Here is a 144179-nt window from a genome sequence, read left to right on the forward strand (position 1 = left end):
GGAAATGAAAATGGGGTAAGTGTGAGAAAAATAGTGACAATGAATGTTAACCTCTTAAGCCCCAAGCCTACCTGATCTCCTGCTTTTTGCCCCCGTATCAGGGGGCGTTGGGGCTTAAGAGGTTAAGTAGGGAGAAGCAGAGAAAATTAATGTGATTAGAATAGGAGAGGGAAGAATGAAGAGTGTGACACTTTGGATTTTCAGTGACACCAGATTCATATTAATGAATTGAACCAATTAAAATAAATGTATCAGTCTAATTAATAAGAAAAGCCTTAATTTTATTGACCCCCAATTCTGCGCAGAATCACAGAGACAATGATTTGGTCCGAATGGACTGTATTTATCTCACATATTACATACATAATCAGCAAATAATGAGTAGTCAGGGTAAAAAATAAATATTTAACTGCGGAGTAATTATTAAGTGATCCTTCCTTTTAGCCATGAAGGACCAGAGTTACTATGCAGATCAAAGTAATGTGAGACTGGGCAGTGGGAAACAATCTACTGAGCGACTTAAAAAGATAAGATAGCTTTCACAGGCAGTTCCTTGTAATAGTGACCAACACAAGCCAACAGTAGTACTTTAAATTAGCGTCACTAATGAACAGACCTGATGAGGGAGCAGTTTCTTAGGGCAAACTTTAAAGTTCTAAGAAACTAAATAGTGTGCTTTGGTGAAAACTATTTCACCGGTAAATCTTGTGTGACAGCTGTCCTGTAGGGTGTGTAGGGTAACACAGAAAATTACCTTAAGCATTTTGATTGAGTGATTATGCATAATTGCTTGTATTACTCTTGTTTTTGCCATACAGGGTTGCAAGTATTTATTAAAGTTCATAGTGCATATTGTGAGAGTCAGGCATTAATCAAAAACACACCTTTGACCTGCTTAAATCACTGTAATCTCTGTAGTTTGACAAATCAAATATTGGGAGTCAGTAAAAAGCTCTGCACTCACGACATTGAGCCATTCACCTGTGTCAGTATCTTGTGCTTAAAATATTCCCTTGGCATTTGACAAAAATTACCACTCCTAGCAGCAAATATCAGACCCAAATCAGGCTCAAAATATGATGGTTTTTTTTCCGCGTTGCAGTCAATGTACTTTGCAGTAGATTCCTTGTGAAATTGTTAATTTGGTGTTTATTCTGTGCTGTGTTTTAACTAGAGGCCCTTAAAACTATAAATGAAACCAAATATTAAACTAGTTAAGATCTAGACAACGCTAAAATAGAATAATTGAGGAATATACGCAGGTTTCTATGTCATATTATTTTCTTTACACAAATGCTACAAATGAGCTCGAGCCATCACTTAATCAATTACAGTTTACAGCAGTTTCAATTGATGCTGCTAACTGGAAAGCCAGGAAAGCCCTTAACCTCTTAAGCCCCAACACCCCCTGATACGGGGGCAAAAAGCAGGAGATCAGGTAGTCTTGGGGCTTAAGAGGTTGAAAATGACAACTTAATAGACTAGAGAGCTGCACTGAAATGAAAAATAAAGTTGTTTTTTACACTTAGTGGTATTTTTAAAAAGTACTTCACCAGATGCTGGTGTTTGGATACTGTGGAAAAACGCAGGACGTCAGTATGAGTTTGTCTGTATGTGTGTGTCCTTTACATGTCCAGTTTGCATTTTCCAGTGTCAAACATTAGCTTTCTACTTACCTCATGAAGTGTTATGATGTTATTGGTTCGTAGCCTGGTGTGCTGTATACTGGTAGTTGTGCAACAGGAAGGACATAAAAACTGAGTAATAAAAGATAAAACCAAATTGTTTCTATACCGAACAATTTGCAAGACACCGTGATCCTAATTTGTCTTTGTAATTTAGTGTGTGGATATAATTATGTAGACACCTTCACAGCACAAACAGAAGTCAGACTGTACACCCCCCCCCCCCCCGGCCCAAAGGAGATATAAAAAAATAATAATAATTATTGTAATTCTTAATTATTGCACATGCACTTACACTTGATTTGACAGACAAGGAGCAGCGTGTCAAAATGGTTCACAGTGTTGAATGAAAGAGATTTTCAAGAGGAAGGCTTCTTGGCGCCGACTGAAATTTCTTTCCTCTACATTTCATAAGTTTGTCTGGAAAAACTACAACTGTGTCAGGTGTGTGATTTGATCAGGACACATAGTGCTTTGATCACACTGCCAGCTTTTATCAGTGTGCATGCTCTTTTCATAACCACATAGGACCCAATTATGTCAAGCACATTGTTCTTTACCTGGAGTGCCACAGCACTGAACAGAAAGGAAGAAATAACTCACACTTAAAACATCACTTATGGGGGAAAAAGTCTTTATTTAGCTGTCAGAAAATATACTTGTTAAATTCAATCACTGACATGAAATAAATACATGTTTTAATGTGTAGAATATTTTCATCTTATTTTAAGAAGTGTTTTTCCATTAAAAAAAGAAAAGAAAATATGATACCCATCAGAACAAAGGCACAGTAAGTACTATTTTCAGGCTGTTGTAAGACTCTGTGTTGCTGAAAGTTTGGCTCCGTTCTTCTTAATCAGGATAACTTATTTACCTAAAAAATGAGAAATACAAAGAAAAAGAAATAGAAGAGAAATATGAGTTTATCATTACAACAGTGTTAGATTTTATCACAGGAGTTTATTAATTACAGTTCTAAAGAAAAATATTGATGCTGCGTGGAAACAAATGTACAGCACACAACGTTTAGGAAATACTCTTTAGCTTTCAGTAAACACAATTTTTCCACCAAGATTGGGGAAAGAGTGGGTTATGCTTCATACACAACAAACACATAACCTCCGTGTTTACAGTTTGCCATCAAGCATGAGGGACGGCATTTGTTGTAGAGTTTCGTCACATCCCAGAGCATGAGCCTTGAATGAAAGGAGCTCAGTGAGCTGCGAGTTCCCAGTGTACTTGAAGGCGACAAAGGCCTCAGCAATATCCGCTGACATTAGTCCCCCTCATATCACACTGCACTTTCCTCCTATTGTTCTCACTGCACTTCTCACATGTATTGTCTTACATGATATCCTTAGAACCTGATAAGAAGCCCAGTGGAGGTTTTTGTAGCTGAGGACACAGGCCTGGGAGTGTCTCAGGGTTACAGCTGCTTATTATTCTCTAATAGAGAAGCCTAGAAGACTCTAAGGTCTGGGGAACGCCTTACCGGATCCCTGTACCCTCAGCCTAACCTGGGTTACCTGCATTTCCAGCCCTTCCTCCATTACTCCTGCCATACCGACACTCCCTTCCTCCAAAAAGACATTATGGTATTAAATTTCCTCGAAACCATAGAGCTCGTTGACAAGCATGGAAGGTATTAAGGGGCCCAATACAAATGTATAGGCTGTACAGAACAGCTGGGGTCATTTGAGACAGTAAGGGTGGCTGAGTGTCTCGTCAGCTGCATCAGACTACAAAGACAACAAAGCATGTCATTTTACGAACCTGTGACTGCTGTTTGCTGATTTAACTGACCACTTGAAATAGCTTTAAGAGTGCACTACACCTTTACAAGCTGCAATAAATCAGTAACTCCCCAAAGTTTTTTTTTCAGAGAAAACAAGAATTTATGGATGTAGTGTTTTGGCCAGACATGTTTCCTTGAACAAGTTTGTCTGATGTTTGGCTGACAGTACAAAATAGTTCAGGGCTGGCATGGGGTCCCTGGGCCATCAGCAGTCCAACTCAGCCTGACTCCAAAAGATGAAGGGAGGTGGATTCAGACAACTCAAACACACCACCCTGTCTGTTCACAACTCCTCAAGGGCAAACACTGCCTGCCTGTCTGTTTGTGGCAGCTGATCGCAGTCAAAACTACATGTGCCTTTCTATGCATCCTCCTGATGTCCTCTGCTGACACTGCAGTTTTATGCCTATAAGGAAGATCCGCTGCATTTGCCTCTTTCAAAAACTTTCAACCAAAGTGTAAAATATTTAAAGAAAAAACAGAAAGACTGAGGTGAAGCACACTGTGAAAACTTGTGCTTCAAGATGAATACTTAAAGGGTAAAATATTGTAATATGTTCTTATAACTTTATTATTTCAAATGTCCCAAAGAGAGTTTTGCATCTTTTACGAACTAGGGCATTTTTAATAGTTTTAGCCTTTGTTTTCTTGGTTGTCTAACATTTCATTGACTGTAAAATTCAGAGAGAGACACTTTGAGAAAGCACACCCAAGAGTTGTGAAATATGATCTTCCTATTTTTAGCTTTATGATACTGGTTGATGGCCAAAGTCTCAAACAGTGAAAGTGCAAGTTTTGTTGCAGTCTTGGATCTATATAATGTCAAAGACAATGATATCATCCTTAATGTGGTCACCTCAGTCAAACATCTCTGGCTGTTAGCACAGCAGCCTGGCCTGCTTTCTGCTTGTGAGGAGTAGCCAATCAGAAGACAGTTTATTTAAAAGGAGGTTGGCCTTAAAGGGAGAGGAGTTAAAAACATATTTTTTTCTTTTTTATTATACAGAGGTTGAATTCAGGGACTGAACCAATATGTTTTAGCCATAAACACTAGTAGATTCCAAATATGAGCATAATAGCATAAGCATTCAAATATGAGCATAATAGGTCCCCTTGTCACTATTTTCATCATTTATGTTATAAAATACACACACATGCACACATCTATATTTTAGTTTACGGATATTGTTCGGTGACTTGGAATTTCCCTGAGCGGATCTGTAAACATGTATAGTTGTCGTGCTCTCCATCACAATGCGCATTTATGCAGAAAAACACTGGAATTTTGGGGAGTGCTCTCTCCTCATCCACAAAAAAATAAAAAGGAATTCATGTCAAAGTGTCCCCCAGGAAATTGACAAAGGCAGAAAGTAGTATCTGGTGTTGCCCCAAGTTGTAGGAGGAGTTTTATGCCTTAGTCTCCTTCTGCTAACTACTCCCAGTAGACAACAGTCAGATGCTTCCAGTCTCCAGGAGGGAGAAAGTGATGCTGCTAATCTATAGAGAATAAGACCTGACTGAAGTCTATTAGAACTGAAAGAGAATATTTATACAAAGTCAGCAGGAACATGATGTATGTATAGACAGGCACATGCACTAAATAAGACTATTTATTTTGCATTATGCAGTCTATGACTGGATACGTTTTTCAACATATAAGTGCATGAGCAGATACCAAAAAAACAAACTGGGGGTAATAAACAGACATACATATGCACAGATGCACAGACACAAAAACGAACATCCACAGAGATGTAACACACACACAAACACATCTCTCCACCATCCCATTGCCTGCCTCTCCTCCGTTCTCTGTCTATCTCTGTCCAAGCTTCTGAACCTTTGGGAGACACATTCTTTTTCATCTGTCAGTATGGATGGAAACAGACATGTTCAAAACACACAACAATGGCCTCACCAGCACCAAGGAGGCTCTATGTTTTGTATGCTTGAAGCACTGCATTATCTCTTAAGTGTCTAGCAACCTCAGTATAGTAAATAATGGATGCTCCTCTTCCTTCTGAAAAACCCCCTCTTTCACTTCAGGGACCAGTCATGGTTTACCTGTATAAATGCCCTTTCTGTGTCTTTGGAGAAATGGATAGCACGAAAGGATGTGGGTCAGATGATTTCATTAGCACAGCATTTCTCTCTGTGTCTCCTTCAATCAGCCATTTGACAGAGGCAATGTCACTCAAAAGTGTCTTACAGTCACCTCTATATCAAATGTTCTGAGAAAAAGGATGCACAGAGCAGGCCATGTAACAATGGAGCGAGTTCGGTTACCTCTGAGATCAGCAGAATGTATTCCACGTCCTTAGTCGGAGACTCCAGTCATTATTCTAGATGTTTGTGGATCATGATGGACTTCTGGTCCATCAAACCTGAAATAACAGGACAGGTATATTGTTTAGCGCTGTATATATAAAGACACTTCACAGTTGTTCCATGTAACTAGACTTAATCAGAAGGTGAGGGGCCTTTCCACTTATTGACCTACTTGGTTCTTTTTACCGTTAAGTCAAAGCAGGATTTTGCAAGAGTATATTGTGCCACTACATAACTAAGTCTCTTTGGTATCCCTCCCCCGTTCATTCTGAGGTTACATCGAAAGAGTTTCAGCTATTGTGAATTATTTACTTGATTCTCCATTCGGCCCTTTAACCCCTCAGCAAAAGCACAGGCAGTTGGGGTTAAAAATACACTCCCGCAGGATCTGAGTTTGACTCTACATCTGTGAGTGTGTGCTTGTGTGCATTTGTGCTTGAGTATGGACAGAAAGGTGAATTTAAAATATAAAACAGTATATATTCCATGTCACAGAAAGCATCTTCCTCTGTCTCACTCTTGTGCACTGTCTCCCTTGTGCTGTCTCTCTCTCTCTCTCTCTCTCTCTCACACACACACACACACACACTGAAACACATATATGTGCTGCTTTATGAGGTACTTTCTGAGTGAGAATCCAGGCCATCCCAGATGGGATTATTATAACACAGCTTGAGCTATGCAAGACTCATGAGAGTGATTGTGTGACTTTGTATCTGAGAATGTGTTAGTCTGTGTTTTAATGTTTGTTAGGCAGCGACCTGAGTGCACATGAGGGTGCACCTGTCTGTATCCGCGAAAGCATAAAACACACAGCACATAGGAGGAAATGCTGAACCATTAGCAAGAAGACGCTTTCACTTACAACTGTGTCAAAGTAAAAAACTGGCTTACAAAAGAGCACATCTATTTATGTTTAGCTTCTGAGTCAAAGGCTAAAGATATATGTCTATCAGCAAACTGAGGCTTCAGCAGGTTCCCGGTCTAACTGAGAGAATACTTTCTCTAAGATACAGTATGTGGACCTTAATGGATCTGCACCGACACGTACACACACACACGCACACATCTAATCTCTTAACTTTCCTTGGCTATGTTGCCGTGGTATATCCCTGCATGCAGTGAGGTTGTCATGGATACACCCAGACACATCCGCCATCCCATAAGCGGGGGGATGCTGAGCGCTTCAGAGGGGCTGGCGCCAAACCCTCAGTCCCCATTCTCTACCCCTTCCCCCAAAATGAATTCTGTCCCTATTCTCCCTGAAAACTGGCTCAACCTTAAAAAAGGCTCTCTGCTTGTCAAACGCGGAGGCCTGGAAGAAAGCCGGAGTTTTTTCTTTTGCTGTGGTCTCCTTTGCTCCTCACTGGAATGGATCATTATGGGCCTTTAAAGATGATGGAATGATGACGAGTAAGCTATAAACAGGGAAAAAAACACATTGGTACCGATTTGACTCCAGTTGGAGAAAAGCTGAAATCAATGCTGCACCTGGAGAATGGGTGTATATGCATGTACTTGTGTGTGTGTGTGTTAGCCTCAGGGCTGTGGTTAAGCCTGTAGTTCATCCTGAACTGATCCTTTTCATTAGCCATTATCAATAATTCACCATTACACTTGCTTTAATGGTTTAATGTGGGCAAACCCTCAATCTGCACACATTCACTATGACACACACACACACATACACACACACGCTCATATGCTCTGCCTAATAGCGCTCGCTCTCTTGGCCTGTACCCAGTGCCACCAAGGTGAATATAGATGTATTATCGTGCACATAACACAGTCAGTGCACCTAAGGCTTTCAAACGTAAAACACCTATCAATCAGATGCACCATTTTGCCCTACCAGAGTCTTACAGTATCCTCTGACTTATAGGAGAAATCATTTTTTCCTCCTGCAAAAGTCTTTTTTCTTTTTTAAACTGCATATCAAGTTATGTATGCAATAAAATGGCACACCAGCTCCTCCTCTCTGAGATGAGGAAGTGAAAGGGTTAATCTTTTATGACGTGCCCCCTCCCGTCCCTACACTCTTTGCCCTCCCTTTCATATTCTCCACCATGGCAGTGCTCAGTAGCTGCACATATGCTGAAAAAATAATCCTCTTTGATTGGAAGGCTAATTTGAAGTGTCAATTATTCTTATGCAAATTAAGGTACAGTTTCTCACGTCTGAAACGGGTTTGGCGGCACAGATGCGTGTGTGTGTGTCTCCTTCCAAAAAAAAAAAAACAACAACCATACAGCACTATCAAACCCTTCCCCCCAACCAACTCTACATCTATACCTCTTAGGCAAGAAAGCTGACATACAAAGAGAGACAGTATAATGGGATGAGTATATTTGCATGCACATTGTCCACGCTGAACGCTAAACAGATCATAAATGGAGAGTGCAATGTCAAAACAGTAACAAAGGCATAGAAGTGCAAGTCAGCTCCCAAAACAGTCGACAATACAGAGGCATGTAATGTAAATAATGAAATGATGTCGGGTAAACAGGAATACAACGAGAGCTTGGATGTATCACGGGAAGTATTGTGGTTTAACAAAACAATTTGCGAAAGCTTTTGTCATCTAAACACTTTCCAGTAACATTCTCCCGTCTGCCACTGCCACACCAGAGGTTCAAAGCGAGGAATATAATCCCAGTGTCTCCACGGTAGAGAGAGAGAGGCACAGGAAGATCCAGTTTAAAGAAAAAGGAGTAAATGGAGTTTTGAGAGCAGCACCATGCACCTAAAAGCACACATCTGTGTCTAAGTAGAGTATGTGAAAGAGTGCATGCTCCTCTGCATTATAATTAAAACTTTGGAATCTAGCTTGGATCTGGATGAGGAAGTTGAGCTGACAAAGTGAGGATGAAAAAAAGGACAAAAAACTCCCCTAAAACCCAGAAGCGGACAGACTGAGGACTTTACAAATAGACTCTGTTGTCTGACCCTCTCAGCTGATCTGGCAGCTCAAGTAAGAAAAAAGCTTTTCAGGCCCAAAACAGGATCAAACAACCTGCTATAGAGTCCGGTTACACCACAACAATAGCTTACATTCACTCTCAGTTTCAACACACAAGCTTCTTTTTTTTTTTTTACCTCAAAGAGAGCAAAGGGAGAGAGTGCGTCTGGTTTAGAGGGTGGGTTCATGCGGGTATGTATACTGATATCTTAAACGATAATGGCGCTCAGCAGATTAGATGGTGTCCGCCATACTGTGTTTGTTTTCAGCGGTCGACTCCTGCCTCTCGACTGAGATGTATGGTCAACCCTGCAGGCACTCGCCCTCTCAAGGAAACCTTTAGATACTGTCAGGGAAAGTGAAGAACACTGACAGATAGCATTCAAAACTCTGAGATAGAGACAGCTGTGAAATGGTAGCAGGAAGGATCATTAAATATATAATGTGAAATGCACTGACAGCTAAAAACCTGCAATTGTGAGAATAAGTAACCGTTAACTGGTCGCATTAAATATTTGAGGAATTGTGAATTCATTTTCAAGCTATTCGTACACTTTCCTTCATTAGCTCAGGATTTTATACTCAACACACACTGACAGAGTCCTAAAGATACAACTTGCAGCTCATTAATCACACACCCAGAATAGACAGAATAATATCTGCTAACCTGCTAAGACCAAGCTGAATAGAAGCCCTGGCAGACTGTATTTGTTTTGCATTGGCTCAGTAGTTCGGAAGAAATTAGTATGCAGTTAGGGATGGGAGGGCTTGTCAAGATCAGGAAGAAATCTCTACCCACCCACCGGGTAGCTCTACATTCATGAACAAGGTTGACAAGAAAGCTGACTAGTGTAAAGACAAGGAGCAAATAAGATGGCGGCGAACGCACTGAATATTCTTTTTCATACGAGTGCACTGAGAACACTTTCACAGACAGGCCTGTTCTCTATCTGTCTGTCTTATATGTCTGCTCATCTGTCAAGACACTCACTCTCCCTTTTTCTTTCTCGCACCCTCTAGCCACTCTTTTCTTTTCAAAAACTATGTGTCATGCACGTCAAAATGCGAAGGCCAGCCCTTTTGAGGGTGTTCTGCTGGACCATAGAGCGAATAAACATCCATGTCAGGAGAAAGCGATCTGGGGCCCTTCTCTAACTGAGCCCGAGCTCTCCTGGGAAACACACAGCTCATACAATGGATAGAGGAGGTCTTTTGTTGAGTCTCTGGGAGCTGCAGGGCTAGCTCTGGATCAAACAGGGGTGTATGTGTGTGTGTGTGTATCTGTGCATGCGTGTGTGTACATTTCTTCATTTTGTGCACACACACACACATACACACACCTTTGCCCACACACAGAATCACAGACTCTCCTCATCTCCCTAAACTCAGTGTGACTAAGTAAACTTCTTCACCCTCTTATAGCCGTTACCTGAAATCATCAGCAGGAGAGGAGAGGTGAGACAAAAGATGAGAATTGTGATGCAAGCTAGTGTTGTACTGATTTAAACGGGTTTAGTGTCAGTCTAAAGGGGCTTTCTGATGTACTGTATTTAAATCACAGTTCAAAGCTTGCTGCTGTGCTGCCTTGCATCCTGCGCGCGTGCGGGTGCAAGACAGGAAAAGTCTGTAGGGAAGTGTCTAATGCTAATGGGTTACCTGTGTATGTATATATATATATATATGTGTGTGTGTGTGGCCCTGTTATGTATTATATATGCTTGAGAAATTTCTCAAGTATGTGATCTAATATGAGTTAATGGGGAAGTGGATGTGCACAATTTGACCACAAGAGAATAATAATGACCAGAATTTACCCTAAGTGCATATTTGTTAAACGTGTACCTCCATCAGCTGTTGTGCTGTTGTCTGAAAACTGTGTTTTTTGTGGCTGAACAGCATGATTATATGTGGTGACAAAACAAACACTGGAATACAAAAATAGTGTAGTTCCTCCCCTTCTCCCAGAATACATTTTAATAAATTTCCATTCAAGCCTTGCTTCTGGCCGTCTGCCCCTCATGGAGGATCTATGAGAATTCTTCCTACTGAAATGAACTCACACCGTCTGACCTTATTCATCCCCAAGACTGCACTTTCTCTGGGACTCCCCCTTTTCCAGTCCCCCGTTTCCCACAGACCCCCTCACTCTTCTCTCTCCCTCTCTCTCTCTCTCTTGCACGCTTTCTCTCTCTTTGCATCCTCCTCTTCTTTCTCACCACCTTCCCAAGCCTCCCCCCTCCCATCTCTAGTCTTTGCCTTGCCTTCAACTCCAATTTTGGGCACAATGAAGTTGTTCTGGCTGACAGTTTGGCCAGTAGAATAAGTGTTGTTTGAGCCTGCTGTGTGGCCCTGTAGTGGGCCCATTCTCCCCCTCGCCGGCTCAGTTACCGAGAGCCTGGTTGGTGGGACACGGAAGACATCCGTCCCCACACTCCCACCCTGACCCAAACAATTAGGCTCAAACCACCACGAGGCTCACCTGCACCTCCTCCTTACATGTTCCTACACATGCATGGATAAACACACATCTGTTATGGTGTAGCTGCTGCTACACAAAAGCCAGGTTGGCCTGATTTACTCAGTTACTCCATGTCTTGTAGGACGTGTCAGAAAGGATTCTGTATTGGGGTCAGCTGGAAAGACAAAGCCTGCAGCCCTCTTTCCTCTGTCGCTTTCAGTAAGCATCAACCAGCCTCTCTCTCCAGCACCCCCCTCTCACACACACACACACACGCCCCTGAATCCCTCTGTTTCTTCTCTCCTGTTTCCCTTTTCTGATGAGTTACCAATGAAATACAAAAATGCACACTATAAATATTCTTCCTCACGCTACGTCCAACTCTGCGTGTACACACACAAAAGGACAGTCATGCACAGAAGCCAGGACATGGGAAAGTGGCTGGGAGAGGCACTGATGGGGGGGGGGGGGGGGGGGGGACACGACCATATGTCCAGACGTTGTATATCAGTCGGCTCACCCCCAGCGCTCTGCCAGACCACCATAACTTAGTTTGTCTTCAGCACAAAGTTTGGTCCAAGCTTGGCTGGGTTCATTAGGAACCTATTCTCTGGAACCAATGAAGCTCAACAGACCTCCAACAAAGGAGCTAATCACACCCACTGCTGCTCTCTCTCTCTTTTCCTTACCTTCAGTTTGATTCTAAAAAAAATGCCTCTATCATTTTCAAGCAGTACGACTCCTTTACTTAATAGAAAACCAAAAAATATATAATCTGATGATCCCAAACAATGATTATTCCAACAGTTAAATGATGCCAAAAACCAGCAGTTGTCAGCTAACAATAATTTTTTATTCTTTTCTGCTACAGAAGCAAATGTGGATAATTGTGCCTTCACCATAGAGTCACACATGCAGCTGCTTGTATATGTGAATGGACTTACAAAGTGTCATGTTCACACCTGACAGACACTTTCCTCCCTCAGATGTTTGTGCATTTTTGAATAGCCGTGTGTAGAATGAATCCCTGCATACAATGTCTCGTATGTGAATCCGAGTGGATGCGTGAGCAAAAGGATGTGGTGCACTGACAATGGAGAGCCCCGGGGTGCAGAATACTTGAAATGACCTTGAACCTCGGTATTCTCCATTCCCATGACTGCAGGGACGATGAGTATGCCTATGTGTGTGTGTGTGTGTGTGTGTGTGTGTGTGTGTGTAAGAGTGTGTGTTTGAGAAGCAGAACAATGAGGCTTTGCACTTTCTTTTTTAAAACACATCAGCTCTTCCAAAATTCTTCATTCCAGAAAGTCAGGGATAAAAGAATTCCAAGTAATCTATGTATATATATATATATTTTTTAAAAAGCAGAAGCAGTTTTTCCCTTTGATAATTGAGTTTTTAGATATTTCTTTAATAAGAAAGACATATTTAGACATATTTTCAAGTTACTGTCACAGAAAAGACCTTGTGAGTTGAGCTTATCACATCATAGTGAGCTATCCACTGTAACATACTCCAGTACCCCCGCCAGCCCACAGCAACTGTATTTGCTCACCCTGTATCCAGCAGAGAAAGAGGCTTGCTCCATACCATGTTCCCTACTGTGCTCACAGGCTAAAGGCAAGCATGAACGTGGCTGATCTGGACATGGCTTAAACACACAGACACTGTACACAGAGGATGGTCCCAAAGCACACCAACACACACAAGAAAACACACACACTCATTGATGTGCACGCAGATGAAGAGGACTTGGTGGGTTAAGAATCACAGTAGGGGGTGCTGATGGTGAAGGGAGACCCAGCGAGGGGTGGTAAAGGCCATACCACTAGGCTCTGCTTGGACACAAATGTCAGCAGCATGATGACCTGTACACAGGAACCCACAATGAGAGAGTACAGGATATGATCAAGGAGGAGAAATAGATAAAAAGAGCTGGCAATGAAACCAAGGCAGAGGTATATATAAGGTAAAGAGAAGCTCTTAAAATGTATGAAGTAATTTGAGTTGAGGCTTTAGGAAAGAAGCTACAAGCCGTGTTATTTTTTTATGTTTCATCTTTTGTGTGTTTTCAAATGACAGCAAAGGCAACCTCTTTCTATCTCTTTCTTTGCAAGTAGCAGAGCAAACCATGAACGGCTCACCAGCACTGGTGAACATTTCACCTTTTCAAGTGCAGGAGGAACAAAATGCCCACTGAAGCTTTAAACAATGAATACATTACATACATTTGAATATTCCAGGTGATTCAATCATCTTCCATAGCAAACATACAGTATGAAATGTCAAAACACAACACTACAGTGTTTCCAAAAACTCAGAAGACAAGAAATATAAACACAAAGACACAAAAGCTGATCCAGTTACACACAAGCAAACAGACAAAAAACAAAGATATCATAATTAATGAATAATTATTTGCATATTCTATTGAGAAAGGATACGATCTGGACTAATTGTGGTGTTGACTTAAGCTCCATTAGGTGTGGTGTCAAATTTCTCTCATAGCAAGCTCAATAAAACATACTGAATAGCCAGTAATAGCAGTTCACACACACACACACACACACGGGTATTCACTGACGCTTGAGTCCTGAAGATTAATTTAACAACCACCTGTATAAAACTAAGCAGCCAGGCACACAAAGCAGCCGCCATGCATGCACGAGTTTCTTAGCATACACAACATGGCAGGTGACTCTGCCTTCAAAGTGAAATTCTGCTGCTGCAAATCGACCTGCTTTTGGGGGTGGAACTGGCTCCTGTGATTGGCCACTAATAACGCAGTAACAAGCACACAGTCTCCTTGATTGGCGGATTCAGAGTAAGTTACGCTGTGGCACAAACATGAGCAACACTTTAGTGATATGTAATATGTAATATGTATCACTACTTGTATGGAAAGAAATATAATATATATATATATAATTTTTCATGTTACTCATTCATTTTTCCACCATATGAGTCTGAAGTGGACTTAAGTGATAAGAGATGAGTATGTCTTGTATGTCTTTTTAAATAATTAATTTATTAATAATTAATTAAAAACAGACTTATAAGTATGTATATATGTATGTAAGCAATGTTCCCTCCAAGCTTCGCACGTGCGCAATTGCGCACTGCTGGCACGGTCTCTGCGCACAGACAATCTGCATTGCGCACATCTAACCTGAATTGAAATTAAAATTAATACTTTAACAATTCTGTTTTGCTGTGTTAGTCAGTAAGTGACTGGCTGCTGGGAATAGAACGATGCCACCTTATCCCATAGTGCAGCCAATAATGCGATTCACATTCGTATATACGCAGCTAATCAACGTCGTTAACGGGCTATGGCAGCGCCCTTAGCTAGCAAAGCGGCGTGGCTGATGTGGAGTGAAGCCACATTAATGACAACGTGTACAACCATTGGAGATGTGAGCAGTACAGACGGAACAATTGACGGGAAAAGTGTTGACTTTATACCAGTTTTTAAATTGTGTTGATAGGCCACGTAACCCAGAGTTATGATAAAAATATATATGCAATGTTTGGTTTTCTTCCTGAATACTATCGTTGTTTATATTTACTGCGGGAAGAAACGGTAAAAACGGCGTTTTATAAGGAAAACGCTCGAAAGCACTCTCCGCCTGTGAGCAAAAACAAAACCAAAAAAACCCCAGCCTTTCCTATTGGTCGAAAAATGTACCATGTCGACCAATCAAAAAATGATATGGCAACATGGCATTTAGTTGCTTAGGAAGGGGGAAGTTTTAGGAGTGACGGCGGTGTTTTGAGATGTGAGAGATTTGCGACGTTTAGCGCAAATCTTGTGTAGTTAGTGTGTAGTGAAGTCAATAGTTTTGTTGTGTGTGTCAGAACAATGAGGCGACTGCTGAATGTTACAGCTGTTACAGCAGTGATACATCTCCTGTTGTCAGGCCTGCAGGTATTAGGCTTTTTATGTTCTCCTTTATCTCATAGTGGACAGAAATTGTTTTTTGGAGTGGCACAAATCATTTGTATGCCATCAAATTTGATGCAGAACAGCTGATTGTTCTGTAAATAGTTTGAAATGTTTATTTAAAAATGCATTGGCTGCATTTTTAGGTAAACAGCTGCAAAAAACTTTGTTGTTTATATATATATATATATATATATGTATTCTTTTTTTTTTCTTTTACTTCCAATAGTGTTAACATACTACACAGGTCAGGAACAAGATTTTTTTTTAATTTTCATTGTAAGTGGGCTAAAGCAGTTAATTAAAAGTAGTCTAACATAAATGTAAATGCTGTAATTTGATTATTTTAATAAACCATGTAACTTGGATGGATTCGATGCTGGCGTGACCACAATGCACACGTCTGCTGTTGCTCACAGTGGTCCAAAGGATCGCTCAGGGAGTTTGTGTGTTCGCTCAGACACATAAAAAATTAGAGGGAGCGTTGTATGTAAGTATGAAATAAGTATAGACTTTACTTACTTAACAGCTTTGCAGTAAAGCCCATAACGTTCATAGTTTATAGTCTTTGAACCTGCTGTGTGTGTTGTGAATTAAATATATTGCAACATCATTAGAAAACAAATGCTTTTTTGTGGTAAAACTAGAAAAATTAATTTTCCAAGAAAACTGAAGGATTGTTCTGTATTTTCGCAAATTTGACCTTTGAGACATTAATCCTTTTAAATGAGAAAATTGAAAATCACGTCAAGCATCAAAATTCATTCTAAAGGACATTTGTACACCGTTTGTGTAAGAAATTGTATTCAGTGTTAGAGTGTATTATGCCCCATGCCATAATGGGAAAGGTGACTGAAATACACACACACACGGGCACAATCTCTAGATGGCCATATTGAAAAGTGTGAATGCCCTGACAAAAACAGGAAAAGCTGATTCGCTGAACCCAAACCCGTGGCCATTTTTCTCTCAGTGAGCTCTGTCTTCAGGGAAAAAAAAAAAAAAAACAAGTCCTGAATCGTCACTCTTAATACAATTTTTCCTCTCTCTCATGTTCCTTCATTTCCTTTTGTTTCCTCTATCTCCAGCCTCTACCTCAAATCACAGCAAAGTTCCTCGGTGAAAGCAGTCTATTCTACTCATCACAGACACTTCTACAGATCCTCAGCCAGACAGTTGTGATTTGTGCCTGTGTTAAGGCAGAACTACTCCTTGCCTTTTTCACAATAAAGATTGCTGCCATTATCTGGAGCTATTCCTCTAGATGACACAAAAAAGAAGAAGAAAACATGGGGGTAAGAGGATGAAGGAATTTCATCCAACCACTGTATGAACTGCTGATGGAAACTTGACTGACAATTTCATATGCAATTGTCAGTGTCACTCACGGATACGTTGTCATGTCTGATTCCCATCTTCTCAAGCTAAGCTTTAGTGGGTAGAGTGTGTCGTCAGTGGACAGCTTTCAAATGTCTAATAAACTTCGTATTGTTTTTATTAGTTTAGATAAATGGGACTAAATGGGGTTTGGGAACTTGTTTTCTAATTCTGATTTAATGAATGCTTTTGTTTCTGTTTATTCAGTCACACACACATGTGACCTTTGACTGCAGTAAAACCTGAGTAATAATTCAACCCATGTGGCGTGAATGTGGTGGACATGCAAATTCAAAACTGTCCCCTTTCACATTGATGTATCAAAGAAGATCTTTTGTGGCCACTGGGCATTGAGGGTGGGAAAAACAGAGATTCGAGGGGTCCCTTCAGTCACTTGTTTGGGCTTTGAATGAGCCAGTGCCCAGTCAGGAAAGATGGTGTGCCAGTGGTGTGTGCTCTCTGCTAATTGATTGCCTCTGCTAACAAGAGCATAATGTATTCTATTGTGATCATCCTTTGCCCATGTTCATTAAGCCAGGAAGCAGTGTGATCTTTTCTTTTTGTCTCGGTCCTGCCTCTTTTACTCTCTCCTGCTCCTCTCATCCACCTCCCCCAACTCCCGCTCCTCTTTTTCTTTTTCTCCCTCCTCTTCTCTCTGCCCCCCCCCCCCCCTCCCTCTCTCTCTCTCCGGCACTGGATGGGAAAGGTGATACAAAGGTGGTATGACAGGCAAAACATCCCTCACCATCCCAAATGCAAAAAAAAAAAAAAAAAAAAAAAAAAGGAACAAAGGGCAGGTGGAAGGAATAGAGTAGATGACTTTTAGAATGATGAAGGATGGAAGTATCGATGAAAGGCTGAGAGGGAAAGACGGGTAGAGAGGTGTGTTGGAAGAGAGGAGGATATGGAAACGAGAGGAAGATGGTGAGAAAAAAGACACAATGATAGTGTGAAAAAAAAAGACGAGGATCAGAGAAGGACCTCTCACTACCTTCCTCCATACCTCTCTTTTTCTTCACTTCCCCCGCCCGTCCCAGCTTCTGTTACTGCCAGGTTCCCACCTGCTCCTGCTCTCTTCTCAACACCCCCACCCCCCCCTTTCCCCCCTCTTGCCCCTTTTTTACCCACCTCTCATTCCCATTTCCCTCTCCCCCATCTTTGGTTCACTTCTTAATTAGAGGCGACTGGACAATAGTACCACTGTTGCCCATGTTTGGAATCCTGGACTGAAACAATCGCTGTTTACCCAAGCGGTGGCACAGCCTAGATTCTCTCCTTCATTATAGCTGGGCCAAGTCTGATTACTTCTGTTCTGCAAGTGCTAGAATACACCACTGAGCCTGCCACTACGACTCATCCACTTTCCCATCTTTTCAGTCATAACTTCAGCCGCTCCCAGTTGCTAGCCTTAGTCTCCTTTTGATTTGCATATTCATTACCAATGACCAACAGAACCGCATTTACTACAGGAGGAGAATAAGACGGATAAAGAAGCAGAGAAAGCAAAACAGAGACGAGATGGGTTATAAATGATAAAGTATTTCAAAAAATCATTTGTTGAATCTGATCTATTTTCAAAATGACCTTCATAAACTAGGACAAAGCTAATTTCTTTATTAAAAATTCCCACCGGGGTTGAACATGCTGCAGGCAGTGGCAGCATGACTGACTGCAAGAAATAAGAGAAAGCTCTCTTTCCATAATGGTCTGAGATAATAAAAAAAATGGCATGGAGGTACTGTTATCAAGCTGATGCTTGTGGCGAAGACACGCTGAATCAGTGGATTGAAAGCCTTTTCACTCAGCCACATCCCTCAGCTCTGTGGCTTGTAACAGAAGTATGCTACCAGCACTATGCAAAACAGCATCATGAATATGCGTAATTAGGTGGGACTAGTGTAATTTTTCTGGGTTATGGGATGTGACATTTGTGGGGCAGGAGCATACATCAGTGCAAGCCCGACTGACAAATGCAAATCCCTTTCTCTGCAATAAGCCTTTTTACACTTTGCAATACAAAATATCCACTTTGCTTTTATTCACCTAATAGCTGTATGCAAAAAAAAAACAAAAAACAAAAAAACATACACAGGTGCACGTTTACACTTTGCATGCATAGACATAATAAAGCGCCTTGAGAACACAGCACAGCTTGTGCATTTGAGCACAAACTCTCAATCACACTCCATTTTAACAACACAGAGACAGGTAAGCACAGTACATTTGTGTTTAGACAAAAACAAAACAGCAGCAATAAATGAAGGCCTAGTTGCTTTTAAAGGTAGCGGACACGAGGGCATCACAATTACTTCATGATAATAATGAAAAGCGCAAATCAATACAAAAAGTCAAATTAAATGTGTCTCAGAAAGACTTAAAGGATGCCAAGTGTCCAGCAGGAAGGTTAACAGAGGGCTGATACGTCAATGTGTTTAACAGAGCTGCATATCCTTTGATAATGAGCTTTTATTGTTTAAACCACAAACAATCCTCTAAGACAACCCCAATCGAAACGATATTGTTAGGAAATGTATGCAGGGTAAGATTTTCTGCTTTTTTTCTAGATTTTTTTACAATGTCATTGAGTTATGCTGTTATGCCTGTTATTGTATACCTTGTTTTTTTTCTCCTCTCCTTTTTGCATTAGTATTCAATTCAGATGAAATTTCAAAAGACCGGAACATATGAATTCACAAAAAAAAAGAAAAAAGAAAATGACAGGTACATGGCCAGGGGTACATTGCCAAAAGTATCTATTAATAATTGGATCATATTCTTATACAACCAGGCACACTTGCATACACACACAAGCATGCACACTTTCAACACACCTCTCTAGCTCTTCAGAGAGAACCAATTTATACATACTGTACTGAACCCCCCACCACCACCTCTCATCTCTCTCTTTGCCTTGCCATGCCCCTTTTCCTTTCCCCATTCACCCATATAGACACAAACACGCACACACACACAGAGACACGCACACATAAACACACCGGCACGCAAAGCACCCTGACACAATCCACCACCCTGCCACACATACCGAAGGGGAGGACACATCCCTCATAGCGCCCAGGAAATTAACTTGACATTTGATGCAGACAGAAAAAAATATATTTTGGTGGGGGAAGGAAAAAAAAAACAAAGTGTACCAAAGCAGGGATAGCATAAACCCAGCCCTTGTTCACCCTTCCCCACTCCACCCTCCTTAAGCCCAGGGATGCATTCGAGGGGGATTTTAGCGATCTGCAATGCAGACGCCACTGGGTGCCCATGGAAAAATGAGCTTCATCTTTTGCCTGTCCTTGCCAGTATATGCTGTCTGTCCTTCTTTGTTTCCATCTTTTATGATCTAGCCGCTCCATTGTCATATCCATATTTGTGCAGATTTAATTTGGAAGGAACTTGAAAAATATGTGCCACACTTGATGTTGCTTGCATTTCAAATTAGCCACACCCTCTAAGATATTCTTTGTGAATAAATATGATGAAGGATGATGATGTTTTAATTTGTTTCAACTTGGCTTTTTTTTTTTTTTAATTTAGCTGTTATTTGCTAAAACCTTGGAATGCTACACCCACTGCTATTCTTTCGTTTACATGCAATATTTAAATAGCTTTGCAAATCTGGTTAATCACTCCGAAATGAATAAGCAAGCAAAAAGCAATAAACGGTCTATTGGTTGCAATTCTGTGCAAAAAACAAAGCAAACACGGATGTTTCTTTAGCAGCGCACCTAAAATTTAACGCAGCAGACTAGAAAATAAAGCGCAGCGTGATCTTGCATAAGATTAACATAGTCTTGTAGTAACCTCAGCAAGGAGCCCAAACACTGAGAGCGAGCGCAAGCCACAGTTAATACATCATTATGCCCTGCTACCGTTTATACCCGTGAACACACACAATGTGCAGCGAGACTGCAGACCAGCTAGTGTCTGTCTCAATATCCCCTGCATTAGACATGCAGGAATGTTAACATCATTATGCACAATTGTGAGTGTGTTTCTGTGTGTGCCCTCCCCCCTTTTTTTCCTCCCCTGCCATATTGTGTCTGCGGGTTGGTCCGTGTGTGTATGTGTGCATGTGTGCACAAGTGTGTCTGAAAGAGGGCGGTGTTATTTAAATATGATTGTTTGCAGGCGAGCAGAAGGCATTACTGACTGTTGACTGTTGTCTTGATCAGCTTTGGTCATCGGGGTGAGATGCTACGGGAATTAATTTCACATAAATAAATATATTGTGCAAAATGTTCAGTTTTTGATAAGGATTTTATTGGGTAACTGCAGGATTTATATTCAAATAAGGTATGAAAATGAAATACAAGCAGGGAAATCTAAACCCATAAATACATTTCAAGCAACAACAAAACAAAACAAAAAACATTTAATCTAAAAAAATGCTATGTAATTTAGGATGTAAGTAATGTGACTTTGAGTTTAGTAGACCACAAATTATTCTTTAAGGAATTCTATGCTGATGAAACCGTGATGATGCAGTAACCCTGTCATGGCTCCAAATATCCACATTAACAGCCAATTCTAATATCAAGAAATATAATGCAAGCATATTGCTTTTTAGAGGTAGAGGGAAAAGGGCCTAGCTGTCTTTACCTAATCCCTATAGTTTCTGTATCACGTAAGATAAAGTTTTCACTGTGATGGCAAGGAGGAGGGGTGTGACCGTTATTAGCATGGTGCCACTAATATCTGCTCTGCATTTTTCTGAGGTGGTGCAGCCAAAATATTGCATCATCCCAGCACGCACGCTCACACAGACACACGCATGCTTTATGCAGCCAGTGAATCACATTTGCATTCACTGCATTTACAATAGCGTCCTCAATGAGCACTATACATTTTGTTGCATCATAAAAATGGAACGCGGTTCTCCGCAAATAATACAAATCCATATATCGTTTATGCATTGTGGGTAAACAGAAATAAAGAGGAATTTATAAGGAGAAAGTCTTGAGAAGAGATTTACAATGAGAAAGCAGTATTCTTCAGTTATATGACACAACTTAAAGAAAGACTGTGTGCGTGAGTGTTGTATACAAAGTCCTTGGCATCCCTCTCTGCTTATACAAACTCCCCCCCCCCCCCCTCCTGCTACTACGCTTTCTCTTGCTGCCAGCAATTTGCATGTATTTGCATGATTTTTACGATGTGCATATCCTTTGTTCTGACTGTATGGTGATGCAGAAGAAAGCCTCCCTAAGCAGCGCTATTACACAGCCCACTGAAAGCTACTTAGATATTATATGAAAAGGGGGAAAAAAAAAGAACTGTAGCTTTATATATTTTAATTATGAATTGATAAGATGAGATGTGCACAAATACCAAACTCATCCTCTGGTGCATCCGTGATTAGAATGAAGGGTGTTGGGGGTGGGAGTGGGGAAAAAAAGAGATGAGGATGTTCTAGTTTTGTGGAATTTTTGAACAAGCATGGAAAAGACATATTATGCTATCGCTAAGAGGCATGAGCATCTGCAATATATAGCATGGGGAAAGGATTGCATCCAAGCATGAAATATGGAATTACTTGACAAATAGGAAATAGGAAAATTATAGATGGAAACTAAATCATTGAAGAGAAAGAGAGAGGGAGAAAAAAACTTTCAGTATTTTACAGTGTGTTTTTTAAATAATTCACTTTTTCTCCCTTAATTTCCACTTTGATTTTACTCATCCTTTTATTTATTTATTTTTAAATTGTCTCTTCTTGTATAACCTGATCACGAAGAATGAAGCCTTCATATTTACTGTGCTGTTAATACTGTGCAAAATTGTTATTTTGCTCTTTGGGATTGGACGAATGCGATGCTTTCTCGTATGCTGGCATCTTTTGTTCTGTGCTGTTGTTTTATCTACGAAGACCAGACAACATGCGCGCTCGCGCACGCACGCACTCGCACGCACTCGTACACACATACACACAATGACACTTTAGTGCTCCTTAATCATACAGACACATGCAGATGACTTCATTAATCGCTGTGGGATAGCACTGATGATACAGAAGCCGGCCTGCAAAGACTTGAGGGTTTCGCTGAATGCAGGCGGCACATTATAAATACTTACTCCCGCTGGCACCCTAATAGTAAGCAGCTGTACTTCAAATCTGCATGACTGATAGATGATTATGACTATAGCATAACAAATGAGGTGATGGAATATAAACAAACAATACTGTGTAGCAGACATCCTTTATTTTTTATTAGTGCTTGTTTTAATGGTCGACAGATATGACTAAAGGAAGATTTACAGTGTGAATGTTTTTGTGTTGTCTAAGCTGTGTGAGAGAGGGAAAGAGAATGAGGGTGAAATTTAAGACTTCTACAGACTTTTGCAGTGACTGCTCCTACCAAGTGACTTGCCCTGACCTTCTAATTGGCTCTTCTGAGAAGTCCACCGAATGTGTACGAGTACTGGGAGTAATTAAGAACAGTAATGCCACAGGGCACTGTGACCTAAGGGTGCTAATATGCCGCCATACCGGCGCTTCTTTTTTTTTTTTTTCATTTTTTCAGCATCAGCAAGAATCAAACTAAGAATATATGAGAATATATATATATATATATATATATATATATATATATATATATATATATATATATATATATATATATATATATATTATGAGGAACATTTGCTCTTGCTGTCAGCTAATTTAGAAAGAATTTCATTCTTATGAGAACCATTCATTAAACTAATCATTAAAATATTTGTCTCCCTGTGCCTGCATGTGAACAGCAAGATGCCTTGCACGTAATTAATGTTAATGTGCGGGTTCTGGTAGCTAGAGGAGGTGTTTCTTTTGCAATCACTTCCTGGTTGTAGTTACTGTTTGTGTGTGCATTGTTGTGATGATGAATAGTGAGCAGTAACCTCTGTTTCCCCCGTGCTTGTTGTCTTTGGTATCGACCACAGGGCAAAGAATGGGTCATGGGATTTGATATTGCCCACGATCACGTTGCCTGAGCTCCCTTCAAACCGCTGTTATTCTGTTTACTGTGTCCTCTGGACCACTGCTAACATCTATGCCTTTATCCAACACACACGGGCTAACTTTGCTGCAGGCAAACACACACACGCACACACACACACACACATTGGTGGAGATAGGCATAGAGGAAAAAAAATCAGTCAAAACAACTGGCAACAAAGAAATTTGGATGTTCCAACAAAATTCTTTATTATTTTGTACTCAAAACATCCAAATGAGTTTCAAATGTATAATAAGACCGCAACGTGTGTCTGGCAAATCGATAATTCAATTATGTTTTATAGAATAAAACAATTATTAATAAAAAGCCAAGCAAGAAATTGGTACCCAGTGTTTTACTGAAATGTTTTGTCCTTGAACTACCAGAGGTCACAGTAAACTCATGTTTCTGATAGATAAACAAAATGCACTAAAACTAAATGCTCATACACGTTCATTTCGAACAGTTAAGACCAACAACACACACACAAACACACACTTGGTTTATTAACCAAAGCTCACCTCGTGTGGGTCCATTAGAGAGCAAAACCCCCGAAATCTTGTGTTGACCTCTACTTCCTGCTGCAAGCAGTTCCTCTCTTAGCTCCCTTTCTCCAGCACTGCAGCAATGAAAGACATACACAACACAAGCAGGGAGTGTTTACCAAGTGGTAACCTTTACTTGTTGAACAACTCTTCCCGAGCAAATCACAATTAACGAGTTTTCACCCAAAAAACATCGGAATGACAGCAAACACACAGTTATATGGTTAAGGAGGGAAATAGCTACCATAGCTAAGTTTGCTTGGAGGAATTCAAATTGGCAATAACTTTGTGCAAATGTCTTCTCAACCTTTACTCTTTGCCACAAATAGTACGCCAAACCTGGGACCTTACAGAACATGAACGGCTGACTTGCGTATCACTTGAAGGTCATGGCAAGCAGTTTTGCATACTTCAAAATATCATTATAAATCTTTGCTCAAATGTTAAAGTTTTTGCTGCGCCGTTTAACGCTATAATATTAAAAGAGTCTGCTATTTCTTGTAAACTGCCTGATTGTCTCTGGTGTATGCCAACACACTTTCTGCAGCCATGTTGTTTGAGTAGTGCATTTGAGGTCAGAGATGGTCATTACAGACTGCAGCAGCCTATAAGGATAGTTTGAGACTTAATTTGTGACTTTATCCAGCGAGCCACCATGTGAACCTGAACACATCCTTAAACAATCAGGAGTATTTCATTTTAGCTTCTTATTTTCTGTTCTTCTGCCCCTTGTATATGAAATATGACTGGTGGATGTCTCCTCACCTTGAGACAGAAGTCAGTTAAAAAATTGGCCCGATGTCAGAAAGTTGAACATGGATGAGAAAACTTTAGACATAACACTTCTTTAGGTTTCGCCGCTCTCATGTGGTGCTTATGACTCATTAGGAGGCTATGTACAGAAATATACTGTAGGCTACTATGTAGTCACTTTAGACAGGCTTTCTTTCCTCCTGTGTTCCCAAGTGATTGCGAGACTCTTTTAGCGAGTCAGCGTCAAACTGACAGGTGCCACATTTTATTAGAGCCCTGTATTAAAGCTCTCGCGCATGTGCAAAACAACACATTCACCCTTGCAGTGCGTGCTGTAAGAAGTAATTAATAATGCATCTACGACATCTTCTTATTTTTCCCATTTACTTGCCTTTTTATTTCATCAAATACAGGTTTTACAAGCGCATTGATATCAAGCACCCTGAAAGAAACGTGGAAGTCTTGCATCTCTAAATTCAATCAAGACTTCAGGAGTAAAAAAAGAACAAAAAAAAAAGAATCTAAATAAAAAAAAAAATCACTGGGATATCGGTGCATATTCTCATACTCCCCACTGCAATGTTCCACATATTTCTGAGTGTGTCTTGCGGTCGTGTGGCAAACCAGTGTGCGTGTGTAAGTGTCTGCATTTGTGTGTTGCTGTGTCTATGTGTGTTTCTAGCCCTACGGCAGAGTTTAGGGTAACTATATAGCATTCACCCTCCACCTTCACCCTGTTCCCTTTGTGGCTTGTGTGACTTGTCTCATCCCATCTCCCTCCTGCTCCTCTATCTCCCTGCTTCGCTCTGCTCCCCTTGCTCTCCCCACCACCACGCTTTGAGCCTACATGTGTGTTGGGTGGATGGGGGGGCTGGTAGAGGTGCTACACTGGTAACAACGCTGCCAAAAAAAAAAAATAAAATAAAAATCAAGCCGGCTTTCTTTTAAGCGGCACTGTGGTGATGCATTGGATGCTAAATATAATGCAAATTGCAGACGTATACATATCACAGGCAATCGCGCACCGAGGCAATAAAAGAGAACATAAAGGGAAATGTACATGAGACATAAAATGATTATCTTGTGTGGAGAAACATTTTTTTTTTTTTTTTTTTTTAAAAGCCCATTTAAGTGAGCTGCAGAGATTTGGAAGAGATTGGAAATTAAAATGGGGAAAAAATTACGTCTATTTTGACTGAAGTGACGAAGGATTGACGGTGTCTTTCCCACATTGTGCGACACCTTCCAATTGCACCTGCCTATATGACAAAAGGGAGTAGTCGCAGAACAAAAGCATTTGCTTTATGAGAGGTGTGTCTTCTCTCCACCACCGTGGCTTACAGTGTTTCATTATCCAAAGTCAAGGTCTGCTTTGCCACCCAGCTCCCCCATGCTGCCTGTCTCATTTCCTCTCAGTAACAATCCATTAGCCAACGTGAGATTCAAACTCACAGCCTTTTAATTATTCTCACATCTTTGGCAATGCGCCAGGGCATACCACTCATCAGAGGAAACCGGGAGGTAGGGAAGGGGATCAGCTGATATTGTGTATATACTTTATGCATGGAAAAATGGGACAACAGACAAGTGTGCAAGGACGCAGAATTCACATGGGAATAATTACACGTAATCTTTGAGACAGTTTCAACGTATAAGGATAGCAACTCACAAATGAATAGACTAACAGCAATGCACACCCACGTACGGGAGTTAACGGCCATTTTAAGCTAAATCTTGAAATTGTAGCAAGAGCCAAATTTCCTTCGATAACATACTTTCCCCAGATTGTTGAGCCCCATATTTTTTGGCGTGTAAGCTGTGTGTGTGTATTTGTCATTGTATGTGTGTGTGTGTGTGTCTTTGCCTGAATCCTCGGGATGATGTGTGGCATAATTCATCTTGAATAATTTCCTGCACATTCTTTTTCATGCTCAGGAGCACTTCACGATGAAAGGGAATGCTAATGCTGCGTCTGTATCTGACTGCACAATGTGTGTTTGTGCGCTGGGGATGTGAGTGCGTGTGTGTGTGTGCGCGCGTGCCCGTTTGTGCCCGTGTGTGCCAGCTCACTAAGCACATTTATGATAATTAACAGATAGGAGAGGTCAGCTAAAGTGTGTGTATGTGACAGCGAGAGTGAGGAAGAGAGAAGGAGACAGAAAATGATAGGGAGAACAGTAAAGCGTTCATTTACATAAGCGTACAATATTGTCAGTGCCTTTCTTAGCCTGCTCTGTAGCGTTCGTATTGTCATTTTTGGCAAAGCTTCCTTAAAAAAAGTCTAATTGAAATCCTCAAAAAATTCTCTAAATTCTCACTTAAGGTAAAATGCTGCATCTTTTATCTATAATGTTTAAGTAAGCAAAGCCATGTATTTATATTATACACAAAAAGTACTATTAAATTGGCAAGTGTTTGAAAATCATAGCAATCAAACAACTTAAAGAACTGCTTAATGTTTTAAAAAGATGGTAAATGCACACAATTTAGTTCTTTTTTCATATATATATGTATATAGATATATATAAAGAAATATTGGAGTGTCTCATTACAGTGCTTTCATCGGGGCCTTAACGAAGGCTCCGCTGAAAATTGTTTCCAGGGATAAAAATACACTGACGTGCCAAATTGAAATTCCCAAAATATTAGCAAATGTGATAGCCGCAGTGCCGGTATTAGCGTTCGTACACAATAAGCGGCGAGCAACAGAAAGCTAAACACAGGTCGATCTGCTAAGTGACAGTAATCGAAGGAATTAATAGATGCAAATGAAATGCTCGGCATGCATAGCTGCCGACGACAGTATCTGAATAATTGACTCTCAGATCTCTGTGCTATCCACATGCTTCACGGAAATTTGTATGCATTAATGTGTATGCGTGCGTGTGTCTATGCCAGCGGACATTTTAGGTCTACCCTCCCCACAATCTCACTACCGCCAAACGCCTTAAGATGGTGGCACCTTGAGGCAGAGAGAGACACTCTTACAGAAAGCCAGTCTCCTCCTCCCTTTTCCCCCCTTCTTTCTCCTCAGGTCCTCATGACAACACAGGACAGCCCCCCACCCCCCCTTCCTAACCCTTAGCCCCCCTAATAAATATTTAATTCATCCCTCTCTAATAAGGATATTAGGCGAGTACACCCCAGCCCTGGCGTATATGCATGAGTCCTTTCTCATCAAATTTACATAAAAGGGCCAGATGCTAATGCGAGCGTAGCAACTACTGCTCACCATTCTATATGCAGTGGTAGTGCTTCCTCATCCAAGTGCTCATATAATTTAATTGCCGAACAGCATATATTTTTCAAACGATTCTCCGTATTCAAATTTGTAGCCCGGCCTCAATACCACATGCCTTACAAAGCGCGCGAAGATGGGCATATTTTAATTGTAGGGGATGCACGTCTAAAATATTTGCGCTTATTTAATTTTTTTTTGCGAAGCCCCTCCTCTCATACATAATTACAGAGGCACTTGATATGAAAAAGAGGGGGGAAAAAACAATGAAAAAGGGGCGTTGTGTTTTACACAATCAGAGCCCGCTCAAAAATGAACTACTAATTCAACGATTAAAGCCGGTAGAGTTTTGGAAATTGCGTTAGGATGACAATGCAGAGATAGTTTTATAATAGGAAATGATTATGAAAACAATGAGAGGCAATTTGAATTAAAACTGCACTTTGGAAACAAGTATCTAGATACTGACAGATTGCGGTTGTGTACACAATGTGTTCTATATTTAAGAAAACAACATCTGAGTGTGCGTTGCCCTAACACCCTAACACCATCTAAATGCAGAGTATAGCACGCAGTCTTGTGTATGTAATTAATAGAGAATGAATTATGCAGTGACACCAAATGTATTATTTACACGCTTTGAAGCAGGTTTCAGATGCAAGTGTACTAATTAATTTATAGTGCATAGTATTTGCATAATCAAAAGCCAGCAGAGCACAGATATAGACAGGCAGACAGCCAAATTCAGACTTTAGCAAAAAATAGCACTTGTGCGTACAGCCTTAGTCTGCACTGCTGCTGCCACAGTGCTGATATCTTATCGTACTGCCACGAAGCTGAAAGCATATTTTACTAGTAAGTTGTTATAATGTTAGATTTTGGGGAATTACAAACATCTTATCAGCTTAAAAAACACTCCATTAAAAACTTCAACAGGGGGTGCAGATAAATAGTAAGATAAGCTATATATCAACTTGGATTTCAAATATTTATTGATTTATTGATTTTTAGACAATAAGGTGGGAAATTCTTTTTCTGTTTTTTTTTTTTTTTGTTATGCATTAAAAAAAGGCTGGTTTGTATTTCCTCAAAATTCCCTCCTATGTCTGTTTTTTTTTAGAATTGTCTCGAAATTGAGCTTTTTGTGGAATTTTTTTTACACTGTGATTAACTTTAAAGGTGATGTATAAAATATGGGGGAAAATGTAGGGTGCTTTGAGAGCATACTAGCATGCATACTGGCGATGTAGATTAATAAGATTTGGGTTTGGGTTAAGTGAGGGGGTTAGAAGTGTCAGTCTTGGAATTACCAAATTTCAGCTTCACTTTTGCGTTTCCTTAATGTTCAGTTAATGGAATAAAGTTCAGAGTTTTACGCATGCTCAGAACATTTTCAGGTTATCATAAGATAGTTTTAAATGATGAATGTAAACTCATTTTGGTTCTAGTTTTGAAGTTTTGAAGATGAAATTTTTAAACATAGTCAAATAATTTGACAGTCTACTTACATTTTATTTCTAACATCAAACTAAAACAGATTAATGATAATATTAACAGAGCTCATAGTTGCTGACAAAGGCAGGATAACACCATACAAACAACAAAAATGTGTTGCTTTCAAACTCAATCCCATTATGTTGCATAACAGACATTTGACAGTTAAGTGAGGTGTCTGACTAACATGTCGGTCATGCATATCCACACAGTTAGTTGAAGGAGGGGGGGCATACAGTGTGGCAGAGCACAGCATACCCGCTGCTCCCCACAAGACATTCAAGTGGCCATGCATGATGTCATTAAAAAGGGCTGGGCCATGGCATTCTTTAGTGGATTATTGGCAAGTTATGGTTGGCTGGTCTGTTATGGAGAGTGGCTGATCAGATCCCTGTTAATCAGCAGTGACACCCTTAGTGAAGTTAGTGACACTTTTAAGCGTGCATGTCTGTAAAACACGAATTTGCTATCTCAGACTCTGTTTTGTGTTATATATCGGGACACTTATAAATTTTTCACGAGCTAGATTACCATAATGACTTCAGTTTATGGATTAAAAAAAAGGAGGGAACAAGAAGAAACCTGAAGCTAATCAATTAACAAATGTAAGGGATTTAAGCAAAAAGATGTAACCTTACACAAAAAGCTGTGTTTACGCTAAGCCACGGAGACAGGGGTGGGTGGCATTCTAGTTTCTTGCATAAAACACTCTGTATTCACCTGCGCACACAGACACGCACACAAACACACACACTGAAACTAGGAACCTGTCCTGCATCGGCAGGGACTGATGCTGCCATGCGCAAGGTGATCTCACCTACCGTTGCCAAGGCGACACCAACCAGAGGGAAAAGCTTATTGTGTGTGCGCATGCGTCTGTGTGGATGTGTATGTGCTTGTGATTGTGACAGAAGCTTGAGCTGGAAGAAGAGAGGGAGGAGTAGGAGAAGGAGGGCCTGCAGGAATTCACATTGTGCCTGGCTTGTTTAAGGTTTATGCCTCATTCACTTACTACCCTTTATCAGGGGAAATACTGAACTGGCTCATTCAATTATCAAGGCAATAAATTCAGCACAGTCGTGTTGTTAAAATAGCAGGCCAGCGCTTTATTGGAGAAAAGACCAACATATGGGGAGGAAAAGAGGTCCGTGTCAATTAATTTGCATATGCTATGTGGTGAGACAAAGATAAACAGGAAAACATGGAGGCCTTCATGCATACATGCTCACACACTGACAGGCATGCAGACGCATACAAGGATGCACACTGCAGGCATACACGTAAGGTCCACCACACTTGCACAGCGCTACTCGTTTAGGGAAACAGACAAAACAATCCCCCCTACTACCAGCTGGTAATGTTGAATTCTATTAGTGATGAAGAGCTAACTCAGACTATAGGAGTCATCTGCTCATCAATGGGTGGTGGTGGCCTAGGCTTGCTCCACAGCCATGAATGCACTGAATTCATTACCCCTGGTGCACAGATGGTGTCTGGCCGCCTGTCTCAAGTTCAAGTTCATGTCCAGGGGACACACACACACACATAGATATACACAAAAAGAGTGAGACATGGCCCAAGCCAGACAGACGTTGTTGACTGAGACACAGCTATTGTTCCCTTTCATCAACATGACTGTGGTAGTCTCACTAGCTATCCACGATGCATGGTAGGGCATAAACGCCACTATGTAGATACACATGATGTCTTTTTTTTTAACTAAGTGGCTGTAACGAACTGAGTAACGCGTATAACTCTGTATACCCACAATCTGCCAGCTTTTCTAGCTGCCCAGGAATATATATATATATATATATGTGTGTGTGTGTGTGTGTGTGTGTGTGTGTGTGTGTGTGTGTGTGTGTGGGTGGGTGGGTGGGTGTGTGTGTGTGTGTGTTACCTGTATAAGAACTATATACTATATTCACATCCTTTGTGTGGCGCACAAATTATCCAAGTCGGGTACATACTATAAACCTGCTATTTCACCTGCCTTACACAGCACAGAGGCACAGGGGAATCACATAAAGTGCCCAGACACACTCACATAAAATATGCTGATTGCACAGCCAATGAATATGAAAACACCTTCTATGATGGTCGTCATGGTTATGGTACTCAACAAATCAGGTGACAACAGTGGTGTGGCAGCAGTGGACTGCATGTGTGAACATGGATGGAAGGCTAACCGAATATATATATATATATATATATATATATATATATATATATATATATATATATATATATATATATATATATATATATATATATATACGAGAATGAGAGCCTTGTTTGTATACTACACTGTACTGGGAACACCTCCGTGAATAATATAAAAGCTTCCTCACAGACTGGGGGACACTTAACTAATTTAAGGCATATTTTAGAGACCATGCACAACAGAAGATGCACATTTTCAGGATCAGTTAAATGTAAGTTTCAGATGGGGCCAAGTAATCATCACATGTAGAGAATGCTATTGATTATTTTTTGGACTTATGGCAGCAGTGGCTTCCACTTCATATAAAACCAGCATTTTGAACCGAATTAGAATTTAAAAGCCCAAAAACTACACAAACACCAGCTGCCAATCATACTGCATCTTCCCTGCATGCAGCAAAGGAGGTTATTAAGTAGGAGAGACATGCAAGTGTGATTTGCAACTGTTTGAGACCTGATGCTGCTCTCTCCTGGTAATAGCACAACCAAGCATTACATTTCAAATTCTATTCACAAGCCTTGAACTAAGGTCCATTAGTGACTACTAGGATAGATCAGCAGCATACACAAATTCAGCATATATGCTTTTTCTTTCTTTTTCTTCTTCTTCTTCTTTTTTTTTAAAGAAAACCAAAACCAAAATATATATAGCATAATTTGTAATAAGGACAGGCTGAATATGCCACAGTCGAAAATTTGGCTAATGACAGGCTATGAGATGTTGCCTTAGTGACGGAGGCATTTTTTTTTATATTCCTGACTCCGAGTTGACATTTGGTGTGCCCCCCAGACTTAAAAACAGTGTTCTCTTTCATAACGCTAGACAAGGATTTCAATCGACTTAACCGAGGACAATAAGACTTGTTTTATTCACCGCAGCTCGGCCCAAATTGTGTTCTCAAATTTCTTTCGGCCAAACGACCCGGTATTGTATGCCGTCTTTGACAGGGGTCGGGAACAAGAGACACTAGTTTTGTCTGACGGTGTGAGAAAGTCTGCAAGAGACCTTTTCAGCAAAGCCGGTGTTGAATTCAGCCACTGTGCCTCTGTTTAACACGGCACCTAAATAATCCTCTGTTGCAAAAGACTCTGAACATATGCTGAACTTGAAATAGGACTGAATCAGATGGGGTTTTTTTAATCTGAACTTTTTTAAAAAAAGAAAGAAAAAAAGAAAGCAAAAACATACACTGTGAATGGGAGTACAAAGAATGAAAATGAAGTTAAATCTGTAAATATTCAAAATAAACAGGCAAGCTGGAAACACGTGGGTTGCAATGGAAACAACCTCTCATTTTTAAGATCAGGCAATCATCGGGAAGGCTAGCAGGCATCTTCGCAAGCTTACAGGCGTTAAAAGCTCGAATCTACAGCACCGTGAGTGATAAACTTCTTTTACTGGAGAAAACGTGTTTTCTTTTTTTAAAGGCCCGTCTGAGGGAGGCAGTTAAATGTGCGTTACAACGCTTGGTCCCATGTGCCACCCCACAGTTTTATCTGTGCCAGCTAATTTTCTACCCCCGACATTGTTTTCTTAATCTCAATTAGGACGTTCGCGGTCAAGTTCAAATACAAAGTGCTGAGCTGTGATCCATGCCCGGATACGCGCGCTCACAGGGCACATGCGGCCATAAACCGCACAGTTTTAAAATAATGACCCCCCCCCAGGTCCTCATTATCACTTGCTACAATTGTGGAGACATTAACGCATTCAGGACCGTTACTACTCCAAGTTTAGGAGCGCCGCGTCGGCTGGGGCTGGGAAACGTCGCCTCTTTCTTTGGGGATGCAGATGAGTCTGGTGCACTTGACGTCTTTTCATGACCCCTGTCGTCCCCCATCCCCCCACCCAGCCCCTCCAGGTCCTCACGGCGCTGTCTGTCATACTGGGCCTGGGCATGGCATTGCCACTTGCCCCACCGAGCGTGGGAATGGGATCGTCCAGTCGTTCACATCTCCTGCACTGCGGTTAACGGAATCAATTAAGCGGGCCCGATCCCCCACCCCCGCCCACCCCAACATCTCCCCAATCCCCTCCCTCCCTCCTGTCCTCCCTCTTCTGCCACCTCCCTCCTGCTTTTACCCCTATTCCCCACCTCTCTCTCCCTCTCTCTCTCTCTCTGCATTTTTGTCACTCCAGTATATGTCCTAATTATTACTGTTTGGGATGCCAGCGCCGTTTCCTGGCCGGACTCGATCATGCTGGAATAAGAAGCATGGAGTCGTACACGTGGATTACTACAGAAGCTCTTAATGCCAATCTTTAATGCTCCCCATAAGCTTAAAAACTACATTTAGATTGAAAACAATTTGTAGAAAGTATGAAACAATTTAACATAAGTGTTTCAGTCTAAGGAAAAGTTCAGTGTGTGTGTGTGTGTGTGTGTGTGTGTGTGTGTGTGTGTGTGGTTAAATGTGGATAAGCTTGCACGTGTGTAAGGGGAGGGAGGAATACAAAAATAATAATAAATAAAAGAACAAAAATAAACCCATTTAGATGAATCACATCTACAGTCTCGGGTCCATGGGGAAACTGTTTAGGAATAGGTGGTCCAAAAGTCCTCGACGAGTCTGGAAGTAGTTTTTACTTTCGGTTATCTAGCTTTATGACGAGCAGAACACTCATACAGCTAGATAACCAAAGATAACAACCCACTTCCCAATCTTCAGCAATAATCCACATGTGTATTTCATCTTCTGGTCTCCAAGTTTCCATCTCTCAGAACTCAAATATACATAGCGGTGGGGAAAAAAGTCATCAGTTTCCTGTTTCAAGTCACATTGTGCATTATATCCCTTATATTCCCTTATTTTTGTCGTTGAGGGGACCATAGTACAGCCCGAACTGTTAGACACCTGGTGTAAAAGGAAAAAAAAAGATATATATTCCCAGTGTTAATGTCATATTCACTTGACATTAACCAGTATTACTGAGCTGAAGAGGGCCTTCAAAATCGCGGTAAGGTGTAGTCATCCTTGCACGGGGGCCATCATTTGCAATGCAAATAGCTTCAATCCCACAAAAGGCTCTTTCGCCTCTATTAAGTCGTTGTGGCAGTGGCAATAGATATCCTGCGAGGCCAGTGGAGAAGAAACGCGGCAGAGAAGGTGGGAAATCCTGTTTCCTGTGGAAAGTGCAATAACAGCAGAGGGAATTACGACGCAAATGTTTCGGATTAAGAAGACAGGAGCTTGTTATTTTTTTCTTTCTTTTTTTTTTTTGGCCAGAGTGTCAAGTTGTCCGCTCGCATCCAATGTGTACTTAAGGAAAGATAAAAACCGATGACTCTGAGCCAAAGGGTCCGTTCTGCAGGCTTGCATGGTCGATCAGTCTGAAAAGGGGGGGATAAGGGCCATCCCCAAAGGATAGGGGGCTGGGGGTGGCCAAAATATGGACCAACCCCAGTGAGGTCAAAGGCCTCAGACCACGACAAAGTAACTCCGGTGATGTCATAAAAAAAATCGCAAATGCAGCCTCATATCAATGCTCAATCTTCATCCATTACACAGAGCGCGTTGGAGTAAGTCCGCCTTGCAGCGAGCAGTCTGCACACCCTCTCTCACACAGGGATGAAAATGGATGGCAGAGGAAACCATATGTGGGTTTTTTTTTTTTTTTTACACAGAATGAGAGCGATTCTACTGCTTTTAGTGGGAGACGCGAGCAGAAATTGCAGCTATTAAACAATAAAAACGAAACAACTTTGTGAGGAGAGCATCGCTGCGCTGCTTGAGCGCCAGCGTCTTCCTGTCTAGGCTGTATTTTTCTATTCGCAATAACACGGTACCCGTTTGCTCACTGCTCTGCTCCTCACACGAGACACATCTGTACAACAGGAGTCAAATTGCTCTCACGTGCTCGATCTTTGCGTCGAAATCCTTAATAGCCGCTTGTGTGTTGTTGTTGTTGTTTTTGTCTTTTTGCCATCGTCGCAATCAGATGGGCAGACTACAATGGCATTCAGGTAGGCTGCCGGTGTCGCCTCCCGCGGAATGAGACCCCAGCGCTTTTCCGCGAGGATGTTAACCCGCTCACTTTTTCCGTAGAAATGTAAGTAGTTAACTGATAGCTCGGCACAAATAGGTCAAAAATATAGGGGCTCTGTAAGTGTGTCAACAATAACACGCACATGGAACATGTGATGGATCATGCGCAGGAGCATGCAGCTGCAGGTTATCGAGTGCATTTCTTGTATCCTGTGCAGAACTTTGATTCTGTTCGAACTGCGAAAGGCTCTCAGCTCACAATAAAATAAAATTTAAAATGTCAATCTCACACCTTGGCGGAGTCGGTTCATGCGTGCATATCGGTGATAAATTAACATACAGTTATTTGTCAATGGCACATTAACTTTTTTTTCTCCTCTTCTTCAGGTGTTCCATTCACTTGCTACAGTTTTAGACCTGGCCCTCAAGTGTACTCTCGTTTCGTGGATGGGAGGGGCAAAGCAGAGGTGTTTTAATGAGCAAATATGAGTCACAGGGCCTGTGCATTTCAATGGGGGATTACTCTACACACTTTGCTCCTTCAAACGTTCACAGTCACGTCTAGTGAATTCATATTTGCAAATCTCAGCTGTCCATTTCCAAACAACATATTCCACTCGCAACGTGATATATCCGAATTTTCCCAAATGCCATCTCCGCACAATGGAAAATGCCCCAAATTATATAATTTACGCACACATTGTTAATGTCTTTATTTCGTTTAATGCACCGTAAGCTTCACCACATCCAAAAATCATCCTGTCCTTCTGTTGATCTGTTGGGTGACTAACTTCATATCATTGCGGTTTTCATTACAAAGCACACCTGATTAAGGTAAAGAGGGGTTCAGAATGGGCCTCCACACAGAGACCACGCTCTCATTACAGCTCACCGTTTTTCAGAGGTAAGACTTGCTGATCCTTGTGCAATTACAAGAAGCTGCATTTCCGCGAAAGTTAAAGACACAATGCCGAGAAGCCAAACATTTCAGAAGGGTGCAGTTCTCTTTGCAGTATTAGCTTTATTCGAGCATACATTCATGCGTAATAACACCTACATGAGTAAAACTGTACAACGAACGCTTTGTTTTTAAGACGGTGTGTGACGATTTTGGTGACGTTATTCATTCAGAGTAAAGTCAAACTTTTTTGTCTTTTTGTGTCTTTTGTACCAAGACATTTCAGGTCCTTCAACAAACATGAAAAATATGCGATTGGATCTGTTTCTGTTCCCAAATGAGTCCGTCCTTGTTCTCCTTTCTTTTTTCAAACACATCGCTCTCGAAATCACACTTCTCTCACTGCGTCCAGTCCACACAAACAAAACCCAAAAACGGTGGATTCATTGGCGCTGAAGTATGCCTTATGTATGTGTAATAATCATGTCAAATTTTGGACAGCACTTCTTCTTATGCTCGGCTGTTTTTCATAACCAAAGAGGACGAAAGAAGATTATCTCTGACGCACCTTTTACTCTAGTAACACTGCTGACAATCTTTAAAGATGACTTAATTGCAGAAGGCTGAATTGAAAGAGTGAAGACGCTCTTAAAGTTAATAGCATTAAACTATTCTTTGTGAGAATAAAGCCTAACTTAGGATCTGAATGCATCTAAAGGGTGCCAATCAGTGTCTTATTTCCAAACTGTGCAAAAAAGGTTAAAAGCCACAAACTCCACATTTCTTTCCTGAAAGTGTAACGTAATTGCGAGACATCATTCAGCGACGTATTTTAAGAAAACAGCAGCGCACGCGAGCATGTTTTTAAACGATATTCTAGATTCAACTTTTGCGCACAAGGAAATCTTTAAATCAGACACACAAGTTGCACTTACTTCCTAATGGCGAGTCACAATCAGACCAGAAGCCGTCCCAACCCGGTGAAGAACAACGGGGTCCGAGTGTATCGTGATATGGTGTATGTTCCCTTCAAATATCCCAGCCGTATTATTTGGTGGGTGGGGGGGCCGAAGGGAGGGGAGGGGGGACTTTAAAATTGCCGCTAACACTCTAGCCTGTATTCGGCGTGCTACAGCTGCTCTGTGCAAAGCATGAGCATCCCACGCACATGACAGACGAAGAGAAGGAGAAAGAGGGAGGGATGGGGAGAGGGAGAGACACAACTTTCCCATAACGTCTACAAGCACCAAATAAAAAAAAGTGCATGCACAGTTGAGCTTCTCAGAGTGTGCAAGTTTTTCCCCCCTGTTGATGGTGGGTTCGGATGAGGAGGGAGGGGGTGATGATGATGATGATGATGATGAGGAGGGGTTGGGGGTTGGGGGGGGGGGGGGTGTAAAGTCCATCCTTCTGTGTGAGCAGAGGACGTGCTCTGAAATTCAAACAAGTTCCCTCGGTTCTTTTGTTGCACGCACGAACTAAGGCAGCATTGTTCGCGGTTTGGCGTGGACAACTCCCTCCTCTTGCCTGACCAGGTTGCGAAGTGAGCCTCGCAGTTGGGTGGTAATGAATTTGCTGCAGGCGCTTCGCTAACACGCTTTGACAAACGGAACGCATTTACCGGTTTCCAGACAGAGGGGAAATGATTTGCTACATGCAATTCCCAAACTAAGTCTAGAATGGGGTCAATAATGAAAAGAAAGGGGAGAAACACACTTTTAAACTTCACTCAGAATCTTTTGATTCAATCTCGGTGTACAGCACAGGCCCATACTAAGACTTATAAATCCACCTTGGTCCCAGTTGCCTAATAAGAGGTAGGCTAATCTCATAACACACACACCGCCCCTCCCAAATTGGACACACACACACACGTACGCACGTATACACAGCTTGGAGAGAGAGTGAAAAGAAAGATGAGAGATTTTTTTTACACCACAAAAAAAAAGTTAGAATGAAGTGACCCACTTGTCAGTAGCCTACAAGTAGCCAGTGTCTTTATATAATTCTCTTGGTGAAGACGTACTTTTTTCTTTTTCTTTTTTGGGGGTGGGTGGGGGGGATATATTATACTGTTCGATGTTTCCCAGTAAAACTAGTTAAAAGGCTTTCCTCCTGCCAGAACACCATTTCTTCCAGGCAAACGCCTCGGGCTTCCCGCTCTGTTATTTCCACCGGCCACGATTTCCACGTAGCCTATTTTTCATTTCTTTTAGCAAATCATCATGTGACCGAAACACGGATAATGCAAAAAAAAAAGGAAAGGAAAAAAGGTTGGGGGGGGGGGGGGGGGGGCAAGCATCCTCTCTCATTTACCCCCCTTACCCCAGCCCCATCCCTTGCCTAATTGCAGGCGTATCCATTAGATTCAACCGGATTCACGTTTTAGTTTAACAGCGAGGGCACGTTCAATGACGTAGACAAGCATATCAGCTACGTGCAGCCATATTTAAATACATCAAGGCAATTAGCGCATCAAAATATGCAAATCCCTCTTACTACATAGTCCGCCCGGCCGCAGTCGGAGTATTTCCCCTCAGCCTGTTCTTGGTGCTTTGCCGTATTGAAAGCCAACATAGCTTTGTTTTGTCTTCCAAAGAAGCTTCCCTAATGTGAGCAGGACAGAATTAAAGGGAAACATGAAGAGAAGGAGAACCCAGGCTCCTGCGTGGAAAACCGCCCATGCGTAATGAGACGACCCGCTCCGCCATTCTCAGTTCTCCGACGCCGTTGGCTCTGGTGTGCGTATTATTTTTAATATTGATGCATATTCAGAGGGTAGATTTGCATTACACACTTCTTGCTTGCTGTTTATTGCGACGCATTTCCTCATGTTTTGACCGTTTAGATCTGTGCAGAGCTCCTGTGCACCCTCGTAGCGATGATTTCCTTTATTTTTCAAATGCAGTAATCAAATTATTTGACTAATGCTGGCTTATATTAAGCCGACAGCGAAGATAGCGACGCCACTGTGTGCTTAAGAATTAAATAAAACACTGGATCTTAATGTAAATCGGCGATGTCTTTTGAATACGTAAATGCACCATGCATGAACAAAGAGCTCTCTGGTGGGCAAACAATGGGCACTCAGCATAGGCGATAGCTTAGAGGTGATACTGATACGACTGTCTCAGAGCAAGAAAAGGACAGTGTCGAAAAGTAATAACTAAAAAGTCTGCTGTCCCGTTTGTGAGGAAAAAAAAACAGTGACGCAGCGCTGACATTTAGGTTGCAATTGCTCAGCCTGTCTCCTTAGTGTCCGTGCACGCGCACAGAGCTGATGCCAGGGACGAGAGCGCGAATGCAAGTCCTCTTGGAGAAAAATATCCACAAACATGATCACATGTTTATATGAAACCAAGTAGAAATGCTTTAAAACATCGCAGTTTTCACCCTTTTTCTCCTCTCTTTCCCTCTTTTTCGGATTCATTGTGTTTCCGCACGGGTCTTAAATGAAAAATCTGACCACTTACCTCCAAGTTATCATAATCCAGCGCTGCTGTTGCTGCTGCTGCTGTTAATTTGTGTTTGGTTATAGGTCACTTTTCGATCAAGTTGCTAGGATGTTTTCCGGGAGGTCAAACTTTCTTCCAGCAGCCACAGCAGATGCAGCCCCTATGGCTACTCCCCTTGTCATTGAACCTTATTCTTAAATTGCTCGTGACTCAACACCAATGGTCAGGCTGGCTCACGTAAAGATATTCAAAGCCACAAGAGTCCGTCACCCCACCTATGCGTGGCTTCTAACTAGAAAGCAGCCTAACATTACTTGTTATTAAAAAAAAAAATTAGAATATTTGGGAGTCCATTCATCATCCTTTGTTGTATCACACACGTATTCATCACCATCACCAAAAACCAAAATGTAACGCGTAGGCCTTTATCGTTGGAAATGATAAATAACTGAGCATATTGATTAGTGGTCAATTTTAAGAATGTTTAGTGTTCACTCTGGTGCTATAGCCTGAACAAAATGAACGATTCTTGCGCTGATAGTTATGTTGTGATTTAATGATGACGATGTGAAGAAAGGTGTTTATAGTAAAGGGTCTGGAAAGGAGGCTTTCTCTTTTTTTAAACAAATGTAACCTTTTATTATTTTACTTGTTATCCTTTTAGTGTAACCAAAACGGAAAAAGAAAAAAAGAAATGGATCTGCGCAATTCGACAAAGTAAAAGAAAGAGCTTATGATGTTATACGTTTTAATTTGGAGACCACTACGTTTCTAGGCACGAACTTACATTTACACTTTCCAGTTCTGTAATCGGAGTTGGGGAGGAGATCAATTCGCTGTTCCGTCATCCTCATTTGAATTGTATATAGAAGAGACACCTTCACGGTGGATTCCCACTGTTCCTCATGGTAAAATCACTTGTTTGCGTGGATAATACAGCCTTTATCTCGGGTCTTATCAGGACAACAGATCCCCAGCAAATGAGACAATGTGATTTCAAGTAGGGGCACAGAAAATCGAAAGGCATGTCGTTTTTAGGAATAATATATATATATATATATATATATATATATATATATATATATATATATATATATATATATATATATATTATTGAGAGATGAAGCAGTGATTCGGTTCTCAACATGCTGAATTTAATCCTCGTTTAAAAGGGAGCAAATCAATGAGCGAAACCAGTTTGGATCAGATAACATTAACTGATCTTAAATAAATAAACAAAATAAAAATAAAAAATTGCCTATTTTCCAATTTGAGGCCAGGGTAGACGTCAGCCTACGATGCAGTTTGTAAGAGGACCCGGGGCGCTTTGTCTGGCACATAAAAACGGTATTCAGAAACTGGCGTAATGAAACACCTCCAAGGTAAAGAACCAGCCGAGCTATTTTTAAACTGAATACCTGAAACTGTAAAAGTGCGAGGTCTCTCTTGCAGCTGTGTTCAAAATTAAAAACTTTTTTCCTCTTATAGTAACAAGAAAAACTGTATTATTATTATTATTATTATTATTATTATTATTATTATTATTATTATTATGTCACAGTTGTTGTTTTTTTTTTCTTTTCTTTGCAACACAGTACACATTATCATTGTTTTCACAATCGGATATTAAGCAGTAATTGTTAGAATTAAATGATAATAAATAGTGTATTATGTATTTACACTTACCTCAAAGAAAAATGGATGAAGCAGCTGGTGGAGTACACGGGACCATTCAGGGTCTGGTCTACAGCTTCTTTTGGAGAAAGACGGTGAGGAAGATCCAGGTTGTGAGGGCATCGACTAAACAGCTAAACGGTGACATCTAGTGGTGATTTCTAGTTTGAGTACTCACGGTGAACGAGTGGGCAGCCTACAAGGGTGAACAAGTACCTGTTCCTACCAACGCCACGCTGAACTTGCGCAATCCAACGTCATGCGTGCAATTTAATGTACATTCATGATCTTAAAATAAGCCTGATGCTGGAAACACACATGCCCTCAGAACTCTTTCACTTTTAATGTTACAAAAGCAGCAACTGAAGCCCTAACTGGGCTTTAAGCTAAGAATGTATTTTAGATATTGTTTTCCCCACCATGTAAATGTACAAGTGCTGTCTTGATTTTAATTTCATTTATTTATTTTAATTTATTCACCCTGAAGGATTTTTTACAATTCGTTTTTTTTTTCCTTTTTTCATTTCTATAGTTTTTTTTTTTGTTTTTTTTATCAAAAAAGTGGCAGCCCGTTTGCAGATTCAGGTTTATTGCGTCAGTTTGAAAACTGTGAAATATGCTGTCACAGTATATTATTTTTGATAGATAATTCATTATGTTTGGTCTGCAGTGACCTTACAAACCTTCTTTCACACGTTACTTGTAGAAAACTCTTCAAAATCACTTCAGTGTGTCTGGTATTAATGTAATGGCGAAAGAAAATGTGAACATTTAGACAGTTTAGGAAACAGTGTCAATAAAGATGCTGTAAACATTAAAACTGTTACTTGCCGGCATCTGCACACTCCTGCTCCAGTCTGCACAAGTGAAGCAGTCAGTACAATACATCGGAGCATTAGCCTCATTGTTATATATCATATATCAGTAACTCCTTTACTTTTAGATCGTGCATAATTGTTTAAAGCATATGCATGTAGACATGTTGCTGATGTAGCAATTACTTGTGAAATAAAAAAAATATCCAAAACGTGTTGAATCTGTTTCTTCGATTTGCCATCTTTAAATACGTGCAATTAATAGATGACGTGTGACAAGTTTTTGTATCATTTCTTGTTACCTATTAAACAAAAAAAAAACATATTTCTCAGCGAAAAAAAACGACGGCCAAATTGTAAACTACAAACCGAGGAGGGAGGAAAAACGGTAGAAAAGCAAACGAAACCTAAATGCAATTAGTTTCTCGATAATTCTGAAACCATCCTACAGGTAGGCCTATGTTCACAGCAACCCACTGCAACGTTTCTCTTCCTGGAAAATATATTTATTCGTATCGATTCACAATTTTTCTGCATGTGCTAAGTAAATAAATAAATAACGCTAACGTTAAGAAGCGATAACTTCAAGGAACAATGACTTCAGACTAACAAGAAAAGATAGAAAAGATAGAAAAGGGGCCTTTAGAAAATATAGACGGTAGACATATATTATATATATCTAAAAAAAAATAGAGAAATTTATATAGAAGAAAAAAATGAAAAGAAAAACGCTATCAAAAGGATTTCTTTGGCATTACAAAATGTTCGAAATCTCGCGATGGATTTATTTTTTATTTTTGTAAAACTGTAATTCGTTTGTTTTTTTCCTCTGTGTGTGTGTGTGTGTGTGTGCCTGTCTATATGGGTATTCACTAATGTTATTACATTTCCATTCGAAAAAAGTGATTTTTCCAGGTAAGCTATACGGACCTGTACTGAAAAATGCACGAACAGTCAGGAAAATTTCTTCATCTTTTTTGCGTTTTGATAACAACACAACCCAATAATTGTTACAACAAAGTTAAGCTATATTTTGGGGGTCAGTCATTGCGAAATAACTGTTATAAGAAAAGCTGAAAAAAATAAAGACTGTCATGGATTTTATAGAATAAGCTGTCCACTCTTTCTTTGATTCACACTTTTGAGTTGTTTTGGTTTTCCCCCACTTTTTTATTGAAGAAAAAGCGAGTAGGACAGGACTAGGCCTATACCTTTACCTTGTTTCTTGTCGTGTGGGAGCATACGACTGTGATTGCATTGTTTAGGATCTATGTGCTCTCATGTTTAAATGTAGCTTGATTTACTCCTCAGAAAGACGATGCCACTGTAATTGTGAGGCCAACTGTTAAAAAAAAACTGTTTAAAATATTAAATAAATGTTGTTGCTGTTGCTTTTTTACAATTATTATTTATTTGTCATTATAAATATAAAAATGCATCTATTGAAAAAAAATGTGGATGTCAAATTATCTGCGAGTGAAGTTGCTATGGCACCATGTCCCTTCTTCATTTCCTCATGGAAGCTCTTTGTGTTGATATGTTTTTTGAGTCTGCATGGTATGAAAGCAATCGCTGTATGGGATGCATGTAGAAACAAGTCAAACACAATGAAATCACACCAAGTCACATCAGGATAACTAAGAAAGCCAGTAACTTTACTGAAATCTCTGCAAAATACAAATAGCCTTTCCCTCCTGCAGAGGAGACTTTTATTTCATCCCCATACGTTTTCACTACATACAGCTGAATCAAGTCCCTTGAGTTACAGAGATGTGATTTTAATTTAATACCATCTTAGTCTCAAGTGGCGACAAAGGCCAGCTTATGCCGCTGAAAGCCGCTCCTGCATTCCAAAAAACCTTAGTTACAAACGTCCGCCCCCATCATCAGGTTTATACAAGCTACATTGATACTACAGACTGACTTTTTAAGTATTTTAACATATTACTCTTTTTTTTTTTTAAATTTCAGCTTTTGAGTACAACTTAAATAAACCACAAACACAGAGGAGCAACAAAGAATCCCGTAGCATGTGAATGTTGGGACCTTAAGCAATTGTTATTACACATGGCTGTACAGGTGAATGGTCTCCCCTTTGCACGTTAAGTGACTTATCAAAAAATCAGCTGAGGTACTGCTTGGGTCAATTTTGAGGTACCAACATTTAGTCTGATATAGTAATGACAAAGAACAACTGATCAACAGATGAAGAAAAAAATTGGCTTCAAATTGAACAAACGTAGTAAGAAGAAGAAGAAGAAAAAACAACATCAAAGATATAAAGACAAGCTTTCTCCATGTCTTTGGTTAAAAATACTGTCAAAACTATAGCACTCTAATTAACTGTCTGGACATGTTGGCAAGCAGTGTGTAATGTTGATTGATGAAGTGAAAAACAAGTACAGCTTTCACACGGGCCTGAATGAGTCCAAGTTAAGTAACAAATTGTAAATAGAAAATGTGTTTTTCCTTTTCTTTCTTTTTTTTTTTTTTTTCCCATGTAACCTTTTTCGATACGCTGCACAGGGAGACAAATGAACAAGAAAACAGGTAAATTAATACGACTCCTATGGACAATGCAGTTTGATGGCTAAAGCTACAATAACTAACTGAAAGTGAAATGTGAAAACAGTTGTGAATTTAAGCAGAATCTTTTATTATCTTGTTTCAATGCTTGCAAAAAAAAACAAAAAAAAAAACAAAACAAACAAAACCCATATATGAATGTGAAAATAAAAGCTGACTTTACAACACAGAAATGCCACTGGCTTTGGTTTCTCCACACTTATGCTGCCTGAAACATCATGTTTATTTTTTTCCCAACCTTTTTTTTCTATTGAAGTTTAAAAAAAAGAAGAAGAAGAAGAAAAACACTGTTATAGAGGCTCTGCCCCATTTGACTACACAGACTGTATACAGTAACAACCTAGTGATCCTGCATGAAATATGCACATAGAAATATCATAACACTTAAGTGACAGCAGATACGGGTGTGGGAGGCGGAGAGATATGTGGCTAGTTTCATTGTTTAAAAAAGAGAAAATCAAAGCTATTCATCAAGAATAAACAATTGTGCTTCTCCCATACCAGCATGATCAGTTTGTTCTTTTTTGTGTCTTACGCTGAACTGTCTGTGACAGTGTGGTAAAGGATGTGGAACCCTGTTTTCGAGACTGGAGCGACACAGAATTAAATTAAGTTTGAAAACAAGAGTACTTAATCACAATGCATAAATCGCATTACGTTAATGCGATTCAAAGGAAGATTTTACAGTTTGCGTCTGAGCAACATCTCCAACACAATGTAGACCGGGTCGAAAATTGAAGGTGGTATTCAAAATCGATGAGGTCAAATCCCTGTTTTATGACTGCGATTATTAAATTATAATAATTTGGACTCCTAACGAAATATCCGGATGCATAAAAATGTATTCGGAGACTCCGGCTTTGTCATATTTCCTCATCAGTGTGACAATCGTGTACGTTACGTGTCAACATTTATTTCTGTGTGGTCTCCAGATTCAGCCTCGTGACATTTTCCACTAGAAATGAGGTTTTTCAGCATTCAGGCTTCAACCCTGGCAATGCTTTCCAGCTGGTTTTTAAGGTTAGTCTAAACACCCCGCCCAAACAGCCCTGTTCAGAGTTCAAATGAAACAAACCAGACAACATGTGCAACAGCACATAGAAACTTCACTAAGAAACCAACAAAAAAAAATCATTATTATATATATTTATATATTAGAAAGCTATACACAAGCATGTTAATTTCACAGATTTTTTTTTTAAAAGATTCTTAATATTACCATTATTATATATAATAAGAAATACACGTTTAAAAACAAACCTCTACAAAGATTAAACAGTTCAGCAAAGCATTGGATCTCAGTCTGTTTTTCATGGCTTGGGGCTTGAAGCCCTGTCATTTCCCCTCTGGGTGAACTATCCATCTCTTATTGGCAAAGCTATCAAAAAACACATTCTGGCTTATAGAAACTACAAAAAGCCACAAAAATGCTTTGCATTTTATTCCTTTCATATGAAAATATAAGCAAGTGTATTGTACAATTGTTTTTTTCTCTTTTTTTTGTTTATCAATACTGAATAGTTAATACTAGATCCAGAGATTTTCTTGATTACGCCGACATAGCTCTTAGATCAAAGAGTGGTCCTCACTCCGTTCTTTAAGGGGAGCACGAAAACAATCAAGGGTTCCGAACATCTAGCATCGGGTTTTCTCGTTTACCTGTACAATCCTTCAAATGTTGCATAATAGCTTTTTCATTTAGTGAGTAAATAAATCTTGTAATGTCTGGCGACTTTTGACCCCAGGCCCTTTTACCCCTTTGACCCGCTATTTACATAAATACGTTGAACCTGCAACATGACATCATCTAATGTTAACACACATTTTTGCAAGGTAAAACTGCAGAGAAGGTCTATAGCAATGAAACTGATACTGTACACATGTATTGTTTGTCCAACTCAAGTGCTAAGGTGTTTTTCACTGGACACAATCACGCTCATCTTGTTTTTTTTTTTTGTTTTTTTGTTGTTTTTTGTCTCTATTCACTGATATAGCACTGGGGCAAATTGTAAGTACGTTTTATGAAACAGAGTACCTGACCTTTTTTTTTTTTTGTATTTGTTGATATGCACATCTGTAGACACGTGTTACACGCGTTAAGATATATGCATACATGATTCTTTTTTTTTCCACAATACAATTTATGCATAGTTCCCCAACAAAAATACCCCCAGATCCCATCCCAAACAACAACTACCCTCCCAAGCCCCCATTACAACACCCAACTGCTTTATATAATGTCAATATGTATAACACGCACACACACGCACACTCAGCAAAATCAAAACAAGGAACAAAAAATAAGGAAAAGAAATTACAAACAGATTTTTGGAAAGGGTTGTCCCTTTGCTTTCCTTCAATAAAGAGAAAAAAGGAGAGAGGCCATGGGGTTGGGCGGTGAGTGACTCATGAGATCGAGTGCGGGGAGGAAGAGGAGGGAGCTGACTGTGGGGCATCGTAATGCTGCATTGTCGGGAGCTCGGGGCAACTTGGGGCACTGCAGAGGAGTGGACAGTGCAATCATGTCGCCCATCCTTCTGACAGGCGTACCCGTTTGATGGAGGGGCTCTCACGCTCATCCAAGGCGGGCCGGGCCAGTCCCAGAGGTGAGTGGAACTCATTCCTGTGCTCATCGCGGTCGCTGCCCTCATGGGAGCTGCTACAACTGCTCAGGCTATCAACAGGGGAGCGTCCCGAGTCCTGGCGGGACGAGGGGTTCTGGGGAGGTGGCACCCCGCCACCGTAGCCCCCCGGTGTGCTGCTGGTGCGATCTCTAGGAGGAGAAACAGGTTCGGACTTGATGTGGAGGCTTTGAGCAGAGGGCAGGGACAGATTTGAACCCTGACATAAGTGAGAGCTAGAACAATTTCTGTTGGAAGGAAAGGAAACGCAAAGGGGTTACAGAGTTACAGAGCAAGAAACAAAGTGATTTTAAAAGTCAGCTCGTAACACGCACACATACACACATGCCGGCATGCGTACATACACACTCGTGAAAAAAAAAAGAAAAAAAAGTGAGGTGTCACTTGTGTTCGATCTTGCAAGTGAAGATTGAGAACAGTAAAGTAGATTTATGAGTGTGGCATTTCAAAAACTAAAAAATCTCTGGGAGTAATTCATGTGTTACTTCATGCACTTCCCAACAACACCTCAGAGTGAGCTCTGTGCACTCACCCTAGCTGGCCCAGCGCTGAATGCTGCATGTTCTGAAGGTGTTGCTGTTGCCACCCACTCATTGAACCAAGGTGTAGAGAGCTGCCACTGTTGAAGCCAGACAGGGAGGACAGGTCTGTGCTATTCAGGGAGTACTCTGTGTGCAAACACATACGAAAAAGAAGAGGAAGATTCACATTATAGTTTATTCAATGAAGTGAAAAAAAAGACAAAGTTGGAGCTCTGGTAAATCCTGCTGTGACATGAACGTGTTCAAGTCACTGGGTGGGACAATATCACCCTCTGCTGTTAGATTGCTGTATAATACCCATTTACACACAGAAAAGAAAAGCTTGGTATACACAATATAGAGTTTTAAAATAAATTTGGATTTGATGGGTCATTTTGCGTGCAAAATTATGCAAAATTATACAAACTGCACAAAATACAGACACACTGGGCAACGTACCGGTACCATAAGAAGTAGAAATGGCAGATGGGTAACCGCCCATGCCTTGTCCTGGTAGAGTAGGAGTTGCTACTGATACCACTGGGGTGGCCAGTGACTGAGCAGACTGAGAGTTGTTTATTCTCTGGTTCTGTGGCAGAGGAAGAGAAGACAGAGAGAAAAAAGGGGAAGATGGGAGAGGCTTGAGAACATAAAATTTACTTCCAGACAAAACAAACAAAAAAGTAATAAACCAAGAAAGTTTTTTTTTCTTTCTTTCATTTCTTTCTTTCACTCAACAGATGCTGAAAGAATGAATGTGATGCCAACTTCTGGAGAAATTAATCACTTGACATGCGGCAAGGCTGAACCTTGCCAACCCTATCATTTACCACCCTTTTTCCGAGGGCCTACTGTCGCTATAGTAACACCGCCGGTTTCCACGGCAACGCGGGGTAGCAAAGGCAAAGGAAAGGCACTTTAGTGAGGCAGAGGGGAGGGTTTGTCAGAAAATCATGGAGGTTTGATGCAACATGAAAGTGTACTCTTTTGTTGCCTTTCATTTCTACACTCTGAGCGGTCCTGTGAGTTGCACATGTGCAACACACAATTCTCCATGCAGGTGAAAAAATATGAGGACGAAAGGGAGGAATGGATACACACGCACACACACACACGCACACACACAAATAAAAAGGCCAGGTTGCTTTTACTCTGGCGCACCACTGGATGGCACCATGTGCCCTCAAAAAACATCGCAAGAGGCGACACTGAGGCCTTCAGCAGAGTCAGCAGCAATAAAGGTGAAAGTTTCTCTGCAGTCAGGATGGGTTTTCTTGCAGTAATAAGCCCTTTAGTCAAAGCAAAATTGGATTCAAATTAAGAGGTTAGTATCAGGGGACTGCATCGCTCTAGGATCATTATGCTTCTTAGAGGGTTTTTTTTTTTTACTGGAAAACTCGACAGCTTCAGAATGTTTCGACTGTTTCAGGGTTGTTCTTTCTTTTTTTTTAATCTCTGATTTTGAGTTGCAGTCTGACTTACCAATAGCAGATCGACATCCTCAGACTGATGGCATTGAAAGGGGAGGGTAATACATTCAAATTAGTGAGTGTAGGTCAGCACACACAAGTGGTGGTGGCTAGGCGTGGATCTAGGGATGGAGCTGCATTGGAATTGAGCCAACGGAAGCAGAGCTAATGTGAAAAGAGGATGCTAACAGCTATTGTAACTCTACTAACGTAACACACTCATTTATAGGAGGGAAGAAAAATAAATAAGGGGGGCCTTTGGAAGAAGCATCAGCATACGCAAACAGACACAGCAGAAGTGATACACTGTAACTGCCAGAATATCAGCCTTGGGCCAAAAGTACATTTTAAAGAAAGGCTTTGGTTTAACAAGCTGCCAAGACTAATCAGAGAAACGTGTACCTTAAGTCACACTTATCACAAGCATAACCTCATCAACCCAAGTCTGATATGATAGGATGAAAGCAGCAGAGAGGACATGAAAGGAAATAAACAATAACAGCCAAACCTGACAGGATACCCCCACCCCCCACCCCCCCACCCCTAGAAAGGTAGCAGGATATGCAGGAGGGAAAGTGGATGAGGAAAGGAAGCAGGTTGAGAGAGGGATGCAACCGCTACTCACAATGGACGGCATGTTGTTCTTGGCACCAGGGGGGATGAGCACACGTAGGTCAGGTTTGCGGTTGTTCATGCCCAGGTTCATGGGTGGGGGAGACTTAGTCTGCATGTTCTTGTTCATGCCACCTGGAGAAACCAGCAGACCAGGCGAGTTGCGGTGGTTCCCATATCCATTTCCTAAGAGAGAGCACAGGAAAAAGGCAGAGAAACATTTAATACACCAGTGTTCTCCTTTGGTATTTCTAGGAAGGTGCACTTACATGTTATTAAACCTGTGTCAAAAGTTTAATGAATCTCAAAACTCCTGCTGTCCGTGACGGTGTGACCTAATTATGAACTACAGGAATCCATTTTCACCTTGTACTCCCTTTCAGTGTTTCTGCCTCATCTTCACTTCCTGTGGTAGGAAATTTATTAGCGCACCGTCCTGAAGAGAAGACTTGTAAATGGTGCTTCATGGAAGCGGTGCACACTGCTGGTGGAGCAGATGTGCAGTTTTCATCTTCATTACCAGTTTTTAGTGCCCACACGACAGCACCTCACCCTAAAACTCTGCTACCGTCACTGAAGGCTATATTGTTCCCGTTTCAGCCAGCGAATCTTGCCGAAACATCTAATTTTGGGTAGCGAGACCACAGAGGGATTGGGTAAATCGTAGTTAAACACAGTTCTGAGGCCCTTCTAGACAAAAGCCGTGTCACTAGACCTGGATTCCTCTAAGCATGGAAGGTCAAGCATACAGCACCAGTTTCTCCCTCAAAAAAAAAAAAAAGAAAGAAGAAAGGTAGTCCTAGCAACATCATTAAAAAATTGAAAGTGGAGACTTATTGCAAGCAACATGGTCTTTGTTTCTAACCCAATCCCACAGACTGCTTTTCCCCCCTTCCATTCCTTCCCTCTTCCTAAGGGTTGAACACAGGGCACTGTGTGGACGTTCCCACTTGAAAGACGGGCAGGAATTATACGTTAGACATAAATGAATTTCCTAATCATATACTCCAGGGTAAAATGAGTCACAGATGTCTTCCTGGGCAATTTCCCCTGCTGATCTTTGTTTAATTTGAGAGCGAGGTTTTTGTTGTTTTGAAATGAAAAGTCTCAAAAGCTCAATTTGAACAATCTGAAGAGTAAACGACCGCTAGCAGTGAGAGAAAATGAGGCCGCCTGACAGAAAACGAGGAAAATAGTGTTGTGTTACTGTTGGCGCTGATGTGTGTGCCGACGCGTGATGCCTGGTATTAGCGCAGACTTTGTGTGTCACTGTATGTTTTGCTCTATGCGATGTTTCACGCTATAGGCGCCATATGACTTGAGGCTCTGTGAGAAACGTTGCTTCTGCACGAGCCACGCGTATATGGATGCACATGTGTGTTTTGTATTGGACCCTCTTAGTTCCAATGTCAGTCTCACATTAGCAAAGAGGCAGCTGCCTCTTCAGTTTTCCCGCTCTCTCATTCTCATGGCTGGCCCTTTGTGAGATCGAGTGGGTGCATGTGGAGACAGATGAATGAGATCTCACACACACGTAACACACACCCTCCCAGCACACATACACATACTTTAGTAAATAACCCAGCAGGAAGTACATCACTGTTTCTGTACAGATGAATCAAAAAGACAGTGAGCAATAGAGAGACATTAATACACACTTTGGTCAAGATGACACGGACTTCATCTTGGTGACAGTCACTCAGACATCTGTGTATTGCTACCCTGTGGAGATGGCTGCAGTCCAGTCAATTATGTGCTGGATGACTTTAATCATGAGTGGCACAGGCCAGTCCTTTAGCACTTCAAAAGTAGAATCACAAGCCAATTAAGCTAATGAAGCGAGAACTGTGACTCAAATCGTTCTATTCTGCAGCGTGATCAACCTGATTTTAGGGCGCACGCATTCAAAAGAGACAGATGATAACCAGAGTTAATTTCCACTCTCCTCCTCTATTACTATTTTGCGCAGTCGAAGTGCGGCGCAGGCTGGCATCAACTGTTTAGAGGAAGTACCAAAATTAAACACGGCCCAGCAGGGAGTCTTTTTGGCTGTTGCGTTAAACTCGATGTAGGGAGAACAATATCTGATCTCAGATTCAGATAAATAGGGTTTTTTTTGCTATTGCTGAGTTGTGTGTGTGTGTGTGTGTGGTTGGGGGGGGATAGCTAAGGTCAGAGCTGAATGATTACAATCTGGCTCCATGGTTAGCTAGGGCACTTGGAGATACATGTGTTAGACAAGACTCCCCCCCATCCACCCCCCATCAGAGTGTTCTCTCTGTGTTTTTCCATCTTACGCACACACAAAGCGCACACACAAAGGAGAGGTGTGGTTAAACTCATGTAGATTTTACTGTTACTGAACAAATTTCTGATGTCCTGTTGTGGTCTAACAGGCGCGCTCCGTTCTATTCCCCATACACACACTCTTCCGTTGCGGTTTGGCCAAACGCGCATTCAACCCTGAATTCTCCAACTGAACAAAGGTGTCACACTTGTTCAGTTGGTGTAGGATGCTGCCGAAACTGAAGCAGACACTCATCAGCTTGACCTTTTGTCAGTTACTATATGTGAGCGTGTGTGTCTGTTCCCTTTTTTTAAAAACTTGAACGAATGCGATCAGAGATGTCCTCGAGATGTACCTTCTATGCAACTCATTTAAAGGAGGAATCAAGGCACGATCAGAGTGAGAGGAGAGAGGAGATTCTTGTTAATTCCTCGCTGTGCGTTTGTGAGAAGCGTGTGGACAGATGACACTTGCTTAATTGCGCGCATTCAGGTGGAAAGGTTTTCACAAGCCGAGGCCTCCATCCGGACTTCTTTCCTGAGTGCTCTTCTCTCATCATGCAAATTGACAGATCAAAACATATGCTTAGATGTAGGCATAAAAACTTTCCATAGGAAAGCCACGATGACTCAGCCCTTCAGTAACATGTCCTATTTACACTGGACTAGAATCACCAGGGGAACTTTTGTGATTTGAATATACCCCCCACATCTGGGTTTCATGTAGCTGATTTGCAGATCTGTTTCAGTTGAATATACAGGCATAATCCACTGGATTATGTGCAGATATGACTCAACGCAGCATATCTTTGTGCACTGAGAGAAACAGCCGAGGTATTTATTTTATTTCTTTCATAGAAGCACAAAAGAAGTTGTGTGTTTCTGTGTGTCTTAAGGCTCCTCTTATGTTACTTAGGGCACATGACTGATGACACATACACGGGGCAGACGGCCACTCGTACAATCATCTTATCAAAACGTACACTGGGGAGAAGAGGAGTGTTAAAACAGTCCTCGAGGTGCCACAGTGGCTGTGCCACTTCATACTGATGATTTTAGAGGAACATCATTAAAATGGCTGACCGAGTTCGCAGAACACTTCCATCTGTGTTCCCCCCTCTGTTTCTCCTTTGCACACATGCTTCCACCATTGGTGGATATTCATCACTGTGCCCCCCCCCCCCCCCCCCCCACTCCACCCCAGATGAGATTTAAGAGAGCACTGAATGGAATCTTTCAGCTCCCACATGACTCTCTCTCCACGTTGTGTTTTTCGACGCTGCTGAGCGACGCGCAGCGCTCACAGAGTGCCTCTGTTCCTTCAGCGCAGTGACACAAAGGCTACTTTTGAAGGATGCACTGCAAAACGCAGTCAATGGAACACACGCCACAACAAATGGGCCTGTTGTGCGCGCGTATGTGTTTGTGTGTGCGATGACTGTCCAGACAGAGAAACCAGGCACTGACCCCTTGTGATAGAGCCTCGGGGGCCAGACAAGGCTGCCCAGCTGTGACCCACTGACGCCCCCAATTCTCTCTTTTTTACACTCTCCACCGTACGCTGAAGTCGTAAAAATTCAACCCTTTAAAAGGGAGTCTTTTTGTTATAAACGCGGGCCTCACATGTCCTCGGGGACAAACCCATGTACAAACAGAAGTTAACACATAAGATGCTTTACACGTGTTTCCCAAATGTGTGTTGCTGAGCTACCGGCAGGATCATTATCCCACCGTGAGACTCTCTAAACACTGAATTAATTTGGTTCTAGACAGAAATCCAAGAGGTGACAGAAACAACAAGACAAATTTGTATGTGTACATTAAAGAATCTAGCAATATCTCTGTTATATCTGCTGCCTCAGGATATAATGCCATTTTACTTCTCTTCCCCCCACTTGCTCGACCATTTTATAGATGAACACAGGCAGGATGTGTCACAGCCCAGGCACTGAGCAAACATTCCCAGATGAACTCCACGACCACTAACTTCAACACATCATGGACAAAATCTCCACTTGGGTTTGGGTTAGTGTTAGTCATGCATTTTATGGCCCCAAGTGGGTGAGTGGGTGCCATGTATGTGTGTGAGTGGGTGTATGTGTGTGTGCATGTTAGCAGACATCTGTGTGTGAGAAGAGGAGGGCTTTCTTACCAGCACTGGTGCCTGCGCCAGTGGTAAGGTCGGCACCCATGAGGCCACCTGTAAGATGAAATAGAGAGCGCAGCAAAACGAGAGAACCCCATTAGAGGATAGACACCCACACTGGCTCCACTGCACCTTCTGTCTCTCGCTCGGTTTAATCACAATGTGCTGTGTGTGTGTGTGTGTGCGCGCGTGTGTCAGGCCGTCATATGTGCACTGACACCAGAAGCGGCGCAGCTTCCCACTCCAACTTGAACACGCTTAGCAACTGGACACTACGAGCGGATGCATTAAGCTGCCGTCCAAGAAAAATTACACATTATTATTTTTAAGGCATAAGAGGTGGATGAGTGGGAGGGTCCAGAGCGTGTGCGGTTTGGCATGGATGCTGCAAGTGCCAAAACTCATATTTAGTTTGCGCTGGCATTTCTAGCATCCAGTTGTAATGACAGGGTGAGGGTGTGGGCAGCAGCCTTCAGACCAAAGGGACAAAAAAAGGACTTTGGACAACAATAACAAACCAACAGGCCCAATTTGCTTATGTCACCAGCAACTCGGTGCCTATATATAAGGCCAGACGTCCTGTGTGTACAACAGAACACTAAATCAGCAGGCCTGTGGCTTGGGATTTTATATTGCATTAAATCATCAGCTCACTTTGAACAGAATACTGAGCAGGCAATATGTGAATATATGTGGGAGGGGACGACTTAGGATTCATTAACTGCCTTTAGGTGGAAAATTGTGGGTAGCTGTCATAAAATAAATTGCACATTTCTATGTGCGCCTCTATTAACATGACAGACAGGTACACACAGTTGAGAAGATAGACAGATGGGATAACAGCATGTACATGGGTGCATGAGTGCGTGCGAGACCCGACCTGTATTACCTGCACTGGGGGGTCTGTGTGTAACTCCAGGAGACATGCTGTTTCTCTGTAGGCCGTGGTGTGCCAGTGGCAACAGATTGTGGTTGCCTAGGGATCCACCGGGATGGCTGTAAATGAGATTGTTCTGGTTGCTAACAGGAATGGACACGGGCATGTCGTAGTTCGATGGGGGCACGGCCTGCTGAGAAGATAGAGAGACATAAACATGGGTGTGATTAGACTAAAGATTGCAATGATTCTGATACTTGAATTGTTATAAAACAAGGTTTTCAAAGTATGAGACAAACAGAAAGAGAGAGGAAAAAAGCATGACAGGTCAGAAATAGTCCAGGAACACAAAGAAACTTAAAGAGTGAAGTTCAATCGGACTAATGGACAGATGAACTGTACAGAACTCCTTACAGCAAAGAATATAAATACAAGATAGCAGAGTTGGGCAAAAGCAGCACTGCATGAAAGACAAAAGGAAAACTCCTTTCAGAGTTACTCAAATTGCCTCAGTGATTATATAAATGGACTGGCGGTGCTTTTTCATTTCAGTGTGATCGAGTTACTTTGGAGGCTACTAATGTCTTTATGCAGGAGTCAAGTGCTGGCCCTGACATCTTGTAACATTTGCCATTGTAAAGTCAAAAGGCTGACCAAAGGAAATATTATGCTGAAGTCATTACAGTCATACATAAAAAAATGGAAGGCTGTGGTTCACACGGAACAAAGCCAATCGTTTTCCACTGTCCCAGTGCTTAAGATAATTCAGTCTATCTTCACCTCACTAACAAGCCTGCAGAATATCTTGCAAAAGTAAAATGGCACAAGAGAACACAATGGGGGATCATTTATTTTCAGATCATATGGAGCTTATGTAAAGTGTTTTAAGTGACGCACTCAGATCAGTCAATAGTCTCACCAGGAACATGAAAAGCCTCCGGCATCTAGTTTGTCATTTTTATTGTGTCACTTGGCATAAGGGTTTAACCTTGGGAGTGCCCTGGAAGTGGTTGATCCTGCATTGTTAGTTTTAGGAAGTAGAAAATAGCGCCCTAAATTACTGCCATGTGTCTCAGAACCATGGAGGGAGTGCATCAGGGAGATCATCAGCCTGGCTCATGTGGAAGTGGGCGATGTGCCTCAGCTTCTTTAATTTTCTCCCCTCTGCTAATGTTCTGTTAGCAGGCCAAATATTATTTCAATGTACAAAGATGATTACTCTAACCATATTTCATTATGGGCCTCTCCACATTTCGCTTTAACTGCGACTTTGCACGGGAGTGGCTAGCCAAAACCTATATATGCTATTTTTTTTTTGAGGGTCTGTCTCTGGTTCTGTTTTATTTATTCCCACCCACCCTATTACTTCTTCCATCTCTGACTCTTTGGTGGACTTTTTTGACCTAATTGGTCCCGGTGAACTATTATTTAAAAATGTGTGAGCTGTCGTTGTACATGCACATTTCTGCATGTGTACACACACACACACACACACACACTCTACTGCTGGGTGTAAGGGCCCCGTTTCTGAGCTGTCCTTTAACTGGTGCCATCCTTCCTGTTTTCACTCATCTTCCTCCTTTGCCTCTCCCCGCAGTCCCCTCAACAGTCCCCTGCAATCCAGAGGCCCAGTGCTTGGCAGCCACTCTGACCACACACTGAACTGCCACTTGTTGTTTGCAGAACCCCACCCCACCCCCTCCATCTCCCCCACCACCACTCAACCCCACCCATTCTCCGATCCCAAACAAATCCCCACCTCACCCCGACGCACCACCCCAGCTCACCAACCACTGCCTCGCTTCTAACCACATCTCCTCCTACTCCACGCGGCTCAGACACTACTCTTCTTCTCTGAGTGATTTACCTTGGAATTATCTCTTTGCTCCGTATGGCCGAAGCGCTAACCATTCTATAATGTGCTCTCTTAATGAGTGGCAAGCTCAGTTTACATAGAAAGAAGGCCTCGATTTTGTGGTTTCTGGCAACTAGCTATAGGTTAAAGTCTTCTGTAAAGTTGACACTACATAATATAAATCCAGCAGATAACACATCTAGGCATATACAAAGCTACAAAGGCGTTTGCCTGAGGAGAGATAAGCAAGTTTTTTGAGTTAGGAAGACGTGCTTATTAAGAGTGTTCGAATGCCTGCAGCTGTTTCACTGCCAACACTGTCTGTCCCTGTTGTTGCAGGTCACAGACCACTGGGTTTTGGTGCAGGAAAAGGAAAAGCGCATGCAGACCACACCTCTCCTGAGAGCCAGGCAAGGCATTATGGGTAGAGCGGGTTGAAGGTGGGAACCGGGTGAGGTTAAAATTTGTCATAAAAGAAACTATGCTGTTAAATCAGCAAACGTGCCTACTAGTTATGGTTGCAGACATGTCAAATTAAAGGACCATTCCTCTACTGTAAACAGGAAAATTCAAAGATCTGTAATTTTGCAGAGTGCAATTTTACCCCGATCTTACTCTCACTCTCACTTTGTGTAATTAGTCTGCTTCCAAACAATGGTGGTTAGCTGGGTTAGCGCAACAGTTACTTGCCAGTCAGCATTTTGTCAGCCTGCTGAGTATAACCCAGTACTTACAGGTATCTTATGAGTTTTAATCATGTGATCAAACTCTTCGTTAATCTGTTTGTATTTCTCCTCAGTGTGCGGGGTGAGGATGAGCGCAGACTCGAGCTCCGGGCTCTCGCCACCTTTGTTCTCCTTCTTGCTCAATGCCTGCCAGGTCCCACAACCACAGAGAAGGATGGAGGGGAGACACACACATGAAGGGACGGAGAGATGGACGGTAGGAACAGATGACGATGACAGGGATGAAGCAACAGAAAGCATGTGGGGGGAGGGAGAGAGAGGAAAGAAAAGGTGAGAAGAAGGCTCTGGGTTTAACAAGAAGTACTTACACACAGTCTCTGTCTGCTGATCATCAGATCAATGTCCTCGTTTATTTTCCTGTACTTGTCCTCAGACTCGGGGCTGTGGCCAACCGAGTCATCTGCGTCGGGATCTGGGCTGTCACAGCCGTTTAGGCCCTTCTTTCTCAATGTCTGCAAACAGAGCAGTTGCACAACATAGTTGAAGGGCTTTGGGGTAGGGAAGAGAAACCCAGGTGAACAGCTTCGGAGGGACATAACGGTAATGAAGTGTGAGGAGGTTCATTTTCGAATGCAAGTCTGATCATAGGACATCTTGAAAAAAAAGAAACACTTTGGAAAAGTTCTTAAACTGATGTGGTTTTATATCAAATTAAAAAACAAAGAACAAATCTGGCTTACTGCGTATGGTAATGAGATCTTTGCTACAAATTATCTTAATTTTTAAAAAAGCTTTAACAAAAAAAACGCTCACGGTATGAACTCTAACAAGATGGTATGGGGCGAGGACACACGGCCTATTTTTATGAACAAGTAAACATGCCGCTAAACACAGAAAAAAAAAAGGCACAAATGATTCAATCACATTCAATAACAAGACATAACAGAATGACAAATCAAGGGGGGACCTTAAAACCTCATAATTGCACAGAAAAGGGAACAGTCATAAAAGTAAAACATATTTTACAACCATAATTATCAGCGGGCCGTGAAATAGAATTAAAATACAGCCGAGGTGCACAAGTTTACGAGTGTTGGTGTATGTGCTATTAAATGTGGCAGTTTCTGTTCTGGCCACCTGATGGCCACCTGCCCCCATTAGAGTGGACAGAAAATAGTACGCTGAAAGAAGAAGGGGGAAAAAAGCGCACGCACACTCTCCACTCGATCACCACTCCCTCTCACTGGAGGAGAGAGACGGACAAAGAGAGCATTGGAATAAATAAGAAAACGAGAGGTGGTGGTGGTGGTTGGCGCGGGGGGGGGGGGGGGGGGGGGCTGTATCTGTAGCTGTCTCTGTCCTTTTTTAGATATTGTTGACAACGTTAACAACAGGGATAAGTTTCAGAGTGCATTACTGTGTGTGATAGCACGAGGGTATGTTTGCTTGAGCAAGTGGGCATGTAACGATAGGTGCTGTGTTCATTTGCCTCGCAAAAGTGAGAGAGACAAAGACCGAGCGGCAGAGAAGAAAAGTACAGTAGCTGACAGTTAGAGAGATCTCATCAAAGACACCACCTCCTCCTCCTCCTTCTCCTCTCCACCACACGCCACCCCCCTCACTCCCCCTTGCCTCTCTCCTCCTGGCTTTAATAAAGGGAGATTAGTCTACAGGAGGAATATCACGGGCCTGCTCCTGTCTGTGCAGTCATCGCTTCACACTGCGCTCTCCTACTTTCATCTGAAGCTCCATATCAGACAGACGTAATTAAATTTACTTTAGCACACCTTGTATTTGATGCTGATCAAGTGTGTGAGAGTGTGCGCTTCTCTGTATATGTTGTATAGTGTGTGTGTGTGTGTGTGGGTGGGGAAAGAGGGGAATGAGTCTGTGTGTGTGTGTGCATGTGTGGGTGTGTGAGAGTGGGTGTTAGAGTCAAGAAAAAAGAAAGAGCGACTGAGCGGGAGAAAGGAGGAAGATAGATGCTAAGATAAGTTAATCTCGGTGAACTTCTTCCTCTCATTTGTTTGTCTCTGTCAGTACTCACTCACAGAAGAGATACGAGTGCTAGCTACTCCATCACAACCAGCAGCAGAAGTGACAAGGAGCGATCTGCCTGCTTAGAAAACAAATAAAAATCCAGTCATCTCTCATGTCAGCACAACAAAGGCCTGTTTTGAGTGTGGTTTTAGTGAACTTAGAGGGCTTCTTTTGTGTGTTGTGTGATAACTGTTTGATTCCTGAGGCGTCTCGTGGCGAGGCAGCTACTGTAAGTGTGTCAACATTTGCTGGCTCTCCTTTTTCTCTCTCTGAATCCTCACTTGGCCCCTGGAGTGGAAATCTGGAATTCTGAATTTGAAAGCATCTCTCACATCTTTGACAGTCTTCAGGAAATCACACCAAACAAATCACGCTAGGCGATGCAGGAGATCTGACTTCCAATAGACCTACAGTGAATCAGGCACTCTTGCTCTATCTGAGGAGGATGAGTCAAGAGAACAAAAGGGGCACAGAGGTTTAGCATGCTGTCTTTTTTGGCAAAGGCGTGAGATGTAAAACTTTGCTATTTCTTTTGCGTAGTTTCAATCTGGCCTTGGCGATGTATCATATCGAACTGACAAGAGCTGAACCACTGGCCTTTTTCTGCTCACATGAGAATGCATGCAAGGAAAAAAAAAACAACAAACAAAAAAAAAAAAAAAGAAGAAAAAACAAAACAACTTTTCTTCCTACTTGCATAGATTTCCACCTACTGCCACCAGCACATGAGTCCATGAGAGAGTTACTTCCATTCTTGGAAGAATAGCTGTGGAGCATTGCTGGGAGAGGAGAACGGGGGCCGAGTTAAAGGTGACACCCATATGGGGTAATTGAGCTGGCGGTGTAGCAGTAGTTGGGCAATAGTTGCTCTGTGTGTTTATGGAGGTGCATTTAGCCAGGGCATGAGTATTGCATGACTGACCCAGGCTTAGCTTTCCAGCAGGCCTCGGTTTATTTAGGGTGCAGTACAAAGATGTTATGCCATTCATCTCAGTTATGCCCACCTGTTTAAAGGCATCACACCTGTTGCCAAAGGCCTAGCATACAACCCAGCAACCAATCAGAACTGCTGAAGAGCTCATGTAGCCTTAGAAGGACTTCTCCCTCTTCAGCCTTCCACCTCACCATCCTGCTGCCCTACTTTCAAGCCATCCTATGTGTTTTACCCTCCTCTAATAGCCCATTGCTTTATCTGCTCCTTGAATATGCCACTGAGTGCTGCTCCAAACTTTCAGTCTGTCATACAGCAACATCACCATTATACAAGGCACATCCAAGACTTATATTTCAAAATAATGGGGAGAATAATGATCAGTGAAAAAAAAGGTTGCTGTTGTAATATTGAGAGAAACAGGAGTACAGGAATGAAGACTTGGCATGAAAATGGAGTCTTTGGGGAATACGGTAATAGGATGAGGATTAAACAAAAACACTTTGGTGCAGTTCACTTGTGGCAATAATTTTATGCACAAAGAATTCCCCCACATTCTCATGCCTAAATTAAAATTATTCAATATTCTAAGTAACTTCATTTTCTTTCTGTATTCTTAAAAAAGAAGCTAATCTTTTGGCTTCTGGCATAAATGAGCATTATTTAAGTTTATAGCGTTTTTATTACCCCGGTTTGCGATGACTGACATTTTTTTCACATTAAATATTACCCTCTGCTGCCGTGTTGTGAATCACAAGAAAAAAATGGCCAAATGGGGACACCAAATTATGAGGAGAAAGTGTGAGAGGAAGGAGGTTAGAAGACAGCAAAACGCTACGGCGATGTAAAGAGTCACGCAGAATGCTATAGAGAGTTCGTGCTGTAAATGTGAGAACGAGGAAGGTGGGATGTAAAGTATGGCGAGGAGCAAAGACAGCAAAAAAGCTGTGTCTTCTTGCTTGGCTCTGTGTTTCTCTCTCTGGCCCCTTTGGAGGCTTGCTCCTAATTAAACTCCTTCTTCATGATGCTCCCTCATGACTTGACTCACAGGGCCTGTGTGAGGCAGGCACAGCATAGACAAGGTGTCCTACATACTTGAGACGCCCGTCTCATTGGTACCCTTCAGTTTTTACACCCTCAGCTAAGCTGGCCTAGACTGGGGCTGGTGTAAGAGGAACGGCAGGACGCCGCTGTAAAAACCTAACGGAGGTAACCCGAGCTGAGACCGAAGCCGGCTTGAGCTACAAAGAAACTGATTCACATTCTAACACGCTTGCCGTTCCCTAATGTTTTAATTGCAGGAAGACGCTTGCTCTATATTCACTTCATAGGTTGGGGGTGTGAGCGATAACTTCATTTAGCTCCTGAGAAAAACAGCGGAGAGTATTTGGGTGTGAATCCCGGGTGGCCCCAGGGAGTCTGCTAGGGACAGCTGACGCCTGCCCAGAGCTCCTGCCATACCAGGATCCGTCTGCTCGGCATTCTGCCACCCTGTTCACCCTCTCTATCCCTCAATCCGTCTTTCTGCCCCCATATTTCTGTCTCAGTCTGTTGCTCAGTCTGTCTCTGTCTCACCACCTCTGCGCTAGTCCCCTAATTTTCTGCAAAACCACCACATCTCGACAGAAGCTCAGTCAAACACTGTTGACTTGACGGGTACATCTTTATTTCTGATAGACTCTGGGCAGTTGAGGATTTGTGTTTGGAAAGAGCTCCATTGTTGACCATTTTCCCTCTGTAGTTATGCTGGCAGTGGCTGAAGGCTACGACACATTCAATATTGTGTTTATAGCTATTGGCGACGGTCAGGCCAGCGAATGTTCCTCAGTGTCTTCAACCCAATAACAGGGAGCATCGGCGCTCCACCAAACAGCCAGTGTATTACAGGCCATTTATATCTCTGTCAACACTGTGTGATCTTCAGCGCACATGCACTACGGTAAGCTAAACCCAGAAAGAAAATAATATATAATAGCGGGAATGTTTCCCACCATAAATGGACTCAGTTTATGGGGTTTGTGGCATATTTCAGCAGTGGGTGGGAAACAAGTCTGTGATAGACAAGTGCAATATAAAAACATCAGTAACAGCGCCACTTATGGTTAATCATGATTGCTGTGCTGTTAAACTAAAATAAAACGGCACTCAAATGAAATCTTTTGTCTAGAAGGCTCTAACCTTGCAATTGTTGCACTATTAAAATGGCTTTACTTTATTCCAGCTATCAAACATTCTCAGTAAGCAGACTGTATATATCGTACTTTGCAAAGTGTGAGGAGTCAATGTAGGCTGGGGTGTGTATCTAGTTTAGAAAACCATCTCTTGTCACATTGGTGAGAAGCAAAGGGGTTTTGTGTCCATAGGGGCGCACAGATGAATAGAAACATTGTCTTTCTTATCAAAAATAAGATGGAGGTAGTCATGAAGTGGACCTACTGTGGATTAAGACCTCCCAGCGCCAATTCACAATAAGCACCAGCAGGGTGGTCTTCCTGGCAGCAGGGAAGAGGTAATAGCATGTCTGAGATGTGATCTTATTCTTCTTATTTTGTTTCTTCTTCTAAGTTTTTTCCTCTTTCTTTCGTTTTTTTTTTCTTCTTTTTTTGGGTTCGTTTGGCTCAATCTAACTTGCTCCCATTTTTGTCTTTCTTCCTCGCTCGCTGTCTCTCTCGCTCGCCCGTCCTTTCTGTCTGCCTTTCAGAGTGGAGGGAACATCAGAGGGATCAGGCTGGCTTAGTTTATTGGAAGCAGATGGCAGACCAAAGGCAAGAGGGCCACAGTTTCAAGAAGCGTGGTTTGAACATGCCAGGACCATGTCGAGGGGCATGCCCATGGATGATGGCTACATGGAGTGTGTATGTGTGTGAGCGATTTGGGGGAGAAGGTTTATTTTGTAGGTTACCAATCTGAGGAATAGGACCTCTAATCCCTAATGTCCCATCTAATGTCCCTGCCTGCTTCTTTTTTTAAGTCATTATCTCTATATCCTTATGCACTGTTTAAGAAACTATCGCATCATTGGCCTTTCAGTGCTTTAGCAGCTTTGATGCCCCTTACCCCCGCTGCCCTGCTGCACTGTAATAAGTAACTAGACGTTGGCACCTGGGATCCATCATCCCTGGTGGTAAATTCTGTAATAACACTGCCTAAACATGTGATTATTAGCTTTCTAGAGACTACAGAGTTTACTCAACATTACAAAAGGGAGTGAGATATATAGCAACAAACAGAGAGAAAGTGTTAAGGCAAGTGAGAGAGGCCGAAAAGAAGACAGAGGGAAAGGGCACTGTGTGCAACAAGGTTCCTCCACATTTCTCCAAACTGTGCCACTTCGATGGTGCATGTGCTAAAATCACTATTAAGAAGCCCACTGCAGACGAGAGCCCACTCACAGACACACAATCTTAGCTAGCCAGTACACATCAGAATACCAGATGGTGCAGTGTTTCCCATATGGAAGAGACACACACTAAGCACATGTCAGAATCCAACACTGTTTGTTACAGCAGCATCCCGGCCCTGGGAACAAAGTGGTCATTCAGACTTGTCACCACACTGTATAATTAGCCAGATAGACATAATGAGACACAATGCCAGCTCAGTGAAACTGGATAAAGAGGGCACTTATGTCTGCGCCCTTAACCTAGCCATCTTTCATCCCCATCTACACTGCAGTTGAATAACGCTTCTCTATTCAAATGAGATAAATGACTGCGGGTCTATATGTATTTCTGGTGCAACGTAGAAATTGATTCGCAATGGTTAAATTGTGTGTTTTCCACGCGTAATTTAGCTTTGCATACTTTGTACAGTGAAACTGCACGTGGCCTGTTTATGCCACAGTCATCATGTGACTGTACTACACCACGAATCATATCAAAAATGAACATACTTTTAAATTACCATCACGTAACAAACCTCAAGCCTCCTTCACCCAACCTCTTTTTCATTTCTTGAAACTCCACCTAACCCCCAACCCTTTAGCAACAACAACAACAACAAAAAAACACAACCACTACAAATCGTCACTTATCGTCTTTTGTCTCTCTGTCTCTTATCGCGTGGTGCCAAAGCAGGAAAAGGGAGCCGGGGGGAGGCCTTCAGTAACAATGACCAGCCGGCTGACCTCTATACAGTGACCTTGAGTTTCCACACCCTGCCCAAAGCAGTAACCATGGTGGGGGTGGAGGAGGTAGGGCCAAGAGGAAGCTCTAGGCAGGGAAGGGAATGCCATATGTAAAAATAGATCTTTATTCTGAATTTTCCGCAAATAGTTTCAAAGAACAAGGCATCATTTCATCCTAATGGCTGGCGTGAATTGTTTTGGGCTGTGTGTAGTGGAAAAGTCTTGCCTTTTGGCAGCGTGGCCTCAGAAGTGGCCTGCCTTTTTCACTGCTCCTCACCACGGGGACCACATATTGGCACATTTCAAACAGTCTATTTTTAAAAACCTTTTGTTGTTGTGTGAGTACTTCAGACTTCCGTTTCAGTATTGACCTTAAAAAAACACCTCTGACAGCGATCTAAGAGGTGTAGTTTCTTGCCTTAGCTTTTGCTTTTCTGGTCAGCGGGCATGTGATGTGGAATAAAGTGCCGCGCCTGTGGATCACATATACTGTATTATCTGAAATCTTGTTCTTAACCACTTTTTCAAAAAAGGGGTGGGTGGGCATGAATTTGTTCTCTTTGTGCCTTGATGCAGGGTGGAAGCCACAGATATATGGGTTCTCTGGGCTGATCAATTGTATGTAAAGCAGATCTGCTGATCAAAACGTACTCAGATCGGCCCAAACATATGATAGCAATTCAGAGAAATTAATTTCCTTTTTCTGTAATGGAAAAGTTTTTGAAAAGCAGACAGGAAGGCTCTGTTTGGTGGAATGAGGCGGGGGATCAACAAGAGAATTGCACCAAAAAACAAAACATAAAACAGACTATTTCATTCAAAGGACCAAATGTTTGTAGGCAGCTCAGGGTCTCACACCAGTGGTCTTATGAATGTGGTCGCCGAGGGCAACTCTTCATAACTGATCAACAAGAACAGAGAGAGAGAGAGAGAGAGAGAGAGAAACTGGATGAATATCCTGACACTTTGCTTACTCACTCCTCTGTTTCAGAAACAACCCCCACCCAGCCTTGTTTAAAACACAAGGGTGGGGGGGACAGAGACAGAGACAGTCTTATTCTTCTATTCTTTCACAGCAAGAACCGCCAGCTAGACGTCTATATTTAGTTTCACCGTAGATTATTTTTAGAAAGCAACTACTTTTTGAGGAATTTATTAAGAAATGGGTATTTTAAAGAAAATGGTGGGTTGTTTTTAGGCTGTTGCATTAAGTGGTGAGCTCGATACATTTTAGAGGAGTGGAGTAGCTGAAAGTACGTACATTTAATGATCAATATTTTTTTGTATCTCAAGCTTCGGGTTGAAAAAACGTCTTGCGTAACTGAATGAATAAAGAGGCAATGTGTTTTGTTGATTTCAAAGGAGGCCGGAGACATCTGGCAACAGACTATTACACTAGTCCAGTATTCTTGTAAATGAATAGATGAATTGTTGCTAACACTGTAAATATGAATTATGCACTGATGATAGAGATGTGTGAAGCAGTATTGAAAGTGGTACAATTTCTCTTTCCTGCTTTTCAACGTTAATTAACATGCACTCAACCCCATATACAAGGAATTTTTGACAACCTGCTACAGCATGTAAACAGTCTGTCATCGGGAGCCTTTGTTTTAACAAACCGCTTTACTACGAGCTTGTCAGTGTCACAAGGTTAATTTACTTAGTCCCTCAAAGCAGTTTCAGAACTTAATCCTTAGCTCATCAGGACAAACAAGCCTTGTTGTCAATCGCTTCATCCCCGGTAAACACCGAGGCCTCGTGCCGACAACCCCTTCCCATGTCATACCACATGCAACCTCTTCCAAAAAACACAAAATGACTGCACACTCAATTACCGTGGACAGCCAAAGCACAAGATATGATACGACGGCCTTATTTCTCTTGGAGGCGACCAACGCAAAAGCAATAGGGTATAAATTGCATTCTGGTTGGAGCAATTAATACAGTTTTAAGAGCTATGAGAAGAAGCCATTCAGTGAGCCGATCAGCATCGAAAAACCGCTCAAGGCTAATGTTCTCGTTGCTGTTTAGAAACCAAATAAGCACGCAGAATAGCACAGATGCTGGAAAATATTTTCATAAGAGCGAGGCAGAACTCGAGCATACTAGCACTTCAGAGAGGGAGCTCAGGTCTGGTTGGCTTGGAGAACTTGAGAAAGTAAGTAATTTTTTTGAGGAGATGGCGAAATCGGCTAAGCAGTGCTTAGAATGTATGGTAATGTGATGTTCTTTCCAAATGGCTGAGCGTTGAGCTGGTATGCATATACCTGCTTGATGTACTTTCTCTTTATGTTTCTTCATTTACACCCCTCCAGCAGCACACACCACCCCCTCTCTCACACTCTCCCTCCCTCAAGTGTACTGTCACTGGGCTGAAATCACACCTGTGCTTCTCGCACATCTCGGCACACGGGTGAAACATACGCAGGGTGAAACATGGTGAGGGAGCTTTGCTGAATCTCATTAGCCAAGCAGGTAGTCATTAACAGAATGACCTTTGGAAATAATTACCAGCCTTCCTCCTGCCATCCCTCTTTCCCTCCCTCCTTCTCTTCTCACACTCATCCATCCCTCTGTCCCTCCCGTCCCCCTCTCATTCAATAGCTTTTTTTTCTGGGTAAGGACAGAGGGAGGGAAAGTGAAAAAAAAAAAGAGTTGAGGATAGGCAGGGAGTCAGATCCCTGCTGCTGCTGTTTAAGATTACAGGGTGAGCTGAACTTTCAGATTAGGTTAATCTGCTGGAAATGGGATTGGCCAGTGGCCAACCTCTGGCAGGTAGGCAAGCATGCAGGTCACTTCAGTACCAGGAGCCATGTGCTATTCCATGTGATGCTTGAGCCAATGGCATCGGAGCGTGTGACCCTGGCTGAGGTCATCACAATGCCATTAGTGCTGCAGGGTTTGAGCCAATTGTCACTGTGTATGTACACACACATACACCCATGCAGTGAGGCCACTGTGAGAGCACACCTACACAGCAAACACATTAGTGTATTTGTGTGTTTAAGCACATGTATGCTATAAGTGTGCATACAGGCACACAAACACTTTTTCATTTGCGGGTTTTTTTGGGTTCTTTTTTTAGGTATCGAGGCGATATATCTTCAGATCACCACACACTCACTAACCCTTCAGTTGTTTCAAAAACCTGTGTTCTTTGTTTCAACAGCGGGGGAAAACAAGCACATTGTAGAAGAGGGATTTGGCAAAGCCGAAGTGCGTTGTTGGATTTGGGGCTGTTCGATCACAGCAAGACCCAGCCAATGCTTCTTAGGTTTGGGATAGATCTGCAATCATCAGGAGGGGAAGAAAGGACTCTTTCATGTGCTATTGCAATTAACAACCCCCATACCGGAATATAAATCACCAGTAACGGCTCAAAGTGATTGTTCTTAAGCATGAATAAAACCAGCGAAAAAGCGAGTGATGAATCTATTCTATTGTCATTTCCCCAACACAGCTTACCATTTCTCCTCTAATGCTGTTCACATGTACAGGAAACTGGCCTGGCAGACAGAGAGTATAGGAAATCTATCTGCATGTTTGACTGTTTTATCCGGAGCCAGACTCAGAGTGTGCTGTAGACCTGCCAGGACGGCACACTTGGAACCTGCACGGACATCAAATGATGGAGGGTCTGCCTCTGTGTTTGCTTTCATCGAGCTACTAGAGAGAGATCAGCTTGGATGTGTTTTTGAACACTTAGCATTAATTAAGTGGACTTCTTCGTATTTTTATGGAAGAGTTACATATTATGTTTTTATTTAATCCAGTCACTGGAGTCTGAGTGGGCTAACAGGTCCTACATGAAATAGGATTAAATTGAAGAGTGTGTAAGACTAACAAAAAAAATCCTCACTTTGTTTCTAATTGCTACTCTATTGATTAGTATATGTCTTTCAGTTCATTCAATTTTATTTATATAGCGCCAGTCGCCTCAAGTCGCCTTTATATTATAAGTTAAAGACTCTACAATAATAGAAAGAAAGGCCCAAACAGTCTAAGAAACCCTTTGAGCAATCACTTGGTGACAGTGGGAAGGAAAAACTCCCTTTTAACAGGAAGACACCTCTGTCAAGCCAGGGAGGGAGGAGCAGGTTGGGGGTGATGGGAGAAAGACAGAATAAAAGACACTGTGCACTGTGAACATAATTTCCATTAGTGATGTCTCTTTTGTTTCAACACTTCTCTCACAGGAGGGTTAGCTTTGGTTTATTGTTCTTTTGCTTTCTCATATATTTGAACAAGTGTCGTTCCTAGATGAAACGGTTTTGCAGTGAGTCATCAGACCTTCTTTACTACTCCTCTCTTTCTTTTTTCTATTTCCTATTTCTGTCTTTCAAATAAATAAACCCACTGACCCAAACATAAATTCTATATAATAATAATAATGAGAAAAAAAAAGAAAAGCTTAGCGACTCCAATGAGAAAATAGATACAGAAGAGAAAGGCAGACTAGAGTGAGAGAGGTAGAGAGAAAAGCCCTCCAGCCTCTTGTAAACATGCTGTTGCTAGAGAGGCTGTGCAACGTACTCAGTGCCACTCTCTCAACAACGCTAATTATCAACCAAAGACATGCTAATTACATAGAGCTTTATTGCTAATGTAGCGGGCCTCTATGCCAGCCGCCCACACTCTGAGCTCCGCTCCCCTACCTCTGCCTCTCCTCCCACTACACCTTCAGGCACAGCAGCAACAGAGGAAGAGAGATGCATGCATTTGAGCATAGTGGCAAAGACAAGAGCTTTCTACAAATTTGAAATTAAATCTGACATATATAAGACTTCATATTTAAGATTTTTATTTTTTTTTTGCTTTGTTTTGTTACACTTTAAAATCAGTGCCTCATCTTGTTAAGAACCTCCTCTTTTCCTTTTCATCATCCTGCCATCTCAAGAGGAAGTCTGCTCTGCTCCTTACTTAAAACTCAACACGCCACCCATGTTACTGCAGTTTTGACGTCGGCACACATGGCTTGTAGGAAAAGATCTGACCATGCTGTTCCCCTTTGTTCCCCCTCCCTCTCTGTACCCCCCCATCACCCCCTCCCCCCTCCCACCCACGCTAAACGTGCTAGTGTCAACCCTGTGGCCAATCCCTTTAGCACACCGCAGCTCAGGCTAAAGGCCTCTTCAGGTCGATTTCTCCCGCTGTGAGTCTCTCAGAGATGGCAGAGCTTCCGTTCTCCAGGGATCACATTATATGTAGTGCTTTATAGCAATCTCCCCCCACCAGGCTCTTTAGCATCTCCCCCTGACATGGCTGTTTACACGTTAGCTATCCTCTGCTCTCTAATGGAGACAGTTAGAGAAAGAGCTTCAAAGCAGGGAGCTCTTGTCACAAGCACTAGTTATACATCACTCTCTTCATGGGTTCAGCTGGGGAAGGATAATAAACTGAATACAGAGTGAGTGAAAGATTTGGTGAGCAAAGGACACCTGTGCTGAGAGGCAAACTGGTGATAAAAGTATGCAAAAATTACTAAAGGCATACAATTAAGGAGTATGAAACTCCGGCAATTGATAAGTATTTCTAGTAACATTAAAAAATAAGCTGTGGTTACACATAAATCTACACAGTGTTTGACAAAGATCATCATTAGCTAATGCCTAATGCACTTAATGTACAACAGTAGTACAGCATTTCTTACCACATAATTTATTTTGGCTAACTCCAAACATGACATGTAGAAAACGTGGGCAATATGTACATGTAAATGTGAACACCAGTTGATGTTAGATGGGCATGAAGCCCAGTAACAGCCATATGGAAAAAAAAAGTCTCATACTGTTCTGTCCTGTGTTAGAGTGTTAGAGTAATGTTTTTATTTATTTATTTTGTCTATCTTCCATGAACATAACCAGGTGACATATCATTTCCAAGCAAAATATGTTGTGAATCAGTTGTATTCTACAATAACAATTGATTTAAAAATAGGGGATTACATATGGACACAGACTCGTTTCTTAACCTCAAAGTCCTAAACAGTATTTATGTAGTATTTACTGTCACAATAGATTGCTCTAAAATTAAAATGGGATACATATTATTCTACTTGTGCTATTGTGTTGGGTAGAATTGGAAACATCAAACATAAAGAGGATTTTAATTCTGGTTAACAGGCAAATGTATGGAATTAGCAAATGTTGTAGTAAAATGAGTCTAATTAAATCTGGATTTATATATTTAAGGATTCTGTGTAACAATAAAGACAGGGATTCTAATGTTTATATATATACATATATGTAATATCCATTCAGGATTGCTTTGTGGGGCAGGCACACTTACATTTGCAAAGCACAGTGTGAGCGTAATTAAGAGAGAGAGCAGGGGAAAGGGATACACTTCACATGACTGCATTCATGTTTGTGTGTGGCCCACGAGGTCAGAGCTCCAGAGTGAATGTTGCATAACAGGTTCACGTTGAAAGCTTAAGGATCCAGGAGGGTGCTAGCGTCATTTCCTGCTTTATCTACCTGCCTACTGGCTTGGCTGACAGCGCTGTTTAACATCGCCTTGAGCCACTCTAGCGACATGTGTCCAAAGCAAGTCCGATCAACATCCTCCTCTCACAGGCACATCAATGGTGACAAGACACCAAGGGCACAGCGTGGTGATTACACACCACAGGTGACAGTCTAAAAGGCCCAGATCAATGATAGGCTTCTTTTATGCTGCAAAGTACAGGCGACACAAGAAGGCAATTTGAATAAACACAGTGTCTTGAAATTAATGACTTATTGTGAGTCTTAAAATAAGTTTTTCTAACAGTGATTGATAGTGGTACTGAACCCTTGGGGAAAAGTGACAAACTATGGGAGCAATTATTTTGTACACTATGTTAGGTGTGAAGACTAAAAGAGAGAAGTAAGGGTTGCTGAATGAGTCACAAATGCTGTAACCATCTGTCTGCTTGTGCGTTTGCATGAGCGTCCATGTCTGCGCCCGAGCGTGCGCTCCTGTGTGGCTGTGCGCGTGCACGCGTGTGTGTGCCGTCTGTGTTTTCTCGTAGCTTACCTCCACAATATCAGAGTTGGTCCTGCTCTCATGGGGCTCATTGTACTCAGTGTATTTAAGCAGGACCTTGTCCATGTCTGTGCTGGCATACTGGAACAGCTTGTTGGTGCTGTTGAAGATGATCAGGGCAATCTCACAGTCACACAGCACGCTCAGCTCATACGCCTTCTTCATCAGACCAAACTTTCTCTTTGTAAATGTCACCTGAGCGAAAGGAGAGAAGAAGGGAGAAGAGGGATTTGTGTTTAGTTTACTTTTGTGGCACACTTACAATCAAACTAAGCTGTTTTATCTGACTTGTTATAAGAATTTGATTATGACAAAAAAAAAAAAATCCCCCACCCTCAACCGCTTTGCTTGCAATGAGAGAATAAATAGGAATTTGACACCGCAACTTTCCTCTTTAAAAATTTTGAGTTTTCAGGGAAATGGCATTAAAGGAAAGTGAAGTCTGCTAATGGTTTAACACCCACTGACTGTAACAGTCTATCCACTATACCAGGAAAAAGGAAAAAAAGAAGCTGGGCTTGCATTTAAGGAACTGAAAATACTCTGTCTCAGTCAGATAACGGTAAAGAAGGTCAGTTATTGCTTGTACATCAAAGCACACAGAGTCTCATCCTGGAACATATGTCAAGTTAAATTGTCTTTTTTTCAGATGGTCCGAATGTGTGCTTCTGCACAAAAGAAACACACACTATTTTCATCTAAAAATGAGCTGAGATTAACTGTCTTCCATGTAGCGACATTAACACTAGCTCGGTTATTGTCTTGCCCAATTAACCGAGTCTCATAGCAAATAACAAGCAGTGATATAAATAACAGATAGCTTCCTCGACCATACTTAAAGCACTTAGTCAGCGCACAGATCGTGATAACGCGCTTAACATGAACCACAAAAAGTGTCTCTTTTCCCTCTCTCTTACTGTTCCTTCATATATATATATATCTGTGTATGTATGTGTGCGAAGCCCAAGACAAGCACCTTTAGTAATACAGACACACAAGGACCAACACTGTCAAAATAGAACAGCCTTATTCCTCTATTGTTTGAATCAAAACTAGAACAGTGAAAGTGAGTTAATGCCAGTGAGCTGCACCTGGTTTCTTTTCCAAGCCATGTGTGTGCACTCTTTAGTTGAATGGGAAAAAAAGAGAAAATGCTCCACTGCCAGCTTGCCTCTCTTAACACAGCAGCATGTTTTTTTCCTCCCCATTTTTTAATAGAACTGTCTCTAGTGTTCCTCTGTGACTGTGTGTATTATTTACATTGGAGACTTGTATTGACAAAGTTTTTTTTTTTTTTAATAAAGACGAAATTCTGCCAAAAATGTGCCCAGCTGGTAACTAACAATCTCAGTTTGTTGATTAACTGCATTTTTGTCCATTCTCCTCCAGCACTTAAGTGGGCCAAAGATACCAGATGAATGCAGAACAAATACAAGCTCCGAATACAGTTATAAGGCCCTTATAAAGAAAGCCTTGCTTGTGATAGATCCTGAATAGATTTTTTTGGCATTTACCTATCATGCCTTGCCCTTCACATTTTCTTTTTACAACTGAAAGAGGAGATAGGCATGAATAGATATTGATAGATAGTTTTGAATTTCTTGAAACAATATCTCCCAGGATGCACCAGGGGAACGGAACATCAAACCATCCCTAACCTCCACCCTGACTTTCTCTTGCTCTATCTTTCTACCAGGACTGGACCGTCTTATCCTGGACCCTCTCGCTGCCACCCCATTACCTCACCCCACCCCATCTTAAAGTTTTCCACTGATGTCACCGCCTCATGCCAAACTATCTTGTCAGACAACAGAGGCTGAAACCAAAGACACGGACATGCGGCGTGCTACCTCCTTACAAAGCACTGTGTCAGGTTCTATACCTCGGTACACACACCCGTGACTCACTGACGAAATGTGTAGAAAAACGCTCCCCTGGGCTCTAAATACCATGCTGACATTTATACAGGCATGCTGAAAAGTGACAAAAAAAACACAAAAAGCCTCACTTTTATAGTCTAAAATGGCATCTTGTGACAATAGGATTAATTGTCATATTCAAATCACTCTGCGCTCCTTATTCACAACTGAAAAGTGAGCACCCCAAAAGAGGGTCTGCAAGCCCTACAAGAGTAAGGCTGAAGTACAAGTTGTGCAGGTAAATAAGATGACAGGACTGCAGAACATAAGGTCAAGGCGTGCTTTTCAGGGACAGGACAAGCAGAGTGTTGTCTTCCCTTGGTGTTTTGATGCATGGGGCACCGGGGGCAGACGCAGGACACAGCTAGCTGGCGGCCAAGCTCCGTTATCAGCCACTCACTCAGTCACTCGCTCTGCTGGGGCCATTAATGTTTCAAAAAAAAAAAAAAGTGTGCACATGGGATGACCAGTTGGAAGGGGCGTGGGTCTCAGAGGTCCAGATCAGCCGGTCTCAAAGGTGAGGACTGCCGCGAGCTTCACCGCACGCATACAAATGCTTCAATGTACTTTTCAGAGACACGCATTCTCGGCTTCTCAGCTCAAAATGCAGAAAACAAAGAGCGGAATTCAATCAAAGTTGTCTTTAGCCTCATGCTTTAAATGAGGAACTACGTGCAGAAGCATTTCGCACATATTATAATTTACACATAGTCTGGCTTCAACAGCACCACAGGGAAGAGAATGGGTGCGATTATGAAAAGTTTTAACTGACCAAACTATAACACCTACATAAATATCACATCACACCCCCCCGCGCCTTATCTCAACCTGACACGTACAACATGCTACCTCTAAAACACATACTACTACGCTGTGTGCATACATCCACGAATATAAGAGAAATGCACGCAAGTAAACAGAGTGAATGCTTAAAGTCCGCAAAGATCTTATGAGGCATGGAGGACATGCTGATTTGCACCGCATCAATGCAGGTTTTGAAGCTCAATAGTTGACTTTTCAAGGTAACTCTGTTCTGACTTCCTGGCATGATATGATGTCATCTTGCAATACTTTTAGCCCATCAACGTCCACTTTGCTTATGTCACCTCCAGTCTTTCCTGTGCAGGCTTAAAACATCTCACTAGGCCCAAACAGAAGCGGTTAACAGGTACTATGAACCTGTTTTCCAAGTACTTAAAACTAAATCCATGTGAGGTGTCGTTGGTCTACAGTCTTTTGAAGAAACTTGATAAAAAAGATGAAGTTTTGCAATATTTAAACACTTACATACTATATTCATAACCAAAGATCAGGACAATAAGCTTAATATGTAACCCAAACACTAATGTACCTTACCTTGTGTTACTATTTCTAAGTTTTTATGGACTGAACAAATCATCACTTTAAAAAAAAATCCTAAACATTTACATTTGCTATACATGCAAATGGATGAATCTGAAATCTGATACATTCCTTTTATTCAATGAGTCCTCTGTCTTTGTTGTTAAAACACAAAACATTTTGTAAACCACCCATATGTCAGTGTGGGTGTAATCTTTGTTTCCTTGGTCAGTGGGTGCTGTTAGTCACATCACTATGTTAATAACAGAGAGAATGACATTACAGTGCCGTGCATGCTGGTAAAAGGGAACAGTGCGAGTGTGTGAGTGTGAACCCAACTGTGTCTTTTCACAGTATATTGGTAACGAGAGTGTGAAACCTATCTTCACACACATAAAAGCACACATACAAGTACGCACGAAAAATGCGTTGACTATTTTTGGTCATCTTTAAAGGTAAAGACCTAAACTAATTGGAATTGGACACATTACTTTACAGATGTCTTGGCAGGCTAGTCTAACCATATTCAAATTCTAACCCTGACACATAAATTCTTCCGAAAAAATATGCAAAAAACGAGTTTATCAGAACTCAAATCTCAGTGATGTCTCAACGTTATGCTTTCTGATTTTCATTCTTCAATAAAAAAACAAAGACAGAATTAGGAAGTTTGGCCTGAACCTTGCAAAGGTTGAATGAATGCATGTGCAGGGGAACCTCGCAAGTATCAGAAAGTCCAAATGTTACTTCAACAAGCTTAAGCTCCTAAGAGATTACTTAGTTATAGAAGAGATCTTGGCAATGACTACCTTCAAAAGACCCTGTGAAGGACACTAAATCATCCCCACACTTCCACAGCATCTACAAACAATTATTAAGTACTACTCTGGGCATTTATTTACATGAACTAAACTATTGGTAAACGGTACACTCGCTGCAACACACATCTTATTCACTCACCCCTATCCTCCTCCACAAACCCCATCCCAGGAGAGCTTTAGACTAATGCACACACACAAACAGACAACCCAGCAACCACTCAGCTGCGTTACCATTAGCTGCCCTGTTAAAGTCTCTCTTTTGTAAATTTTTATTGAACAAATTTGAGTTCATTTGTTTTTCTTTATTTATTTCTGTCAGCTTGTGAGTTGGTGTGCTATCACCAGAAAATGACTGGTGAAAAAAAACAACAAAAATTAAATTCAAACTAATGTATAAAAATTTAATAATTTCTTCTCCGCTTGCTGCATTTGATCTGGTGCACATGGAGAGAAACACCCAGGAAAAGCAGAGGGACACAGAGAAAGGAGGGGAGAGAGGCTGAATCTCTGCCACATGGGTGAGAGAAAGACGAGGGGAAAGACGGAGGAGAAAAGAGGGGGCGGACGCACAGGAAGCACATTTGTATGCATTTCCTCTCATAACAGGAAGAGGCCAGTGGCTTCCCCTTCACAATGGCTTCGCTTCTGCTTCCCACCTCCTGCCTGCTTCCCTGGGGGAGGAGGAGGCGAAGGAAGAGGAGGAGTGGGGAGACAGGCACCAAAAAACTGCTGGTTAGCAAACCAAACATGGCCATGTAAAGACACACATGCACACACACACACACACATAGATGTCAGTCACCTATGGAGCAGCGAGATTTGACTTGAAACAAACACTTATCCCATTGTCAGGGGCCGAGCAGGAAGACACGAGCTTACGCAAAAGGAATAAGAGGAGCCGAAGACCTTGGCTTGAACTTTGCCTCACAGCCAAGACGCTGTTAAGAGAGGCATTACGACAAAAGAGGCTTTGTCCCACCTCTAATATATGCCGTGCTCTTCTCTCTCCTCAAAAACCCCACTCGTCATCCTATCACAGGGTGCACTGTACACCGAAGAGCGGGAGAGAGTGTGGTCCAAACGTTTTGTATCTTAATCCCACGTTAGTTAAAAAATTGCGTGTGAAAGTTAATGGTGATAGCTTAATAATGGCAGGTAAAACCATAGATGTCTTCAAGTCCACGCCAGTTTAGATTGTTTTTCTTAGCCGAGCAAGTAATTACATCTCAGCATGTTCTTGTTTATGCTGAAAAACCGCAACTGGAAAAGAATATAGCCGCTGACTAAAAAAAGGGGATGTCACATTTGCAAGGCCCAAGTTAGTGGTCAGAAAGACAAAAATAACTTTGCTGTCATCCATTTGAAGGGTATAAACTGTCAGTGTGGCACTGAGGCCGAGGCTGTATACTTTATGCAAGGGATGCTATTTTTACTTTTAGCAGATTTTCGCAATAGGAAAATAAGTAAAAACAGGGAACTAATTGGTTTAAACTCATTTCACTTTATCTACATGTGTGTCTGAATGTTCCGGTAATCAGTTCGGAAGCAAACCACATTACCCCATTTTTTATTTTTTTTTATTAAGACATGAGAACATTTTGGTGAGAGTGCAAACGATCTGCACATTACGAGCTCATCTGAAAGTTATAGATGAAAAAAAAAATGAATACAACCAAGGCCAAATAAAAAGACTGGTGTCATTAGCAACAAACTTTTTATGGTATGCCCTCTATTTTTAATTTTTTTTTACTTATCCAGCAAAACATGCTTTCATTAATACACAGATTTATTTTAATAGATCAAAAAGGGATGAATTCCAGAGCACACAAAGGAAAGGAACTATCGAAAGCTATAACATTGATGCTTTGTAGTGGGGAGAGTGGTTAGAGTGAAGTGACAAACTGGCGGATGAGACAAAAAAAAAAAGGGCGGAAAAAATGGAGGAAACAAAGTGAAGGTGAGAACTTAGCGAGCCCACAGGTTAGCTGAACATACGATAGAAAGGAGTGCCACTCGGTGTGGTAAATGAACGAGATGGTAGAAGGTGGGAAACAGGGAATTAGAGGAGGGGTGCAGGGGTGAGGAGCTACCCTGTGGGCCTCATTATTTTCCTGCTGTTAATGTCAGTCGCACATTTTCTCACCTCGGTACTGTTGATTGGAGGGAAGAACGCTTTGTCGCAGAAACAAAAAGACCCTCTTACTACAGTGACAGCGGTGCAGTAAGTGTGGCTCTCTTCACCAGAGAGAATTTTTTTTTTTAAAACACACCAAAAAACAAAGTCACAGCATTTTTAAAGCTTCTTTTGGCCGAGTGTGTGCTGGTATGGCTGTTGTTTGGGGGAGTTGGGAGATCCTTGTGTTTTACTTCCTGTCACTGATGACCTGATACATGTTTAACCTTTGGCCTCGGGTCCCTTCCCCCATGAAACCCATATGTCCAACACAAAGACGCACACACACAAACACAATGATTCACACAAACAAGTCATCCTAAATTAAGCCCACTGAGCAGACTGGCTGGAGAGGTAACACTAATTAGAGCCAATTGCAGCAAATTAGTCGATGCACAACACGGGCTCCAGAGAGATAGATGTGTTTTTAGATGTGTACATGTGCATACACATATGCGTTTGTCACTGCTGCGTTAACAAAGGCTCCAAATGAACCGTCTAAGGTGTGTGCTACGATCGGTCTACGCCCACGGTGTCGACGCGTGCGGGCGCGTGCGCACACCTGTACGTTTAACTTGTGTGCGCCTGCCCATCTCTGCGCGTTTGTAAGCTGGCTCAAGAGTCTGCTCTTTGTGAACAGCCCATGAGTTTATGACACAGGGGGCTCTTTCATGTGCCCGAGGCTAGGAGAGGGTCTGAGTGGTCGGGCGGCTTGGAGCCAGGGCTCACACACTGCTGCCCACTGTCCAGCACTCCAGGCAGCCAGTCAACGCCAGGGAGGCCTGGCCCCTCTGCCACTGCTCTTGGGAAGTGTTTCGGGGCCTGGAGGTGGCAGCCCAAAGTGGCCGCCCAGAGAGAGCCAGGCCCTGTGCCCAATATGATGGTGCAGCTGCATGGAGGGCAGGGGTGAGGAGGTACTAAAGCCCTGTAGGTGGAAAGGTAACGTTGACAGCTACACAGAGTGGTGCCACTCCAAAGAGGGCTGCGTTAGAAAGAGTGTCATAACCAAGGAAATGTTACAGTCGCTCTATATATTGTATTGAAGGACAATGCAGGAATTGCGCCATATCCTGTTTTGTTTTTTATGCAACTCCCAAAACTTTTGGAAATGAATATTATGGAAAATAACAATATATCTTATTTTATAACAATATTCAAACAAGATCGTAACCTGCTAAGGTTGTAGAAGGGTTTTCAGAAACACGTAAAACACTGAAAGTATGTGAAGAATGTGAGGTCAAAAGCAACACTGCAAAAAGTCCTCTGGTGTTTATTTGGCTCAGGCTCTGGGACATTTCCTCAAAAAGGAAGTGAAAATATGTAAAGCTTGAGCTTCTGGTTTTTTTTCTTTAAAAAAGAAAATTTAAGTTTCTGTGTCTGTCTCTGTCCCTGTCTTGTGATATCCGCCTCTTCAAAACACGGTGATGTCATTTTTATTTTAGGCTGTAGGTTTTATGACATTATGCTCCACAGAACATGTGGTGCTTTCCACATGACTCGATGATATAATATCAGGAGGAATCGCAATCGCCTAAAAGCAGCAACGAGTACATAATATCAACGAGCGCTCTATGGTTTTAAGGATCAAAACAACAAAATCCTGCGATATATTGATTTTCTTTTCCCAATGAACCCTTTCTCTCTCCTCAGTCTCTTCTCCTGCCTCCTTCTCCTCTCCCTGTAAGTGAAGCCCGGATATCTCAGGCATCGATTTCCCTCAGGTGTCCTTCCTGTCTCCCTCTTTCTCTCCTTTTCCTCAGGAGTCGAAGAGTCCGGGCCCATTCTTAGGTGGGATAAGAGAGGAGGGCTGAGATAACAGCAAGGAGGAAGTGTGGGTGCTGCTGAAACACGATAGTTTTAGTCCTCATCTAAAACTCGGTGACCTCTTCCTTGCTCTTTCTTTGTTTCTCTGCCTGTCTGTCCGTCTGGCTCTCTCAATAACAAACAAAGATATACCATCTCACATCCTCCATACTTTTCAAAAACTGTCTCAATACATGACTCTTGGTTACACTCTTTCTTTTTATGCTGCATCTGTGATTCTGAGAAACAACATTTCTGATGTGACCTTCTTCGAGTCCAGCACGCAAACTTTCTTACACACTTCCTATTATCTTCTTGTTTCTTGCAAACACACTTGAGCTTAGTCACGACAAGGGCCAACATCTACTTCAATTATTCCCCCGGCACACTCCAATCAATTCACCGAGCCTTTGCTCCGGCCACATATGACTGTGTTTGATAAAAGCACATTGTGAAATGGCTCCGAAATACTATTGAGAATGTCACGCAGTGTAGAAGTCTCAAGCAGCATTGAAACGGATTGTGTTCAGAACTGTGTGTGTGCTGGTGTGTGTGTGTGTTTGACCTGTGATCCGGGGGCCACATTAGCAACGTATGGATCCAATTGGGCTGCCAGGAAGCTGACAAAGTGTCAGTGGTCAGCTATGCCACAGGAAGTGATCGATTGTGGGCCTCAAGGGCAGTGAGAGAGCTCTGTCTCCTGCCTGAGACAGTAGTGTCCACAATTTATTATCCCAAGTCTCAAGTGATGCCAGCTGTCGTTAAGAGGATTCTTTGACTCTTAACATTGGTTGTTGACATTTTGTTTTAAATTAATGTGTATTATTCTAAGCAGAGGAAAGCTACAGCACTTCCACTGTTACTGATTTAGCTCGAGAAAAATAGCATTTCAGTGTTTGCATCCCAGTGTGTCATTTCAGACCATCCCGAACCCTCTGTTTGGTTGTTTGTTTATATTTTCCTCCACCCTGCCTCACTGGTGGTACCACCCTCTGCCCGGTAATATTCCACTGGCAGGGAGCTAAACAGGGTGGCATGGTGTGAGGGCTTGGGTGTGTGAAGGGTGCTTCAGTTGAGCGTAGGCTGCACCCCTCAGACTTCTCTGTGATATGCAGAATGTGCTTTAAAAATCCCAACAGTTTTAAAGCAAAATCCATTTTAGGAAACACTGTACACTCCTCGTGTCCTCACACTGGATTGTTAGATTGAAGGGAAACAAACATTGCTATTCTAAGCCAATGGAACTCCTCCACCAAAAGCAATATCTGTACTTTCCCTGCAAGGACTACTCTGTCTCCCAGCTCGCATATTGCCCAGACTCCCAGAAACCTTCATTGTTAAGAGCTATATGGGGTGTAGGGTGTTTCTCCTTCCTCCCTCCTCCACCCTTTTCTCCCCCATCCTCATACTCATCCATCCTCCCATCCCCCCGGGACTTACCTGTCTGTTGCGTTCATCCATAATCCGCGTGATCTGAATCTTTTTCCTCCCCATCGTCCCCGTCTCTTTCTTTCTCTCCTCTTTCTAAAGAACTTCAAGCTTTCTTCTCTCTTCTCTTTCTTCTTCTCTTCTCTCTCTCCCGTTTCTCTTCACGTTTCCGCTCTTCCTTTGCTTTGTCTTTTCTTCTTTTTTTTTGCCTGCTTTCTATTTGTTTCAATCAACTCAAAGATTCCAGCATCTGTACCTGCAAGACAGAAGGGAGGGGTCGGGGAGAATAAGCATTAAATGAAATGAAATATGGCAAAATACTGAGAGGGAAAAAAAATAATAAAAGTGGCATCGTGGCAGCCACAAGGGAGGGTGAAGAAAGACAAAGAATCTGTCAACAATGTTGTGAGAACCGCTGTGTTTTTCACTGTCGATATCATGCAAATCAGTTTTTGCATTTTTTTTTTCTTCCTAGGCACCGACTATGAGAGGAGACAGCACTGTCAGGATCTCGCCTCGTTCACAGAGAGTTTGACAGTGTTTTGGAAGTGCCGCTAACTTAAACGCTCTAATCACCAACACTGTAACATTACCTCCACACTGAGAAATACATTTTGTTTCTTCCCATGAAACTGCACTGTATTGACAGTGGAGCTGCCAGCCGCAACTTTTTTCTACTCTATCTGCAGCTCATCTCCAAAATGGCAGATGCGCTATGCTAGGATAGTATACAGATGTAAAAAAACGAGGACCTAAGAGTGTTGCCATGTTCTGGTAAAACAAAGCCTTTGTAAAAATAAGTGAAATGTGGCAACATAACAGTTTGATAAACGATGGTTTCTTGGAGAAAAAAAACCTTGCATGTCCAGAAGAGATCTGAATAGCCAATAATCGCGTGCACAGTTTAATGTGTGTGTACCTGTGTTCCAGAGGTGCAGGCCAGCAGCTGAAGCACTGGACTGAATGGGCGGAAGAGCAGAGTTGCGCTCCGAAAAGTTTGCATGACTGAGTGACTCTGTGTGTGTGTGTGTGTACACGTGTGCATGTACATCTGTGTGTGTGCGTGCGCATAACTGTGTGCTCTTGTGTGAGCTTGGCTAAGCCAGAGCTCCAGTGCATCTCTCCAGAGTGCTAAAGTAGGCCAACCCAATCTATCTCAGGGAGGAGCAGAAGAACTGTTGTTGTGTTTTCTTTTGACAGTAGAGGTGATAACGTCCCTCGTTATGCAAATGAGCATCCCATTATTTAAGCTCAGTGCAATGCAGGGGAGCTGTCAACGCCGTCACATGAAAAAAAAAAAAAAAATCTTCCATCTACCCTGCCTTTTTTTCTCTACTTTCCCCTTCTTCTCTCTTCTCTCCTTTCTGAACCAGATTTCCGGCACCTGGCAGCACAAGCATCAGACATTGATGTGGAAGACGACACCGCTTCACCAAAAGACATGTCAGTCTCAGTCTCTCTCTCTATCATTCTCTCTCTCTCTCTCTTGCTCTCTCTCCTTTTTCTCAAACACCCTTGCTCTTTTCCTCACTCTCTCATATTCTCTCCTTTGCGCACTCCTGCACACATACCTGCACATTGTAATGCACTTCCTTTCCTTTCCTTTTGTTTTTTTTACCTCCTGCTAACCTGAATCCATGTATTTATTGAGTAACATGCATGAGGAAGCACAAGAAAGATCTGAACCCCTCAGGTGAATGCAGAACATTGCTATGCACTTGACCTTTTTGTGCTAGAGAGTAAGACATTGATAATGAAAACTCATAATAGAGACATCCAGGGATGCAGTGGCTCTTAATGACAGACCAAGGCCTGTAGCGCAAGCAAGGCTGTAGCTATCTTTTCCATTTGCAGCATGAAATGCAGGCTCTGCGCTTTATTCACGACCCCTTCAAAATTTAGAATCCCGCATTATAATTAAGGCCTTCTCAGTGTATGTATGCGAAACGCGGATTTACTAAGTATATTACATTGTATTAAAGAAACAGCATTGCATTGATTTTTATGGATTTTATAAGATTGCCTGCCAAAAATGTCCATCACACAAAAACTGAAAAAAGTGAGACAATACAGTCTCAACAATAATGAAATGCATGACAAAAAACTTCCTGAGATGATGGTTTGGAATACACCCACTCATGGAAGAACTGAGATACGAACATAAATGCGTCATTTGGCAGTTAGGACAACAGCCGGACTGCACCATCATAATAATAACAAGATCTAAAATAACTCTGTGGCAGCTCTGAAGAGGCTATCCAAAACATTTTAGCATTGCTCTGTGCAAACACACCCATCCGTAGACAGACACACAAAGAGCTGCCCTGTGGAAGAAAACAAAAAAGGATGTTGTCAGACAAACTAGGATTACAAGCCAACACTAAGGCGCTTGGCACAAGACAGCCAGACAAGGATATCAATCAAGCCAGCGTACCTCAATCACAGGCTGACAGCATCATCCCCTCCCAGTCTTTGTACTCAACACTACCCAGCCCGGGCATCGCTCCAAACAAGGAGGCGTTACCTTCATGATCCCTGCCTCCTGGCCTGCACCTCCTCCGTGTTCCTCCCACAGCACGCTGAGCAGAGTTGAACCTCTCAATGTCAACACCCGCTGGGGCAACACCTTAGGCCTTACGTAACATTAACACTAAGATTAAGCCCGTGTCCTGAACATTTAATCCCCGCTTTTGGCTCTGAGCACCAGCCAACGCTCCCTGAGGTGAAGCTCTGCTGCTGCTTACCCCCATGTTGGTGCCTCTTAACTTCACCCAGCCTCCTTCCCCATCCCATCTTTTCCTGTTTCCTTTACCTCCTCCTACACAACAACAACAACAACTCAAGTTGCCCCCCCCCACTTCCCCTTCCCACTCCTGCCACCACCCCTCACTTTTCCTCACACCCACCCCCGTCCCTTATGGGTGCCAGGCAGCTCCTGGGTAAAAAAAATAAAAAACAAAACATAAAAAAGAACAAGTGCCCACTTCCCCATTGCGTTCCCTTCCCCAGCGCTGGAGAGATCATCGGTTAACTTAACAGATTAGCAGTGAATCACTAAATCCAATTTAGCCTCGTGACGCCAAGACAGTGAAGTGGAGGGGAAAGCAGGAAATAAGCACTGCTTAGTGAACGTGGTCAAGTGGCACAGCACAGTTGTCCTTGGCAGGAATGTCTTGCAAGGCAGCGACACTGACATCTGACCTTGACAGGGCAAAGAGGATGAGAAAGAAACAAAACAAAAAAAATGAAGACACGTGGTGCAAGACAGCAGGAAAAAAAACCAACCTAGCAAACTTGCACATTAAGCCAATTTACTAATCCCGAAGCAGGCAAGGAGGGAATGAATCTGTGGGAGATGAAGAATAAACAAAAGAGCTCCGTTATACTCTGTAGACTTGTTGACTAGCGGTATGCCTGTATTCACACTAATGTGTGGTAACTGGAAGGAGGCCGGGGTGGGCAAATGCTAAGGTCAGAGGGCACGCCGGCACCGAGCGTGCTGAAGGATGACGGTTATGCCTCTGCCGGTTTTATCGTATCTTCGAGCTTTAAAGGTGACAATAAAAAGAGAAGAAGAGCGCTGGGAGAAAAACAGAGAAATGGAGAGAAGCATAAAGAGAGATCTTTTGAACAGGCACCAGGCCTCTCCAGGGGGAGGGGAAGAGCTGTGCCCACGACCCTCCCATCTGTTAAGCAGACGGATGGAGAGAGAGAGAGAGAGCCAGAGAGCCAGAGAGCCAGAGAGGGAGATATGAAGGTTGGGGGAGGATGGGAGAGATGGAGAGAGAGGAGCAATTCAGCACATAGATCTAATGAGCATTTTCTCTCTGTGTCTCAGAAGTGTAGCTGAGAGGACAATGAGAACATATACACTCAGTGCACCACAAGGCTTGATTCTAGGTCGCCTCTCCCAAGTGTTTAGTCACTAAAAACTAATATACAGCACATGGCACTTTTTCACATTCTAATAGACGTCTGTAGGGTGCTTGTTAATGTGGCTTTGTTATTGAGAACATACACTGACTTCTTTGAATCAGGGGGCAACAAAATACAGGAACTTTACTTTAACTCATGCTCAGGGCTAATTCATCATTTTGAAAGACAGTTTCAGTTTGTGTTTTTTTTTTCCCCTTTTTCTGTGAATGAGGTGGATGGACGTGGCAATAAATAAGGAGAAATGAACACACGATCCACTTCCAAGAACTAAAGTTGTGCACAACCATCTGTTGAGATTATTTCTGCATTCAGAGAATTTCTATGGGAAATGTAAAAACAAAACTGGGGCAACTGTAAATGAACTGTGTGCACAAGTGCAATGCCAGTGTCCTCCGTCCCTCATGGGAAATGTGGTTGTGAGAATTTGAAATAACATCTTACACTGCAGTAAGTAAACCTTTTAGGAGGTGTATGGTACATTTAAATAAACGCTCTCATTTTTAAATAAACTCCCATTTCCTGGAAGACGAGGATAGAAAAAAAAATGTTTTAATACCATTTTACACAAAACAATCTCAACGTCGGTGCACACTCGCGGTGCTCGATTTGTACGCGAGTTATTCTGTTATGTAGGAAACTCTTTTTTTTTGGCTCACAAACTGTTTTTCATTTTTTCAGTGTAGATTTTTCGGAGGTTTCTTTCTTGTGTTTTTGCTGCAGCTATGTGCATGTTTGCATGTTAAATGTGCACTTTGTGCATTTGTACTTTTGATTTGGAAATAGCAGCAGACAACACTTTATCTTCTGTAAGGCGAGAAGAAGGCATAACAGCAGCAGAAATGAGAGGCGGGGAAGAATCAAGCAAAGGAGCAAGTTGATGGCTAGGCAGGATGGAAAAAAAATGTGTATCAGGTCTCATTGTGCCTCTAATGTCATTACAGGCAGTGACTCCTCTATGTGGCACACCACACTCCCCATCTGTCAGAGCAAGATAGGCAGGGTGACGAATGGCTATCACTGCCACCCCCCCCCACCCCCCCTCCCTCCAGAGTCTGTATCTTTTTTTGAGTGAAGGGGGAGGCGAGTGACCTAAACCTGGGCGGTAGCCCACACGTAGGTGGGCCTCTATGGTTTTGAATCTCAGCAGATATTAGGGCTAATTTAACATGTTAGCAGCTAAAGAGATTAGCAACATGTACATCTGGGGATTAGAGTGATAGCGGTGGATCATCTTATAATGTGTTCATTCCTTTTTTTTTTTTTTTTTTTTTTTTCCCAGTGAGCATTCGAGCTAAACTTGAAACTGAGAGGCTGCTGTGTAAGTGTGCACATATACGTGTGTTGGAGGATATGTCTTCACCTGTCTCTCTCTATTAGATCATGGTTTAGTTGTATCATTACCGAGACAGGGACGCTTTCTCATGTATTCTATTTTCAATCTCTAGGTGCCTTAGAACTGAGACACCCGTCTATTGATGAGGAGCAAAGTGAGCCAGTAGTCTGTGATTGGCACAAGTTTTAGACACTCTCCCAGCAACTTATAGTGCGAGAGACATTATAGAACAAAGTAAATAAATATTTATAAATATATTTTAATAAGTCCTCAAGGTGACGTCTCAATTCCTTACCAACCCTACTTTAACTTGAAACTTCATACCTGAATTTCAAACTTCAAACTGATTTGAAGCAGCACTGCCTGGTCTTGAACGACGGAAAGACGGGAAGTAAACACAGATACGCGGGGAGGGGGAAGGATGTGACATCAGCAGAAATAGACAATCAAAGGTGCTGAAGGTCTTTCCTTCCCCAAATGGCAGGGTAAGAATTAGGGTTCAAAACTCAACTGCTACGCTCCCCTCTCATTTCCAGAGGTCGACAATGAGGACAAATGAACAGAAACCATGTTTTTCTCAATACGAAATACTTCAGGCCTCAGTTACTTCTAGTTCCTCAAAACGTGTCTCTTGGTTTTGTAAGGCTATGACATATTTTGAAGGAGTGTGGGGGCGGGGTAGGGTGGGGGGTTATGCAGGAACTCATGAATCAAAGCAAAAGGCAAAAAAATAAATGTTGAAATCATAACCTTTCTGTGACGCATCAGACGAAAACACTCACTGGTTTCAACATTTTTGAACAAAAAGAATTTGTCAGGTTTGTTATGAGCGCATTTTTAGTTGTTCTTGGTTGCACACCCCCCTAAACTTTTTTTTTTTTTTTTACTTTTGAACACATCTGAGCATCTTTTGTGGTAAATGCATACCTGTGAGGGGAGTGTCAAAATATCCCCATGAAGAAAAGTACCTTGATGCCGTGAACGTTATTCTTCTTCTTTATTCATTCTCTGTTTACTTTGCTGTGGCTTTCTTCACAGCAGCAAACTTTACCAAACATTTTCAAATTAAATTAAGGCATTATTATAAAATAATTTAGAGAGTAAATGTGAATTGGAGCACTAATGCATAAATGATGATGTGTCTGTTTTTTGTGTAAACTACAAGAAAGCTTACAGACATGTTTAATTGTGAAAGTGTTTACGGACGCTCCCACAAGTAATGTGTCTATATAATCATTTTTGCATTTTTCTAAAATTTTAAAGTATCACATTGATATGATGAGTGAATAGAAATGGAGGCGACAGTGTACAGAGGTCTGCCCTTCGTTTGGGCAGCTGTACGTCTCACTCAGCACCAGGAAATGCAGGCCTTGGGCCATCAGAGCTGCAACGCAGATAGGTAGCCATCCGTCAGAGCCAGTACGGAGACAGGTGAGAGCCATCTTTCCATAACCTAATGCTGCCTGCCCCAAGGACAAAATGATTTGACACAATGCGTCAACCCCTCTGTTTGAAAGGAGGCCAAGGGCTGTAAGCAGCAGCTGCTAGGCCAAAGGTAGATGAGCAAACAGGCCCACGCTAAAGCTAGGTAAAGCTAGCTCGACAACAACAGGGAGAAGGACTGGCTGTTGTGGCTCAATTCTCAGCAGCTTTTTGTTTTTTGTGACTGTGACTTACGAACATGAGAGATATATAAATACATTTTGAGGACCGCGGCTCGCCACAAACATACTCTTGAACCAAGCTGGAAAAAATGGTATCAGTGAAAAAAGGAGAAGAGAAGAAAAAGCAGAAGCATAGGCAAGCCACATTTTGGAGAGGCCCCGGAAAGACTGGAGTGAATCACCATTTCGTACATTCAGTCTTTCCATGGCTCGAGCATAAGAAGTGACAATGGCTGAATTAAAGCATAATGCATAGATAGAGGTTATATATTTAAAAAAAAGAAAGATTAGCTTAACAGAGGTGACAAAGTACCCGACAGATCGGTGTACAGTGTGAGAGGCTGAAATTAGAGGTATCAAAATGGTTTTGAATATGGAAGTGGTGCTGATTGTGGCGATACACACATCTGATGTTTAAACACAAATAACTTCACTAGGTTTCACTTTATCATCACCACCACAGTTTCTTTCACTTCTTCTTCATCTCTCTCTCCCCCTCTCTCGCCCTTCAGTCAGCATTAACCACTGTCTCAACTCGCATGTTTCCACGTTTACCGAAGGACCCAGGTGCGACCAACTGCTGACACCAAAGGTACAGGAACAGAAAATTAATGCACACGCGTGCTTAAATGACCACACATTCACAGGACAAGGTCTGCGCGCACGGATCAGGAGTTACATGCTTATCTGGATTTAGAAGAATACAAGCAAAACCATAATGAACAATAAGCCAAGTGTAACAAAATTGCAGTAGAAACCCTTTAGTGAGCACACCCAGCCCCCCACAGGAACAGCCGGGAGTCATGTCACTAAGAACACAAAGCACTGACATATTCACCCAATTATGTACTCTGCCGAGTATGACAATGTCTCGGGATGTTAGCAATGTTCTCCAGTCGGAGGGGAGGGGAGAAGGGCAGAAAGTGTGTGTATGTGTGTTTTGAGTCAAGAGGTTTCAAACTGAAGCTAAGGCCTCATTACTGTAGGGGCTATGCTTACTCCAACCCTGTCTCCTAGGATTGAGGTTTATATATCCAAGTAATTTTTAATAGTGAATACATTTTGAAGAAAATTTAGCCCCAGTCATAAGAAAGAAATAGTGTCTGTTTGGCTGGACATGTCAGTAAAGATTTAAAAGTTAACCCGGTTCCTTTATTTATCTCAGCCGCAGAATGTAACAGGTCTTTGTCTGAAGCAGGCTTGTTATAGAGACAAACCTTCGTTTCCCTTGACTACGTTAAAGTTACTTCATCAGTCTGTTAGAGGACAGTGACTCATTCTGGATAAAACTCAGAAAAACAGTTGAGTACTTGGCACTCGCTTATCTCTACCAACACGGAGACGGTCATCAACCAAGGGACCTAAAACACTCACACAACAGCTGTAGCTGAACTGTATACGACACAGAGCAGCCAGCGTAATTTTAAACACATCATGCAGCCATTTCAAATTAAAAGTTCTTTTAATAGAAACAACCTATTATTTATTTACTTTGTTTAACTGAGGCTTTTATTGTGAACATGCAACAAGATTAAGGTGAGAGACGGCTGGCCAACATTCTGGGTTCGGCCTTTGTTCCTGTCTGCGGCGGTGCCCGCTCAGCAGACACCGAGGCACGGCTTTAAATAGAGCATCCTCTTTTAATTGAGGAAATATTACATTAATCATTTTTTATGGGTATTTTTAGATACTAGCAAAACGTATCGATCTGGTTGAACAGAAAAAATGTCAGCGCCGGTTAGGAGGTCTTGCAGCACTCATAAAAAAATACAGCTCTTGAACAGCTAGATTTAATTCGCTCCACATTGAAAGCGATAAAAGAATTTGCTCCAATAGGATATAATTTCTAGGGCGACACGAGTTGCTGACTTATAAGATACAGACAACTTCCCATAGCAGTCGCGTGCCCCAACTCTTCACCCCGCACTGTATCAAAGCCACACATCACGGTGAAGACAATCCACTGATGATTTCATCACACCCCCCACCCTTTAGTCTTCCTCTATGCCACAGTATTCTAATCACCCTAATTAAAAGCTTTGTTCATTTAGAAATCTCTGATGACAATTTGTTTCACTCTACCCTACAGCAGTGGTGGATGTGAAGAGAGGAGAATTAAATTTGATCTTGTGACAGCAATTATTAAATGCTCCCTCCTGGCCTCAATTAAGGCCTTCAGGCTAATGCTAACATGGCTAACCCTCACGCAACTGCAAGGGGCCGAGTGCAGTTTTTGTTCACCAACTTCATACTGTCACCCAGTTTGTTTGTGTGTACATATATATATATATATATATATATATATATATATATATGTGTGTGTGTGTGTGTGTGTGTGTGTGTGTGTGTGTGTGTGTGCGCTTCAGTTTGGTAGCTATGGAAATGAGAAGTCGCTTATGGGCTGTTATCTCTTTTGCATTTTGTTGATGGGAAGAGGTAAATAGAACAATTTCCCTTTTTGAGGTTGTTGGAACTAAGTCAGCATGTACAGACAGGCAGACCTATGAGGAAGTTGTGGAATTTACTATTTTTCCTTTTCTCGCTTCATCAGCAAATTTAGAGTCCACAACGATACCATTATATAAAACGATTATATTTTTGTCGAACGAGCGCCGGAGCTGACGGTACATCGGCACCTCTCCCGTAGCTGCGATGCTCCCAGCAGCGTTACATGTCATGGTCACAGCCTTGCGGAGCTGAAATGGGAGCCACAGCTCCGCTTTGACTCTATGCACAGTGTGTGGGTAATTTGCAGAGAAGTAGAAGGTTGCACACTTCAACAAGCATGTCCTTCATAGATTCGACCTTCTGTTTTTCTTTTTTCTTTTTCTCTTCCTCCGGTCCCTGTGCTCTGCTAGGAAACCAAGTAACCTAGATCATAAAGTAGGGAGAAAAAGAGTGAGTAAGAATGAGAGACAGAGGTAGCAAAAGAGACTGAGAACACGAAACAGCATGACAGACTGGCAGGAGACAGCCACATTATTACACCCTACCACTAACAACACTTAAAGAACACACACACACAAAAAAAAAGAATACAGAACACACTACTTGGATGATGTCATTTTTTTCTTTCTTTCTTTCTTTTTGTTACCACAAGCTGATTGTGCTGATTATTGGTGAGCATTGTTTCCCTGTTGATGCTGAGCATCATTAAACAGAGATTGTTCCATTGTAAGTGTTTGTTTAAGCATGGCTGGTTTAATGTTTCCAGGCACTGCCTTTTCACCACACACACACACACACACACACACACACACATGCACACACATGCCGCTCAATGTAAACCTGAGACACAAGCTGTATGTGCCGCATCTATAATTTATGCTACTACTGGGCTTTTGTTTTAAGCCTCGAACGTAAAGAAAGCCGTAAACGCGAAAGCGAAACAAAGCCCTGAAAATGTGTCCAGTCTCATAAAGAAAAGAAAAACAATACATACATATATATATAACGTGTAACGTGCACAACTGCGTAACGCGAGTCTTTTCCACCACACAGCCTGAACTCTTCCGCTCTCACAGAGCGTTACAGTTCCCAGGGGAAGGGTGGTGGCGGTGGGGTGCATGAGGCAAAAGGTTGTATGGAGTGTGGAGGGCGTGTGGCGGCATACGGTACCTACAGATCAGCCTCTGTTTAGGGGAGTGGCTCCACCAAGGCTCGAGCCAGGCCAGACCCAGTCCAAGCCTCTCATTAGTCATCGGCTGGGTGCCGCGCTCCTTTTTGGAGTGGTTAAGGGGGAACTGGTGAGGGTCTGGCTGTTCCACTGTACTCCACTCCCAGCACCATCACAAACCGACCTCATCAAAGTGAGCGCTCGTAATTTGTCACAGAAAGCAGCCAATTAACATATGTTAAGGGAGGAGGGAGGACTAGGAGAAGGGAGGAGAGGGTGAGTGAAAAAAGATAGCGTGTGATTAAAGAGTCTGCACAGCTGCACAACATCAAGATGGCAAAGTGAGGTTTGAAAAAGACCTCAGACCCAGTAATCTGATAAAGCATACTGTTACTTAACCCTTATAAGCAAGAGCGAGAGAGAGGGACAAGAAGAAAGGGGAAGAATGAAATAATAGAGACAAACAAATATTAAATTACTGCTGTGAATCTACAAGCTTTGGCAGAGTGCCTCTGCTCTCAATATGTGGCCGACTGCGAAGGCCGCTCTATCACACAGAGCTGACCACTCCCGCCAAAGCGCCACTGCCGTTTGACCACACTCTATTTTTAGCTCAGCGCTCACCATTGTCTTTGACGTAGCTCACACTTACGCTAGATTCTGCCAGGAATTTTTTTTTTGTCCTTTTTAACTCTTTGTCTTCCCATCAAACGAAAGCTGTTATTTCATTTTTCATTTATACTTTTTTCTTCTTTTTCTGTCACAAAGTCTCATACAAGTTGCTTACATTCTGACTTGTTTGTTTGCTTTCAAATTCTTGTTCCTCATGGTTGGTTTTTAAATGTGCAGCGCGCCGATATTTATGCATGTGCGAATGGCTGTGTGCGGCTGCATGACTGCACCTCGGCGAGCGCACGCGCGCGTGCGTTTATGCGTCTGTTGTTGTTGTTGTTGTGGGGATGTCTTGTGAAGTGAGCTGTGTGATATTCTGCCTTGTTGTTGGATACGGTGGCATGCTGAATGCATTAGCAGCGCGCGCTGATGCCATTCTGTGTTCTGTCGTCTTTCAGCCACCTCTGCCTTGTCTCGCTCTCTGCGGCGACTGATCACACGTCTTGACAAGCGAGTTTGGGTCGTCGTCTGCGTCGCCATCTTTTTTTCCATGTGGGCTTCAAGTTTTTTTGGTTTTTTTTTGTCTTTTCGTTTTCCACCGGGGAAAGGAAGAGAAGTGTGGAGTTAGCTTTAAACAAATTTGAATGTTAAGTTGTTGGGGAAATCCCCTGAATAAAAAAAAGACAGAAAACAATTCTTTATTCCTTGTATAGTTACTTGAGAACATTTAATTATAAATTATTTTTTATCATCATCATCTTCATCATTATTAGCTCGTTTTTCAATTGAAAATCGGAAATGAAAATGCATAAACGGATGGCAGAAAAGCAGAACAGGCATTCTATATAAATTGTGACTTGCTCCCCCCTCTCTTCTTTCTCTCTTTTGCACTCTTATCCTTGCCATCGACCATCAGTCGTTATTTATTTATTTTTTCCTATTTGGGGAAATAATGGGCTAAAGTGGCGGAGCGGAGGAGCAGAGGAGTGTGGGATGGAGGGACAGTGAACAGAGGGGGCAGAGGCGGGTTTGTGTTTTGCTTCGCTGGGCTTGTTTCTTGGTTGAATTTTTCTCCTCTCATCGGCTTCGCGAGCTGGTGGATCAGTGAAGGACCTGGCCGCCTGGAGAAACCACCACCCCCACCCCTCCACCCACTCCCTGCACTCAAATCCCTCTGCTGTGAGCACAGCTGCACCGTTCACATAACCTCGCATGTCCCCCTCCCACCCTACCCCTGCCCCTCACCCCCTCCACTAATGATAGCAGAGCACGTCCCCTCCGCAAGGCAACAGCTTTTTCCACTTCACGTACATACACACATATTCTGCTGTGCACGCCCTCAAGAGCGCTGGACACATGCATGCACAGACCAGCGGGCACGACATGCCCCTTTTTCCTTCTTAAGGTTTTTCCCTTGATTTTTTTTTCTCATATCATTCAATTCCCCCCACCCTCCACCCCTCCACTCCTTCTCTGCCCTGAGAAAAATCCCCCAGCCTTATGACCCAATGAAGGCCTGAGAACATGCACAAGAAAGCACACACAGATACACACACACACACTTAGATGAACTCTTTAACTGCAACTGCCCATTTTTCTCCCTCTGTACAACTTGCCACAGCGAGTGACCTGCATCACAGCTGTGTGTGGGAATCTGAGTAGGAGGGTGTGTTTGTAGGAGGATTGAGTGTGTGAATGTATGTATGAGCACATACCTGGACACGTCAGTGTTCACACCACATATGCTGCATCTATATTTCTGTATAACTGGCTGGGCTATATGCTCACTATATGTATGTATTATCTGCTGCGGGCCCGCGTGCGTGCACGTAAGCGGCGGAGGAGGGAGGCGAGGGCAGTTCTGGCCTTCTGCAGCACCTACTGTGCATTATCCCAAATAAACAACTCATTACACGTGTATTTAACCAAGGGGAACTGGCGAGTAGTGGAGGCTAATCCCCGTCATCGTTCCCAGCGTTCCTTTTCTGATTAGGCTACAGGGAAGTGGAGCCCAAGAAGGTAGGTTGCTTGGTCGGTGCAGGAGGAGGAAGAGCGAGAGGGGAAGAGAAGAAAGAAAATCATTTGAGTTAACTTCCCACAAGTGCCTTTCTTAGTTATAGTATCCTTTCTCCCTCTCTCTCTCTCTGTCTCCTGCTACCCTCTCGCCTTCTCTCCGTTCTTCTCCCTGTGGATTTTGCATTGCTCTTCCTTGTTTTCGACCATCTCTCAGAACTGGGTCATCGACAGATTGTGCGGCACCATTTTGAAGAACATGGGAGGGGAAAAAAAAAAAAAAAGCACGTTCTTGCTGTGAGAACAATCCAAGGTTTCTTTAACAAGTACCCCGCTTATCAAATTAAGCTGTCAAAAGCACATTAATAACAGGCAGCACAATTCTCTTCACAGAGAAAGGGGTGAGGTGGGGGGGTGAAAGCGCATTCGGGAAAAAAAAAAGATTTCTCATTCGCTGTGTAAAGAGACAGTCAACCAAGGGCAGTGGAGCTTTTCAAAGATTTCTCCCTCTCTCTTTTTTTGTCCCACTTATAATATGATTATGGGGTCCCTATTATGAGGGGCCAAGATGCAGAGTGTCACTCATTTAAAGGGTGAACAATATCTTGGGTTAGAGTGTAGCAGTGATGACACTCGTGTTTAAAAGAATTACAGATGAAAGAGCATCTCGGGATAATAATGCCGTTTCAAAAGCAAACAATTAGATATGGGCTTGAGGAGTACGATGCCCTGTAAAGAATACCTGAATTAATCAAAAATAAATGTAGTCATCCACCCACAGAAGTGAGACAGTAAAAATGAGTTTGACCCTGGAAAAAGTGAATCTTTGAAAAAAAAATAAATGAATGTCAAATGGTAAAATCTAAATAACATCCAGTTCTGCTCCTATAGCTAACCCTATTTATTAAATGCTCTCGTTGCCTTCGCAAATCTGCAGTCGAATGATTCCATAAGAAATTGAGAGTACAATGAGAGGGGAGTGAGGATCAGACTCAAAGTTAGGCCCCATAGGCAAGACATAGAAATGAAATCAACAAGACAACTCGGCATTCAGATGACAGATAAGAGAGCCCGTGCCCTTCCACACATGAACTAACTGTGGAAAAACCCAGTTCTCACACACTCCCCTTAAAATCTTTTACTCTCAACTACATTTGAAAAGAAAAAAAAGGGGAATTAGCTTGTAGGGTTTCTAATCTGTACGTTACAAAATCTGACAGTGTCGGCTAAGACTTCTCGCACTAAACTGCGAGCCCTTTCTGCGCTTTACTCCAGAGGCTGATTTTCTCACACCCTCATTCTGAGTCCAATCCTGTTTGCACGGGCCCCAGAGGGGCTGCTCTGTCATAGCCTGGAGTGGGCCGGCGGTGGATGGATGTGACGTGGAGGAACTGGGACTCTGCTGTGGGGAGGCTGGAGCCACGGCAGGTATCCCCCGCACTTCCTCAGCTATTTTTAAAACCATGAGTCCGGAGCTGGGCCAAAAATAAAACAGGCCATTTTGGCCCATGACAATAAAAGCAAATAAAGATCCCTCACTCGCACACTTAAATGCACACGCGCGCGCGCCAGCGCTGAATATGAGGAACAGAAAAGTATCCACGCACACCGCCAACAAACAACAACAGATAAGAAGTGAAAAAGGTCTTCACCTGACAATGAAACGATATGTCCTGCTATTGAGCATACACAGATGTGCACATCCACACATACACAACAGACAAAAGTCAATATCAAGGCTGAGCTATTTCTGTAGAGAGCACTATTTAGGAAGTGCGGGCAAAGTGCCAGTATTCTCCTCAGTATCGTCTGGCTGTCATTGCAGTTATACAAACTCACCTCTTTCCTCTCTCGCCCGCTCCTCACCCTTTCCACCCAACCCCTTGTTCCATTGTCACTGCTCTCTCGCTCTTTCTCTCTCTGTTGTTCTTATATACACACACACGCGCACACACACACACACACACCAAGGTTATTTGTTTTTCCACTGGGTCGAACCACAGTGGCAGGTGAAAGCATCTATTGGCAAGATAAAGAGAGTGGCTGGTGTGAGAGCACAAGGCCTCACTCTGCCCAGCAAACCTTGAAGTGAAGCGCCGGGCTGGAGTTTCAAACAAAGTGCCCCCTCATTCATTATACATGCAACTGCACTGAAAATCTCCTTCCGCAATGCCATCTTCTTCACATCTCTCTCTCTTTCTCTCTCTCTCTCTCACTTTGCCTCTCCAGGCCTCTCTCTCCCTCTATCTTCTTCCCTCTCTTCTCACATCGGCCCTCTTCGTTTTCTCTCATTTTTTCCAGACAGAGCATCCATAAAGTATGAATAAAATTAATGACATCACGAGCTGCACTTTGGAAGAGCCACTGTAGGAAAAAGCCATACATCACAGTGCAGAAGGAACTGGGCTGAAATAAGAAGAAGACAGAGAAAGAGAGAGAGAGAAAAGAGTGCGTGAGGTCTACGCTGTTTCACTCTTCACCGCCTCCAGGGCCTTTCCTACTGTGTGCTATAGTGTCTTATTAAGTTTGACTTCAGATGTACATTAGCTGAAAAAGTTTAAACACTTTTATTATTGTTCAGCTTTTTCTGCATTTCTTTGTCCCGCTTTATTCTTAATTCTTTGGTCAGCTGAGCAAACTACGTTTTCGAAACAGTCCCGTGTTGCACATTATTTCATAGGCTGCCCTTTGGTGTGGGAATGGCACAGATGACAGTGGAAAGAAACACTGGTGTGGGCTTTGGCAGGACACCGGCTGGTTAAGCAGTGTGCTCTGCAGAAAAGGGAGAGCACTGAGAGCATGGATTCTTTTTTTTATTCCCCAACTTAGAAAGTGTTAACAGCATTTTCAGCAACACAGAGGATCTCCTGATTTTACACAGGTTGTCCAGATTTCTAAAGCTGTGGTGAAAAACAAGCACAAAATTTGAAAAAAAGTCTGCGATATTCTTCCTTGGAGCACAAAAAGAGAGACAGACGTATCACTCGTGCCATCTATTATTGGATATTTACTGTTGCGTTGTTGTATTGAAAAAAAAACCAAAACAGCAACATCACATAAAAAGCCTGACGGGGTAGAACTCAAGTCCTAATTCCTCTGAATTCGGTGTGAACACAAGATCTATTATAAATATCTGATCGCGACGTGACGCTCAGCGGCAGCGCGGATGGGGAGCGGTGGCGGCAGCGGCGCGGATTGTGGCAGCCGAGCGAGCAGGGGGTTTCAGATGGATGCGAGCTTGTGTGAGGCCAAGGCACAGAGCTACCTCTGTGCGTCTCACAGGACTCTGTTGCACAATGACTCGGCTATGTTGCAGTTGTGACAAAGATAAATTACAGCGACTGGAAAACATTTCTACATTTTTTTTCCCTCGCTCTCCCCATCCCTACACCTTCTTTTTTTTCCTTTTTTCTTTTTTTTTTCTTGGCATTGGGTGGATTCCAAATGCGTCCCACACCAAAGGAATATGGTGAAGGCGGGTGGGGGCATCTCTCTCTGAAATAATATTAGGGCGTAAGAAGTTGCTCCTAACTATTTACGGGTCAGGAGCAGGGTTTAATCAAAGAAAATGCCTTTGGCTGCAACATTTCCATAAACAGACAGGAAACACTTCTCTGACAAACTGGCTTCTAAAAAATCTGTCAGAAAAATTCTGGTTTCGCCACGTAATGGTTCAAGTCGGCATTACAGATGTCGTTACCTCTAAAACTGTCTGCGCAGTGCAGGAAAAGAAGAAGAAAAATTCTCTCAGGATTGAAAGTTGGGTAAGTCTTGTGCCAGTTTATAATGTGCCAGTTTATAAGCCTGAAAACTCTCATTTAACTCTCATTTGAACATTTAAGTCTTGATGTTGGAGGCTTTCAACCTAATTGGAATGATCTCATGTTTGGACAAAGAAACCCAAACTCTGCTCTACTCTAAATGTTTCTCTTTGTCTTATCATTCAGACTCCTCTGCTCCTGCACTCCTCCAGCCTTCTCGCCTCCCGGGCCTCTCTCTCTCTCCCTTTCCAAATATTTCAGACAGCAGGCCTCAAGTATGGTGAGGTGTTTTGGGTGTCTCTTTAGGTGGGCTGCAGCTGATGATATGATTGTGCGGTCAGCACTGCCGAGCACAGACCACCCAGCAGGCTGCTGCCGTAATAATGGCCAACAGGCCAGGCAGGAAACAGGAAACAGGATGAAGAAGGACAGGACATCCTGTTCATCTAGATCACTGTGTTAAACATGACATCACGAACGCATCAAGATCTTAACGGAGGGTTACCTGAGCGGAGGCCGAACACTTTGTCGGCGTGCTCTTAACTAACCTCTGCTCAAATAAATTTCCATCTGCGTTCTCTCTACGCGCGTATCTCTCTCTGTTTTCATGTGCATCTGTCTTCTCAGTTTGCCTTTTCAGCCCTCACATTGACACTGTTTTCCAGACTGCTCCATCATCGCAGACATCAAATCCTACCCTCTTCAGTGTGAGAATAAAGGAGAAAAAGAAAAACAAGCATTTTCATTTGAATATACACCAGCAACAACCTCACAAAACTCAGACGAAAGAAAGAAAAAAAAAACACGTACGCACACAAAAGCACAAAGATTCCAGTGCACGAATACACAGAGACAAGACGCAAAGTTGAAAACGCACACACACACACACACACACACACCTCCCAGACACACAGCACACACTGACAGACAAACACACAAAAGAAACAGCAAACACAAAGCACAGCACAGCCAGAAGTCTACTTTATGCAGAAATATTCTAAAGTGTGTTTTACAATACAATTAAACATCAAAGGCTGATATATTCCTCTGTGATCTTTAACACCCCAGTGAACAAACCCCACACACCCCCATCCACTTACAGCATACAGAGAAAGTTGCTGAACGTCACTGCTAATTACTAGATAGAGACAGAAGAATACTTTGCATCATTATGCAAAAACCAGGACATATTCAAATATATGCATTCAATCCACCAAAAAACCATTCAACGACTGCATTATTTACTTTTTGATTTGTGTGTGTGTGTGTGTGTGTGTGTGTGTGTGTGTGGTAAGTTTTATGAGTAATTGCAGCTCTTATGAGAAGATACACAGACAGTGCTCCTAAGGCAAAGATGCATTTGGATAAACATTTCTAACACGCACAACAGTTAGGACAATAAAAGCGAGATCTGCTGAAGACGAGTAAATAAACACATGGTGAGGTTGAGCCCTGCGTATTTCACTGGTACTATAAAACGTATGAAAAGAGAGAAAAAAAGAAAGAAAAAAGAGAAAAAAAGGAGACTATTCCTCCCATGCAGCAACTAGAGAACACCTGCCATGTGCAATAAACAGGAATACAAGAAGCCTTTAAGTTATTATAAAACATAAGCATTTTCATCTGCTTTTAAATTGGCAAGAAGAATTGTTTTCTCAACAAATGCCTTAATATTTCTGTTATTTATGCGAGGCAAATTTTACTACACACACAGCCTGCACTTTATTGCGTTACATATGCTGCTAAACCAATTAAACTTTTCACATGCGGGACACACAAGGTCGTCTCTCAGCATTTTAAGACGTTTTCTTACGTTATGAAGCATTGCATGTGAGGTAAATACAAATGTCGACATCTGAGTCTTATATCAGCCTCTCATTTGAGCCAAAGGGCATGAAGTCCACTTAAGAGCTCTTCAATATCTACCTCACGATCTTGCCAACCGGCAATCTGCAAATTAATGTTTTACTGATGTTTAACTGAGTAAACTCTGCAAACTTCTTCCAAAATATTTGAAGCCATTAGTGAAAAAAAACAAAAACTTTAAAGCACAGCTAAAGGGGCTTTTAAACTGTTTGCTTAAACATAAATACATTGGTTGTCTCCATTAAGGAAAAATGTTTTCATAGATCTGGTTTTCCATAAGGTGGGGATCTTTGAAATGTGCCTCTTGTACAGTATTAAATGTCTATGTGAGCAGAGATCAGGGAGCACAGTGGTATAGTTTACACCTTTTCCCCCCCTGAAGATGGAAACTTGGTAGCAGGAATAGAAGTTACCACCAGTAAAACTAATTTATGGGTGTTAAATTACACATTTAGAAGCAATATATTAGGCATTTCAAATGACAAATATTTGCTAATTATGCTGATTTTGTTGCAGTGCCTTGAAAACACATGGCATTAACCTGACCGTGGCATACAATGTGTTCCCTTCCTTCACTTAACTAAAGCTTTACTGAGCCCCTGGCGTACAGCAAAGTGCCCTGACAATCGGCTCAATGCCCTGGCCAATCACAGAGACACGTGACCTTCTAATCCCTCTCTGTGAGAAGGGTAAGAGTGTGTTGTCGCTGTTGGTTTTGTGAATCAGCGCCTAAAGTCCCAAATGATTTGTCAAGATGGAGAGGTCTTAAGAGAATAAGAGAAACAAAAGCAGCGCAGGCCAAATAGTGTGGGTGTTGATGCATGTGTGTAAAAGTGTGTGAGTAAGGAGGGAGAGCAAGAGAGAGAAAGGAGACAGAACATGCTTTTGTGCACCTGTGTGTGTTTGCGCACGACTGCATACAAGTGTCCGTGTGTGTGTGTGTGTGTGTGTGTGTCCGTGTGTGTGTAGAGGGTCTCTTAGATTACAGAGCTTGGCTGACAGACTTCTCAGTGTGTAATCGTGGGTCCACATGCAAGTGCTCACCTTCCTCTGAGCGGATTAACCTATCGCTAAATCCCAAGAGAGCAACAGGCCAGACAGGCCACACAGAACAACTTCATTGACGATAGTCAGAAAAGGAAAGCCACACTTATGATGTTGTTTTCTAAAAAAAATATATATATAAATGAATGCACTCTGACTATTTTAAGACTAAAAAGTTCACACAAAAGTTTAATAAAGGGTTACTGGACAACTGGACACCACGTTCCCTTCAGAAGTTCTTAAAAATCTTAAAAATTACATACGCCTTAAAACACGGAGCATCTCTCTTTTTTTCTGAAAGTGAACTGAGAATTGCAGTCAAGCGGTACGCAGTGTGTTTTAAACGCACACATTAAATAAGCTGGTATACAGCTACACACAGAAACACTTTTACCATTCTGTAAGTGCCTTAAAATACCTCATTTACATAGCTGTTATTTTAAAATTAATTTAATAGTTTAATGAATCTCAAAATATTCTCTAAAAGTTACATTAATTATATTTAATTTCAAGCAGTTATCACTATATTAAAGCCCTGTTCATTTCTTACTTTTTTATATTATTTATTTCACAGACAAAACTGTGTTTCAGCTTAAGAACTAATTCAGCCCAATATAAGTAAAGAGATAAACGTTTATCCTCACATTAAGCATACGTTTTTTTGTCCACAGCCAACTCAATCCCAAAATCTATCTAAATGAAAATGAAATGTATAATAGTAATTTTAAATGTCACTGCAAGCCCGAGTTTCTCTGCACATTACATGGTGGGCCTCGTGTCCGCACACTTTAAGTGTAAAACAAAGAATCCATTTTTAGCTCCAAAGCTGAAACCTGAGAAAAGTTGCCACAAGTTAATTGTAGCCTCGTGATTTTTCCTCTCATCGCAACAGGTTTAGTTGAGCAACGTGAGGCTTAACCAAACTCGCAATATGAATTTAATCATACTTGCTCTCTTGTAATAAGTCAGTCTCAGTCACAGAGGCACAGAGAAGAAATTATAGTTGAGCCTGAACAGCCAAACCTCCTCTAAAACACTGATTTACAGCACAGTCCGCCGTGTCGCTCATCTACATAAATTTACATCCAAATAAGTCTAAAAAAATGTTTTCCCCTGTATTTCAGCGATGATATGATTAGCTATTTATTTAATAATTATCAAAGCTTCCTACATAATATACCGGTTTAAAGTTTAGCACGGCATAATTGCCATCAGTTCACCTCAGTTTAGAACGTTTATTTCGTGCGCAAAGAATATCCACAAACTAGGATCACTGTTTCCCTAATCTGTTGCTTTGATGGAAATCTGAAATGTAAAAACTTGTGCATCTCCTTTTGCCTTTATAATTTTGTTTGAGGTAGACTGAACGCTACATTTTACAACCCAGATGTAACTTTTCATATGCCACCCTGCCCAAAGGCGCATAAAGAGGGCATAAAGTATAGTGTTAATGTGACCAGCCTGTTCATTGGCTTCGGGACTGTGCGCCTGCATGTGGACGCGAGAAAGCTGCACAAGGTCGACACAGCAGTGACACCTAAAATCACCACACGGATCTCCTAATACACCATAACCAGTGATTTGATGTCGCTCGGTAACTATATTACATTGCTGTTACCGGCACGAGTCGAAAGGGGGTCACAACAAATCAATACACGCAGTTGCTGTACTTTGTCAGGGGAGACAACGCGCATCAAACTAGACCCTCAAGTTTCCCCTTACGGAACATTTCAAATAAAATAAATAATATATTTTTTAAGAACCATACGATAGAGTGAGGTGTTTGCCAGTGAGTGCCAAGTGGTGCAAGTGCGGTACTTACTTTATCTGAAATCTTGTCCCGAGTGAAGCGAGAGAAGGCTACAACAAGCGGTCCGCCGGGTGTTTGGTCCGGCCGTTTGACAGGAAGGTTGGAGCCGCTGCTTGATGGGGGACGGAGTTCGCCGAGACGCACTTAAAATCCAGGAGCGCAACTAAGCAGGAGGACGGCGCCGAGAGGGAAAAAAAAGTAACCTACAATACGTGGTATGAGTCCCTATAATGTCAGAGAAAACTACCCCTCTCTCTCTCTCTCTCTCCTCTCTCTCTCTCTCTCTCTGATCCGACAGAGCTCGCTCAGGAGGCGCTGAGGACGCACCGTCTGGTCTGCTAGTGCGTAGTACCGGTGAGCGGCGGTGTTGGAGGTGGTGCCGGTATTAGTACTGGACGTCTGAAGCTTAATAGTGATGTTGCGAAGCTGTTTCTGTTCCTCCCCACAATCCCGACCAAGTCTTTCCCTAAACCTTCTGCTCTCCTGCGTGAAGAAATAATCGATTTTTTTTTTCTCTCTACCCCCTTTTCTTTTTTTTTTTAAACTCCTGAAAGGGGGCGGTCTCACATTTCCCAACTCCACTTTAATAAACGAGGCGAGGCTCTTAACGCTTTATTATCGCGCCAGGCCCGACAGAGTGGACACAATTAGTGCTGAGAGAGGACCGCTAGAGGAGGAGGAGGATGATGAAGATGGGGCACGTGTTCTTTAACTAATGATGTCACGGAGAGCACCCCGAGGTCCGCAGGCGACAGCATGCGATGAAACCCGTACCGCGAAAGTTGTGTTTCGCTCAGGCAGGTTAAGTTTTCAGCCTCTTGTTTCACATCAGATACCAAGTACAGTTAAGTTAAGTTAAGTCTGTCGTAGCAAGAAGCAAAACACTTCAACTGTTTCAGCACCTTTAGTTTTTAGGTTTTTTTTTTAGAAAATACTTAAAAAAAGACTCACAATTTTCTACAAACACACACTCACAGATGATCCAACATCACTCATTATTTTAACAATAAGAGTTTAAGATTAATTATCACATTAAATGACATGATTCTTCCCTCAATGCGATTTCGCTGGAAAAGTAGGAGCAACTTTAGCAACTCCCGAATAATGCCATTTTCTAATTCTCAACAATTCCTTGGATGTCTGCTCTGCCTCCTTTCTCAGACGCTGCAACACTTTTGCACATCCTGCACCCCGCCAATCATTCTTAGGGACCCAGCTATCTCCTACAGATAAGCCCTGACAGAGACAGTAAGCATTGGGGAATTGCCAAGCCTTTATCCGTCCAACCAAATGATTTCAAAACATCCACTCTATTAGTGTGAAGATAACAATTAGAACAGCAAGTTTGCCACTTCAGATAAGACACAGACAGGCAGTGCATTGGCTCTCTGTACAGAGATGTATACCAGATAGGCCTCATAATACCAGAGTTCTATTATACTCACATTATATGGGTGCTGTATCACGGTTTTAGGATTTTTAATGGCTGCCCTGAATGGAGCTTGTTACGCTACAATACACCGTTAGGCCCAATTGTTGACTTTATATCAATTTAACATTGAAAAAAGGGAAAACATTATCACAGGCTTTCAAAAGTTCCTTTCATCCTGATAATTTTAACAAACCAAAAAAAAAAACCCCAAAGAAAAACACTTATGGTCTATATACAGTTAAACAACAAACCCCTTTCTCTTTATTAGCTTTGCACTGTAAAAGCAATACAGACTGCGTGTTGTGTAAATAGACACCGAGTGACTCCATAATCTTCCCCTTCCCTTTTGAAGTTCACCTACGATGCATAAGCTATGCACACAGTCAGCCACCCAGTCAATCAGTTATTCAGTCAGTGAGGGTAGGAAATGGTAAGACATCAGGTAATAAATAAATCAAGCTGGCTAATCTGCTTGACGGGTGAACATTACAGCCTGTAACCGAAGCCGCTGGTGTCTGATGACTCTGAATGCCACCTTCACATCACCTGACCCTTTAATCTTTAATAGCATTTCCTCTGGTCCCTAGACCTCCATAATAATCAATAAGGTGCTGTTGGACACAGCAGGTTCATAAACGCGACACGGCAGATATCAACGGCGTTACATGTCAGCATGTATGAAACGGCGAGTTCACAGAGTCACAGTTTCAACAGACGTGATTTCCTCCTTTCAGACTTCTTCTGGTGCTCGCACCTGACAGTTGCAGTAAGTCTCCAAAATATATGGATAGCTGTGGGTGCTTATGTGATTGTACATACCACATGCAGTGTTCCTTCTACTTCTTCTTCTTCTTCTGTTCGTGCCCTCCCTCTTGTAGCTTTCTATGCTGTTTGCGAGAAGTTCACTGAAGAGGTCCTTTCAGTGTTCCCAGTGCTTGAGGTCGTCATTTGGTTAGCACCTGAGAGGAGAAGCAAAGTAGGCAGGCACGGTGAGAAGAAGAGTGAACCTGCCAGTGAAGTGCTTACTGCTTCTGTGTAAGAGTAGGTACGTGCACATAGTGTGCAAAGATCTATGTTAACATCTGTGTAACGTGTGTGTGTGTGTGTGTATGATAGCCATGTGAAACACAGAGAAAAAAATGGGGGGATGTGGAATACATTTGAATGGTGAAAAATCATTAAATGAGGCAAACACTGGCTCATGCTTATTCATAAATGACTGACTTGTCTACGGGGATAAACCTATGGTGAAACCATACTAACAGCCTCCCTCAGTTCTCATACATTTAATGCAAAATAGGGAAGACCTGCTGTATATTTTGCTCTTGAGACTACTGAGCACAGGGCTAAGGCTAAATATCCATATCTATATGTATTATATACAGCATTATAACCAGGCTGATATTAATCCACATTGCAGAGCTGAAGATGTGCCACATTGTGCTATTAAAACTGATAAATTTAGAGTTAGTTACACAATGACTGTGTGCAAATAAGCAGAGCGTAAGTTAAATATTATATGTTTTGGCATTTGTGTTATCTTAAGACAAACTATTTTCTCATTAATCAAAATGAGCGAAATTATTAGTTTCTTGCCATCTGAAACTTTCCCAGACCTACTCATTAGCCATTGTCCCTCCCTCCTACATGCAATCCTGAACTTGTGTTCTGAGGAGTGTGTTTGCGAGTGTGTTGGAGTGTGGGTTGACAGTCTCATCAAAGCCTGGTGGAGGAAAAAAAATCAGTTTAAGAGTTTGCCAAACAATTATGTAATTTCAAAATATGTCACAGTGTGCATAAACACACACTTTAGGCTTTCGGGTAAATTCAGTTTCGTGAGGTTTGGCTTCAGCTGTGCATAAAAAGTGAAACAGGGGAAACTGCGACTGGATCTTAAGTCAAACATATAAGTGCGGTTTGCTGATATTGATCTTGGTTGGATTGTTTCTTAAGCCTCTCCTGGCAGCCACTTCACAGCATGTGTCACACGCACGCACCGAACGCACACGTGCAGAACAGCTTGCCTAAAAATGTATGTGTGCGCGCACGCCCGTTTGTTTTTGGTAACAGAGGGAGAAAGAAAGAAATGCCTCTCTCAAGCAAAAGATAAACACAAACACATTTCCAGGGCAAACAAGAACAGCCCGGGCTCAGTGCAATCTGTTGTCGATCATGCTCACGTGAAAACACAATCTGCCTGTCACAGTAGATGATGTTGTCAAGCGCTCTGCCTCACTGCTCCTGAGAATTAGCCAGCGATTACAGAAGCACTACGAAACACGCAGAATATTTGTTGTATGTCGGATATGTCTGAAGATGCTTGCAGCTTTATTTGGTATTTACCGCTTTCTCTTCCTGCACTCGTTCCCTAATGAATTTTAGACACGTTTGTTTTTTTGACAATAGATTGATGCTACATGATGTGACGACCAAAGGCTTCACAGAAAGCACAGAAAGACCTGCAGGCCAATTTAACTCACATGCTCAGCTGGGAATCCATAGATCTCACTTTTGCAGGTGGAGATGTCTTATGGGTGTTTCAAGGGCAATCACAGCAATATTTTTTGACTCGGTATATAATGCTAAAAATTCAATGCATATTTATTAAAAATGATATATTTTTTTTATTATTCTTATTCAGCCTTATTGAAATGCATCACATATTATGTATCATTATAGTTAAGGTTAGGGCAAACCTAGATTGATTAAAGAAATTTGGAAAAACAAAACAAAACTGTATAATAATTAAAACGTTATTCATAATTGTGAATCATTTTCACGTGCTATGTGTATGTAACGTGACAGTATACATTCAAGAGCACAAATATCGAGGAATGCACAACATGATCCGTTATTTTATACAATTATTAAACTATAACGTCATTCATTCTTTGTTCATTTGAACTCCTAGTATCTAAGCCATACAGTTCTCACTCAGCCTCAACATCTGGGCTCTGTTCTCAGGAAAAACACACCTGCTTTAGAAAATGAGAGACATTCCCCCGCTGATCTGTGTTTGGTCTTTGGGTAAGTCATCTAAAGCGTGGTATTATAAATAATTTGAAGCTCCTTATTAATAAGTATTATAATGAAACTCACAGGGCAATATCATCAGTAATTATAGTCGAAGGAATTGTACTACAGTACTTTATAATTAAGGGAGCAAAGGTTAGAAAATCAGGTTTAATTAACTGAAATCATATTTCTCCTTGTTATAATATATATAAAACAAAGAGAGTCATATAACCATGAGGAAGTATTTATTTGCACTTACGAATGTTTTTTTTTAAATATGTGAACATGCAATTCAGCTATTAGGCAATATCTCCTTGTTCATTTTATTTCTGAAAGAAAGCAGCGACGCAGTTCTGCCTTAACTTGGCACTCATGCCTCGAGGTATTTTGCCTCTGCAAGAATCAGTTGTATGCAAATGTAAAAAGACTTGATCAAGATACACATATCATATAGTCATTTCATCTACATCATAACTTTATGTCACTATTGTATCACTTTACAAGAAAACTGATTTTTAAAAACTGTTGTGTCAAATATTTCTACATCCTGTAGTTTTACTTGTTATATCTTGAAATGTAATAAATAACAAGAGAAGTGACCTGCTATATTTCAGTGAAACTGTATACGGTTTTAATTTTAATAACACATTTTTTTTCTACCATGTGGCTACATCTTTAATAAGATCTATCATCCAAAACTGCAATGGCTATATAACAAGCCCTTAACAAGCAGTGTCAGTCAGAGACAGCTCGGGTGATTTGCATGTGTTGCGTTTAACCAACACTATTCTGTCTGTACACCTTTCCTGCATTATGGATGAGGCACAAGCTGAACAACAAATTCTCCCTTTGTTCTTCTTGATTCTCTGGTTACATCACAGGAAAAGCTCCATGGTCCTGTCTGTGACTGCACCGGCACACTGAGACACAGCGATGCTGGGCGCGCTGTTAATCAGACCTGTTGCTTCTTCGCTTTGTTATATCGCATCTACATGGGCTTTTCCAACACGCAGAGACACAGACCACAAAGCAAGCACGTCTTCCACATATTTAATTCGAAGAACTAACCGTGCCACCTGTCGAATGGATGATAATAAATAATTTCAATAAGATGATCACATTGGGAAGAAAATAAAAATAGCTCACGTCGACTACAGAGGTGATTATTCAGCCTTGATACCTGCAAATTGACTGCCAGCTTCTTTTATTTACAATCAAAATGCTTTAATGTCACATATATCATTAATGTGACAGGTACCATCAGTGTGTGCCATCTGCTATATATGAACAACACAGTGTACAGGCACTGCAATTAAGTGTGCTGCCTGCAGGGGAGGTCTGCACCCTTCTTAGGGGAATGGAGAGGTTTAGCACAGGGGTTAACTGGTGTTCTCTGTGCCCCAAAGTTTAACCAACTTTTTACCCTAAACTACTTCAACACGGTCGCCTGTTTAGGCATTTTAGCCAAGTATTTTTTTAAACAAATATTAAATATCTCTAACCGCTATCCCACAAATATTTTAATTGTTTTTCATTTACTTCCTTCATTATTCTAATCCCTGATGGTTTTTTCTCTCCCTCCTCCTCCTCTCCCCGTGTCTTCTTTGTGCTTAACTGCCACGCTTACTGTCTGTATATCAAGGGCTCAAAGTTCTCTTTGTCTCCAGCAGATTGCTTCGCGAGAGGGAGGAAAAAGAAACTCACTTTCTGCTAATGATTTTTCCTCATTTTGAATGGTTGGAAAGTAATTCCCTATGAACTGCTCCAACAAAGGCACAGTTATTCCATTGTTCTTGCTGCCCTTTCTCTAATTGTGCCTATAAAAGAGAGATGCCAGTGATACTTGTTTTTTTATGTCTCAGTTCAAGGGGTGCCCACCGGTGTTTCCTGAAGTGGTGCAAAAGCTGTTTCTGAAACAACATTATTAGTGTTAAATGTGCGGCAGTGGAACAGAGCCCACGTCTGAGCAAAGTGCCATGATCAACATGTCAAAGAAGAAATGCGGACTTAAATTACAGCTGAAGTTTGGCTCTGTTATGTATTTGTAAATAATATTGAGCGTAACATGTGATGGGAGACAGCTGTTTCTTTCTTATTTAACCATCAACTATGGTTTCTTTAAACCACATCCATGATCGCTCCCTGAACTTACGCGCATTTTAGAAAGGAACTGGCAAAACTTGTTCTGCTGACAAAGGAGGCAAATCAGAAAGCATTAATACGGGTCACTGGCATTGGTGGTTTAATTAGAGGCAGCAGATGCAATATAGGTGCATGCTGAGCAATGAAAGTAGTTTTTAATACTGAAGAATAAGTAAAGTTACATTATTTTTAACAGAATATTACAATATAAAGAATAATATAAAGATGATCGTTTGTAAAAAGTTGCACTTGCACTTCCTGAATAACCAAAACCAGCTGCAATGCATCCAACTATAGCACGAAAGTCTGCAGTTAGCTTTGTTTTGATTTCCCATAATAACTATTACACAGCAAAAGTCCCTCCTGCAGCTGTTGACCTCAGCCAATTCTCTTGACAATTAACAATCATTCAGCATGGCTCTGCAACTTCTCCCACACTCTCACCAAGCAGCTGATAGTGTCTCACTGAAAAGAAAAGCAACTAGAGTGGAATACGTTATGTATCTAAACGAGGATTTCCCAGCTCAGATGTATGATAGCGAGGCCGACCATCGGCGCAGACCTGTGTTACACAGTAGAGCTTGGCAGACGAGCGGCGATGTCTAAAGCTCTTTGTGCCTCCAGGATCACCCCCCAACTCATTCTTATTCAGACATGATCAGAGGAGAGGCAGGCAACTGAGATTAGCTGCAGATCAAAAGAGCTGCCTAGCGCCAGCGCTCGTGTTTTGTAGATTTAGGCGGCCCGGGCACACAAGCATTGTATCGTGGCGGCGGAGCGTCATACTGTTTTCTGGCCTCGACAGTGCTCAGGGGGTTAGAAGGAAACAGAGTTTTTAAACAGAAGGATGGACCGCTGCTGGAAGTCTTCCAAAATTAAATAATAAAGATAATAAAAAGGGGAATGAAAAGGAAAAAAAATAAGAGCAGAATTACTACGCTGTTACTGTAAGCCATTACAGAACCAAGGTACTTCATGCATCGCAATTGAAATCACTCCCATATGTGTAATTGGTCTTGGTTCAGTTCTAATTTGTTTTAAAAATGAAATGCACTTTCTACAGTAACATAGTTTCAGTAACTCGGGAGCATCTGGATCAGTGGTGCCACAAAATAACCATGGAAACTAAATACCACCAATGCTTTCTGTCAGCAGAAGCTACACAGTAACAACAAATCAGCAAATTACTTCTACAGTGTATCTTAACGTTCCCTCTAATTTATAAAAGACACTGTGACACAGTGGAAACCACAAAATGCATATCTGCATTGAATTACCTTCCACTTAACACCAGACAAAGTGAAACACTGAAACTAAAAGCTACATTTTTATGGAAAATTTGTGCTCGTATTATCACTGACCAAACTTTGACATTCACATTTAAGACATTACCATTTAAGTTAAAAATGTATTAATAATTATAATTTACTTACTATTCATACAACATAAAAAACAAACAAAACAAAACAAAAAACTGGAAGCAACAATGAAACCAATAGCTGACTTGGAAGGTGGAAAGACAGGATGAGGTGAGTTTCAAAGGCAGAGAGGCAACTGCACAAGAGTGCTCACCACCCTACAGAGAAAGAAAACAGTGCGTTTCCTCAACTCCGCTGACCATCAAAGCCATGGAATTCAGGGGCAGAGAAGCAGTAAAGTAAGGACTGCACTGTTCCTGTAAACTGGGTCAAAGTTTCTACTGTTCTGCTTTTTGGGTGAATAATATGACATGTGTGCATGTGTACTTCTCAAGTTTAGATGTAGATTAAAAATGAAAAATAAAACTGTTTTACTTTTAAAGTAGGAGTATAATAAAGTTTTATATCCACTGTCTGTGTCAACAGTTGACTTAGTAACGATTTTAATAACTAGTCTAAAATACCCTGAACTTCAAATTTAAAGATATGAAATTCAGAAGCATCAACAAATTTAAATCTAATGTGGAAACAAACTTAAAAAATAAAACCCTTTTACGCAGTTGGGGACAAATGACATATTCTTACATCCCCTGGTGAAGAATAGTCCCCTTTCTGTCAATCAAAAGTTTGTCCAGTATGTCTTCATTAGACACCAAAATGGGAAACACACGTTTCATCTGAAGTATGTATTTGCATCTAGTGCAGCCACCTTGAGGGAATGAGTCATTTCTAAAGCAAACAACACTTTAAGGCCACGCTCTTTCTTTCACTGATAATTCCAGATCGTGCAATGAGATGTTCTAAGCAATTACCCATAACGGTACAAGTAACCTAAACTGACTGTGAAGAATTAGAAACAGAGAAACAGCACAATATAAAGTTCCACTTTACTGACTTTAACCATTTTTCTTGCCTTGGAGACATAAAAATGTACACTCTTAAAACTAAACACAAACACACACTTCCAGGAGCCTCAATCAGCTATTCCCCAAGTGCTCAACAGAGGTGATTGGCACCAGCTGGGACCTCGCTCCTCCTACAACACTGTTTGAGATTTTTTCTCTTTTTTTTCTTTTTGGTGTCTTTCTACTTTTTCAGGAGCAGGAAAATCTAAATGTAAACAGCAGTTAAGTAGATATTCTAGCCTTGTTCATACTGGTATAGGCACTTCTGTGTTGGGTTACATGACAAAGACATCATTCACTAAATCCTGCGAAGCTATAATGAAACAATTAGGCAATGCGGCTGCAAAATAAATTTCAGAATGGTTTAAATTGTGCAGATCAGATATCCAAATTATGGCTTAATCTGTTAAACATGTCATGACCTGCTGTGCAAAGTGTTTGAAGTTCTGACAGAGACAAGTTTTCCACTAAGAGAATGAGATTCAGACTAGAGGGTGGAAAAAAAAAAAGTGGAATAGGTGTAATTTATAAACTCACCCGTGCCTTTTCTCTGCTTCTCCAGGAAGCTACACCCTCCAGCACCAGCTGAGGCCCGACTGAATCAAACAGGTAAAAAAAAGTTGAAAAAGAGAAAAAAACAAACAAACGTGATAATGGATAAAAAGAAAACAAAAGGCCACAAATGACCTTAAATAGATGTCCTGCATGTAATAAAGCCAGACCAGCTGGCTTTGAATAGAACCCCCAATTTGGGTTGTCTGTTTGCCCCCAGTCTCTGACTGAACTGAAACCAGGTCCGGTTCTTTCCAACCATCTCTACCACCCCTACCCCTCTATCCCAGCTGAATCCACCTGCCCCTATCACTCTTGGGTAAATATAGCCTTCTGAGGGATCAGTGTCACCCCCCAACCCCCATTTCCCCTGATGCATACACATGCCCCAGACCTTTGTCAGCACTGGCATATAAGCCCTACCAAGAATGCTGCCACCTCCACAGTGGCAAAAAAAGACTCCCCTTTTTGCCCCTTCACATATCCACAGTTCTGCTGCACACAAACTTCCAATATCCTCTTTTAATCTTTCTTAAAAGTAAGCGTATATATACATATACAGTATAACTTTACATAACAAATACTCCTACTCTTTGCATAACCAATCTGTGTAATTGTGCAAATAAATGAGCCAGTGGAAGAGATTTGTCAGCATTGATAGCATCTTGTCCAATGTCAAAATACCAGGTGCAGTGGTATACACCTATAATTTCATAATTATAAGCTAATTTAGCTGAGTTTATCTATGACTAAAATCTACCTACAGTCTTGTTTTTTTTTTAAAGAAACATATTACTGAGGAAATGTTTCTCCTTTTCATTGCTACCTGATAAAAATCATACATCTTCATCCAAAAGAAAACTTCTGAATTTCCCAAAGCCGCTGGCATCCAGACTGTAAGCCATTTTCCCTTCTAAATGATACATTCAGTAGGGTGTAGGAATCAACAAGCTTAAATCATAACATCCCCTGTGACTGTTTGTACATTAGCTGAGTTTTGCGGGGGTGGCACAGGGGTAATTGTAATTTTATCACAAATTTTCCAGTCACGCTCTCATACCTGATGCCAAAATCTAATGTAGATAATGACAGAACAATACACCTAAATTAGTGTTTTATATATCCCTCTTAAGTCAACCAATTTGCTAATGTGGAGACTGATGGCACAAAGGAAAGATGAGTAGACTATAGATTGGTATTTTCCCAGAATACATCCAAAAGAGTGGATCCACTGAGACACGAGATAAAACGGTGGTGTTCCCTGGATGATAGGTGTTCACACTCCTGACAGTGAAATATGGTTTGTATTGATCTAGTTGTATTGTTTTCATGTTTCTGGGCACAGATAATCAACTAATCTGTTTATCTGGGGAAGTTTTTCTGTCACCATGACTACCTGTACACCTATCCAATCCAGGGTACCTATACATCAGTACATTTGCAGTGACATCATGAGCAGGAATTCACTAATCTTTTTTGAAGGGAATTGGGTGGGGAGCAGGTTGTTGGGGGGAGCTCATTTAATTGTGACCTACCTCTATGACCGTGCTGTATTGTATTATTGTGTATTTTGGTTAAAGACTTCCCCTTAGTACACTTCATTCTTGCCAGTTGGGAAATAGTGGGTCTGTCGTCCCCCCCCCAAAAAAAAAAAAAAAAAATATCAATAGAGTGCACTACAGATGACCAAATCCTGGTTGCCTGATTATGAGTGTGGAGAAAAATGGTAAGAAAGGAGCACAAGTACCAGTAAAGCTGTAGCACAATCACAAAACCTTTACATGTGTATCTTGTCCTAATGAGACAGTTTTTATTTTAGAAATTTTTATATTTCTTAAAAAAAAATAAACAGTTTGTACTTTTCTCTGAGCTTTGTGCTTTACCTTATTTAAAGTCATATCTGTGGGAGAGTAAAAACAAAAGTCACTTTATAGGCTATAATAAACTGTATGAGGACGTGTCAGCTGCTTAGGCAGAGAGGAAGCTGTGTGTGATTGAATGAGGGTACCTCTCTGCATTGGTGGATATTTTGGAAAGATACTCTGCTAAATGTTTATTCTTGCTGAGTGAGTGTCAGGAGATATCTAAAGATTAAGCAGCTGATTAAAGTACCCAAAAAATCCCCCACAACAATTCAGTGAAGTCAAGGACAGTCGTCTTAGATTTGAATGGGTATTATTAGCAATATCTCAATCATAGCAGTTATGCTAAGTGAACAAAATCATAATTCGTGATGTGCAGCTGTTGCATGTCTCCTTTAGGAATCGCAGTACTCTCTCCAGTAACTTCTACTTTCATTGGATGTTGCACTAACTCTCTTTGATTTTGACAAGCCCTCATCAATACCTTTGGAACAATCTAACAAACTCCGTGCTAGTTTTATCGGGAAACCTGAAAAACCCCACAGCATTGCACACTGCAGCTATATGACAATGTTCTGTTTTTGTTTTTTTTGCATGTGGATGCTTAAGTTTGAGTGTTATTATATTTTTCTGATTAATTCTCGTAAGGCTATACGAAGGTGGTTTCATAATGTTATTTATAATTGCTAATCAGTTGTATGCACAGGCTGCAGATGTCTGTGCTGAGCTGGTACTCTTTGTTGGTCTGACTTAGGTATTCTCACCCAGGAACAAGTTGTTTTTCAGGGTTTTTTTTTTTTTGTATGGCTTTTATTTTTCTTTAAATTAACAGTAAAGTATGGTAATCCTAATTTGCATCACCGCTGGGTTGATGATGATGTTTTCATAGCTTTTTCATGCATGTGGACTGTTAAGCATATATTCTGTGTATATATTGTATATGCTTCTAACTGCATGCCAGTGAGGGTGAAGGTGTTTCTTTGCTATGGCTCACAGCACTGTGGGCTATGCCAGCAGTGAAACACAAAGTGTTCTGTCAGCTGAAAGGCGACAAGTGTTCAACAGGAAACATGGCCTCTCTTCTGAAAACTGCTTTCACTGTTTTTTTTATTTTTTCTATTTTTTTCTGTTGCTTTATCATTAAATCATCAACAGAAAATTAAAATAATTATTGTAATGAACTCACTGACAGGTTTATGTAACTCTGGGTGGATTTATGGGTGCTTGTATAACAAGTCCACAGTAGTCTGGGGCAACCCTGCAGTCTCACTTGGAGCTGATGATTATGAGAATCATGTAGGAATACGTGCAAGTGTATTTAGCGTTAGTTAAAAAAAAGATAATAATGCAGAGTCGGGTAGAACTAATGCTTTTTAGTGAGTAATTGTGGGTGCGTGTGTAATCCTGAAGGATCTTTTTTTTTTCTTTTGCCAACAGTACTGCGTGGCGTGAGCTGATTTTAGTGTGTCTGCCCACCCCTCTGCTCCACACAAGGTCACTCTGTGTGTGTTCGACTTTGGAGAATGAGGGGAGGCCATGGCACACAATCACCACTAAGCACATACCTTTCTGCCCCACAGCCCCACCAGGCCAGACACAAACCTGTGGGCCGCATGTTTATCAAGCGTCTAAGAGTAAAACTGCTGATTTAAGACCACTGGTGCCTTTCACCATACATTTCATTGTGAATCACTGTGAAAAAAAAAAAGATTTGAAGTGCTGACTTTTTATTCGGCACTCTGGCATTTTTGATAAATATTAGCTGAACGCAACCTAACCAGGACTTACCGAGCCGGGTCTCCAAAGGTCTGCCCTGATGAGCTTTCGTTGGTTTTATAGGGGAGACCTTTGACAAGATCAGATAAAACACAACAGGAGGAGGATTTGAAGGAGTGCTGGAAAGCACAAGAGAGAAAGATTGAGAGAGACAAGGACGTAGGGAGATTGAAAGAGTGCAAGAGTGAGAGAACACTTACACACCTCAATCCAAAAACAATATTTTGACTGAAACCTTACCCTTTCCATCTGGCTCTTTTGAAAGGTGGGTTATGCCCAGTGCCATGGCTAACTCTTTAGCCCACACTGTTCCTTCTGTAATTCCAGTCTGACATTTTTCCAAAAGGGTAGTTGTACATGAAATAAATGTGAGTCTTGTTACTACTGTAAGGAATTCAAAATATACATCACATGTAGTCGTAATCTTCAGTTTAATGAGTGAAATAAATCAGGCACAGAAGTTAAAAATGTCAAATACACTTAAATCTGTATGAAAGAAATAAATGAAAATATCTTCACGCATAATACAGTTAATCTTGTATGTAATCAACTAACATTCAGATCTGTCATAAACACATATTTTTCCGCATGCTCCCCTCTCTGTTCATCATCTCTTGTGCTGGAGAAAAACACAAAGCATTTTCAGGTGGCCATGGTAACAAAGCAAAGCAATTTCCCTTGCACTTACTGCTCTGTATTTGCCTTAACTTCCACATAAATATCCCCCACGTTTTTCACCCTGTTTCCATGGGGCTGAGTGTAAATTGGGAAGGAAGGCTATTTTCTTGTTACTGTAGCCAATGTACAGTGTATTCACCCTAAATACATTTTGTAAAATAAACATATATAATATGCTTTTTGAACTTGTAAGATGATTGCGAGTGGCAGAAGATTTAAATTAGCCTAATGTGACATGTGGTCCAATATAGGACATCAGCCCTATATTTACTATGTAGGGATAACATCATAGATAGGCGGGAAAATGGGATGATTTATTTCTTGATTAGGGAGATCTCATAAGCTTTCAGACCAGTCGATCAGACCAAACTCACAGTATCACAAATGTAAACTTGATTAATATTCACACCTTTAAGTCAATGGAAGAGGGCATCCCCCAGTGGCAGAAAGCAAACCAGAACAAACCCTAATGAACTTTTGATGCCATTCATTTAAACCCAAACTAACTGCACCTTATTCAATATTGACATATTAACTCAGTACAGAATCCAGTCTTTCTTTGAAAACATGCCAAGAAATAACTAGTCGAATAGTGTATCTTTCTAAGACTATATTAAGCATGAGCATAAACAGCAGGTCTTTTGCTTGTAGATTCAGAGCAGTGCATACCATACTTCTGCTGTTTCAGTTAATGTAAGATAGGTTTTCTAAATTTTTTTAGACAGTAAGACTGTCTCTTTAATTGTTTATTTTTTTATTGACTGCCTTTTAAGTAGGATACCTCATTATTTGAAGTGACACTGCTTCTATGAGCATATGTCGTATATTTGCATATGCTCACTTTTTCTGGATTTCAATATACAAAATAGCATCCTTTTTTTATAACATTTCATTAAACCCTGAAGTTTACGTTTTAATCAGTGTGAAAGCATACATATATAAATAAATGAACTAAGTTAAGTTGACATTCTTTATGTACCTAGGGTCAGGGTAAACTAAAGAATTAGTGATCTTTGTGTGCAAAAAAAAGTATCTTGTTTTTCGCATATAAACACCTCAAATAATTCCTTCTATTTGTCAAGTTTTCTAAGCTGTTATTTCTCCTATTTGGGGGGATATATCACTTTCAAAAGTTAAGGTTTAGTTAGCAAACCACCAACACAAGCCAAAATCAACCTATTTATCTTCTTATGCAGATTCTTTCATTACCAAACCTTCATGACCTAATTATTGAGCTCAGTCTTGGGTCATTTAAACTGTGGTATACCCAAACTGAGTCATATAATTTTTTTAGTCATAATGTTAAACACAAACTGTTCACAGCTGTCTTTGCTATTTTTACATCATTAAATTCAAATCAGAATCACTAATACTAATCTTTTCATGTTCAACACTCTTAAAGTCCTTCAGTTTTTCTAGCAAGTCCAGTAATCTGCCTAAGGTGTTTCCTACGAGCTTTCAGAATATGGCAAACGTGACATGAGAGACTACAGTTAAACAGCCACAGTCTGCAGTTCACAGACCAAAGTCTGATTAAGTATTGTGCTTTGGTGCCTAGGGAAAACAAAGTCTCAGACCAGAGGTTTAGGGTGTTGCCTGCCCCTTCTGTCAACTGCATTTAACATGACAGAGCACAACTCTGACTCAAACCGCAGAGATAGAAAACGTCTGACTATGTCAGGGGAAAAAATAATATGTCAGTTGTTTCATTGTGGCATTGTGTGATTGCCACGCATGCAACAGAGTGAAGGTCCTAACCTGCTCTAATTTTAAGAAAAAATTTTCCTGTGTAAGAACCTTATTTTTCCTACAATGATTCGGACAATGCAATGCATAGGGTATTTTCTTTACATACATACAAGATAAAAGTCCATTTTTGTTGCACAAAACTCATGATTTTAGTGTAAGTTGGTTTCAGCCATTTGGTAAACATGGGTGTGTGTATCATCAAGACACAGGAGACAGGAAAAAAACCTTTCTTCAAGTAGAGGTCTGCAGAATCAAAAGCATACAGATTTATGATATATATTGGAATCAGAATATTTATGAGACTCTACATAATCTACAATCTGCTCTGAATGTGCTACTATGCAAAACAACCAGCTGATGACAATAAAACTTTCCTGTAAGTACAATAAATACCCTTTGAACAACTTTATTAAAAGATTTGTAAAAATAACATTTAAACATTTAAAATTTTAATTGATCACTATTAACATTTGTCACAGCAAACAAGATAATCAACCTTCAGCAACATTATGAGTGTTGATGTTGCATAGTTTGTCTATGTCACGACAACCAGCTGATTCTGAATATCTGATTTTTAAATCTCCAAATATGAGTATTAGCCGGAAAAACCCCTCATTAGTCGAGCTCTGTAATTTCATAATAATTTCATTAAAAAAACACATTTTTCTTTTTTTTGGCATTATATGTTAAGGTTTCATTGAAAAATATTTATTTCATATTTAATATTAAATGTACCTAATTAAGGTGGAACATTCCTTTTCTCAGGCTAAGTCGTCCTTCCACTGTTGCATCTGCATCTGGTTTATATTTGTCCTTCTGATTTATATTTCAGAGAACAGTGTGATATTTCTTAAATTAGCATCTTCATTACAAGGTGTCTTATTTCTTCCATTAGATGCTGTCATTGTAGCGATACTGTAACCCGTCTGATGTAAAGCTTTTCTGCTTTGTGGTGCCTCTGAGTAAGAAGCTCCACAGGGCTTATACTCTTGCCTGCCAGCAATATCACATGCAAGTTCACACATCCTGATGAGTGAATGCAGACAAAGACACACAAAGACATTTATACAACACGCTTACAAGCGCACGCTTGCAAGCGGAGCACAGAAACTCAGGCACTGTGAGCACAAGCTTATATAAATGTACATACTGACACTCTGCATAGGTTCACAGAAGGAGAAAGAGATAGAGCGAGACTTGTCATCCACCTGTCAGGAACGGTAATAATTTCAAAGTGTTTCTCACTGCGGCCTCTGCCACACACCCTCCGTGTTGAACACTAAAGAATAATCATTTAAATGTCTCCCAATCAGCCCTTTTGCCATCTTCAATTACACCTTTCCAACCTTACATTTATATAATTTTCTAATCTAGCTGATGCGTGAGGCTGTCAAATGTGCCAGAGAAAGCAGCAAAGCACCAGCAAAGACTGACAGATGGATCCAACAGGATGGAGAAGCATGCCTCTAGATCTTCCATATGCCCTGGCACCACTGGTGGATTATGGTCACATCCGGCTGGATTTTAGTTATTATTATGGGAAGTACCAGTGATTGTTTTCTGTTTGTTAACAACAATGCATTCCACTTTGAAATAACAGCAAAGCCGAACTACTTGGTTTCTGGAAGAGCATTTGTAAGAAAGGGAAAAAAATAGAGCACTATCAGTTCACACAACAAAATGACTACTACATCTAAATTGTTAGTAGGTTAAACAGAGGTTTAGCATCACCCAGGTTGACTACTTTTTCTGGTCTAACACATTATTTGGGCTTGCTGTAGCTCAGATTCTCCTCAGTATTGATTTTCTGTCATTTTACGAGTCTAGAACTTAGTACCTTTGTGTAGAGCCATTAAAGGGTAAAAGCATTTTGAAAGGGCAGCTCTTGGTTGTGCTTAGTTTCTGGTAGTGCTGTTCTGAGTAGATGGACATGGAGTGCGAGTATAACTCTGAGGTGTCACCCATTACAGTGTTTTAGGTTAAAATGCCCAACTGCCCACTCTCCTAACATAAAAAAAACACATCTAAAAGGACAGTGAATGGTGCTTTTTATTTATTTATTTTTTCTTGGAACCTGAATCATGGAATTATGGAACTTGAAAACATAACATCCACATTTCCTGTCTCTCACAATAGTATCTGCATTTCCATAACATGTTTCACTTGCTAGTGGCACATTCAAAACAAAGGGGAAAAAATAAATGTTGTAAGTCTATGTCACTAGTTAACTACACTTTGGAAAATGATACAAAATCTAATCGGTGATATTGCCATTGCCAGACAATGACAATGTAAAAAAACATTTTTGCCACAGTAATTTTCAAAAGATGTGTGCAAGAAACACACACTTCCTCTTGTACGTTTCCATTCCTGTCCACTTCTGACTGAGAGTCCTTTGATGGTGAGTATATCCGGTGGTGATGGTAGTTGTTGTGTTCCACGTGTTCTCCATTGCTGTCACCTGGCTATCTTTCGTCCTTTCCTATGCGGGTCTCAGATGTCAATGTAATCACTGATCTTTTGAGTGCTTATGTGTTCATACTGATTCGCAGGCCTCGTTACCACATGATGCATAGCCTCAGTGATTCTGAAGTTGGTATTTACTGAGTGAAATAAGCAAAAATATAAATGCATCTCATTTGGCACTTGTAAGACATCGTCTACATTTTCAGTTTTAACTAGCACTGTTGAAAAAATGACACAGACACCAATTTCCAATGCTTGAATGGATCTTGTCAGACACTACATCTCCATTCCCGATTTACCCTGACCTTATCATGCGACTACAAGTGAGCAGTCAACCTCCTGCTTTCTGTTGACCCCAGCCCATAATGTGTAATACACATAATGTGTAATACACATTATGGGCATGTTTTTTTAGAACAAGGTGCTCAAATACTTGCCTCATGCAAAGTCACACTTTCAATTTTAAAGGGCATTATGTCTTCAGCATCATTTATAAACATTCGAAACAAATGCATCTCACCTGTTGGAAATCTAAAAAGCTTAAGGAGGAATTAATAAACAAATTTATTTTGCATTCAGTAAGCTTAAAAAGAGGTTGGCACTTCCAGGTTACTCATCATTGGCTGAACTGAATCTGTACCAAACCACTGTGCGGGCAGCAGCAGACAACTAAAATCAAGTTGTTGTTTTTTGTTTTGTTTTTTTTTCAATAAACAGATATTGCTAATATTTCTAAATCTTTTTTTTCTGAATTGTGTTTCCTTGTGACTTTGATAGAATCTGTGTTGGCTTCAACTTTACAACACAGATGTGGCAATTTAAAAGACAGAGACCATCTTTTGTCACCATCTGTTTAGAGTAGTTTAATCCAGTGCTTCATATTATATTTGATGTCTTCAATTTTCCTAATTTCTGTGATATTGTTGAGTGACACATTTTATTTTGCAAAGGTCTGAGTTTTTACTAAAACAACGGATAACACTTTTATTAAAAAAAACCTTTTACTGTTAGCTAAAAAAAAATAAAAAATAAAAGGAAAATTAACGGGAAAGATATTACATTTCACCAGCTGCACAAACTTCACCAGTAGGTTCTGAGAAGCTGAAGACAGAAACACTAACAAACTGATCATTTTGAGCAAGTCATGCAAATGTAACGCTCTCATATGCATCACACCATTGTGTTCTTCTTGCACTGATACATGCAACATAAGCTGTCCTTGCTGAACAGCTTTCTTTATACGTGTAGCTGTTCATATTTTCCTCACCGGACTTTTGACGGCCACGTACACAAACAGAAATGCAACACCTCTGCAACAGATTCCTCACCATGACGGAGGAAACGAGTGTGGGAGAAAGTAAGTATGAGAGGAAAACCCGACATTGTGTGTGTGTATGGGCGTGTGTTTGTGTGCGAACAATATGTTCTTAATGTTCTTACCTGTCACTGATGAATATTTTATTCTCAGCCTGTTTAAAACAAGACACTCTCAACTTGCTATGAATAAGAGTCATCTGTCAGCACTATTTTCAGACGCGCTCTCAAAACTAAACACTAAACTGGGCAGTCCTCTTAGAAGCCAGGAGTGAAAGTTGACACAAATCACACATTATAATCTTTATGTTTGAAGACAGCTGAACTAATTCCTTAATTGAAAGTAGGAATCATATGTACCATGAATGATCTTGTTTACAAGTTTAAGGAAACACACAGAAATTGAGGTAATCCACTGGAGGTGCTTCTTTTTTTTTCTCTCTTTTTTGCGGTAAGGCAACATGCTGCACTTTTATGCATTTCCAATAATATAAAATGACACTAAAACAGCAAAACCAATGTTTAACACTGACATGTGGAGGCTGAATATTGTTCTTTACATGAATTTTACATTGAAGGGTTGTCATAGTGACTCATCAACCAACTCGGTCTCCTGCTGTTTTGCACAGAACCTGTCAAATGGAGATTTTTTTTTCTTTAAATCCACAGATTCTTATGCTTAACTTACATTTCCACTAGGTAGCCAGATTATTCCATTTCTTATTCAATCAAAACACAACTTTTGAATTTTCATCTGTGTTTGGATTGCAGATTTTCATTTCAGGGTTGTATGTGACACGCTAGTTAACTATTATTCCAGTTAACATCCTCATCTTTCTTTGAGCTAAAACTAACTACTGTTTTTTCTATCTTGCAATGGGACACATTCAGTGGTAATTAGTTCTCAGACCAGGCCTGTAAAGTACTGTACGTTTGTGGTAGACCTTAATATGGTAGGTATAACAGGATCAATATTTACCAGGATCTCTCTGTCTTTCTCTCTCTCTCTCTCACACACACACACACACACACAAAGACACACAGACTCACAAGCTGAACGTTCCTGCCACGCTGTGGAGCTGGTAATAGGATACAGAAAGGGGAGAAGGTAGTTGAAGCTTATATCCTGCACTTCTAACTAACATGTGCGTATTACAAATAAATAAATAAACAAATAAAAATAAAACTACAAGACTTGAGACAAATTTCTCCTCCAGATGTATCTTGGTCATATCCATCACTCATGAGTGTTCAAATCGCAAATGCTAATTTCTTTGAATTATATTATGATTTCCAAGAAAAACAAAAGCTTGAAATGCCTGGGTTGAAAGAAATAGATAATAAAATATTTAAATACCAACTTAAAATATATAGAGACATGTTATTATTGCTATTCAAAAGGAAAAATGTACTGCAAACACAAGCTCACGCTAGAAACAGATTAACACATTTCAAAAAGTTTTTTTTTTTTTCAAAAAGCTTAAGGAGCAAAATAAAGTGCAGAAATCTGCCAGTAATTGTCTCAGCAAAACTTCATTTTGTAGCTGAAAAGGGAGGGTTTGGACCTCCACTGCGACTGATAAGGCTTTGTGTGGAGTTTGTTATTTTTTGTGGGAGTGGTGCAAACCGACTAAGGGACTTTATTGATTCAAATTAATTAATCCACTTACAGAGGAAGGGGATTCTGTAGCTCTGGAGCGTCTTAAATAGTCCACACAAATTAAACTGTAAATTTGTTGCCTTTAATGATATTCCCAAGTAATTGAATTGCAGGAATGTTTCAAAATATATGGCATTAGCATGCAAAAACCATGTGTTTTAGCAATGGATAACCCAAATAAATTTGATATAAATTAATTTTTGATACGGTTGAAGCCTATTTAGTGTGATTGTAATTACCATCTCTGCAGTGAAGTAAATGCATGTGGATTTTAGAGAGAAAGACAAGATAAAGCTAATACATATTTATGTTTTTGATGTAAGCAAATATTTTACAGGAAAACATATGTGAAAAGAGGGTTACTTGTGCATTTATCTTAGTAGCACATAATGTCTTTAGCTATTGGTATAATAATTAATATAATAAGAATTAACAACATGACATTCAAAGAGTTATTGAATGTTATGTATTTTCTTTCTTCTTCTTCTTCTTCTTCTTTTTAAAATATATATACCAAATTTGGTCTGGCAGGAAAGTTGTAGGTGTCCCATATTGCTCCTGTTCCTCTTTTTTTCTCGCTAATACTTTGTGACAGCCATAGCACGACATCCTTGGCTAATCCCAACAGGAAAAATATAGATTAGACATTTTATACCTGCACAGATGATTTTACATGCACTCTATGACAACTGCCACTTCTCATGCCAAAACCAAAAAAGTGAAAAAGATAGACACGGTAGGAAAATAAGTACGACATAATTATCCCTTTCTAATTTACTGAGTGAAGTTGGTGAGATAATTGATGCAGTGTTGTTCCTCGCTCATCTGTTTGTTTTTTTTTGGTTTTTTTCAGTGACACATGGCACAGTGTGTGTATGCATCTGTGTGTGTGTGTGTGTGTGTGTGCGAGTGTGTGTCTGTGTAGGTTTCAGATGCTTCTGGCTTTAGACAGGTGAGAGTGCCTTCACACCTTTGCTGTGGCTGTTTTTGTCACACAGAAAAGCATACTTACACAATCGCTACACGCACAGAACAGTAACACACATGGCTTAGTTAAAACAAAACAAAATGACATAATCATCTAATTTCCTTTGTGCATATGAATCAACTTTTATTTGTGCATATGTAGCTTGAGTTTGATTTGAATACAATTAGACTATGTGACACGGTTGACCAATCAGAGAACACACTCAAAGTCACACTAATTATTATTTATTTTCCCCATGACACCGATATTCCATCAAAACACATATTCAAAAATTTACTAAATGGATGGTTGGTAATTTCCAGGCAGCCATGTAACTTTTCAACAGACTTCACTCTAATACGACTTTTTACGATTTTAGCGTGTATCTAAAAAAGCAGGTTTCCTATATACAAACATTTTGAGTATTTCTGTGATATTGCAGCAGTCTCTTGAGATGCTGTGTCTAATATATTTTCACTAACAGTGCTAAATCACATTCACGTTACAGCAGACGCAACAGGATGACCTCCGCAGTCAAAGCTTAACCCCACGCACCCTCTTTTAAAGGATCCTATGGCGAGGGCTAATGAAATACAACCCCTTTCCCGCTCCCCAGTGAGTGCAAGACGGGTTTTTTTCTGATTGAAAACTTCCTGGATGTGTCTTGCTTGGTTTGTGAAACGTTGTAATTACTGCTGGGGGTCTCCTCCTGCTCTATTTGCAGGGGGGCTGAGCAGCGTTTGCTTGCACTCCAGGGCTCTCCCTCAGTTCAGAACACTTAGGCCCATCTAATTAGAGTCTCTGCCACATCTCTTTACTGCTGTCTCCACGCACAGCTGGGGACAACCCCCAAATCAAGCTGTGGTGCGCAAACGCTCACAGACCTACGTTCTTCAAGCAACAACAGGCAACACTCTCAATAGGTTCTGAACATTAATGCTTTCCCTTGCTTTCTCATCCATCCCCTCCCTTCTTCTCTTCTGCAACACCACCACGACTCTCTTTTCTCCATCCTTCTTTTTTCCCTTGCTTTGTTCTCCCTGTTCTCCTCACCAAGCTCAGGCACAGCAGCTACAAAGAGCCCCACATAGGAAGATGAGAGAGAGAGCAGAGAGTGAAGAGGGTTCAGATGTTGCACAGGGCTTGTGTGTTCGTATGTGTGTTTGTATTTCGGTGTTTGTGAAACTCTGAAAGTGTGAGGCGGCAGGAGATCGCCAGGGTAGTGAGAGTTGGTAGTACACCCAGAGGCACTGAGAAAGAACAGAGAGAACACTTGCCCCCCCATCAAGAGCAGTTGTTCAACCCCCCGAGGCAAGGTGATGCAGGGATGGGGGAGCAACAAAGGGCGGAGAGGTGGCAGGCGAAGCTACACTCTTCTGCTTTTCTCTTTCACCTGTTCACCTTTACATTCTCTTCAAACTCTCCCCCCACCCCTTCTTTATACCCAGTGGGTTCATGGAGAATGGTTGTGTAGATTTTTATCGCACTCCTCCTTGTCTCAGATGAAGTTGAGAAAACACCAGCTGTCTGTATACTTGCAAATCTATAAGATATGAGCAGATGTAACAATGTCTTGGACAGGTGAAATTCCTGTGAATGTATGGATGAATCTGTGTGCCTTTGTGTGCATTACTGTAAAACATTCGTCTAGAACTGTCCGAGCTGTTTATTCCTTTGAGTATTTTATTATATGTGGCCTTTGCTAGAGGCTGGAGTTTCGCAGCTACTTTAGTTAAACCTTACTTTCAACTCTGCGTGTGTTACGTCTGGTGCTTACATGCAATTGTGTGCGTGTGTGTTTCTCTAATGAGGGTGGGATTTTTAAAAAAAATATATATATAGAAGGAACAACAGTTTTTGAGTCACATATGATGAGGGATGAAATAGTGTGTAATACAGAGCATGATGCACCCCTGGGACACATACTGTACTCATGTCCCCGCAAACACACACTCACGCACTGTCTCTCTCTCTGTGCATCTTAATCAAATGATAAAAAAGAACACAAGAGCAGCAGTATTTTGAAGCGGCCCTTGTTCCAATTAGTTCAAGCAATGCATATGTATGGATACATGCATTTTTCTTTCATCTCTCATATACACAATAAAGAAAAAGTGAGGGAGGGGGTGGTAGAACAGTGATGCCATCCTGCACCTGGAAAGTTGAAGAAGTGACCATAGACCACATGTGCTCTCAGTTCTGTTCTGGCTTTCCCTGCACTTCTCTCTCGTCTCTCGTGTTGAGAACACACACCTGCAGTCAGCCTGTAACCACGCGCCACGCTTCAGTAATCTGCTGACTCCCTCTGATTTGCAGCTTTATGCCTGGTAAGTAGCCAAAGAACTCTGACTGCCTGGTAACTTTACAATGAACACTATTTTTCAGACCCACTCGCCTACACTGTGTAGTATACCAAAAGGAAGGCAGCATGTGTCACGGCTAGGTTTTCTCACTGAAATGCTATCTTTCAGAGTGTGTTATTTTGTGACAGGAACACTGCAAAACTGAAAATTGCCTCACTTTCATGCCTATGGAATAATGTGCATGTGTGTGTACATATATATATATATATACACATGACAACAGCAATTGGTACTTTTAATCTACATGTATTCTTGTGTTACTGTATTTGTATTTACTAATCTAATATGATGACACAACACAACATACAAAGACATTTTTATTTCTTTTTTTGCCCACTAGCAACTCACGTTCAAAGAACATACCATAGGTGATAACGTAACTGTCAAAAGAAAAGCTCTTAAAACGAAGCCTGTCATGCCATTTCCCGCCACAGTGTAGGCTGTGCGGATGAACTTGTCATCAGTTTAGTCCTCACCCTTGTTTTAACACATCTCCAGGGATCACTCCCTCTTGAGCAGACATTTACATTTACTCTTTTACACTGATTTTTTTTCTTCTTCTCTTTAAACTTGGCAGGTTGACCTGTCGAGAGGAAGCCCAGGGTGCCTCACAGCCAGTTGAGCTGTGTTCAAAAGCTGTTAGAACTGCATTCAAAAATGGTTTCTCTGGTTTCAACCTCTGGGGAGCTCAAAATACTCCAGAGAGCAGCTTTTCCACGTATGCCAAACATGAGAATATGGTAATATATTTATAACATACAATAATAAAAAATTTAAAAGAAAAAAATACACAGCACTTATCACCTTAAGATTGAATTTGTTGATGAAATCACTTCACTTTTGTTTTATTAAGACTGCGGAGTAGCCCTTTAGTGAATAATTCTTTTCAATTATTACATCGAAGAATGAAGAAGGGCACATGAAAGAAAGTCTGTGATGAACGATATAAGTGAAAAACCGGCTGGGAAGTCTCTGCCAGTAAGTCTGAAATATTAACTCTGGCCTTAAGCAGAATTTGAGCAGTTTCTCAAGGTCAAAAACATGAAAAGCACTCAAGGCTTAGAAAAGCAAGATTATGGCTTGTCCTCAACAACAAATATAATCTGATGAAGGCAATCCTGTGAGAATATTCTTTAAAAAATGAAAAAAACAGAATACATATGTAGAATATATATGTAGATCACAAGTATACATAGCAAGACTGAGTGTGTGTTGTGTGCTATAGTGTCAAGAGTGATATAACTGCGAAAGCAAGAGGACGTAGGAGGCAGCCGGGTGGGTGAGGGGTGAAAGGGAGCCCATCTAAACTAATTTTGAAAATCACAACTTCTTTTCTAAAGTCAGCATTTCAAATCAGAGCGTGTCCCCTCTCATTTAATGCATCATTTTGCAAAGTGATAAATTTGTGAATTAGACATACATCCTTTTTGCTTTTAAGATACTGGGTCTCATAAGGGAGGGAGCACTGAGGAGGATTTAAGAGCGTTTCGCCGTGTCAAACATTAAAACCCACGGGGAGAGCATCAGCACAATTAGACTAGGGTGAAGGAAAGAGAGAAAAAAATTCACAGACAAAATCAGGATCTTAAGAGCAGCGACGTTATTCGTCTGTACAGTAACGTGGTTATCTGTCGCGGGTGATCCTTTTAAACGCTTCGTTTGCAGGGATAAAAGCAGAGCTGAGGAAATAAACTTAGTTCTGCCTCCAATCTGCAAATCCTTGGTGGTCATGGAAGATGATCCCAATTTGCTTCTGAGCAGCACTGTCAGATCTCACAATAATAAATAATTTAAGACTTTAAGCAGCAATTATGCTTGATAAATGTGGAAAGCCTTTAGACCACTGCTTGCCATAGCAAGATGATGCTTAGGTTCCTGCAAAAATACACCGGTCTCTACTTATGTCACAGCCAATAAATCATGTAGAAAGGTTAATGAGGAAAAAAAATATTTATTCAAGTACAATTCGTGAGCTACTGCAGGTCTTTAAGTTCCTATCAAAATTCTAGGAATTACTTTGTTCTCGTTGTTTGTTCTTCAAAGATGTTGTGTGTCCTGGCAATGGCATTCGGTTAATTAATGATGAATACCACCACCTAGAGTTCTGTTTAAACTGTCTTTAACAGTTCAAAAATATGGATTTTATTAGCTTGTAATGTTAAACCCTCCCAGCATATAAATAGTTTTTTTTTTTCAAATTTTAGCAGACAATTTAATCAAAAATAGGCCTATAATGTAGTATTAGGTTACTATATATGTATGACAATATACTGATATAACAGATTTTACTTCTTGCACATAATAAAATTACAATGCATATAAGCTCATTAAAATATGTTATGGTCATTTTCCATACTGTCATTTTTGGTCACAACGTGGCTCAAAAATTTAAAAAAGGAGACCGCATATAGTCTTAACATAACGTTAGGTATTTTAATTAGATCAAGAATAAATGTCATCAAATTAGCATGTGTTCAATATGCATGTGCGTGCTAAGTGTATGAGTAAGTGAGTGCAAGAAAAAATAAAAAGAGAAAACCAAACGTTCTGTTAGCCAGCCAGCCTGGGGAAGAAGAGAAACACTAAGAGAAGACAAAAAGCTCTGGCAACACTGCCTCACAGTGCCCAACCTGCTTAGGTGTACTGCACCTTTAAGTTGCTCAGCTACACCCACCAAAGAAGACATACACAGAGAAATAGGGAGGGCACTGCCCTAAAAGAGAAGGTACAAGAAGCCAACCCAGTGGCTGTCATATTTTCCACAAATGCAAACGCAAGAAGAGGTTCTAACTCTACTCACATTTATTATTTTTTCTTTTTACATACTTAGTAAAAGCAGAAAAGGAAGGACAAAAAAATGATTGGTTGCATTTATCACATAAAGTTTAAAGAAACATCAATAACAGCTAAACGCATTAAACTCGCTGCATGAAACTTGATCTGTCATCTCTGGTGAGCGTTGTCTTTTGTTTCATTTTATCCTTGTAGCTGATAGACAGCGTTTTTCAACTACTACCTACTCAGCTTGACTCGACTTTGTTTTGGTCGTTTTCCATTATAATCGAGTACCACCTAAATTGTGTAGGGTCATCATGGCAACGCAGCCGAATGTCCAGTAACGTCATTCATATGCAACACGAACACCACAAAAATGAATGAATGAATGGCTGTTTATCAGGCTTGGGAACCACAGTCTTGTCTTTTTTATGTAGCCATTTCCCTCGTTGTCAGGTTTTAAAAATTGTGGTTTTAATTTTTGTGAAAGAAATGCTCTCATTACTCATTGAGTGATGCCCCTGATTAGCCAATCGGTGGCATGCAGTCTGTTGATGTCACATTTTCAGATCGCTTCAGATAGCTTGGTATCAGGTATGTCGACCTAATGGAAAACTCTAAAAAATAAGTTGAGCCGAGCTAACCCGAGTAGGTACTAGTGGAAACGGGCTATGACCACCTTGAAGAAACTAACCACAACAAAGAGGTGGAACAAGAGGGAAAAAAAACCCTGCAGTATTGTATGTAAAACACCAGGGTATGACCACACGATAATTAACACATAATGCAGCACCCACAAACACAAATGCCGCCAACATTGGCTACTTACATCGTAGACTCTACAAAGATTCCGTGGAGAAGTCTAAATCCCTGGAGAAGTCTAAATCAGCTCCTAGACTGGATCTGGATCTATTCTTTGTGTGTGAAGCATTTTTAACGGATTATCTTTCTATTATTATGGGTTACTGTGTAGTACAGACTATTCAAGGAATTTGTGCTTGAGTTTTGGTGATTGAAATTGTATTTTTTAACAGTCTGTTGCTTTCACTGAAAAAATTTATGAATGTAGCTTGCTAACCAAGTGTCCTAGCTTTAGCTGATAAATTAGCACTGCACTCTTTCATTCACATGAGGTAAAAAAACAAACAAACAACAACAGAAACCCCCATGGCATGGCAACAGCAAAAACCCGAATACTGAAGCTGCAAAATGCAGAACTCAAAACCAACATTTAGGTTGACAAGGACTCCTTGAAACTATTGCATGTAATTTCAGTTCGTGTCACCGAGAGTCTGACTGACTGGAATCCAAGAAACAAATCAGTCAAACAGCAAGTAAACAACAAAAGGAAACTATCTACCGCAATGTGTGCACAGAGATACGGCCTTCTGATTTCATAAAGCTGTGCTTTTGGTTTGATTGTTCCTCAGTGGTGTGGTTTGTTCTCCAGTGAGCTCTTCTGCAGGCCCATATTTGCATGTTGTGTCTACCAAGATCATGCCAAATCCTCAAGTCTCTTACAGGTTTCACAGCTGCTTAGGTGAGATATTAAGTGCAGAACAATAATTACATAAATTTCAATAAAGAATAGAAAATGACTCTCAACTGCTTAACATGTTTGTTCTTTTTACAACTTAATGTCATTTTAATCTTTTTTATAAATATAGTTTTGAAGTAAACCTCCCCCCAAACCATCATTAGTTCCTTTTCTAGAGAGAAAATAGAGCCAACACAGCATTTACATTTATTACTGACTGGGAGCATTTAATTCCAGGACATGAATTGTGAGGTCTGTTAAACAGCATGTTCATTTTCATTTTTAATCTTGTGATGGGTTCAGAGAGAAGCGAATCCACGGAGCACAAAAAAAATGAGACAAAGATACTTACAGAGGAAAGGAGACTATATGGTTTATACTTTGGCACAAGCCACTATTTACCGAGAAGAGTCACTGTGTCCACTTGGGTTAGATGGTTTGGTGGCCACTGGAATCCAGTTTGTGAATACCTGCATTGAACCACTGGGGCAGAGGCAAGGCTGTGAGGCAGACAGGAGCCACTGGTCACCACAGTTTGAAAATGGTGCCCTCATGCTGTTTACTCCTCTGCTGCCTCCTCTGCTGTATGGCCATCATTGTGTTTTCTCAGGTGTGGATATGAAATAGCAGCAAATATGAAGTGATGTGTGGACTGAATGCCATCTCGCAGGAACCACGATGCGTGTTTACTTTATTCCTACAATTTTTTTTCTCATGTGTGCATGTTTGTCCAGCTCATGAAAAATTCAGTTTAAGAGATTTGTGTGTTCAAATGCTTTATTATTAAACACATAAGCGCTTGTAGAGGAATTTTATTCGGTGTAAATTTTAAATCAAAACATTTTAAAATGTTTAAAAATGATCACCATGAGCGCCTAGTGGATTTATATCTTGTCTACACTGTTGTTCTGATTACTGAGTTTCGAATGGACAAAAAATTACAACATTTAATCAAATTAAACTAAAGGGTAGATAAAACAAACAAATGGAAATAAATAGTAACTATTTCACAAACCAAGAAAGATGATATTTCCTTACATGATTAAATAAGTTTAAGCTCAATTTTTATCATTATCATTATAAATGAATTCTTCAATTTATTTACAATGATAAAATGGCTGCGTTAAATACGAAAGGATTGAAGGAGTACTGACTGGAGGAGGAGATGACTAACATAAGACACATAAAACGCTCTGTCAGAAGCCTACAGTGAAATGTTGGGAATTCAAATGGCATTACATGAAATAGCATACTGACATTTCACACCAGACATTGTATTGACAGAAAGTTAACAGCCCACAAAATTCACCCACTAAAATCTTAGTCCATAGTAGGACTGTTTACTGTGGTGTGTTTTGGTGGCGTCGCAACTAAGCTTATTATCTTATTTGACTCTGAAAATGCTTCTTTTTTTTTAAATGAAAAGCCCCATCTCTTCTGTGAGGCTGACAAGTAATGCTGAGTGGCAGCTACTCCAGAACAGTGCCAGGGTCCAGTCTGTTGCTGAGGTTATGACGTTATGGCTGTCAAACGTGTGGATAACTAATATTGCGGACAAAAAAAATAAATAAAAAGTATCTTACCAGAATCGTATGCTGTTAGCATTTCCACCCATTAAGAGTCAGGAGTTGTGTGGCTGTCAGAGGAGGCTGACAGAGAATTGGCGAACCAACCAACATTGCTGCAATAGTGTTCACGCCAAATGGCAATTTGCAAAATTTATGGAAAAGCAAATTTAAAACTGGCACAGATTTGAACTGGGTGACATAAATAGAGGGAAATCTAACTTCCATCCAACATTAGCTTGACGCTGTGTCGCAAAAGCCCATCAATGGCCTTTGTCCCGTAGCCCATCAGAAACAACAAGCTGATTTATGAGATGGGCAACACACGGAGAAAAATCATACGACTTCCTGTTAGATAGATAGATAGATAGATAGATAGATAGATAGATAGATAGATAGATAGATAGATAGATAGATAGATAGATAGATAGATAGATAGATTACACCATTGTCATTGTTTTGTTGGAGAACGTTAAAGTAATAACAGGGAACAACAGGAAGAAACATACAGTCTGGCTTTTGCACAGTATTGTTAGAGAAGCATAAATGTCCCCCTGAACATGAAGAGCTCTGTTGTCTAGTCAAGTACATTCTGAATGGAGCGTAATTTCATGTCCTTGTGTAAAAGTATACCCTATTGTTTGAGAATTAAGCACAGCGTATAGGCCTGTAATTATACCTCCACAATAGCGGGTTTTCAGAAACAGGCTGGAAATAGCATTGGAGGGTTCCGGTCTGAGCTTCAAACTACAGAGCTACTAACAGGCTGACAGACTGTAAAATGGTAGAGAGCAGAGAATAGAATCAGAGACTGCTATCGTTTTACTGCCTGTGGATTGGAGGGGGGCACCGCCATTGTCCACTAACTTCCTTATTTGCACTGTGGTGCCTTGTTTATAAATGTGGGTACAATGCTATGAAAGCTATTGTTAAAGGCAAAACTAGTGCAAAGAATGCTTGGAGGCGAGAAGAGACGGAGAGAAAAGTAACCAAGATATGTGAAGACTGAAAAGGAGGCAATTAAAATAGAAACATGATGTGGAGATTTTAAATAAGACTCTCTATATCTACAGACCCACTCCACAGCCATTTCATATCCTGAAATAATATCATAATGGTACCCCAATTTCATAAGAGAGCCGCCTGGCATAGTGCCTAACTACCCAGCAAATAGAGGGAATAATATCATTATATCATATACAACACAGGGAAATCCCAGTGGTGAGCAGGCTGCATGAGCAGCTGTCTGATTGAGACAGTAGGTGTGCACTCATGTGTGTGCCTGTATGTGTGTCTGCATACTCTATTACAAAAAAAAGAAAAAAAAAATCATAGAGAGAGGTTTACTGTAGCTGTGCGTGTGCGTGTGCTTGTGCACGTCATCATTGACTTTGGCTTTATAACAGGCTCCAGGGCAGTGCTTTACCTGGGACCTAATCAGTCAGTGAGCCTTACTATCTCCTGGGACCTCCCAGCTGGAGGGGGAGACAGAAAGGAAAGAGAGAGAGTTTAAGGGGCGGGGGCTACAGACTGTTGTGCTGAACAGAACGGCCTTTTGGGAGCCAGTACAACCCCACCTTCTCAGTTTTGCTGCCCATGGCTCTCTCTGACTGACCACAGTCAAGGTGATCTTCTCTTTGGCAACAGACACCACCACAGGTACATGCACACGCAGAGACAATGTAAGTGTGCAGACATACTACAGCATCATACAGAGAGACTGGAATGTCATGTTGTTACATTGATGTATAGACACAGATGTCACAAAACTGTGAATGATGGCAAGGTCATGCATTTTTTTCCATATCCAAGTTTGGGTTTTGGCTCCAGTATTGGAGGGAAATAATCTGCACAGTTTAATCAGGCTTCATTGTAAATCCTAACTGACTCTGACAGCATTCACAGAACATAGCAGTCTTTGTCTGGAGCTGGGAACGCTAAGTATGCCAAGGCGGCAGTCCTTCTGGATGAGGAGAAGCTGGACGTCAGCCGCACAGCGCTTCAAGAGCCCCTCGGGCTTCAGTCCCTGGGGTGAGCATGGGTTCAGTGAGAAACCACGCACCAGTCAATTGCCAGTCCACAAGCCTAAACGGCCAACTTCCACCTGGAGAATCACTTTACATGGTGAAAAAGAGGTGATGAGGTGGAGAAAAGGAGACCAAAGAGAAGAATCATGGTTTTGGGGGGGAGAAAACATAGAAGGTTGCCATGACAAGGAAGGAGTGGAATAAAACATAAACAAAGGCGGGTGGCACCAGGGTTGTCGGGCTTCAGAGCAGTGACAGGCTTCCTGGCATGGCTGGCACAGTCTTATGCACAAAACCTGGTGGACACAGAAACTCAGTCTCTTCTCTTCTCTTCTGCTATCCTCCTTGTAAAGTCAAACATCAGACAACTGTCCTTTATTGTTTTCATTGAAACTTATGCTTCTCAGTCTCTTGTTTAATATAAACTGTCTTGTTCTATGAGTATGATTACCTGTCTGCACTAATCCTGCATAGTCATGGTCCACTGGTTGTGACAGGAAGACCACCTGTGGTCTGGCAAACCGTGACTGTGACCTAAATGGAGCTGCTGGCAGGTCGGCCATTGTACAGTATGCGTGTGTGTGTTTGTATTATCTATGACGTTAATAATTCCATTTACACAGACTCTTATGGGCTGTTTGGGTTGCACCTTTTCTAGCCTAGCTGCTATTTTTTGAATTGCTCCCTGTAAATTGTGTTCTCTCAGTCATACACAGAGGACTCTGACATGATACTGTGAAATGGCAAAACCAAATGTACTGTTAATCTCCCAATAATATTTCAATACATTAAAAGAAAACGTGCCAGATATTTCTCCGACTGGCAAGCTATCTAACATCATCGGTCACTGAGGTCATGGTGTAGCTGCACAACTCTAGCAGAGTGTAAATCACATTTACAGATGGATGAAAATGTTAAAGCAGTAAACACAGTGCCTTAGCCCTCCGGAAACCAGTTTGTAATTTTATTAAACACCAACGTTTTAACTGTCACTACACACTGAGTCTGAGTTTTAGTTGGCTTTGCTGCACAGCCAGAGCCTGCAAACGAACAAAATAGGGGCTTGGTCTGAAACGCCAATTTTGCTTACTACAATCCTAATATGTGAATATTATGTGTGATTTCAGCGTGTGCAAATTAGATTTTCTTTGTAGATGACATGCTTCCACCAAATCTGTTCTCCCAGCTCACAGATGGGCCTGCCTTATAATGCTGGTAAGACAATAACGTGCAGACATACTGTGGAGGACCTGGCAGAGGAGAGCTGGCTATTTGTAATAGGGGAAAACAAAAATGATATAAGATTTATTGAACCAACACAACAGAGCAAATGAACAACAAATGAACAGAGCTCAGTGAAGGATCAAATAACACAATGGTGAAGAGGCATCCACAAACAGCAGTAAAAGCAGTCCCGTATTGATTTGGAGCAGTGAGCCTGCCAGCTACTGCTACCTTCCTCTTTCCAGGAAGACTCTGCACGTACAGGATATACCTTAAGGCGTCTCACTGTACCCTGCTTGTGTTTGTGTTCATGGACAAGTTAACAAAGTTGTGTAAACTGTATATTATACTAACTATACAATATATGTATACAAAGTATAATATATGTACTTTGTAAATCATCTTAACTCTGGGGTCTCAAACTCATTTGAATTTGATGCCAGCAACACTTAAAAAAAAAAAAAGCTGGGTTTTGAAAAGAAGAGGGGGACATGCCCTCTTCTTTTCAAAACCTTCTCTCAACTAAGTTCCCGACTGTATGGTTCTAAGTGCCTAAATGTAACCAAGCACCTTTTAGTGCCTAAACCTAACCAGGGGATGAAAGTCAAAGTAAAAAGACTCAGAATTGAGTGACAAAAAAAGTGAACTAAGTGCGAAACGCAACGGTCAAATGTCAGGCAAATCACACACTCCTGGCTCATAACTCTGCAACTTATGACCAGTGCCACCTCTCTGTGGACTAAAATGGTGCTGTTATCTCTAGCCAATAAAATATTGCCGCAGCTGGTGGACATCATGTGCATAATAGTGGAACATAAGCGCATCTGATAAAAAGTTATTGCGTGATGTCTCTTGTTTCTTGTTTATCTGTTTGTATGGGGTTTTTGGTTTGGGGTATTTGGGGTTTTTTTTGCATGGTGGAGTTAACTTGCATTCGTGGCACAGTGACGAACAGTGTTTATGATTTTTGGAAGTGTTCCTGAGCCCATGCAGTGATTTCCACTCCTCTGCAGTTTTAATGGAGTCTTATTCCTTTTTACTGGCATTTCTCTGGATTTTCTGAGTCTTTTAATTATGTTATGTACCATAGATGATGAAATACCAGAATGTCTTCCAATCTGATGTTGGGGAAAGATTTATTTTGTTAATTTCGAACCCATGCAGTCTCTCTCTTGCGCCTTTAGTTCTAAAAGTTTTGTCTCTCTTGGATGCTTTTTTATACCTAATTGTTTTATTAACCTCAGCAGTCTTGATTTCCTACAACTTCCCAACTTTTCCAGTGTTCTGTCATCCCTTAGCCTAAATTTTCAGATTAAATCAGATTTACAGCCATACAACCAAATTTACCCCTTTTGGGCATTTGATTTGTTACAAAATGATTTGAAAATAATTGCACTTTCTTTCGTTGACTTTTTAAACACTCTTTCAAGTCATTTGCACATGTATTGGTCAACACACAATATAATAGTGATTGCAAATGAATTAGGTGACAGTGGGTTGAAATGTCACAGCGCACACAGTGACTCAGTTAACCACCTGGAATATATGACACCACGTCTCCTCTGGTGAAGACAACACATCCCAGTGCTTTGGGGAATTGGGTCAAGGCTGAAATATTTATGGGGTAGACTATCACACACACATAGACACAGACACAAAATCACACATAATCACACTGGGGCCGAACTGGGAGGTGCCAGCCTGATGCTTGGGTTGAGCGTTGCAACAGCAGCTAAACTTCCTGGTTTGTATATGTGTATGTGTCTGTTTGTGTATGTGCGTAATATAATCTGTTTTCAGGACGTAAGGTGACAGCAACAGGGTCCACTCACGTGGCCATTTTGGGTCTGCTTGCAAATGCATGGTTACAAACCATTGGCCCTAACCCACAGACCCCAAGGTTATTTATGCATCTGTGTAAGTTCAGGTCCATTTTCATGTACATAGTCAGGTACTGGGTGAGTTACATATATATATATATATATATATATATATATATATATATACATTATTTATTTATTTTTTTTACAAAACAGATGTTCCTATTAAAATCGCTTCTGTGGTTTTACTATTTTTTATATATTAAAGCGCAGGAATTGCGTCTATCTCGTACGTGAATTACATATTACCTACATTAGTGTCTTCACTCAACAACATTCTATACCATTCGAATGTAGAAATTCACTTTCCTGTTCAGTGAATTTCACGCGCTCGTCAGTAGCACACTTGTTAGCTAACACTGTTCCAATGTATCCGCTCATGAGAATGACACTATGCCACAGAAATACTTTCAGTTGTCATCATGTGGTATTTTCTCAAAGGCGGGTGGTTTAGCTCGAAATTTAAAAGCAATGCTAAGAGTGTGGGACACGGGCAGACTGTCGAATGTGTATACTCCCCCAAACCCACCACCCAAACTTTAATTTCAATGCATAGAAACCAATGTACAGTTTATTAAAAAGATAAAAAGGAAAGCATTATAGTAGAGAGAGAGTGGTAACTTTCACATGAAATACTCACACACGATGCTGCATATGCTCTGTAGCACATTTTAATAAGGCTACAGCTGTGTCTCCCACACATTTTACGGCTTCTCTCTGAACCCCTTACAGGATGTCAATCGGTAGTAATTAAAATGTATTTATGTGGAGGATGCCTGTTTAAAGTGTTTTTAAAAATTAAAATATAGATAAAATGTAGCAATTTAGAGTCAACAATTTCAAAAATATTATTTATACTAATGAAAGTTTATGCAATGTTTGTTTTTTTACTCAACCTAAACTTAGGTCGACTTTTTGTTTGTGCATTTTGTTTTATAGCTTTTCATGGCCCTAAATGTACCTGTTTGTAAGAAAAATTGCAAATATTCAAACTTGCATAAATGAAACTTTTTCTGACATTTTCTTATTACTTCATTATAATTAGGAATTCCATCAGATTATTTTATTTTTAATTTTAATCAAGCTGTCTTTCATTGTTCGCTGTCAAAAACAACATATCGCCAGCACGTTTCTTTTTTTTTATTCCGACACTATCACCGTTGCCTACATCTATATTAGGAAATTGGGTTTACAACAAAGTTTGATCCAACACCATCTACTGTACCATCGCATCCTTACATTATGCAGTAAGATTTTTAAACATCTTGTTGTTTCACCTCGCCTGGTGCTCGGTATGTTCAACACTGTAAACAGATGTTATTGTTGTACAGGAATAAAGTTTCTGTTTCCCAAACGCCACAGTGGAACAGAAAGAATCAGACTCAGCACTGTTCCTACCTCTGCTTTACACCACGCACATGCACACACAGGCACACACACGGTGAACTGAGAACACAGCCCCGGCACAGCGGCACAAACAAACACACTAAAAATACAAACTACGCATATCCAAACACTCTCACTCCTTAATGAGCTAGCACTTTTAAGAAAAGACTCCGCCACAACTCTATACCACACACTGATACCTTGAGGAGAACTTGCGATCGGAAGAGACGAACAGAAGAAAAGAAGCACTGTGGGATATGAAAGGGAGAGAAAAAGAGGAGGTGAGAGGAGAAATCAAAAAGCGCCTGGAGAGAGGGAGGAGAGCAGGAAGAGGAAAGTGTTGCACCTCGCTCCTCATATCTCTAAGGAAGATGATAGAGGGGATAGGAAGAAGGGGGGAAAGGAGCAGGAGCAGAGGGTGTCTGGGTTGGCGGTGTTGGTGGAGGAGGGGTAGCATGCTGTCGCTCTCGGCAAACAAACGGGTGAGTAAATAGACTCATGGGCTTAAAGAGTGGTGAAGGTAGGTGAGGCAAGGGATGGGGTAAAGGGGTGAGGAGGGTGGGGGTGCACAGATGCTGTTGTGCTGGGGGAAACTCAGCTGTTAGGGCTCCATCTAGAGACTCAGGGCCTATACGTTGATGAGAATGCTGTATCTGTCTCGTTTCACCAACTCATACCCACCAACCCACTGAACTCCCCCCCAACACGCACCCTCCTTGCATCGCTCTCCCATCAGCACTTCCCCCCGCTGTCTTCAAACATCCATAACAACCATCTTCTCCATCCTCCTACCCGCTCTCACCCACTCCCTTTCTCCCCAGCCCTGCAGGCCGTTAACCTAGCTCTCATCTCCCCATTCCTTAAGCCCTCCCCTTCTTCAGCAGCACCCCCACCACCACCCTCTGTCTATCAGTCTGTCTCTCTCTCCCTCACTCCTTCTCTTCACTTCCATCCACCGATCATATCCCTTGGGTATATGCACTGCTGCTCGGCTGATGAGGGGGAGGATATCGCTGCCAGTGCTTTGATCCTATGAAAGCTGATATCCAGAACAGAGCTACAGATCCCGCCACTGGGCACCTTGGCATTTGAACGACATTGCTCCGTGTAAAGCCTCAGCGAGAAGGCCATTCCCCTATAGCCTGCCAGCTGGAAACTTTAAGTCTAGACAGGTGGAGCTGGCTGGTATGAAACTGATCATGCCTAAAAGGTTGTATGTAGAACATAAGATAGTAATCAGGGCAGTTGGTTGGCATCAGTTAAGAGCTTTTATTAGGTACACTGCAAAAATAGTGTCATCTGATGCTGGTTACATTGTTTCCAAATATGCAAAAATAATCAAAATTTCCTTTACTCTCACATGGAATTAATAAATAGATAAAGACAGAAAATAACACCTTATATTTACTACTACTGCACACTGGAATGGCTCAGTTCCCCTTACTATCCAAAAACAACTGCAGGGCACTATGTGGATATTTATTGATTGGCAGGGTGCTCATACACAACCCTGCTTCTTTTATGTTTTATGCTACCCTAATATAATTATTAGAGGTCATAAACTTTGTATTAGTAATAATCTGATTTTATGAATGTCTAAATTCCTCTAGAGTGAAGAATGCTGATCAGGCAACTTGGTGCGTAAAACCCCAACAAAAAAACATAGCACGGTCTGTCTAGCGCACTCAAAAAAACAGTGTCATGTTTTTCCACAAGCACAACCGAAGGAAATAAATGGGTGTAATACTGCCAAGCAGGACCAGTGAAAGAAAACAAGAAATATTTTTTCAGGATGGAATAAAAAAAATGAACATCTTTAGGAAGAGACCATTGTGGCACATCTTAGAGCACGAGACACACAACATCTACTTAATCCTTTCAAATTCACATGTGGGAGACACTAAGCTAAAATAAACTTTAGTGCAATGACACACAATAATTATATATTAAGAGAGCGTAATGGAAAATATTCAGCTTTCGACAGACTTCTATAAGTGTCTAGCTGGTTACATCAAAGCAATTGTGAAGAAAATAAACAATTAGCCATGGACTGGGAATATGTTCATAAATAATGGATTTCTTTTTTCTCTTAGAAAATAAGTTCTGCACTGAGTAACCTTATATAGATCTAAAAGTTTCATGCTGTGAATTGACACACAAGATATTAGCCTTTTTTATTAGGCCACCAGAAGGGGAGAATCAAAGAATGCCAATGACATTTGCGTAAAACCGCCACTGAAAACTTGTGTTTCAAGTTATGTAGAAGCATGTGAAGTTATAGTATAATTAAGAAACACAGAGAACTACTAATACAAAGGAAAAAAGAGGGGAATAAAAGGAAGTTCCTATTCTCATTTTTTATTAAAGGTTTTTTTTATTTGTGGTATTTTTTTTTCTTTTTTCTGCGACTTTCAGAAAGAGCGTTTTGTTCACTGCACTCATAAACGCAAATGCAGGCGTATACAGACACCTCTGAGCTACATTTACAGCAGGTTGTCATAGTGTCAGTGGAGGATGGGAAAGGAGATCAACAGGAAAATAAAGTTTCCCGCTTGTCCATCACTGAGCTATCAGAGTGTTATCTGTGCCAGACGCCCACCATCCTCAGCAGTGATACTGAGACAGCATCCAGGACCTCAGGACGCCGCGGGAAACACAGCAGGACACCAAGAGAGGTGTGACAACGTCACTGGATGCAGCAGGCGTAGAATGCTGAACACACATGTAAGTGCACAAACGCACAAATCCTTACAGTACACACATGTCCACACAATGGATACACATGCGCATAGGCAGACTCTGAAGACAGAGACAAAGACCAGCACTAAGACCATCTGATATTGCTAAACTGTCACGCCTACACAAAACAGACGCTAGAAATGCTGTAACACAGATATGTGTGATCGTCAATCCTATCATATAGAGGAATTAATTAAATTGGAAAAAGCACATCTGAAATACTGTGGATATAATGTATTTTTACCATATTCTGACAGCAAGTAAGCCCCTTTTGGCATAGCTTCTATCAATACAGAAGAAAAATCGTAAATGATAAAGCTCAAAAGCTAAAAAGGAGGGTAGACAAAAAGTAATAAATAACAAGGAGATAGCTGTTCATAGCTACCCATGGCCACAAGGAGAAGGAGAACACAACCAAGAAAGCGAGTCCAAAAAGCACTTGGAAAAAAAACAGATACTGCATGTTGTTCAATATTTGGAAGACTTGCTGACTGTCTGCTCAAATATTGCCCCATGGCTGTTGGGCTTGAGAGAGGAACAGAGTGGCAGTGAGACTGACAGTGAGATCTCTGTCCATAGCCAACACTCTGTTTATCCGTCTGTCTGTCTGTCTGTTTATCTAACTGTCAAATTATCCCTCTCAGCAAACAGCTCACCATGAGCTGAATGTAAATATCATGGCCAATGTTTGTCACGTGAGCGTGCTGGTCCACTCTGGTCATCTGAGGGTGGCCAGTTTCAAAGGAAACAAAACAGATTTTGGCCTCTGTGCAAGTAAAGCTGTTGCATTTTGGCATTATAACTATATCAAGTACACAGAGTACATTTGTAGCCATGGACACACGTGCTAGCATTTACAACTAGAGCTTTTCCATTTGATTTGGAGCATTTTAATGCACTTTCCTTACAAATAATTAAACTTGCTATGTATTTAATTGTATTAATAGACTAACCAAGAACTCAGTGTTACCTAATATTAACTAGTGTGTCTGTTCATACAGTATATGGCTGTATTGCACCTTGCTAACTAATCTTGTTAGCATTAGCTGATAGCTTAGCTATATAAGTCAGCTCTAAATCAGGTCACTTCTGAATCTAAAAAAAGCAGAATGGTACCGTCCATAAAACTAAAACTGGGACTTAAAAATGTTGAATCCACAAACCAGTGGGTGGTTTCACAGT

At 41.3% G+C, this 144179-nt stretch overlaps 1 protein-coding gene and 1 long non-coding RNA gene across 10 annotated transcripts; both read right to left on the minus strand.

Annotated features, from left to right (window-relative positions):
* Positions 1-2302: 2302 nt before the first annotated feature.
* Positions 2303-38001, minus strand: LOC146506936 (uncharacterized). Its single transcript, XR_014877089.1, has 4 exons — positions 37611-38001; positions 24059-24156; positions 5767-5864; positions 2303-2559 (listed from the first exon to the last, which is right to left on the minus strand). It is a non-coding gene; the product is annotated as an uncharacterized LOC146506936 (long non-coding RNA).
* Positions 38002-47146: 9145 nt separating this feature from the next.
* On the minus strand, positions 47147-113353 carry mef2cb (myocyte enhancer factor 2cb). Of its 9 annotated transcripts, XM_085179166.1 has the most exons (14): positions 113165-113342; positions 113015-113073; positions 105817-105956; positions 81923-82166; positions 72417-72620; positions 58668-58811; positions 58348-58485; positions 55771-55951; positions 54888-54935; positions 50463-50635; positions 49851-49874; positions 48828-48957; positions 48380-48515; positions 47147-48074 (listed from the first exon to the last, which is right to left on the minus strand). In XM_085179166.1, the coding sequence occupies exons 4-14, from the start codon at positions 81974-81976 to the stop codon at positions 47726-47728; spliced, it is 1581 nt and encodes a 526-aa protein (XP_085035292.1). In that variant the 5' UTR covers positions 81977-82166; positions 105817-105956; positions 113015-113073; positions 113165-113342; the 3' UTR covers positions 47147-47725. The 9 variants fall into 9 exon arrangements, with proteins under 9 accessions (XP_085035292.1, XP_085035297.1, XP_085035296.1 ...); XM_085179171.1 differs by lacking the exon at positions 58668-58811 and having other exon boundaries at positions 55771-55948; positions 113015-113353; XM_085179170.1 differs by lacking the exon at positions 58668-58811 and having other exon boundaries at positions 113015-113351.
* Positions 113354-144179: the final 30826 nt, after the last annotated feature.

This window comes from Neolamprologus multifasciatus, chromosome 12 (assembly GCF_963576455.1).
Source record: "Neolamprologus multifasciatus chromosome 12, fNeoMul1.2, whole genome shotgun sequence".
Taxonomy (NCBI): domain Eukaryota; kingdom Metazoa; phylum Chordata; class Actinopteri; order Cichliformes; family Cichlidae; genus Neolamprologus; species Neolamprologus multifasciatus.

What these genes read in the sequence shown, in the direction of transcription:
- mef2cb (XM_085179166.1), bottom strand. Translation starts at nt 81,976, where the DNA reads ATGGGGAGGAAAAAGATTCAGATCACGCGGATTATGGATGAACGCAAC. An exon ending in TGGATGAACGCAACAGACAG is followed by an intron (nt 72,621 to 81,922) that starts GTAAGTCCCGGG and finishes CCTTTCGCTCAG; the next exon opens with GTGACATTTACAAAGAGAAA. An exon ending in TTCTACTTCTTATGGTACCG is followed by an intron (nt 48,516 to 48,827) that starts GTACGTTGCCCA and finishes GTTTGCACACAG; the next exon opens with AGTACTCCCTGAATAGCACA.